Source organism: Pongo pygmaeus, chromosome 9 (genome assembly GCF_028885625.2).
Source record: "Pongo pygmaeus isolate AG05252 chromosome 9, NHGRI_mPonPyg2-v2.0_pri, whole genome shotgun sequence".
NCBI lineage: Eukaryota > Metazoa > Chordata > Mammalia > Primates > Hominidae > Pongo > Pongo pygmaeus.
In genome coordinates this window covers 34,233,120-34,352,026 of record NC_072382.2, presented here as the reverse complement: position 1 = coordinate 34,352,026, position 118,907 = coordinate 34,233,120, and the positions used below count along the sequence as shown (strand labels likewise).

The 118,907-nt window shown below is 41.9% G+C and overlaps 2 protein-coding genes, 1 long non-coding RNA gene and 1 pseudogene across 6 annotated transcripts; 2 read left to right on the top strand and 2 right to left on the bottom strand.

The window, feature by feature from the left end:
• Positions 1-20,934: 20,934 nt before the first annotated feature.
• Positions 20,935-49,900, bottom strand: LOC134740245 (uncharacterized). Its single transcript, XR_010127565.1, has 3 exons — positions 49,798-49,900; positions 38,345-38,436; positions 20,935-20,969 (listed from the first exon to the last, which is right to left on the bottom strand). It is a non-coding gene; the product is annotated as an uncharacterized LOC134740245 (long non-coding RNA).
• Positions 49,730-68,092, top strand: DEPDC7 (DEP domain containing 7). Of its 2 annotated transcripts, none has more exons than XM_054441611.2 (9): positions 49,730-50,538; positions 60,145-60,535; positions 62,182-62,309; positions 63,099-63,288; positions 65,884-66,095; positions 66,840-66,982; positions 67,178-67,303; positions 67,399-67,477; positions 67,772-68,092. In XM_054441611.2, the coding sequence occupies exons 1-9, from the start codon at positions 50,466-50,468 to the stop codon at positions 67,963-67,965; spliced, it is 1,536 nt and encodes a 511-aa protein (XP_054297586.2). In that variant the 5' UTR covers positions 49,730-50,465; the 3' UTR covers positions 67,966-68,092. The 2 variants fall into 2 exon arrangements, with proteins under 2 accessions (XP_054297586.2, XP_054297585.2); XM_054441610.2 differs by lacking the exon at positions 49,730-50,538 and adding an exon at positions 50,592-51,080.
• A 5,965-nt stretch (positions 68,093-74,057) lies between these two features.
• On the top strand, positions 74,058-108,076 carry TCP11L1 (t-complex 11 like 1). 3 transcript variants are annotated; one of them, XM_054437603.2, is made up of 10 exons: positions 74,058-74,263; positions 78,239-78,425; positions 89,090-89,222; positions 91,604-91,724; positions 92,405-92,625; positions 93,438-93,574; positions 96,027-96,223; positions 100,323-100,504; positions 103,178-103,350; positions 106,983-108,076. In XM_054437603.2, the coding sequence occupies exons 2-10, from the start codon at positions 78,263-78,265 to the stop codon at positions 107,183-107,185; spliced, it is 1,530 nt and encodes a 509-aa protein (XP_054293578.1). In that variant the 5' UTR covers positions 74,058-74,263; positions 78,239-78,262; the 3' UTR covers positions 107,186-108,076. The 3 variants fall into 3 exon arrangements, with proteins under 3 accessions (XP_054293578.1, XP_054293577.1, XP_054293579.1); XM_054437602.2 differs by lacking the exon at positions 74,058-74,263 and adding an exon at positions 74,450-74,875; XM_054437604.2 differs by lacking the exon at positions 74,058-74,263 and having other exon boundaries at positions 78,302-78,425; positions 89,094-89,222.
• A 1,966-nt stretch (positions 108,077-110,042) lies between these two features.
• LOC129008612 (phosphatidylinositol N-acetylglucosaminyltransferase subunit C-like) lies at positions 110,043-113,588 on the bottom strand (annotated as a pseudogene).
• Positions 113,589-118,907: the final 5,319 nt, after the last annotated feature.

Here is a 118,907-nt window from a genome sequence, read left to right as displayed (position 1 = left end):
AGGCAGGAGAATCACTTGAACCAGGGAGTCGGAAGTTGCAGTGAGCCAAGATCACATCACTACACTCCTGCCTGGCGACAGAGCAAGACTCCATCAAAAAAAAAAAAGGTATAAATCCATTAATGTATAAATCTATTAACTTATATCTTCCTAGTTTTGTTTATCTGAAAATAGTCCATAGCTAGAAGTAATTGATAATATCAAGCTATTTCTGTCATCTCTATACAACTATTGAGTAAGTTAAAAAAAATAAAAACGTGTCCTGACTGGACTAGTGAGTTGATTTTCTGAATAAGATTCTGCCTTAATCTTCATATAATATTTTTAGCATATTAAGTATTTCAAGTGAAGATACTGTCAAATGTGCTTGCTCTCTTGTAGTTTGGATTGTAAAAGCACTGAATCTTCATGCCTTTATACAGTTAGAAAATAAATATTTAATGTAATAAATGATCTGTATCAAATATTTATCATCTCAGTAAAGTCTGAAAAATTTTAGTTCTATGACATCCGTTTTACTCTCCATTGTTTGCTGAAATTTTAATATTTTCATTTTAGTATTTTCCTCAAAATATTTTAGAAAATAGTCATTATTCAAGTGATCTATATAAACCTGAATGACAGCACATATACTACGCTGCTCTGTTAATGTTTTGTCACTGTCTGTTTTTGTTTTGTTTTTGTGACAGAGCCTTGCTCTGTTGCCCAGGCTGGAGTGCAGTGGCCCGATCTCAGCTCACTGCAGCCTCAGCCTCCCAAATAGCTGGAATTTTAGGTATGAGCCATCACACCTGGCTAATTTTTGTATTTTTGGTAGAGGCAGGGTTTCACCATGTTGCCCAGGCTGGTCTCAAACTTCGGGCTTCAAGTGATCCGCCCGCCTCAGCCTCCCAAAGTGCTGGGATTACAGGCGTGAGTCAGTCCCCTGGCCTGTCTGGTTTTGTTTGTTTTACTGTACTTTGTCTCAGTAAACTGAACTGAACCTGAACCTTCTCTAGGAAGAAGTGAAAGAGGTTACTTCTACTCTTTGGTTTTCCAAATAGAAATATTTTATTACTCGAAAAATAGTAAAGCTACTCTGGCTTGTTTTTTAAAAACTCAAAACAATATGGAAAAGTGTAAAGAAAGAGATATAAGCTACTCTCAGTGGAGGCTTTTTTTAAGGTGGTATGGGGTCTTCCTCCATTGCCCAGGCTGGAGTTCAGTGGTGCGATCACTGCTCACTGCAGCTTCCACCTCTTGGGCTCAAGGGATCCTCCCACCACTGACTCAAGTAGCTGAGACTACAGGCACACACCACCACGCCGTGCTAATTTTTGTAGTGTTTGTAGAGATGCGGTTTCACCATGTTGCCTAGGCTGGTCTGAAACTCCTGGACTCCAGTTATCCACCCACCTGGGCCTCCAAAGTGGTGGGATTACAGGCGTGAGCCACTGCACCTGGCCATACTAAGTCTTGATACTGGCCTAAAACATGCTTTCAGTTCAATATGGGATGGGTTACAAGATTTGGTACTATGGGTTGTTCCTTTTCTGTGGCATAGCTTTAAGTGAATTCCTAAATTTGGGCATGCCAATGTTTAATTTACAAAGCACATTCTAAAGTGAAATAAAAAAATGATAGGGGTTATTGATCATTTTAGGTTATGTATATATCTCTTCTTTAGGTAGGATGAATAATTTAGAGCTGACTGGTTTCAAATAAAAGGAAGATACAATTACCAATTGGTCTGTTGTTAAACCTTATCTATTTTATGATGTTAATCAGGAGTCAAGATATTGCTTTACAGAAATAATGTGTCTTGCATATAATTTACCTGTGGGTAAAGTTTACTATTTTCACCTAAAGTATAGATTTTCTTTTAATTTTACTCCTTAAGGTATTTAGAATAAGACAACAACAAAATTTAAGACATAGATTAAAAAATGAAGGGCATAGTAGAAATGTTTTTCTAAAACTGCATCCAGGAATATCTTTCACCTGCCTGCCTTCCCCCATGGTGGCCCAGGCCTGAGGGCATCTAAATTCCCTAAAAGTATACGGTTTTTCCCTTGCCTGCAGTCCTTCCTGTTCCTCCTGTTGAATTAGTCTTCACGTCTCAGTCTTCAGATTTCACTTTAACTTCACTTCTACTGAACCAGATTAGGTTTTTTTGTTTGTTTGTTCCCTTGTTTTGAGATAGGATCTCAGCTCTGTCACCCAGGCTGGAGTGTAGTGGCACCATCACAGCTCACTTCAGCCTTGAACTCCTGGGCTCAAGCAATCCTCCTGCCTTAGCTTCCTGAGTAGCTGGGATTAGAAGCACACACCACTGCACCCAGCTAATTTTAAAATTTTTTGTAGAGATGGAGTCTCTCTTTGTTGCCCGGGCTGGTCTCGAACTCCTGGCTTTAAGAGATCTTCCCGCCTTGGCCTCCCAAAGTGCTGGGATTATACATGTGAACCACTGTGCCCGGCCCAGATTAGGTTTTAATCCAATGGGCCAGATTAAGTGCCCTCGGTTCCTCCAGCATAGCATTTATGATGCTTTGTTGTGGTTGTGTGATTGCTGGACTTTCTTTGCTGCTGGGTCCTATCATCTGATAATAGGACTTACGAGTTTTGCTCACCACTGCATCCCCATCATCTCATGCAGTGTCTGGAACATAGTATATTCTCATTAAACATTTGGCAAATAACTGGACATATGAAAAAAAGTCACAGGGAATATTAAAAAGGTTAAAAACAGGAAAGTATTCGTTGGATTTTGTAATACAGACAGAACTTTAGGAGAATTGCAACTTCAGAAGAAAATGACTATACCAACAAAAATTGCTGACATTTTATCAAAGTGAAATGCAGTAGCCATCATTTTTTACATTTTGCCCTCATATGCAGAAAGATCTCAGGGACCAGGACATACATTCCTCTATCTGGGGCTTGAGATTCTCCAATAGAATAACTGGGGAAGAAAGTACTGTCAAAAAAAATTTTTTAGCCTGAGGTGGTGTCGCACTCAGGAGGCTAAGGCCGGAGGATTGCTTGAGCCCAAGTTCAAGGTTGCAGTGAGCTATGATTCACCACTGCACTCAAGCTGGGCAACCCCGTCTTAAAAAAATAAAGTTTCTGTGAGATGCACTCATGAACAAAACACTCTGGTAGGGGGAGTTTATCTACTTGAGGAGGGTAAGGGAAGACTTCATGGAAACAATAATTAGCTGAACCTCAGCGGTTAGGAAGACTTAACAGAGCTGGCTGACAAGGCATAATGCTTTGTTTTCAGGAGGATGGTTTCTGCTCCAGTTTTGCCATGAAACTAGCTCCATCCTCAGGCGTGCCATGTGAAACCTAATCTGAATCCGTTTTCTCATCCTGAAAGTGAAGTAAGAAACAGTCTTTTAAAGCTATTAATATTCTTTGATTCTAGATAGACCGGAATGTTGGGAGAAATGCAAAGCGGCTCAGTTAGCAGCACCAGAAGATCAGAGCAGCAGAATAGTAAGAATGGAAAGGTCTTACTACATTTTTCACTATCTTGCAAGATTCATTTCAAAACCATTAATCAGCTATTTTATACATACACACACACCTTAGCAATCTAGTTCATCTTGTGACACTACTGTAAAATTAATTAGAAATGTCGTGTCGCCAGTCAATTTTGAAATGCTTAGAGTCTGTATGTACATAGTCTTCATCTTTATATCTCCAACAGCACAAAGTATTTCACTCCATAGGTACCTAATAGGTATGTGTTGCATAGATGGGTGAATATATAAATGAGAGTTTACTTGGAATCAGTTTAAAGTGTTTTCAAGCTGGCCTCTTAAAATAGGTCAAAATACCCTGTTGTCCGTGGTACATTCCCTGCTTTCCTTTTCTTCTTTTTTTTTTTTTTTCCAGAGGGAGTCTCGCTCTGTCGCCAGGCTGGAGTGCAGTGGCGTGATCTCGGCTCACTGCAGTCTCCGCCTACCGGGTTCAAGCGATTCTCCTGCCTCAGCCTCCTGAGTAGCTAGGATTACAGGCGCCCGCCACCACCCCTGGCTAATTTTTGTATTTTTAGGAGAGACAGGGTTTCACCATGTTGGCCAGGATGGTCTCAATCTCCTGACCTCATGATCTGCCCACCTTGGCCTCCCAAAGTGCTGGGATTCAGGCATGAGCCACCGCGCCCAGCCTCCCTTTCTGTTTTTAAGGGAAAGCACCTCTCTTACAGTACCAATTATTTTCATATCACTCTTTAATTCTCCTCACTCTGCTTACTTCACAACATACCAGAGTCCATTCTCCTTATTTGTATTTTGAATTTCTATTTAATCCATGGAAGTGAATGGGCTATCATCAGAGAGCAGGTATCTTGGAGCAGTGAAGCAAGAGAATTCAAAACACTAGCAACAGGCTAACAGAAAGAACCTGGCTTTAGAATGAAGTTTTAAAATTAACCTTGTTTACTTAGAATTTATCAATGACTTAAGAACTGTTTATGGGTCACTCAGTAGAAGATCTTTATAATGTCAGTCCTCCATTGAGTTTATTATAAGATAATATTTGACTTAAGTAGAAGTCAGGAAGTTAGGGTTTCTCATAGCTGACACTAATGTGAATGCATTAACATTATCACAGGAGTTTGCAAACAATCCACTATCAAAAAGATTACATATTAAAGCATCTTTTAAAGGCACTACAGAACAAAAACTTGCTTTAACTGTGCCCGTACTGCTTATGAACAAATATTCTGCCATCCAAATGAGAAATACAAGAAGTCCACCAGCATGGTGGCTCATACTGTAATCCCAACACTTTGGGAGGCCAAGGTGGACAGATTGCTTGAACCCAGGAGTTCAAGCCCAGTCTGGTAACAGAGCAAGACCTTGTCTCTACTAAAAATTTTAAAAATTAGCTGGGTGTGGTGGTGCTACTTGGGAGGCTAAGGCAAGAAGATCACTTGAGTCCGAGACATTAGGGCTGCAGTGAGCTACGATCATGCTACTGCACTCCAGCCTGAATGAGTGAGACCCTGTCTCAAAAAAAAAATAAGAAGAAGAAGAAGAAAAAGAAAAGTCATCGCTGTGACTACTATAGCTGAGAGCCTCACTATTTTTGTCTCCTCAGGCTGCCATAACAAAATGCCATAGACTGGGTGGCTTAAACAACAAATTCATTTTCTCATAATTCTGGAGCCTAAAAATCCCAGATCAAGGCTGGCAGGGTCAGTTGCTGGCAAACAGCCCTCACATGGCAGAGAGATGGCAAGCCCTCTGGTGTACCTTCTTATAAGGGAACTAATCCCATAATTAGATCCCCATCCTCATGACCTCAACAAACTCTAATTACCTCTCAAAAGTATCTCTAAATACTATCACACTGGGGCTGGACAGGGTTGCTCACACCTGTAATCCCAGCACTTTGGGAGGCTGAGGTGGGAGGATCACTTGAGGTCAGAAGTTTGAGACCGACCTGACCAACATAGTGAAACCACATCTCTACTAAAAATACAAAAATTAGCTGAGTGTGGGTGGTGGGCGCGCCTGTAGTCCCAGCTACTTGACAGGCTGAGGCAAGAGAATCGCTTGAACCCAGGAGGCAGAGGTTGTAGTCAGCCGAGATGGCACCACTGCACACCAGCCTGGGCAACACAGCAAGACTCAGTCTCAAAATAAATAAATACATACATACATACATACATACATACATACATACATACATACTATCACATTGGGGGTTAGGGCTTCAATATAAGAATTGCAGGAGTACACAAACATGCAGTCCATAACAACCACTGACTGAGGCGTCAGCTACAGCACAGAAAAGGTGAAAGCCTTGCAGATAGTCATCACTGATTGGCTTAAAATTCTCTCTCTAGTCTATCCAGAAGCAAGAACATCATTTATTTACACTCTTCTCTTCTGCTGTAGGATTTTCAGATGTTCACAGATAACTTTTAGCACAGACTATAAAGACCAGTAGTAGAGACCTTTGCCATTGAGTCACATTCTTTGAACTTCACAAAGGGAATTGTATCCTGTCAGTTCCTAAATAAATCTTACCTTTCCCTATCTCTCTCCTCTGTCTTCTTTTTGGTCCAAACCACCATCATCTCATGCCAGGACTACTACAATAATCTCTGAACTGCTGCCTCCCCCTTCCCAACTGCTTTCCTTTAGTCCATTCTCCACAAAGCAGTCTGATTTTCAAACAAATCTGATCATGTGAGTCCCACTGGAAATCCATCAGTGCTGCCTATTGTTGTTAGGATAAAGGCAAAAATGCTAATGGCAACTTCTACTTTGAGCCATCATGGACTAACAGGGCCAGATGTATCTTTCTGCTTTACTTAAAAGTGAGGACAAAAGAAGCGAAAATTGTTTTCAAACATTGAACAATGTGCAGCACAGGACAGTAATCTTGAGAGAAGGGAAACAAATCAGTAATAAGAAAACAATTCTTAAAAGGACTAAGGACCTAAGTAAACATTTCTCTGAAGACATACAAATGACCAGCAGGTATACAGAAAAATGATCAGCATTGGTTGGGTGTGGTGGCTCATGCCTGTAATCCCAGCACTTTGGGAAGCTGAGGCAGGTAGATCACCGGAGGTCAGGAGTTCAAGACCAGCCTGGCCAACATGGTGAAACCCTGTCTCTACTAAAAATACAAAATTAGCTGGGCTTGGTGGCCCGCACCTGTAATCCCAGCTACTCGGGAGGCTGAGGCAGGAGAATCACTTGAACCCGCGAGGCGGAGGTGGCAGTAAGCCGAGATCATGCCATTGCACTCCAGCCTGGGCAAAAAAAGTGAAACTCTGTCTCAAAAAAAAAAAAAAAGGGAACCCTCTTACATTCTTGGTAAGAATATAAATTACTACAGCAATTATGGAAAACAATATGGAGGTTTTTCAAAAAATTAAAAATGCAGGCCGGGCGCAGTAGCACACACTTGTAATCCCAGCACTTTGGGAGGCCAAGGCGGGTGACTCCCTTGAGGTCAGGAGTTCAAGACTAGCCTGGCCAACATGGTGAAACCCTGTCTCTACGAAAAATACAAAAATTAGCCAGGTGTGGCAGTGTGCACCTGGTATTCCCAGCTACTCAGGAGGCTGAGGCATGAGAAGCGCTTGAACCCGGATGGCAGAGATTGTAGTGAACTGAGACCACACCACTGCACTCCAGCCTGGGTGACAGAGCGAGACTTGGTCTCAAAAAAAAAAAAAAAGTAAAAATACAACTACCATATGATCCAGCAATCCCACTATTGTATATATATCCAAAGGAAATGAAATCAGTATGTTGAGGAGTTATCTGCATTCCTATGTTCATCACAGCATTATTCACAATAGCGAAGATATGGAATCAACTTAGGTGTCCATCAACAAATGAGCGGATAAAGAAAATGTGGTATATGCACATGGTGGAATGTTATTTACCCTTAAAAAAGGAAGTCTTGTCATTTTTGACAACACTGACAAATCTGGAGGACATTATGTTAAGTGAAATAAGCCAGGCACAGAAAGACAATTACTCCATGATCTCACTAATAAGTGGAATCTGAAAAAGCTAAACTCATAGATGCAGAGAGTAAAGTGGTTGCTAGAGGGTGGGAGTGAAGGGATTGGGGAGATTTTGGTCAGAGGACATAAAATTTCAGTAAAACAGGAGGAATAAGTTCAAGAGCTCTATTGTAATCACAGTGACTATAGTTATTAACAATAAATACTTGAAAATTGGCCAGGTACAGTGGCTTATGCCTGTAATCCCAGCACTTTGAGAGGCTGAGGCGGGCAGAATGCTTGAGTCAGGGGTTCAAGACCAGCCTGGGCAGCATGGTGAAACCCTGTCTCTACCAAAATGCAAAAAATTAGCCAGGCATGGTGGCGCGTGCCTGTAGTCCCAGCTACTTGGGAGACTGAGGTGGGAGAATCACCTGAGCCCAGGAAGTTGAGGCTACAGTGAGCCAAGGTCGTGCCACTGCACTCAGCACTCCAGCACTCCAGCCTGGGTAGCCAGAGTGAGCCCATGTCTCAAAAAAAAAGAAAGAGAAAGAAAGAAAATTGCTAGGAGTAGATTTTAAGTGTTCTCATCAGGAAAAATGGTAAGTATTTGAGACAATGCATATGTTAAATAGCTTGATTTAGTCACAATGTATACATATATCAAAACATCATGTTGTACACCTTAAATATATACAATGTTTACTTTTAAATACAAAAAATTAAAGGCAGAGATTGTCAAATTAGACTTCTTTTTTTTTGAGACAGAGTCTCACTCTGTCACTCAGGCTAGAGTGCTGTGGCTCACTGCAACCTCTGCCTCCCAAGTTCAACCATTTCTCCTGCCTCAGCCTCCTGAGTAGCTGGGATTACAGGCACCCGCCACCATGCCTGGCTAATTTTTGTGTTTTTAGTAGAGATGAGGTTTCACCATGTTGGCCAGGCTGGTCTCAGGTGATCCACCCGCCTTGGCCTCCCAAAGTGCTGGGATTACAGACATGAGCCACCGCGCCTGGCCTTTGTCAAATTAGATTTTTAAAAAACTTCATGCAGCCTACAAGCAACCTACTTTACTAAGAAGATATAGATACTTAAAGGTAAAGAGATGAAAAAAATATATACTACACATAGTGGATTGAATGGTGGCCCCCACAAACATATGTCCACATCCTAATCCCCAGAATTTATAAACGTGACCTTAGTTGGAAATAGGTTTTTTTGCAGATATAATTAAATTAAGAATCCTGAAATGATATCATCCTCAATTATCCTAGTTAGTGGATCCTAACTCTAATGACAAGTGTCCGCATAAAACAGAGACGAGAAGAAGAAATGCAGAGGAGAAGGTGATGTGAAGACACAGGCAGAGACCACATTTGTGCAGCCACAAGCCAAGAAACACCTGGAGCCACCAGAAACTGGAAGAGACAAGGAAAGATTCTCCCCTAGAGCCTTTGGAGGGAGTGTGACACCGCAGACACCTTGATTTTAGACCTCTAGCCTCCAGAACTGTAAGAGAAGAAATTTCTGTTGTTTAAGCCACCACACTTGTGATGATTTGTTATATTAGCCCTAGGAAACCAATTTACCATGTAAATGCTAACCACAAGAAAACTGGATGGCCTATATTACTATAAAAGTAGACTACAAAGCAAAAGACTACTATCAAGATTAAAGAGAGTCATTTCATAACGATAATGCGGCCAATGCATCAAGAAAACTTAATAACAGAGCTCCAAAATTCATGAAGCAAAACTGATATAAATGAAAGGAGAAAATGGCCGAGCACAGTGGCTCATGCCTGTAATCCCAGCACTTTGGGAGGCTGAGGCAGGCGGATCACCTGAGGTCAGGAGTTCAAGACCAGCCAGACCAACATGGCGAAACCCCATCTCTACTAAAAGTACAAAAATTAGCCAGGCATGTGGCGCACACCTGTAATCCCAGCTACTTGGGAGGCTGAGGCAGGAGAATCGCTTGAACCCGGGAGGCAAAGGTTGCAGTGAGACGAGATCGTGTCATTGTCCATCCTGGGCAATAAGAGCGAAACTGTGTCTCAAAAAATAAATAAATAAATGGAAAGGAGAAAATAACAAACCTACAACTATATAGGGGTATTTCAGTATCCCTCTCAATAACTGACAGAACAAGTAGACAGAATATCATTAAGGATATAGATGACTTGAATAACACTATCAACTACCTTGACCTAATTGATATTTATAATATGCTATGCCCAACAACAGCAGAAGACATTCTTTTCAAGTACACACAGAATATTTTACCAATATGGATCATATTCTGGGTCATAAAACAAAACTTAATAAATTTTAGTGGATTCAAATCATACAAGGGTATGTTCAGTCTCTGACCACAATAAAATTAAATTATATTATACAATACCAGAAAAATATGCCTGTGTGTGGTGGCTCACCCCTGTAATCAGAGCACTTTGGGAGGCTGAGGTGGGCGGATCACTTGAGATCAGGAGTTTGAGACCAGCCTGGCCAACATAGAGAAACCCCATCTGTACTAAAAATACAAAAACTAGCCGAACATGGTAGCACACGCCTGTAATCTCAGCTACTCGGGGGGCTGAGGCATGAGAATTGCTTGAACTCGGGAGGCAGAGGTTGCAGTGAGCTGAGATCATGCCACTGCACTGCTGCCTGGACCACAGAGTGAGACTGTTTCAAAAAACAAAACAAAACAAAACAAAACCAAAAAAAAACCAGACAAATAGCTGGAAAATACCCCAAATACTAGTAAATTAAACAAATTAACCTGTGGTCAAAGAAGAAAATAATAAAAGAAAGTAGAAAATATTTCAACTGCATTTAAATGATAAGATAACATCAAAGTGTGTCAAATGTAGCTAAAGCAGTGCTTATGGGGAAATTTATACTATTTAAAACACATTAGAAAGTATAAATTTTATGCCAGTAAATTTGACAATTTGAATGAAATTGATAAATCTCTTGAATAGAAATTATCAAAGCTCATTCAAGAAAAATAAACCATGTGATCTTTTACCCTGCAATCTCCCTGAAATTCCTTATTAGTTGTAATAGTTTTTTAAGGGTTTGTTTTGTTTTGTTTGAGATAGAGTCTCGCTCTATTGCCCAGGCTGGAGTACAGTGGCGATCTTGGCTCACTGCAACATCTGCCCCCCGGGTTCAAGTGATTCTCCTGCCTCAGCCTCCCGAGCAGCTGGGATTACAAATGTGCACCATCATGCCCAGCTAATTTTTGTATTTTTAGTAGAGATGGGGTTTCATCATGTTGGCCAGTCTGGTCTCGAACTCCTGACCTCAAGTGATCCACCTGCCTCAGCCTCCCAAAGTGCTGGGATTACAGGCATTAGCCATCATGCCTGGCCAAGATTTCTTAGGATATTCTATATATTAGATCATGTCATTGGAAATACAGATAGATTTACTTCTTCCTTTCCAATCTGTGTGCCTTTTACTTTATCTTCTTGTCTAATCACCCTGGCTAGAACATCCAGGACAGTGGTGAAGTGGTGAAGGCAGACACCCTTGCCTTGTTTCTGATCTTAGGTGGAAAGCATCCAGTCTTTCACCATTAGGTACGACATTATGTTTTAGGTTCCTTGTAGATGCCCTTTATCAGGTTGAGGAAGTTCCCTTCTTCTTCTTTTTTTTTTTTTTCTGAGACAGGGTCTCACTTTGTCACCCAGGCTGAGTGCAGTGGTGTGATCACAGCTGACTGTAACCTCAACCTCCCTGGCTCAAGCAGTTCTCCCACCTCAGCCCCATGAGTAGCTGGGACCACAAGTGCGTGTCACCACACTCAGCGAATTTTTTATTAGATTTTTATTAGATATATTAACTGGCTTTTCACATTTTGTCAAATGCAAAACCCGCAATTACTTTTGCACCAGCGTAATACTTGTAGAGACAGGGGTCTCCCTATGTTGCCCAGTCCGGCCTCAAACTCCTGAGATCAAATGATCCTCCCACCTCGGTCTCCCAAAGTGTTGGGATTACAGGCGTGATCTACTGTACTACCTGGCCCCCTTCTATTTCTAATTTGTTGAGGTTTTTTTATTACAAAAGTATTAGCTTTTGTCAAATGCTTTTTCTGCATGTATTGGGATGATAATGTGATTTTTGGTTTCTATCTTATTGATATATTAATTGGCTTTTGCTTTCGTTTTTGTTTAGAGACAGGGTCTTGCTTTGTCACTCAGGCTGGAGTGCAGTGGCGCAGTCATAGCTCACTGCAGCCTCCAACTCCTGGGCTCAAGTGATCCTCTCATCTTGCCCTCCCGAAGTGTTAGGTTTATAGGCATAAGCCACCACACCTGGCCTATTAATTGTTTTTTAAATGTTAAATCAACCTTTCATTTTCTGGGATATTATAACGTATAATTCTTTTTTCATGTTGTTGGATTCAGTTTGCTATTATGTTTTTAGAATTTTTGTATTTATATTCCTAAGAGATATTAGTCTGTATTTTTTTTCTTGTGACATCTTTGTCTAGTTTTGCTATCAGAGTAAACTGCCTTCATAAAAAATGAGTTTGGAAGTATTCCTTCCTCTTCTATCTTTTGGAAGAAATTTGTGAGGAACTGGTATTAATTTTCCTTTAAATGTTTGGTATAATTCAGCAGTGAAGCCATCTGGGCCTGGACTTTTCTTTGTTAGTCTTTTGATTACTAATTCAATCTCTTTGCTTGTTGCAGGTCTATTCAGATTTATTGAATATTTATGTATATTCCATCTATTCTTCTTAAGTCAGTTTCCATAATTTGTGACTTTCTAAAAATTTGTCCATTTCATCTGCATTGTTTTCTAGGGCTGCCATAACAAAATACCACAGACTGGGTAATCCAAGGAACCAGTTTTTGGATTCACTGATTTTCTCTATTGCTTTTCTATTCTGTTATCTGTTTCATTGATTTCCAGTCTATTCCTTCCTTCTCTTTGTTATTTATTTAATTTCCTGTTCCTTTTTTTTTTTTGAGACAGGGTCTGGCTCTGTTGCCCAGCCTGGAGTGCAGTGGCATGATCTCAGCTCACTGTAACCTCCCACCTCAGCCTCCTAAGTGGCTGGGACTACAGGCATATGCCATCACACCTGGCTAATTTTTGTATTTTTTATATAGATGGGGTTTTGCCATGCTGCCCAGGCTGGTCTCAAACTCCTGAGCTCAAGTGATCTGTCTGCATCGACCTCCCAAAGTGCTAGAATTTTAAGTGTGAGCCACCACATCCAGTCTTTGCTGTTCTTTTTCATGTGTCTTAGGGTAGAATATTTGAGATTTTGTTTTGTTTTTTTTAAGAGATGAGGTTTTCTTCTGTCATCCTGGCTGGGTTACAGTGATTTGATCATAGCTCACGGCAACCTCAAAATCCCCAGCTCAAGTGATGCTTCCACTTCAGCCTCCCAAGTAGCTAAGATTACAGGTGTGTACCACCAAGCCCAGTGACTTTTCTAACAGTGACTTTTCTCTAACAGTCTCACTCTGTTGCCCAGGCTGGAGTGCAGTGCTGCAATCTTGGCTCACTTCACTTCCGCATCCCAGGCTCAAGTGATTCTTGTGCCTCAGCCTCCCAAGTAGCTGGAATTATAGGTGTGTACCACCATGCCCGGCTAATTTTTGTATTTTTAGTAGAGACAAGGTTTTGCCATGTTGGCCAGGCTGGTCTTGAACTCCCGGCCTCAACAGATCTGCCTACCTTGGCTTCCCAAAGTGCTGGGATTATAGTCGCGAGCCACAGTGCCTGGCCCCAGTGACTTTTTTCTATAGAGACAGGGTCTTGCTATGTTGCCCAGGCTGGTCTTGAATTCTTAGCCTCAAGTGATCCTCTTGCCTTGGCTTCCCAGAGTGCTGGGATTATAAGTGTGAGCCACTGTGCCTGGCCTGAGATCTTTTTTAGTATAGGTATTTAATACCATAACTTTTCCTCTAAGCACTGCTTTACCAACATCCCAAAAGTTTGGGTGTGTTCATTTGTCATTTTCATTTTCTCAAAGTATTTTCTGATTTTCCTTTTCATTTCTTCTTGGATCCATAGGTTATTTAGGAGTTTGTTGTTTAATTTCCACATATTTATGAGCGTACCAAGTATTTTCCTGCTATAGATTTCTAATTTTTTTCCATTTTGGTCACAGAACATGCTTTACATTACTTCTCTCCATTTAAATGCATTCAGGTTTCTTTTATGGCCTAGAATATCCTGAAGAACCACGTGGACTTGCTAAGACATATATTCTGTTGTTGGACAGAGTGTTCTATAAACATCTAGTAGGATAGTTGGATATAGTATTGTCCAACTCTATGTACTTATATTCTGTCTAGTTGTTCTATCCATTATTGAAAGTGAGTGCAATTAGCTATGATCATGCCACTGCACTCCAGCCTGGGCAATGGAGCAAGACCCTGTCTCTAAAAAAAAAAAAAAAAACGAGAAAGAAAGTGGGTATTGAAGTTTCCAACTAATATTGTTGAACTATCTATTTTTTCTTTTATTTTTGTCAGTTCTTTTTTTTTTTTTCTTTTTGAGACAGAGTTTTGCTCTTGTTGCCCAGGCTGGAATGCAATGGCGCAGTCTCAGCTCACTGTAACCTCTGCCTCCCAGGTTCAAGTGATTCTCCTGCCTCAGCCTCCCAAGTAGCTAGGATTACAGGCACATACCACCACACTCAGCTAATGTTTGTATTTTTACTAGAGACAGGGTTTCACCATGTTGGCCAGGCTGGTCTTGAACTCCTGACCTCAGGTGATCTGCCTACCTTGGCCTTCCAAAGTGCTGGGATTACAGGCATGAGCTGCTGCGCCTTGCCTATTTTTGTCAGTTTTTGCTTCATATATTTCAGTGTTCTGTCATTAGGTACATATGTAATTGTTATATATTCTTGATGGATTGATTCTTTTATCATTATAAAATATCCCTCTTTATCTCTAGTAACTTTTTTTGGTTTTATTTTTAGAGACAAGAGTCTTGCTGTGTCACCTAGGCCAGAATGCAGTGGCACGATCATAGCTCACTAGAGCTTTGAACTCTTGGGCCCAAGCGATCCTCCCACCTCAGCCTCCCAAGTAACTAGGACTACAGGCACATGCCACCATACCTGGCCAATTTTTTTTTTTTTTGAGAGACAGGATTTCACTGTGTTGCCCAGTCTGGTCTGGAACTCCTAACCTCAAGCAATCCTCCTGCCTTGGCCTCCCAAAGCACTGGGATTACAGCCATGAGCTACCATGCCCGGCTGACATTTTTTGGATTTAAAGTCTATTTTTTCTTATAGCAGTATAGCTACTCCAGCTTTCTTGTAGTTGCTGTTTCTATATTTGTCCATCTTTTTACTTTTAGTACATTTATATTTTTAATCTGTCTCTAGTAGACAGAATATAGTTTGATCATATTTTTTATTCAGTTTGACCACCTCTATCTTTTTTTGGAATGTTGAATCCATTCACATTTAATGGTATTATTGATATATTTACTTCTTCCATTTTTTTTGTTTTCCATAAATCTCGTCTTTTTTCCTTTATTCCTTATTATTTTCTTTTACATTACATAAATATTTTCTAATGTAGCATTTAAATTTCTTTCATTATTTTTTCACTATAGTTTTTGTGTTTAGTGATTCCACTAGAGTTTGCCATATACATCGTATTAGAATCAGTTTCAGATTTATACAAGCTTTATTCTGGTGATATATAGAGATGTTACTATTACATAGCTCTATTCATTTTCCCCACTTTTGTAATATTGCTGTCACATATATATTACATCTCAATATAACAAACCAACAATACATTATTATAATTATTACATTACCATCTGTAGTCATTTCCTCAGCCCAATGCAGCTTTGTTCACACATGTCTCCTTTTGCTATTAATGGCAAATATAATTCATATATATTACATTTCTGTATGTTATAGGCCCAAGAATACATTATATACATATTACACAATTGCTGTTTAAATCATTTAACAGAAGAAAGGGAAATATGCATTTATACTGTCTTTTAAAATTATATAATTACTTTTACTGGTGCTCTTTATTTTCGGGTGTGAATTTGAATTACCATCTGGGATTATTTGATGTCAGCTTGAAAAACTTCCTTTAATATTTCTTGTAAGGCAAGTCTACCAGCCACAATTTTTCTCAGTTTTTGTTTATGTGAGAAAGTATTTCGCCTTCATTTTTGAAAGATGGCTTTTCTAGATATAGAATTCTCGGCTGACTTTTTTTTTCTTGAGTACTTTGAATATATTGTCCCCCTGCTTTCTGGACTCAATTGTTTCCGTTGAGCATTCAGCTGTTAATCTTACTGAATTTTTCTTGGAAATAACAAGTCATTTTTCTCTTGCTGCTTTCAAGATTTTCTCCTTGTCTAAGACTTTCAGCATATTTAATATGATGTGTCTGTGGATCTCTTTTTATTTATCCTACTTGGAGTTAAGCTTCCTAGATGTGTAAGATTTTTATTTTGGGAAATAAAATTAATTTTATTTTATTAATTATTAATTAATTTGTGAAGTTTTCTCATTATTTTTTCAAATATGTTTTCTGTTCCTTTCTATTACATGTATGTTGCTGTGTTTAATAGTATCTGATATTTCTCTAAGGCTTTCATCATTTTTTAAAATTCTTTTTTCTCTGTTTTTCTTCATGCTGCATAATCACTATTAATCTATCTTCAAGTTCACTTATTTATTCTTCTATCAGCTCAAATGTAGTGGTGAGCCCCTCTTGTGAGTTTTTTTTTCAGTTATTGTATTTTTAAATTTCAGAATTTCTGTTTGGTTCTTTTAAAATAATTTCTATCTCCTTATTAATATTCTTTATTTGAAGAAACATTGTCATTATACCTTCCTTTGCTTCTTTAATCGTGGCTTCCTTTAGTTCTATGACCATATTTGAAGTCTTCTTCTGATAAATCTGACATTGAGTCATTCTCATAGACAACTTCTGTTGCCTGCTTTTCCTCAAGGCATGAGTCATACTATTTGTTGTTGTTGTTGTTTTTGCATTCTTCAAAAGTTTTCATTAGAAATGACATGTTTTAGATATTATTGTAACTATATATATATAGTAGCTATATATATTACTGTAGCCATATATATGTGTTGTACGCATATATATGTCAGATATACGTATATGTATATCTAGATCGTATCTACATATATGTGTGTATACATATATATTTTATAACTCTGGGTATTGTCATTATTACTGGATTATTTGTTTAGTCACTGGCTGGATTATTTCAGTGAAGTCCTCTCTACCCTTCCCTCCAGTATTGAGCCTCTGGAGTTGCTCCTCAGGGAAGTGCAGTTTTAGGTATGCCCACAGTCACTGTAGGATGACAGTTGCTTTGGCAGGTCTCTCTGCCTCTCTTCCACTGACTACATCTGGGTGTTAACTCCACTAATTACTTTCTAATTGCTCTATCAATCTCAACAATGGGTTGGGGCATAAACTGTTCTATAAGTTAATCCAATCAAGGCTCATTTGAAGAAATAGTTTCTGAGGAATACTTTCAGTGTTTGATATTTGTTCTGACCCCAAGAGGGCTTCTCCCAGCTCTCTTGTTCTCTTCTAAAAACTAGGCAGTCCACAGTTTAGCCTGTATCTTGAATCTCTTTCCAATGGCCTTTCACCACAACCTGCACTGTTCTCATGAATGCCCTTAGCCTTGATCTTCTCCATGCTCTGTTGCAAATGAAGACAGTTCCATTCTGAAAAGATTGGTAGTCATCATTCTTATGAGCTGCCTGAGCCCAGGCTCGGGATCAGGTGTGGGGATCAAAGCAAATTTCTCTCTGAGTGACATCCCTCCTCTAGGGGCTAGGAGCTAGTTGAGGGAGGAGGAAGTAGCAAGAGTCCTTAAGTTTTCCTCTCCTGTCATGGAACCACTGCTTTATAAGCCAGAGCAAAGATGATCAGGGAACCCAATACTCTCAATATGTTATACCCAAGAGTAGAGCCTCTGTTACATGAGTGGGAGCTCAGCAGAAGAAGGGAGACCCTACCTCTCCACCCTACTTACCTAGGACTTTGCCTCACAACAGGTAGTTGGAGGCTCAATGAGAAATACTGATAATCTGTTCCTCCCAGGAATAAAGTTATCCCAGTAGGAGCTTGTGGGGCAATGAGTCCTGTGTTCTTGGATGCAACAGTCTGGTGTAGAATCCCTGCTTTGCTGAGTTGGGAGGAGGAGGAAATGAGTGGTCTGGTTCAATAACATAAACTCTCACCTTTCTCACCCAATTTTTGGACATTTTCTTTTCTTTTTCTTTGCAAGACAGGGTCTTGCTCTGCTGCCCAGCCTGGAGTGCAGTGGTGCAATCACAGCTCACTGCAGCCTCAATTTCCTGGGCTTAAGTGATCCTCCCAACTCAGTCCCACAAATAGCTGGGAATAAAGGCACACACCACCACGCCTGGCTAATTTTTTATTTTTTTATTTTTTGTAGAGACAAGGTCTCCCTGTGTTGCCCAGGCTGGTCTTGAACTCCTGGGCTCAAGCGATTCTCAGCCTCCCAAAGTCCTGGGATTATAGGTGTGAGCCACCATGCCTGGCCCAGACATTTTCTTGAATAGATGTTTCTTTACTTGATGTTTGTCCTTAGGACCATTTCCAGGAGATTTAAGTAGCTGTCACTTAGAAATAATTTTTGGAGCATAGTGGCACATTCCTGTGGTCACAGCTACTCAGGAGGCTGAGGCAGAAGGATCACTTGAATCCATGAGATCAAGGCTGCAGTGAGCCACAATTGTGTCATTGCACTCCAGCCTGGGCAACAGAAGAAGACCCTATCTCAAATAAATAAATAATAAAAATAATTTTTGCCAGTTCCACTGAAGAGTGGGCCAGTGGAGCTCCTCTCAGTGTCATGATGAAACTCAATCTCCAGCTGCTATGGTTTTAAAATATATGTTATTATGTAAAAACTGAAATGGTCTATATTTTATATAACTGTAAGGGTCTTTACACTATGTCTGCATGTGATAAAAATAATAATATCTAATACATATATAAATAATTAAATTAATGTAAATAATATAGTTTGCATATGTAATAAAAAGAATAATTAAAATGTATATTATGTTTTTGGTGGCATTATATATAAAATAGCAGAAAATACATTTTTTCTTTTACTTTTTATTGTCCCTTGGTCCTTCTTTTCAGTTCTATTTTTTTCTTGTTACATATAGTATTTGTAAATATTTAACTTAATAGAAACAGGGTCTGCTTTTATTTTAAATCGGAAAACAGCTGGGCCCAGGGGCTCACGTCTGTAATGCCAACATTTTGGGAGGCTGAGGTGGGTGGATCACCTTCGGTCAGGAGTTCAAGATCAGCCTGGAAAACATGGTGAAACCCTGTCTCTACTGAAAATACAAAACTTAGCTGGACATGGTGGTGCTGCACACCGGTAACCCCAGCTACTTGGAAGCTGAGACATGAGAATCACTTGGACCCAGGAGGCAGAGGTTGCAGTGAGCTGAGATGACACCACTGCACTCCAGCCTGGGCAACAGAGCAAGACTCTGTCTCAAAAAAAAAAAATCAGAAAACAAGAGAATCTCCTTACTTCAATTGGGAATTAAGCATTAGTTGGCATGATTAGGTTTTTATTTTACATTGAGACTATAGAAAACTGATTTACTAACTACATTGCATCCAATTCTTTAAAAAAAATCTTGTCATTGGGTTGAAAACTGCCTGTTCTGAACTTCGCAGTCACAACTTGACAACCCACTCACTGTTTATATAGTTATATATGCTATTAATGTTTATGCCCTAAGTGTTGCGTATATGTGTTTATTTAAGAAAGTAGATGATTAGCTAAGTCAGTGTAATTTACTATTTCTTCATTGTCTATAAATACGTTAGCTCTCAAATTAGTCATAATTTTTTTTTGCTAACTGGAAAAGTATATTTATAATTCATTACCTAGTGTATCAAGCACCCACTATGTATGAGGTGCTTTGCTTTTGAGATGCAGCAATAAAAACTAAGATGAAGATAAGCCAAGACTGATTATTAACTGGCAGTGGAAGTGTAAATTATTAATTCTGGATACTAAGGCCATCTTTTCCTCTGGGTAAAAGAGGCCACCATCCTGGGCCCTCTTAATAACTGGGGATCTAAGATACAACAGAAAGAAGCACATACTATATGCTAAACGATTAGTCTGATAAACATACCTTGATAATGCTTAAATATTTAATATCTTAATTTTCATAACAGGCCTATGAGGTAGGTTATTATTATCCAACTTTACAGATGAAGAAACTAGGGAAATTAAGTAAATAATCTAAAGCTATGTAGTGGAGCTAGGATTTGAGTCCAAGTCTTGTGATCAAAGTTCATGGTCTTAACAATGATAAATTCAAGGCTCTTAATTAAATAGTAGACAAAATTGGACAAATGCTATGAACAACATTTCTTCAGTTTTCTTTTTGTTTGAGACAGTGTCTTGCTGTGTCTCCCAGGCTGGAGTGCAGTGGCGTGAACATGGTTCATTGCAGCCCCAACCTCGGCTCAAGCAATCCTCTCATTGATGCCTCCCAAGTAGCTGGGACTACAGGTGCAGGCCACCATGCTTGATTAATTTCCAATTTTTTGTAGAGATGGGTCTCACTATGTTACTCAGGCTGGTCTTGAATTCCTGAGCTCAAGTGACCCTTCTGTTTTGGCCTCCCAAATTGTTGGGATTACAGGCGTGAGCCATCATGCCCAGCCCATTCCTTCAAACTTTAAGTACGTAGCATTGAGTGAGTTGATAATCTATGACAGGAAATGTTATTGATAATAACACAGACATATCTTTGGAGATATATTACATATAATGTATATATACATTATATACAGTATGTTATATATTACATATAATATATACTGTATATAACGTATATATTACATGTAATGTGTATATGTATTACATTATATATGTTCTATATAACATAACATATACATTATATATGTTCTATATAACATAACATATACATTATATATGTTCTATATAACATATACATTATATATGTTCTATATAACATATACATTATATATGTTCTATATAACATATACATTATATATGTTCTATATAACATATACATTATATATGTTATATATACATTATATACACATTACATGTTATATATACATTATATAATTATATATAAATATAATCTTATTTAACAAAATAAAGATGATCAAAATTTTGCAAAAAATTGTGTCCCAAAGTCATCTCTCAAATATCACTATACTAAGCACCTATTTCAAAGTTTTCACTATACGTTGTTATGATATGCTTTTAAGACAAGAGTCTCATAAATTATTGTTTTTTATGAAGACATAATTCATATATCACAAAATTCACCTTTAAAGTATACAATTCAGGCCCAGCACGGTGACTCAAACCTGTAATCTCAGCACTTTGGGAGGCTGAGGCAGGCAGATTGCTTGAGGCCAGGAGTTCCAGACCAGCCTGGGCAACATGGTAAAACTCTGCCTCTACAAAAAATACAAAAATTAGCTGGGCATGGTGGACTGTGCCTGTAGTCCCAGTTACTTGGGAAGCTAAGGTGGGAGGATCGCTTGAGTTTGGGAGGTTGTTCATGATCTTAACAATGATAAATTCAAGTTCATCATGGCAGTGAGCTGTGATCATGCCACTGCACCTCAGCCTGGGTGACAAAGCGAGATCCTGTCTCAAAAAATAAAATAAAATAAAATAAAGCATACAATTCAGTTGTTTTTAGCAAGATTATGCAACCATCACTACTATCTAATTCCAGAACATTTGCATCATCCCCAAAAGAAATCCCATATCCATTAGTAGTTATTACCCATTTCCCTCTACCCCCCAGTCTACTTTCTATCTTTATGGATTTGCCTATTGCAGACATTTCATATAAACGGAATCATATAATATGTGTTGTCTTTTATGTCTGGTTTCTTTTACTTAACATAGTATTTTCAGAATTCACCTGTGTTACAGCCTGTATCAGTACTTCATTTCTTTCTCTGGCTAAATAATATTCCATTGTATAGATATACCACATTTTGTTTATCCATTCATCAGTTCATGAACATCTGGGTTTCTTCCACCTTTTAGCTATTATAAATAATGCTGCTAAGAACAATTGTATATCATCAGGTTCTGGTCGACCGACTCATTCAATTCTCTTGAATATATACCTTGGCCTAGAATTGCTGAGTCGTATGCTAACTGTGTTTAACTTTTTGAGGAACTGCCAAACTGTTTTCCAAAGTGACTACACTATTTTACATTCCCACCATCAATGTATGAGGGTTCTTATTTCTTCATATTTGCCCAACAAGTATTATTTCAAAATATATTTTAAGTTAGTTTTTTTTGGCCACGCGTGGTGGCTCACACCTGTAATCCCAGCACTTTGGGAGGCTGAGGTAGGTGGATCACCTGAGGTCAGGAGTTTGAGATCAGCCTGACCAACATGGTGAAACCCTGTCTCTACTAAAAATATAAAAATTGGCTGGGTGTGGTGGTGCATGCCTGTAATCGCAGCTACTTGGGAGGCTGAGGCAGGAACCCGGGAGGCAGAGGTTGCAGTGAGCTGAGATCGCACCACTGGACTCCAGCCTGGGTGACAGAGCGAGACTCCATCTTAAAAACACACCCACACACACAAAGTTAGCTTTTATTTTTTTATTTATTTTTATTTTTTTGAGAGGAAGTCTCTCTCTTTGTCCCCCAGGCTGGAGTGCAGTGGCGTGATCCTGGCTCACTGCAACCTCCACCTCCCAGGTTCAAGTGATTCTCCTGCCTCAGGCTCCTGAGTAGCTGGGATTACAGGCATCAGCCACCAAGTCTGGCTAAATTTTGTATTTTTAGTAGAGACAGCGTTTCACCATGTTGGCCAGGCTGGTCTCAAACTCCTGACCTCAAGTGATCCACCCACCTTAGCCTCCCAAAGTGCTGGGATTACAAGCATGAGCAACTGCACCCAGACATTAGCTTACTTTTCTAAACATGAGGAGAAATATTAGTTCAATATCCTGTAAATCAGGGGTCCGCAACCCCCAGGCCATGAACCGATAGCAGTCTGTGGCCTGTTAGCAACCAGGCCACATAGCACAAGGTGAGCGGCTGGCAAGCAAGTGAAACTTCGTCTCTATTTACAGCCACTCCCCATTGCTCACATTACTGCCTGAGCTCCACCTCCTGTCAGATCAGTCACGGCGTTAGATTCTCATAGGAGCAGAACCCTATTGTGAACTGCGCATGCAAGGGATCTAGAATCTTATGCTCCTTATGAGAATCTAACTAATGCCTGATGATCTGAGGTGGAATAGTTTCATGCCAAAACCATCACCCCCACTCCTGGTCCGTGGAAAGATTGTCTTCCATGAAACTGGTCCCTGGTGCCAAAAAGGCTGGGGACTGCTGCGGTAAATGAGAGCAGGACCCCAGATGAATTTCTATTAAATCATCTGCTAAATACCAGAAGTAATGACCCTATCAAAATTGCAGTCTGTTCAAAATGTAGCGGGACGAGCCACAGACAAAACCCCTCAGACACCAAGTTAAAGAAGGAAGGGCTTTATTCGCCCGGGAGCATCGGCAAAACTCACATCTCAAAAACCGAGCTCCCTGAGTGAGCAATTCCTGTCCCTTTTAAGGGCTTACAGCTCTAAGGGGGTCCGCATGAGAGGGTTGTGATCGATTGAGCAAGCAGTGGGTACGTGACTGAGGGCTGCATGCACTGGTAATCAGACGGAACAGAACAGAACAGGGATTTTCACAGTGATTTTCCATACAATGTCTGAAATCTATAGATAACACAAGTAGTTAGGTCAGGGGTTGATTTTTAATTACCAGGCCCAGGGCATGGTGCTGCGCTATCTGCCTGTGGATTCCATTTCTACCTTTTAGTTTTTACTTCTTCTTTCTTTGGAGGAAGAAATTGGGCATAAGACAATATGAGGGGTGGTCTCCTCCCTTAAAAACACATTACAATGCTATAGTAATTAAAACAGTGCTGACATAAAGACAAACGCACAGACCAATGGAACAGAATAGAATGCCCAGAAATAATCCTTCATGTATATGGTCAACTGAATTTTCTTCTGTTCTTTTGCACAAATAATTTTGGACAAGAGTGCCACAACCACACTATACGGAAAGGACAGTGTCTTCAACAAATGGTGCTGATAGAACAATATCCACCCATGAAAGTTGGAAGTTGGAACCTCACCTTACACTATATAAGATATTTTATCTCAAAACGGATTAAAGACCTAAATATAAGACCTAAAACTATAAAACTCTTAGAAGAAGAAAATATAGGAGGAAAGTTTCATGACATTGTACTTGGCAATGATTTCTTGGATATGACACCAAAGGCACAGGCAATGAAAGTGAAAATAGATACATGTGACTACATCAAACTTAAAAACTCCTGTATACCAAAGGAAAGAACAAAGTGCAAGGCAACCTACAGAATTAAAGAAAATAATTACAAATTACACATCTAATAAAAGGTTAATATCCAGAATACATAAAGAACTCCTACAACTCAAAAACAAAAAAACAAGTAGCCCATTTATTTAAAAAACAAGCAAAGCACCTGAACACATATTTCTCCGAAAAAGATATATAAATACAAACAAGCATATGAATTAATGCTCATCATCACCAACCATTAAAGAAATGCAATTCAAAATCACAACAAGATATCACCTCACACCCATTAGGATGGCCACAGGAAGGGAAGGGATGGGACGGGGAGGGGAGAGGAGGGGAGTCGAGGGGAGAGGAGGGGAGGGAAGGGAGTGGTGGCTGATGTCTGTAATTCCAGCATTTTGGGAGGCTGAGGCAGGAGGATCACTTGAGCCCAGGAATTTGAGACCAGCTTGGGAAACACAGTGAGACTCTATATATTTTTTAAAAATTGTCTAAAGAAAAAAAAAATAAGTGTTGGTGAGTATGTGGAAAAACTGGAACACCTGTGCATTGCTGGTGGCAATGTAAAATGGTTCAGTCACCATGGAAAATCAGTAAAGATATTCCTCAACAAACTAAACATAGAATTACCTTATGATCTAGCAATCTCACTTCTGGATATATATCCAAAAGATATGAAAGCAGAGTCTAGAGATATTTGCATACCCATATTAATTACATTATTCACAATTACAAAAATGCCTAAATGCCCATTGACAGATGAACAGAAAAAGAAAATATGGTATATCTATACAATGGAATATTATTCAGACTTAAAAATACAAGGAAATCCTGCCACATATTACAACCTGGATTAACCTTGAGGACATTATGCTAAGTGAAATAAACTTAACATAAAGATAAATTCTGTATGATTCCACTTATAGGAGCTATATAGAGTAGTCAAAATCATAGAAACAGAACTGTGGTTCCTAGAGGCTGGGAGAGGGGAAAAAAGGAGTTGTGGGATGGATACAGACTTTCAGTTTTGCAAAATAAAAATTTCTAGAGATCTGCTACACAAGAAAGTGAAAAATAGTTAACACCACTGAACTGTATACTTAAAATAGTTAAACAGCCAGCCTGGGCAACATAGGGAGACCCCTGTCTCTACAAAAAGAAAACAGAAAAGAAAAAATTAGCCCAGCATGTTGGTTCATGCCTGTGGTCTACGCTACTTGAGAGGCTGAGGAGGGAGAATTGCTTGGGCCCAGGAGACTGAGGCTGCAGCGAGCCATGATCATGTGGTTTCTCTCCAGCCTGGTGACAGAGCGAGCCCCTGTCTAAAATAAGTAAATAAATAAATAAATAAATAAATATTAAGAGGGTAAAAGTCTATACTATGTGTTTTTTACCAAAATTAATGGCCACCAGTTATAAAAGGTCTTGAGTTTGATATATTGATAAATTAAATTCTTTGGAAATTTCCTCTAATTCTTTTACCTTGATTTTAAAAGTGAGGATACCCTCCCTAACCACAGTTGATTGAGCTAGAAATAATAGAAATCATTTTTGATACTTTCGTTCTCTGACCACATCTAATCATCCACTTAGTTCTACACATTCACTGAGCACCATACACATCAATTAATAGGTGCAGAAGAAATACGCATAGAAGAAAGGAAGGAAGAAATCTGTTCAACTTTCCCTTCCCCACCTCCATCTAATTTCCCTTCAGTACAAACTAATAGTACTTTTTAGACCAAGTCCTTATCACCTGTCTCTTTCATGCTTCACTGGTCTCCTTGCCCCCAGATTCTTTTTTTTTTTTTTTTTAAGACAAGGTCTCACTCTGTCACCCAGGCTGGAGTGCAATGGCACGATCTCGGCTCACTGCAACCTCCACCTCCTGGGTTCAAGCGATTCTCCTGCCTCAGCCTGTAGCTGGGACTACAGGCATGTGCCACAACACCCAGCTAATTTTTGTATTTTTAGAAGAGACGGGGTTTCACCATATTGGCCAGGCTGGTCTCGAACTCCTGACCTTGTGATCTGCCAGCCTCGGCCTCCCAAAATGCTGGGATTACAGGCGTGCGCCACCACACCTGGCTTGCACCCAGATTCTTAATCCTCCAATCTAATCTACACACTGTCACCAGAACTTGTCTCCTTGATTACCAGACCAGTCATGATGTGGCCCATCTTATATTTCTTACCTAGTTTCCCATTAGATCTCCCATCTCTATAATTATAGACACAACTCTGAAGCTACACAAGTTTTTTTCTTTGTTTTTGCTGAGCACGCCATTTTAAGCACGCTTTCATGCTTTTATTGACCATATTTCTTCTGCCTACCAAGGAGTCTTCCTCCTCCCCTTCCTCTTCTATCCAGTAAACATCCTTTAACACTCAAGTTTAACATAGCTCCATAGAGAAGACTACTATTTTCCCTCAGACAGTCTGAGAAATTCCTCCTGTGATCCCAAATAATTCTGAGCATCCTGTATTATATCACTTCTCACATGGCCATGGAATTGTTTTTAGACATCTTAGCTGTTCCCACCATATAGAAATTGAAAACAGGTAATAGTGTCCTATTTCTCTTTTTATACCTCAATCCTAGCACACTGTTAAGTACATATTAGTTGCCTGATAATGTTTATTTACTTTTAACCTATCCATGTCTTTGAATCTAACCTGTATCTTTTGCAGACAGTATATTGTTGGAGCATGCTTTTTTTTAAGCCATTCTGCCAATCTCTGTCTTTTGAGTAGAGTTTTTAATCCATTAATGTTTAATGTCATTATAATAAAGTAGGGTTTCTTTCTGACATTTTGCTATTTGTTTTCTAAAGGTTTATGTCTTTTTTCTTTTTCCATTTTCCATTATTGCCTTTTTTGTGCTAAATAGCTTTTCTAGTGTGCCATCTTAATTCCCTGAGTTTTATGTTCATTTTTGAGACAGGGTCTCAATCTGTCACCCAGGCTGGAGTGCAGTGGCCCAATCAGCTCACTGCAGCCTCAAACTCTTGGGCTCAGATGATTCTGCCCCCTCAGCAGCCTCCCAAGTAGCTAGGACTATAGGCACATGTTAACATGTCCAGCCATTTTTTATTTCTATTTTTATTTTGTAGAGATAAGGTCTCACTCTGTTGCTCAGGCTGGTCACAAACTCCTGGTCTCAAGCAATCCTCCTGCCTTAGCGTCCCAAAGCATTGAAATAACAGGTGTGAGTCACTATGCCTGACTCCCTGGGGCTTTTAACTATATATTTATTGAATTATTTTCTTAGTGGTTTATCTGTAAATCATAATTAACATCTTAACTTAAAACAGCCTAGTTCAGATTAATGCCAATTTCATTTAAATAATATATAAAAACATTTCTCCAACATAGTTCCACTTTGTTCACTTCCCCTTCCTTTGTGCTATTGTTATATAAAATCTATTTTTATACATTGAAAGTCCATCAATGCAGATCAGCACAGTTTTAAAACTACTGACCATTGCTTTATGCAACAAGATCAACACAGTTTTATAATTACTGACTATTGCTTTATGCAATTGTTTTTCTTTTTAGAGATGGGATCTTGCTATGTTCCCCAGGCTGGTCTTAAACTCTGGGGCTCAAGCAATTCTCCCACCTCAGCATCCTGAGGAGTTAGGACTGTAGACACACACCACCAAAACCAGCTTAGTATTGAGTTTTTTTAAAAGTGTTGATTCATATTTTTCATCAAATTGTGGTGAATTTTGTCTTTGTTTTGTGCTGCTATATTAAAATGCCACAGACTGGATAGCTTATAAACAACAGAAATTTATTTCTCATAGTTCTGGAGGCTGGGAAGTCCAAGATCAAGGTACTTGTATCTGGTGACTGTTGAGAGCCTTCTTGCTGTGCCTTAACATGAAAGAAGGTGGAAGGCAAGCTGATATGAACAATGTGCCTTTACATGGCAAAAGAATGAAAGAAAGTAAACCTATTCCCACAAACCCTTTTTACAGTGGCATTAATCCATTCATGAGGCCAGAGACCTCATGATCTAAATACCTCCCATTAAGCCCCCACTCCCAACACCGTTGCATTGGGAATTAAGTTTCCAACACATACATTTTGGGGAAAATATTCAGACCATGGCATTCTAGTCATTATTTCTTCAAATATTATTTTAGCTCCTTTCTCTCTCTACTCTCTTTCTGGCCGCCCCATTATGGGCATCTTCATACACCTGATGATGTCCCACAGGTCTCTCAGGCTCTGCTCATTTTCTTCTTTCTTTTTCTTTCTATTTCTCATACTGGATAATTTCAATCAATCTATCTTCAAGTATGCTGATTTTTACTTCTTCCAGCTCAACTATGCTGTTGAGTCCCTCTCGTGAATTTTTCACTTGAGTTATTATGCTTTCAAACTCTCTCTCTCTCCTTTTTTTTTTTTTTTTTTTTTTTTTTAAGAGAGTCTTGCTCTGTCGCCCAGGCTGGAGTACAGTGGCGCGATCTCGGCTCACAGCCTCTGCCCCCTGGGTTCAAGTGATTCTCATGCCGCAGCCTTCTGAATGGCTGGGATTACAGGCATGCATCACCACGCCTGGCTAATTTTTGTATTTTCAGTAGAGACGGAGTTTTACCATGTTGGTCAGGCTGGTCTCAAACTCCTGACCTCAAGTGATCCACCCGCCTCAGCCTCCCAAAGTGCTGGGACTACAGGCGTGAGCCACTGTGCCCAGCCCCAACTCTATTTTATAATTTCTGTTTCTTGATATCCTGTATTATGTAAGATATTGTTCTCATACATTCCTTTAATTCTTTAAACATCTTTTCTTCTAATTCCATGAATATATTTATAATGGGTGAATTGAATTCTTTGGGCTTCCTCAGGGTCAGTTTCTACTGATAATTTTTATCCTGTACATTTGTTCTCCTTTCGTATTTCTTTGCATGTCTTAATTTTTGTTGATAATTAAATATTTTAAGCACTATAATGTGGTAAATCTGGATATATACCCACCCCAAGCCAGGTTTTGCTATAGTTTGTGTTTGTTCTGGTTGCTGCTGCTATTTGTTTAGTAACTTTCCTGGTATAATTCTATAAAGTTTGTAGTATTTACCATGTGTGGCCACTGAAGTTTCTGCTCATTTAGCTTAGTGACCAGCTAATGATTGCACAGACATTTCCTTAAATGCTTTGAACCAATAAGTCTTCTGCCCTTTACCAAGGATCTCTATGTGTGTTTGGGCATGCTATCAACGCTTTGGCAATTTATAATTCTGCCTTCATCTTCACTTCCTGCTTCTGCAGCACCTACAAGTCAGCCAGAGGTGAGAGATTAGAACCTTCTCAGGTTTTTTTCTGGACATGTGTACAGTGTGCAAAATGCACATGGCTTCCAGAATATTCCAGTTTTTCCTGTTGTTGTTATTGTTGTTGTTGAGACAGGGTCTCACTCCTATTGCCCAGGCTAGAGTGTAGTAGGTGCAACTTAGCTCACTGCAGCCTTCATCTCCAGGGTTCAAGTGATTCTCCCATCTCAGCTTCCCGGGTAGCTGGGACTACAGGTGTGTACCACTACAGCTAATTTTTTGTATTTTTAGTACAGGTGGGTTTTCACCATGTTACTCAGGCTGTCTCGAATTCCTGGATTCAAGCGATCCTCCCACCTTGATCTCCCAAAGTGCTGTGATTACAGGCATGAGCCACAGAGGTTTTTTTTTTTTTTTTTATGTCCAACTTTTATTTTAAGTTCAGGGGTACATGTACAGGATGTACAGGTTAGGTAAACGTGTGCCATGCTGGTTTGTGCACAGATCATCCCATCACCTAGGTATTAAGCCCAGCATCCATTAGCTATTCTTCCTGATGCTCTCCCTCCTTTCACCACCCACCCTCCAACAAACCCCAGTGAGTGTTGTTTGCCCCCTATGTGTCCGTGTGTCCTCATCATTCAGCTCCCACTTAAAGTGAAAACGTGGTATTTGGTTTTGTGTTCCTGTGTTCATTTGCTGAGGATAAAGGCTTCCAGCTCCATCCATGTCACTTCAAAGGACGTGATCTTGTTCCTTTTTTTGGCTGCAAAGTATTCCATGGTATATATGTACCACATTTTCTCTATTCAGTCTCATTGATGGGCATTTAGGTTGATTTCATGTCTTTGCTATTGTGAATAGTACTGCAATGAACATACACATCCATGTATCTTTATAATAGAATGATTTATAGTCCTTTAGGTATATACCCAGTAATGAATTGCTGGGTCAAATGGTATCTCTACCTGTAGGTCTTTGAGGAATCACCACACTGTCTTTCACAATGGTTGAACCAATTTACGCTTCCACCAACAGTGTAAAAGTGTTCCTTTTTCTCCACAACCTCACCAGCATCTGTTGTTTTTTTGATTTTCTAATAGTAGCCATTCTGACTGGTATGAGATGGTTTCTTATTATGGCTTTGATTAACATTTCCCTAATAAGTAGTGATGTTGAGCTTTTTTTCATATGTTTGTTGGATGCATGTATGTCCTCTTTTGAGAAGTGTCTGTTCGTGTCTTTTGACCACTTTTTAATGGGGTTGTTTTTTCTTGTAAATTTGTTTAAGTTCCTTATAGATGCTGGATATTAGACCTTTGTCAGATGGATAGATTGCAAAAATTTTCTCCCATTCTGTAGGCTGTTTACTCTGTTGATGGTTTCTTTTGCTGTGCAGAAGCTCTTTAGTTTAATTAGATTTTGTCAATTTTTGCTTTTGTTGCAATTGCTTTTGGCATCTTCATCAAGAAATCTTTGCCCATGCCATATCTAGGCAATGGCACATTGCCTAGGTTTTCTTCTATGGTTTTTATAGTTTTTGATTTTACATTTAAGTCCTTAATGCATCTGGAGCTGATTTTTATAATGTGGTGTAAGGAAGTGGTCAAGTTTCAGTTTTTTGCATATGGCTAGCCAGTTCTTCCAGCACCATTTATTAAGTAGGGAATCTTCTCATTGCTTGTTTTTGTCAGGTTTGTTGAAGATCAGGTGGTTGTAGGGGCATGGTCTTATCTCTGGGTTCTCTATTCTGTTCCATTGGTTTATGTATCTGTTCTTGTACCAGTACCATGTTGTTTTGGCTACTGTAGCCCTGTAGTATAGTTTGAAGTTGGGTAATGCGATGCCTCCAGCTTTGTTCTTTTTGCTCAGGATTTCCTTGGCTATTTGGGCTCTTTTTTGGTTCCATAAAAATTTTAAAATAGTTTTTTTCTTATTCTGTGAAGAATGTTAATGGTAGTTTAATGGGAATAGCATTGAATCTATAAATTGCTTTCAGCAGTATGGCTATATTCATGTTATTGATTCTTCTTATCCATGAGTGTGGAACATTTTTCCATTTGTTTATGTCATCTCTGATTTATTTGAGCAGTGGTTTGTAGCTTTCCTTGAAGAGGTCCTTCACTTCTCTTGTTAGCTGTATTCCTAGGTTTTTTTTTTCTTTTTGTGACAATTGTGAATGGGAGTTCATCTGTGATTTGGCTTTTGGCTTGCCTGTTGTTACTGTATAGGAATGCTAGCAATTTTTGCACATTGATTTTGTATCCAAAGACTCTGCTTTAGTAGCTTATCAGCTGAAGAAGATTTTGGGATGAGATGATGGGGTTTTCTAGACATAGGATCACATTATCTGCAAACAAATTAGTTTGACTTCCTCTCTTCCTACTTGAATATCCTTTACTTCTTTCTCTTGCCTGATTGCTCTGGCCAGAACTTCCAACACTATGTTGAAGGGGGTGGTGAGAGAGGACATCCTTGTCTTGTACCAGTTTTCAAGGGGAATGCTTCCAGCTTTTGCCCATTCAGTATAACATTGGCTGTGGGTTTGTCATATATGGGTTTTACTATTTTGAGGCATGTTCCTTCAATACCTAGTTTATTGAGAGTTTTTAACAAGAAGGGATGTTGAATTTTATTGAAGGCCTTTTCTGCATCTATTAAGATAATCATGTGGTTTTTGTCTTTAGTTCTGCTTATGTGGTGAATCACATTTATTGATTTGCGTATGTTAAACCAACCTTGCATCCTGGGGATGAAGCCCACTTGATCATGGTGAATAAGCTTTTTGATGTGCTGCTGGATTCAGTTTGCCAGTATTTTGTTGAGAATTTCTGCTTCGATGTTCATCAAAGATATTGGCCTGGAGTTTTCTTTTTTTGTTGCATCTCTGCCAGGTTTTGGGATCAGGATGATGCTGGTCCTATAGAATGAGTTAGGGAGGGGTCCCTCCTTTCCAATTTTTTGGAATAGTTTCAGCAGAAATAGTACTAGCTCTTCTTTATGCCTCTGGTAGAATTCAGCTGTGAATCCATCTAGTCCTGGGCTTTTTCAGTTGGTAGATTATTTATTACTGCCTAAATTTCAGAACTCATTATTGGTCTATTTGGTGATTCAATTTCTTTGTGGTTCAGTCTTGGGAGGGTGTATGTGTCTAGGAATTTATCCATTTCTTCTAGATTTCCTAGCTTATGTGCATAGAGGTGTTTATAGTGTTCTCTGATGGTTGTTTATATTGCTTTGGGGTCAGTGATTATATTCCCCTTATCATTTCTGATTGTGTTTATTTGAATCTTTTTTTTTTTTTTTTGAGATGGAGTCTCGCTCTGTCACCAGACTGGAGTGCAGTGGCGCGATCTTGGCTCACTGCAACCTCCACCTCCCGGATTCAAGCAATTCTCCTGCCTTAGCCTCCCGAGTAGCTGGGACTACAGGTGAGCACCACCACGCCCAGCTAATTTTTGTACTTTTAGTAGAGATGGGGTTTCACCATGTTGGCCAGATGGTCTCGATCTCTTGACCTCGTGATCTGCCCACCTCGGCCTCCCAAAGTGCTGGGATTACAGGTGTGAGCCACCGTGCCTGGCCCTCTCTTTTATTCTTTATTAGTCTAGCTAGCGGTCTATCTATTTTATTACTTTCTTCAGAAAAACAGCTCCTGGATTATTTTATTATTCAAAGGGTTTTTCATGTCTCTATCTCCTTCAGCTCCGCTCTCATCTTGGTTATTTCTTGTCTTCTGCTAGCTCTGGGGTTTGTTTGCTCTTGGTCCTCTAGTTCTTTTAGTTGTGATGTTATGTTGTTCACTTGAGATCTTTCTAGCTTTCTGATGTGGGCATTTAGTGCTATATATTTTCCTCTTAACACTGCTTTAGCTGTGTCCCAGAGATTCTGGTACATTGTTTCTTTGTTCTCATTAGCTTCAAAGAACTTCTTAATTTCTGCCTTAATTTCATTATTTACCCAAAAGTCATTCAGGAGCAGGTTGTTCAATTTCCATGTGCTTGTGTGGTTTTGAGTGAATTTCTTAATCATGAGTTCTAATTTGATTGAGCATTGGTCCTGAGAGACTGTTATGATTTCAGTTATTTTGCATTTGCTCAGGGTTGTTTTGCTTCCAATTATGTGATCAATTTTACAGTAAGTGCCGTGTACCAATAAGAAGAATGTATATTCTGTTGTTTTTGGGTGGGGAGTTCTGTGGATATTTATCAGGTCAACTTGATCCAGGTCCTGAATATCTCTGTTAATTTTCTGTCTTGATGATCTGTTTAATATTGTCAGGCAGGTTTGTTTAAGGATCCCTCTATTATTGTGTATGAGTCTAATCTTTGAAGGTTTCTAAGAACTTGCTTTATGAATCTGGGTGCTCCTATATCAAGTGCATATATATTTAGGATAGTTACTCTTTTGTTGAACTGAACCCTTTTCCATTATGTAATGCCCTTCTTTGTCTTTTCTTTTTTGATCTTTGTTGGTTTAGAGTCTGTTTTGTCAGAAACTAGGATTGCAATCTGCTTTTTTCTGTTTTCCATTTTCCTCCATCCCTATATATGTCTTTGCATGTGAGATGGGTGTCTTGAAGACAGCATACTGATGGGTCTTGGTTCTTTTTTTTTTTTGCTCTGTCGCCCATGCTGGAGTGCAATGGCACGATCTCAGCTCACTGCAAGCTCCACCTCCCGGGTTCACGCCATTCTCCTGCCTCAGCCTCCCAAGTAGCTGGGACTACAGGTGCCTGCTACCACACCCAGATAATTTTTTTTGTATTTTTAGTAGAGACAGGGTTTCACCGTGTTAGCCAGGATGGTCTCGATCACCCGCCTCAGTGTCCGAAAGTGCTGGGATTAGAGGGGTGAGCCACCGTGCCCGGCCAGGTCTTGGGTCTTTATCTAGCTTGCCACTCTGTGTCCGGAGTCTCGCTCTGTCACCCAGGGTGGAGTGCAGTGGTATGATCTCAGCTCACTGCAACCTCTGCCTCCTGGGTTGAAGTGATTCCCCTGCCACAGCCTCCTGAGTAGCCGGGACTATAGGTGCGCACCACCATGCCCAGCTAACCACTCTCTGTCTTTTGATTGGGGCATTTAGCCCATTTTCTCCTTGGCCTGTGAAGCTTAGTTTGGCCAGATATGAAATTCTGGGTTGGAAATTCTTTTCTTTAAGAATGTTGAATATTGGCCCCCAATCTCTTTTCACTGAGAGGTCTGCTGTTAGTTTGATAGGATTCCCTCTGTAGGTAACCTGGCCTTTCTCTCTGGCTGTCCTTAACAGTTTTTCTTTCATTTAGATCTTGGAGAATCTGATGATTATATGTCTTGAGGATGATCTTCTTGTGGAGTATCTTATCTTACTGGGGTTCTCTGCATTTCCTGGATTTGAATGTTGGTTTGTCTTGCTAGGTTGGGGAAGTTCTCCTGGATGATATCCTGAAGTATGTTTTCCAAATTGGTTTCATTCTTCCTGTCTCTTTCAAGTACCCCAATTCATCATAGATTCGATCTCTTTACATAATCCCATATTTCTTGGCGGTTTTGTTCATTCCTTTTCGTTCTTTTTTCTCTATTCTTGTCTGCCTGTCTTATTTCAGAAAGATAGTCTTCAAGCTCTCAGATTCTTTCTTCTGCTTGGTCTATTCTGCTATTAATACTTGTGATTGCATTGTGAAGTTCTTGTAGTATTTTTTTCAGCTCTGTCAGGTCAGTTATGTTTCTCTTTAAACTGGCTATTTTGGCTGTCAGCTTCTGCATTGTTTTATCATGAGTCTTAGCTTCCTGGCATTGGGTTACAACATGCACCTTCAGCTCAGTGAAGTTCATTTTTATCCACATTCTGAAGCCTCCTTTTGTCATTTCAGTCATCTCAGCCTCAGCATAGTTCTTAGCCCTTGCTGGAGAGGTGTTGTGGTCATTTGGAGGAAAAGGGACACTCTTTTTGAATTTTCAGAGTATTTGCATTGATTCTTTCTAATCTTTGTGGACTTATCTACCTTCAATCTTTGAGGTTGCTGACCTTTGCGTGGGGTTTTTGTGGGTACTGTCGTTGTTGCTGTTGTTTTCTCTTTGTTTTTCTTTTAACAGTCTGGCCACTCTTCCATAGGGCTGCTGTGGTTTGCTGGGGGTCTGCCCCAGACCTTAGTTGCCTCAGTTTTTCCCGTACCTGGAGATATCACCAGTGAAGACTGCGAAACAGCAAAGATAGCAGCCTACCCCTTCCTCTGGAAGCTTCATCCCAGGGGATACTGACCTGTTGTCAGCCTGAAGGCGCCTATAGGAGGTGTCTGGAGACCCCTGTTGGAGGTCTCACCCAGTCAGGAGAAATGGGATAAGGGACCTTCTTAAAGAAGCAGTCTAGCTGCTTTTTGGTAGAGCAACTGTGCTGTGTTGCGGATCCCTTCGGTCCCCAATTGATTTGGGCCCACAGGCTGGACTGTCTGATAAGCCTGAACAGCCAAGGTGGCAGCCTGCCCTGCTCCCCAGGGACTCTGTCCCAGAGAGAAATTAGAGCTTGGTTGGCAGCAGAACATGGGCAGAGGTGGCTGGAGGCCCTGGCTGGGAGGACCTGCCCATAAGGAGGAGCGTATCAGGGTCTCACTTAAAGAAGCATTCTGGCCATACTTCAACAAGATAGCCTTGTCGTGCTGGGAACTGCCTCTGCTCCATCATCTTGGACTCTCCAAAGCCCACAGGCTGGAATGGCTGAGTCGTCCAGACAACCCAGGTGGTGGCCCTCTCCTCCCACAGGCACTCTGTCCCAGGGAGAGATCAGATCTGTGTCCATAGAAAATGCATGGGGCTGGTTGGAGGGCCCTACTGGGAGGTGTCACCCAGTGAAGAGAAATGGACTGGAGTCCGGCTTAAAGAAGCAGTCTGGTCACAATCTGACAAAGCAGCTGTGCTGAGCTGAGCTTGTCCTGACTGTTTGGACTCTCCAAAGCCCGCAGGCTGGAATGGTTGAGTCAACCGAACAGCAGAGATGGCAGCTGCCCCTCCCACTGAGGGCTCTATTCCATCTCCAGCAGGCTCTATCCTATTGCCAGTGGCTGGCTGGAATTCAAGTCAGTGGGTCTTATCTTGTGAGGTGTTGTGGAAGTGGGGCCCGCAGAACTACATTGCTTGGCTCCATGGATTCAGCTCCCTTCCTAGGGATATGTACAGGCCTCCCACCTTGCCAGGGATCCTGGGGCCAGAGTATGTAAAACTCCTGGGTCTCTGTGTGTGCCTAAGTGACCGCTCTGCTGAGATGCCACACAGCTCTGTGTATCAGACCCAAGGCCCTGGTGGTGTGGGCTCACAAGGGGATCTCCTGATCCACAGGTTGCAAAGATCCGTGGGAGAAGCATGGTTTCCCAGGGCCATACAATCACTCACCACTTCCCTCAGCTGAGGGTGAGGGTTCCCTTGGCTTTGTGTCACTCCCAGGTGGGCCATCACCCCACCCTGCCTGAGTTTTTTCCCTGATCAGTCTCAATGAGAGTACCTGAATATTTCAGTTGAAGGTGCTGTATTCATTTGCCCCTTTCATTCCTCTCCATGAGTGCCGCAGACCGCAGCTGCTTCTAATCCACCATCTTGGCCACCAGCCCCACAGAGTTTTTCAAAGCCCCTGTGGACATCTCATTCCCTAGATTTTCCTTTTAAGTTTTCTTTTTAGCCAGCTTCTTGTTTGCCCCAACTGATATAACCATTTCAGGCCACGGCTGCTAGGCTGCTGCTTTTCACAGATACTGTGGTTTCAAGATTGCTGGGTTTCAAGACTACCATGGAGCTGGGGAGGGGGGAATTGAAATAGGGCAAGTTAAACACTACAAATCTCACTGTCTGAGATTTCGCCATTTTTCTTCAATAAGCACTCCTCAGATTGTTAAATGTCTTTGATTTTTTGTAGAGTTCTGAAAAACTAGAGAATGTCTGCCAGTGATCTCATTGCTTTTACGGAGAAATAAGTTTTTGGAAGTCCTTACTCTGTCGTTCTGGAAGTGCTTCCCAATAAATGTTTATTTAATTATGAGGAATCACATTACATGGAGCCTTCACTTACAGTCTCACAACACACACACACACACACACACCAGAAAACAAGATTTACAAAGGAAGCAAAATTGCAGTTCCAATCCAAAATTGTCCAAGTCCTAATTTATAAGTTTCTTTTTAATATTTACTTAATTTACTTCTATTAGGCTGTCTTAATTATTTATGCCATTTATTAAAATCCCACCACTACAGATAGTTAGTTACAGACCTTAGCTAAAAACATAGGAAGAATGCCTGATCTCACACATCCAAATGACCCTTTATATTTCCAAAGGCCTTGTCAAATATTTTGCTCAATGACCCAAAGAAATGTAAACTAAAAGTAACAGGCATTTAAATACCACAAAAATGCTAATATGAGTTACTTTGAAAATATATATATATATTTATTTAAATGGTTAAGTTAATTTCAGTATATTTATGTGATAAAAGAATGCCTAGCCTATAAAAAATGTTTTATTAAAAAGTTTGTAATATGTTCTAGCATTAAGCAAAAAAGTAAATGCAAAATTTTATATACAGTATGACCTCAATTGCATAACACATCATTTAAAAGAATTTTTTTAATGCCTTAAATGTTAATAATGCTTGTTTCTAAATATTCTAAATAGTGAAATTTTTCTTTTGAGATGGAATCTTGCTCTGTCACCAGGCTGGAGTGCAGTGGCACAATCGCGGCTCACTGCAACCTCCCCCTCCCGGGTTCAAGTGATTCCCCTGCCTCAGCCTCCTGAGTAGCTGGGATCACAGGCACCCACCACCACACCCAGCTAATTTTTGTATTTTTAGTAGAGACAGGGTTTCACCATGTTGGCTAGTCTGATCTCGATCTCTTGACCTCATGATCTGCCCACCTCGGCCTTCCAAAGTGCTGGCATTATAGGCGTGAGCCACTGGGCCCGGCCCTGAAATTTTTCATTATACATTTCTTTCATTTCAAATGTTCTACAATATGCAGTTATTTCTATATTAAACAATAAAAAGTAAACTCTTAAAATTTGCTTAAAACACAACTCCTTTCCTTTCCCAACTTTCAATCATAATGCTGGCTGACCACGGAGAGCTGGAGAAAGAATTATCTACCAAGTTACCATTTGCTAATGGCAGAGCCAGGACTAGAAACAATCCTCTTACCTACAAGTCCTCATACGTCTCTGGCTGGAGCAAGCAGGTTCTTCTGTCTGTGCCCATTGGTGTTTTCAGGTTGCTGGCTTCTTCAGCTTTGTCTGGATATATAAGGTAAAAAGAAAACTCATCACCGCGTCATTCTCAGGTCCCAAGGCCCCTAGTCAGTCTGTCTTCTCTTCTCCATCCTTCAGAGTCCATGTATGTTTGTTTTGTAGATAGTAACTAGGGTTTTTAGTTGTACTTAGTAGAGGGAATGGGGAAATGTATTTCTATTACATCTTCCTAGGAGCAGAAGTCTGTACCTAATTTTGAATTGTACTTTTATCACCAATGCTACCACTGTCATTGTCATTGTTTTCATAGTCCTCTCTTGCCCCTCCCCCTTTCCCTCTTTTTTTTTCTCCCTTCCCTTCCTTATTTTTGTTTTTTAGTTTTTTAAAACCCAGTCAAATTTAGCAGTGGGGGGCTGTAAACCAATTTTAGTAACATTAATATTAATAAGTTCTGATAATCCACTCCCATCAGACCAACCTTTCTTCTTTTTTCAAAGATGGCCCACAAATTTGTAGTAAGTTTCAGGCTCCACAGAACCTGAATCCACCTCTGGTATCTGGCACATTATAAGATCTCAGTAAATATTTTTTGAATGCATAAATGATTAGACTCCATATAAGGATCTCATGAAATTATAGTAATAGACAGTGAATCCTAGAAAAAAATGGTTCCCTTGAAACACTGAAAAATTATAAGGAACGAAAATCTAATTTGAAACACCTCACAAGCAGTGAAGATAACCAGGTATCTGCAGTATCTTGATATTTTGGGTAATGCCTTTAGGCTTTGGCGAAAAAAAAAAGACAAAAAAACAAAAAAAATTTCCAGGAAAAAAAAAAAGCTAAATGGTGACGCATTGACGATGCTGCTTAAGGGTTCTCAGGTGTAGTTATTACCACTGCAAGATTTCACCTTTCCTCTAAACACTCATGTAAGTCTCACTGATCATCTATTCCAGCAGCCCCCAATCTACCTGCATACTGAAATCACTTAGAGAGCTTATTCCTAAGTGCAGAAGATATGGAAAACTTTCGAACAGATGCCTACCAGGAATTATTGGAAGTATATACCTCAGGATTTCCAAGCACCAATTTATAATTGGCCCCTGCCAAACTACAACTGAAAAGGCCAAAGGAACTTATAAACAAAGGGGAAAAAATCTGCATCAATAAAGAGGATGTCAACCAAATGCTCCACATTTTTAAATGTCTGCTAAACAGAGTATTGAATCACACCAGAGTGAAAAAAGACACCAGATCTGATGTTTAACTTCTCTTGCAAAGAAAGCAGGATATTTGTATGGTAAGTAAATATAGGAGATTTGACAGAATCTAACTATCAACCCCTAACTTAGAGGAATAATGAGAGGCAGAAAGGATAGGTCACACGACTTTAGGGAGCAGTCCAACTGACACACCCTCTCCAAACTCAAAAGGCCTTTGAAAGTCACAGGAGTTGGAAGGTCTGAGTCTAAGCATGCCCACATCAAACACCAGCCAACAGGTGAGAGGTGTTTCCTCACCCAGGAGGAAATTACAACAGGAAAGACAATGAAAACACCATATATATGAGTGAAAGCTGGACCACATGAAAAGCTGGAAAGCTGATCCTGATACAGAGATTTTACCAAACATAAGAAAGAAACTCTGAGGACGTTAGACTGTAGACCTGGTCATGTAAACTTATGCCAATGTGCTCTCTGGCCAAAGATCTGAGAGAAGGTACTCAACAATACAACAATGTATAATGTGGGGACCCAAGGAGGATCTCTTTCTCCTGTTTTTAAGCAAAATTAGACTTGCATAGACCTCTCCTCTTTCAAGAAAGAAAGAAAAAAAAAACTCAAAATGGAAATTGTGGGACAATTCTGCAATGTAAGAAATCCTGGTAGCAAAGGGAAAATCATCTGCTTTTCATTCCTTATTGCATCAAAGATTCATTGCATGCCTACTGTATGCCAGGAACTGTTCTAGGTGCTTGGGATATGTCAATGAGTCTTGACCACATAAGGATTATATTGAGAGAGGGAGAGGACAGACAGTAAAAAATAGATATGATACTTGTTTTAAGTCAGTGTATGTATTGAAAGGGATAAGAAACGTGGAAAAGAGAAAAAGACCAGGATACGGAGTATCTGGAGTGCTGAGGGTTAGCTGTGGGAGGTGGGATCATGGTTGCAATATTTACATAGGATTCTTAAGGAAGTCCTCATTGATAAGGTGACATTTGAACAAAGATTTGAAGAATATGAGTTAGCCATGGTTATTGGGGGAAAGAAAATTTAAGGCAGAGTGAACAGATGTCTGGAGGCCTTAAAGGTAGGAATGTGTGCCTGAGGTGTTAACAGATAAGGAAGCTAATGTGGCTGGAATGGAATGAGGGAAGGGTAGAGTTAGGCAGTCTTTGCTGGGTTTTGAACCAAAAAGAATAATAATCTGACTTTTTTTTGTTTTGTTTTGTTTTGCTTTTTTGAGACAAATTCTCATTCTGTTGCCCAGGCTGGCAATGATGGCTGACTCCAGCCTCCACCTGCAGGGCTCAAGTGACCCTCCCACCTCAGTCTCCCAGGCAGCCGGAACTACAGGCGTACACCAACATGCCCAGCTAATTTTTGTCTTTCTTGTAGAGATGGGGCTTCCCCATGTGGCCCAGGATGGTCTCCGTGACTTATGTTTTAAGGACTACTCTTGCTGCTTTGTTAGGAAACTGAAAAGGGTGGCGCAAAGAGGAAAAAAAGCAAGAAGACCAATTAGGAAGGTACTGCAGTCATCCGGGTAAGAGGTGGCTGTTACTCAGGCCAGGCTGGTAGGAATACAGGTTGTGGGACATGGTCAGATTCCTCATGAACTAGGTGGAGGGTATGAGAGAAAGAGAGGAGTCAAGAATAACTCCAAGTTTTTTTGCCTGAACTACTAGAGTGGAAGCTGCCTTTAACTGAGCTGGAGAAAGTTTCCTGTGGAGCAGACCTAGAAGGGAAAAATAAGTAGTTCAGTGTGGGACCATGTTAAGTTTGGGATGCCTACTGGCCCTCCAAGTGGAGATGCAGTAGAGTTGGCAGTAGGATAAATGAGGGTGAAGTTCAAAGAAAGGTTTAGAGTACAGATATAATTTTGGGAGTCTTCAAATATTTTGATTGATTGGTTGAGACTGGGTCTCACTCTGTCACCCAGGCTGGAGTGCAGTGGCACGATCATGGCTCATTACAGCCTCTATCTCCTGGGCTCAAGCAATCCTCTCACCTCAGCCTCCCAAGTAGCTGGGACTACAGGCGTGTGCAACCATGCTCAGCGAACTTTTTATTTTTAGTAGAGGTGGGTTTTGACATGTTCCCCAGGCTGGATGGCTAATTTTTTATTTTTTGTAGAGACAGGGTCATACTTTGTCGCTCAGGCTGATCTCAAACTTCCAGCCTCAAGTGATCCTCCTGCCTCAGACTCCAAAGTGTTGGGATTAGAGTCATGGGCCACCATATCCAGCCGGTTTTAAAAACCACAAGACTGAATAAGATCACTGAGTGAATAGAGGACAAAAGACTGAGCCCTGGGACACTTCAACATTACTAGGTAGGGAGAAGAGGAGATGTCAAAGGAAAGGAGACCAAGAAATAACCAGCAAGATAAAAGAAATACTCAGAATCATGTTCTGGAAGCCAAGTACTCAGCTCTGAGTTTGTGGCTATGGCTCTCAACTACAGTTATTCTGTTTTTTGTTTGTTTGCATGTTTGTTTTTGAAACAGGGTCTTGCTCTTTGAAACACACTCTTGCACCCAGGCTAGAGTGCAATGGTGTGATCACGGCTCACTGTAGAACTATGGCTATTCTTGACTGGATATTGACTCTTGGACAATTTATTAACAGTAACTCAAATTCTTCTTCTTCTTCTTTTTTTTTTTTTTTTTTTTTTGAGACAGGATCTTGCTCTGTTGCCCAGGCGGGAAGTGCAGTGGCATGATCTCAGCTCACTACCACCTCCACCTCCTGGGTTCAAGCGATTCTTGTGCCCCATCTTCCCGAATTGCTTGGATTATGGGTGTGCACCACCACGCCCAGCTAATTTTTGAATTTTTAGATATGGGGTTTCGCTACATTGGCCAGGCTGGCCTAAAGCTTCTGGCTTAAGTGATCCGCCCACTTCACCCTCCCAAAGTGCCAGAATTACAGATGTGAGCCATGTGCCTGGTCTCTTTTTTTTTTAAGGGAAGTCAAATACCTATGGGCCAAGCACGGTGGTTCACACTCGTCATCCCAGCACTCTGGGATGCCAAGGTAGGAGGATTGCTTGGGTTCAGGAGTTCAAGACCAGCCTGGCCAACATAGTGAGACCCTGTCTCTACAGAATTTTTTTTAAAAAGTTAGCTGGGTGTGGTGGTGCATGCCTGTAGTCCTAGCTACTTGGGAGGCATCACTGGGAGGACTGCTTGAGCCCAGGCGTTCAAGGCTGCAGCAAGCTATTATCCTGCCACATACTCCAGTCTGGGTGACAGAGGGAGACCCTGTCTCAAATAAATAAATCAATATCTGAAATTTAAAAAAAATTTTGTAGCTTTAAATATTCAGTAGTAATTTTTCAGACTTTACATGTTAGCTCAAAAGAAAAATAAAGCTATATCTATTTTGTAAGGGGAAAAACAGAAACTCCATTTGTAAAAGACAAAATAATTGATCTAAGCCAAATTCTGGGGGCCTCAATAAAATTACAATTGTCATAGTTTATTTATTAGTTTACCAGCTCAAAATGTCACAGAACTTTACTGTAGACATTATGTTGTAAATATTGGTCATCATTTCTATTAGTTTGTAATTAATTGAAGCTTGTATAAAACAAAAGAGTAAAATAGCCCTTTAATGTACCCCATGAGAAGGGTCATTATTCATTTATGACTTATACGAAGGTCAAAGGGGGTGGACCACGGATAACTGGAATACTTGTGCAAAATACCTATGGTGAATATGATTTACTCTAATTCTTCCATAGGACCCACAGATTCAAACAAATAAGAAAACTTTTAAAGTCTTGTATTCGAAATTATATGAGGGGTAATTCATTATTAAGACTAATTTATTCTGCAGTCTTCTATGATTTAAATATACATGTACAAGTAAACATGTACAGAAATTAATACTAAAGATTTTATGCTTCTTTCTGAAGAAAACTTAGGATATACCATTATATCAAATAAATATATAGTATACAGAAAATTGTATATTTGAAATTTTTTAACTGAAACTTACTGTATCTAAAATAAATACTTTATTTATTCAGGCATGCACAAAAATTATTGCGAGCCAATTGTGAACCAGATTCTGAACTAATAACTACTAAGGATATGACAGTGAAGAGAAAAGATAAAAATCTCTCCTGTCTTGGGATTTACATTCTGTGAAAAAAATCCTTATTAGATAAAAGGAAACTTTATGAGGTATAAGAGGAATATCCCTCAAAATGTGCTTCTTTGAAATTCTGTATTGTAATCATCTGCAGTGTATGTTAAAAATGATGCGGGAGGGGGGCGGGGTGCAGGGCTGGGCATGGTGGCTCACATCTGTAATCCCAGCACTTTGGGAGGCCAAAGTGGGTGGGTTCGAGACCAGCCTGGCCAACACGTGAAACCCCATCTCTACTAAAAATACAAAAATTAGCTGGGTGTGGTGGTGCACACCTGTAATCCCAGCTACTCAGGAGGCTGAGGCAGGAGAATCACTTAAACCTGGGAGATGGAGGTTACAGGGAGGTGAGATCGTGCCACTGCACTCCAGCCTGGGCAACAGAGCAAGACTCCATCTCAGGGAAAAAAAAAATGATGCAGGGGCCAGGCGCTGTGGCTCATGCCTATAATCCCAGCACTTTGGGAGGCCAAGACAATTACCCTTCATATAATTGCTTGAGCTCAGGAGTTCAAGACCAGCAGGGGCAACAAAGTAAGACCCTGTCTCCAAAAATTAGTCAGGCTAATTTTACTCGGGAGGCTGAGGTGGGAGGATGGCTTGAGCCTGGGAGGCAGAGGTGTGGCAGTGAGCCAAGATCACACCACTGCACTCTAGCCTGGGCAACAGAACCAGACCTGGTCTCAAAAAAAAAAAAAAAAAAAAGATGCAGACCAGGCAGTGGCTCATGTACTTTGGGAGGCCAAGGGGGAAGATCTCTTGAGCCTAGGAGTTCAAGACCAGCCTAGGCAACGGAGCGAGAACCCGTCTCTACAAAAGAAGGTTAAAAAAAACTAGAAAAAAACAGCCAGGCATGGTGGTACGTGACTGTAGTCCCAGCTACTTGGGAGGCAAAGGTGGGAAGATCACTTGAGCCTGGGAGGTTGAGGCTGCAGTGAACTGTGATCAAGCCACTGCACTCCAGCCTGGAAGACAGAATGAGACCCTGTCTCAAAAAGAGAAAAAAAAAGATGCAAATTTGTGTATTTTATCACAATGGAAGAGAAAACAACAGAGATTCTCAGGGTTTCCACCCCAGAAGTAGTAAATCAGAACACAGTGTGGGGGACAGAAATCTACATTTTTAATGGCTTCTATACACACTATCATTAGAAAACTTTCTTTTTGAATGTGTTTTTTAGAGTATTTCTAAAGTCTTCATAGACCCAGGGTCTTTGAGTGCATCTAAAAGGCCATCATAAGGACATCCAAATCTAAATTATATCTTCCAAATTATGAGCAGATGGATGTAAACCTGTTGAAATGCAGTCATTTGAACAAATGTGTACCAAATAATGCAAACTATCTCTGAGAAAAATCTTCTTTCTTAAGTGACAGAAGAGAATATTTTCAGCATGGTGTATATTTAATATTGAAAGCCTGGGCAACAAAGTGAGATCTCTTTTCTGCAAAAAATTTTTAAAAATTTAGCCGGGCATGGTGGTGCACTACTACAGGCATGACTACAGCTACTCAGGTGGCTGAGGTGGGACGATCACTTGAACTGCAGCCGGGGAGGTTAAGGCTGCAGTGAGCTGTGTTCACACCACTGCACTCCAACCTGAGTGACAGAGCAAGACCTTGTCTCAATAAAAAAAAAAGTAAAGATATAAAAATAAAAAAGTCAGCCTCAAGGCTAGTATCAAGGCTTCCTTTGCCCTTCGAAATACATCCATCATATAATGTACTATTGCTCAAAATTTATTTGATGGAGGAAAATCTTGCTATGTATCATCCTTTCTAGAAAACAGGCTTTATTCCCTTCTGTTTTCAGTGCCCAGTTGCCCTACCATTTGGCACCAAAATTGGGAGTGTATATGAGAGGGGTAAGTTTCCTAAACTCAAATAGTCTACTACTATGGCAATTTTTGGTAGGGTGAGCCTTGATTAGGGTATAAGCCTAAATTTTTTTTTGTTTTGTTTCTGTTTTTTTTGAGACACAGTCTTGCTCTGTCGCCCAGGCTGGAGTGCAGTGGCACGATCTCGGCTCACTGCAACCTCTGCCTCCTGGGTTCAAGCAATTCTCCCTGCCTCAGCCTCCCGAACAGCTGGGATTACAGGCGCCCACCACCACACTCGGCTAATTTTTGCATTTTTTAGTAGAGACGGGGTTTTGCCATGCTGGCCAGGCTGGTCTTGAACTCCTGACCTCAGGTGATCCACCCGCCTCGGCCTCCCAAAGTGCCGGGATTACAGGCATGAATCACTGCGCCTGGCCTGAGCCTGAAATTTGCGTTAGCAAAAATATGAGATGGAAATTTAAAGATTACAACTTGGATGTTTTAATAGTGAAAGGATGATATTATATTGCCATCTTAATAACAAAATTAAAAAAACTATGGAAGAGTTTTTACTCATCACTGTTTTACAGTGCCACAGAAACAGGAAGTGGGTTGGTGGTTTTTTTTAAATTTTTTTGGGTGAATTTTGGATTGCACCAGAACAGACTAGTGAATCATAAACTTTCTGCTCTGTTTCCTACCTCTTGATAGGTTTAGACAAGTTTGATCTTAGACAAGCTTAGATCAAGTGAAGTTTTTCCCATATGCTAAACATATACTGACTTGACATACTTGTTGGCGAAATAATCAATAAAAGTGGCTTTAAAGCACTCTGTAAATGAAAATAAAAATATTATGCAAAGATTACAGCTTGGGTGTATGCTGCTGGTAGTTTTATGGCACTGAAAACAAAAAAGGCCAAAGTCTTTGCAGCTGTGCACTGATTAATCAGAAAGGGATGAAAGAAATTTCCTTTCACGTCATAAACTGTGTGATTGTGATACGTGTTAGTTATGAAAGGGTTTTTGTTTTTGTTTTTGTTTTTGTTTTGAGACAGGGTCTCATTCTGTCACGCAGGCTGGAGTGCAGTGGCGCGATCTTGGCTTACTGCAACCTTCACCTCCCTGGGCTCAAGTGATCCTCCCACCTCAGCCTCCCAAGTAGTTGGAACTACAGGCGCACACCACCATGCCCTGCTAATTTTTTGTATTTTTTTGTAGAGATGGGGTTTCGCCATGTTACCCAGGCTGGTCTCAGACTCCTGGATTCAAGCAATACACCTGCTTCAACTTCGCAAAGTGCCGGGATTATAGGCATGAGCCACCGCACCCAGATGGGATTTTTAAAAGAACTTTTTCTATTAGAAGTTACTACGCTTTAAACTTTAAAAAGTAAGAAACTGATATTTTTTAAAGCTCTGTATTTTGATGGGGACAATCAGAGCATCTACTATTTGCCCAGCAATGCACAAATGCTAAAAGAAGTCCAAGAGGTTAAAATATGCTCCATGCCGTGAACAATTTTCCAATTTTTTTTTTTTTTGAGATGGAATGTCACTCCTGTTGCCCAGACTGGAGTGCAATGGTGCTATCTCAGCTCACTGCAACCTCCACTGCCCGGGTTCAAGTGATGCTCCTGCCTCAGCCTCCCGAGTAGCTGGGATTGCAGGCATGCGCCACCACGCCTGGCTAATTTTTTATTTTTAGTAGAAATGAGGTTTCTCCATGTTGGTCAGGCTGGTCTCGAACTCCCAACCTCAGGTGATCTGCTAGCCTTGGCCTCCCAAAGTGCTGGGATTACAGGCATGAGCCACCACGCCTGGCAATTTTCCAATTTTCTTAGGCAATTAAGATATGTGTGTGCTCCAGTTAGAATGGCAATCATTAAAAAGTCAGGAAACAACAGGTGCTGGAGAGGATGTGGAGAAACAGGAACACTTTTACACTGCTGGTGGGACTGTAAACTAGTTCAACCATTGTGGAAGACAGTGTGGCAATTCCTCAAGGATCTAGAACTAGAAATACCATTTGACCTAGCCATTCCATTACTGAGTATATACCCAAAGGATTATAAATCATGCTGCTGTAAAGACACATGCACACATATATTCACTGCAGCACTATTCACAATAGCAAAGACTTGGAACCAACCCAAATATCCATCAATGACAGACTGGATTAAGAAAATGTGGCACATATACACCATGGAATACTATGCGGCCATAAAAAAAGGATGAGTTCATGTCCTTTGTAGTGACATGGATGAAGCTGGAAACCATCATTCTCAGCAAACTATCGCAAGGACAAAAAACCAAACACCACAGGTTCTCACTCATAGGTGGGAATTGAACAATGAGAACACTTGGACACAGGAAGGGGAACATCACACACCGAGGCCTGTCATGGGGTCAGGGGAGCGGGGAGGGATAGCATTAGGAGATATACCTAATGTAAATGACGAGTTAATGGGTGCAACACACCAACATGGCACATGTGTATATATATGTAACAAACCTGCATGTTGTGTACATGTACCCTAGAACTTAAATTATAATAAAAAAAGATATGTGTGTGCTGTAATAATTAGAGAATATCAATACAAGCAGGAGATGAATAGTATGCATTTGATAAGTGCCACAGGTGCTCAGAGAAAAAAAAACACATCCGGGTAACCTGGAAAAATCTGTCCAGGGAAGAAAGTGAGAAAAGGGGTACGCATTTCCTATCCCATGGTTGTAGAAAGTATCTGAGTAGAGAAGAACATTTCAGCATTCCAGAAGAGGTAAACAATTATTGCATAAGCTGGTGAAAAACTCTCTGCAATGTTATATAAAGTATCAAAATGGTCACTGAGGTCACCAGGCTTTTTCAAATATTAGTGTTTTTCAAGATTTGTCTTCTGAGACAGATGAGCTTTTTCCCCCTCCTATGCAGTGAGGGAGGACTTGTGTGTTCATTCAGTTATACAGCAGGGGATAAAGTTCATTGGTACACAGGGTGCCTGAAACCAGCCCTGAATACATCCTCTTTCTGTGAGTAGTAGCCAATTGAGAGATTACAAAGAAAATCCTTAAACAGAAGTAAAGCAGGGTTTTACTACCATCAGGGGAAGAGGTCACATTAAAAAAAGGTTGCCAACCGGTTGGCAACATTTTTTTTCTTTTTTGAGATGGAGTCTCATTCTGTCACCCAGGCTGGAGTGCAGTGGCACAATCTTCGCTCATTGCAACTTCTGCCTCCTGGATTCAAGCGATTCTCCTGCCTCAGCCTCCCAAGTAGCTGGGATTACAGGATTACAGGTGCCTGCCACCACGCCCGGATGGTTTTTGTATTTTTAGTAGGGGTTTCACCATCTTGGCCAGGCTGGTCTCGAACTCCTGACCTCGAGGATCCCCCTGCCTCAGGCCCCCCAAAGTGCTGGGACCACAGGCGTGAGCCACCGTGCCTGGCCAGCTTTTTCTAACACTTAGCAGCAGCAACTGGCCCCCACCTCCCACCCACAAACCCAAGTCCCTAGGGGCACAGCTTCTTAGTATGTGTTCTCTGAAACAACCCCATGTAGAAGCTCTTTCCAATAAGCTAAATAATGAACTCCCACTTAAACACCATTCTAATTTACACCTAAATCACACAAGCATTCTCATTCTAAGAAGACATCATAATCGTTTTGAAAATCATTGCAAAATTCCCAAACTTAAAAAAAAAGAAAAAAAAAGGGCAAGTGTCTGGCAATTGGATTATTGGTCTCTAAGACCACTCATCCTTTCAGAGGTATCCAGCATTGGATCCCTGGCCCGGCTTCAACTTCCAAGTAACTAAGACGTGTCCCATTAATAGCCCTTCCTCCTTTTCTCTCCCCACCTTCACTCCAACGGCAGCAAACTGTCCCTACCCACCCGACCCACAGTTCCTTTGGAGGCAGCACAGATTTCCTGGCAGCCAGTCCCAGGGTCTTTCGCTGCTGCCCTCCTGTGACCTCTAGACATTGCTCTCCTGGGCCACATAGGATTTGTTTGTTCTGCACTGGCAGGGATGTCTGAAAAACTCGATTATTATTGTTATTATCATTATTACTACTACTACTATGACATAATTTTAAGCACTTACGTTCCGGACGCAGTTACTAAATGCTGAACCTGAATTGGTTCCTATAAACCTCGTTAAAAAACAAACATCTCAGTGAAGCAGGTACTAAACCTACCCCTGCATCACAGGTGAGGACACCGAGGCACAGAGCAGTTAGGCAGCTTGCCAGGTCCCCGACTTTTTCTATTTCTTTTTTTTTTTTTTTGAGACGGAGTTTCGCTCTGTCGCCCAGGCTGGAGTGCAGTGGTGGATCTCGGCTCACTGTAACCTCCGCATCCTGGGTTCAAGCGATTCTTGTGCCTCGGCCTCCCGAGTAGCTGGGATTACAGGCGCCTGCCACCAAGCCCGGCTAATTTTTGTAATTTTAGTAGAGACGGGGTTTCTCCACGTAGGCCAGGCTGCTCTCGAACTCCTGACCTCAGGTGCTCTACCTGCCCTGGCCTCCCAAAGTGCTGGGATTACAGGCGTGAGCCACCGCGCCCGGCCTGGTCCCGAGTTAATCTACGGCAGGCCGCGGTTCGAACCCCGCTGGTGTGAGCCGCGGGCCGCGTGGTGCCGGCCCAGAGAACAGCTCTCTCCCCAGCCACCGCTCGCGTGGCGTCGCGCCCGAGGAAACTTGGATCGCTGGCGCCGCGGGCTACGTTCAGTGGGTGCCAGAGAGACACGTGACCGGCAGCGGGGGCGGGGCCTGCAGGGAGCCACGCCCCGCACAGTTAACAGACGGGCGCTCAGGGAGCTGTCTGTGAAGCTGCTGGTGGAGTTGGCGTCCGGGGAGCAAGGGCCATGGCCACCGTGCAGGAGAAGGCTGCTGCGCTGAACCTCTCGGCTCTCCACAGCCCCGCGCACAGGCCTCCTGGTAGGTGCCGAGGACCGCCGCCCGGGATGGCGCGGGGCGGGCTGGGTCCCGGCGCGGGGCGGGCGGCGTGGGGCGTTCGGCCGCCTGCGCCTGGCAACGGCCGGCTGGGCGAGCCCAGCACAGCTGCGACCACTTGGCCAACACCCCCGCCGAGCGGGCGGATCGGGTTCCTCTCTGGCTGGTGGGCTGCAGGCGGCAGAGCCCGCCCGCACAGCCCAGCTTTTTTCTCTCTACCCAGACTCTCAACTTGACCGCGCGTTAGTCTGTGCGCCTGCTAACGTGCCAGGCACGCGCCGGGGAGCTCCGGGATATGCTCCGCGGTGCTACCGGTGACAAGTGTGGTATCTGGAATTTGTGTAGTTCTTTGCCCCCGTCTCAACCACAAACCTCGACGACACAGTATGGCCAGGGGCCGAGCGCCTCCCTTGCCCACTTTGTTCTCCAGACTGCTAGGAGTCAAGAGTCAGCTTGTCTCCCCAGACTCTTCCTGGGAGGGATGAGAGGTTTATGTGAGTTCTACTGGCAGGAATTTGGCATAAAAGGTATTTATTAACACTTTATGTATAAGCAGTATTTTAGTGAATAGAAGTTTTTGGCTAAAAAAAATAGTTACATGAAATTAGGAGGGAAGTTGGCAAATTCTGCCACCGGCCTAATCGTGTCTTTTGGGAGCAGTTGATTTAGGATTCTGGTTTCTTTAAATGTTCAAACACATGAAGAGAATCGGATATCACTTCTAAAATGCTGGTTATAGCAGATCTACAACCCAGTTAATAGGGGTGACTCAGATAACTGTTAAGATATTCAGATAACCCTTGGCTTTTTTCTTTTGGTTAAGTTACAACTTTTTCTCCTTTCTGGAGCTCCAGTCTGGGATGTCGTAGGAATTGGTTCCCTTTCTGACGAAAGCCTTTCATTTGTAAAAACACCAACCAGTGAAACTGTGATTCCTTCCTCTGGGTCAAATGGGTGCTTCTCAGTGGCCCCAGTCTTGTGTTTGACTTACTCACTAATGCTCATTTTAATCTTCAAAATGCTAACGACAGATTATGATAGAGAACCATTTTTCACTTGTCCTTTTCTAAGAAACATCATAATATTGACCTTAGTCTGCTCCCATGTAAAGGATTCAGGTAAGCACATAGTGGCCACATTGAGAATGTCTCCCTGATTTATGTTGTGAAGAGAAGACAAATGCTAAGACATTTGGGAATTTAAAACCAAATGACATTGAAAACAGTCTTGAGAAATCTTTTGGGCCCACTTACTCAGTGAAGGAAATTCCCAAATGTCACCTGCTTAAAATAAAAACATGGTACCCTGTTTTCTCTAATAGCTGAAATACCAATTCTGGAGCTTTGGGCATTTGTGAACAGGTTCTTAGATGGTGTAAGGAAGTATGTATTCAGAAATTAAGTAGATAACTTTCTAAGGGACGAGTTGAAGTGCTGGTTATCAGGAATCAAAGGAACACTGTCCTCGGCACACTAGCTGCAGTGGACGGAGAGGGGCCCGCTGTTGTTCTCACTCGTTTTGCTTGCTACCGCTGGAATCCCGACCTGGTAACATTTGTTAGCCTTTCTTTCACCCTTTAGTTGCCTTGTCATAGTTCCAGTGAGCAAGGTAATGGGAGCACACGGTTCTTGGTTCTTTGCCATTCTCTTTCTGTGTGCTCTGGCAGGCAGCTTTGTACTTTTGTTTCTCCACCAATTAGTAACTCTCCCTTACCTTAAAGGGGCTGTAATGACCAGGGACCTGATTTAAATACAAGAAATAAGATCTATATGCCAGTCTTCAGCCAGTACGTCAAAAACACTTGTCTTTTAATATGACAAACAAGAAAGTAGTCTGTTATCCTGTTATCCCTTTATACCGTAACCTAATTCTTTGAGTTTGCCTGGTATCACTTTTCCAGGGAGCTCAAAGTACTTCCCATATGCTGTTTCATTAATCTATGTGAATTAAAGCAGAGACCAATGTCTGCTTTTGCTGATAATTCTCGTAGATATTTTAAATTTTTCTTGTTGGTAGAGACTTCTTTTACCTACCTGCACCCTTCTTTTCAGAGGCAATCGCAGTCTTCAGCATGACGCCTCTAATGCCAACTAACAGGAAAATAAACTTTGGACTACCAGAACCAATATCCAGTAAAAGTGCTGTAATCTTGGGATCTTAGTATAGAAAATTTTTCCACTCAGTCACAACTGTCCAGTTTTAACACCATAAACACAATTCTCTTTACATTTATCTATTAATATTTTCATGAGGTTTTGGTTACTATCCAACAAATGTCCTTTTTCTTTGTTGTCTTGACAATTCTTTGAGTGAGTAATATTTTAAAACCTCTTTTGAAAAAATCTTAATTAAAATTCTCTTTAATCCTAAATGGTCTAGGATTTATAGATGTGTTATTTTCTGATGAAAAGTTAAATCCTCTGGTATGTGTCACATCTTGTCTTCTCATCTCCTGGTGGCCTTTATGTGATTGAATACTGTTCAGAACTTGACATTATTGTCCAGGTAGTTGGAGTAAATAAAAGGTTAACTCCTAAGGTTGGGGACTGTGTCCTCTGAGTTCAGAGGAAGGAAGAGGAAGAACGATACCTCCCTTTTCTTTCTACTTTTAAAATAAACTTAAAATTTTAGATTCACTAAATAGTATGGTCCATTTGTCATAATTAATGAACCGATATTGATACATATAATTATTAACTGAAATCCATACTTAGATTCCCTTGGTGTTTTTCTAATGTTCTCTTCCAGGATCCCATCCAAGATATTATATTACATTGAGTTGTCATGTAATGCGTCTACTCTTCTAGACTGTGACAGTTTCCTCCTTTTGTTTTTAGTGATACATCTGTTAATTTCTGGACATTTTGCGAGACACATTAACATATTGTCTCATGATCCTTGCAATGAGTGAGAGAAGTGGAGTTAGCTCTGTTTTGCAACAGAAAAGTTAGGCAGTTTGCCCAAGATTGTGTTATTAGTAAATGATGGACCCAACAACGGAACTCAGGTCCCTGGAACTGCAGAGTCCACACTGGTCTAACTCTTTGTAGTCACAGCACCTAGCACTGTGTCTGCTGCGTTAGCACAAGTTTCCATGTCTGAACAGTATTCAGTCAACCCAAGGTTTCTTAACCTTGGCACTACTGACGTTTTCTTTGTTGTGGGTGCTGTCTGTGCATTGTAGGATGTTTAGTAGCATCCCCCTGCCCACTAGATGCCAGCAATACCCACACTCATTGTGACAATCAAAAATGTCTCCAGACATGTCCTGTGGGGGGTATAATCACCCACTGAGAACCACTGGGTTAACCTTCCCTTAAAAATGTTTTTTTTATGAATGGGGTGTAGTGGCTCACACCTGTAATGCCAGCACTTTGGGAGGTTGAGGCAGGTGGATCATTTGAGGCCAGGAGTTTGAGACCAGCCTGGCCAATGTGATGAAACCTCATTTCTACTAAAAATCCAAAAATTATCTGGGTGTGGTGGCACACACCTGTAATCCCAGCTACTAGGGAGGTTGAGGCAGGAGAATCACTTGAACCCAGGAGGCAGAGGTTGCAGTGAGCCGAGATCACACCACTGCACTCCAGCCTGGATGACAAAGTGAGACTCTGTCTCAAAAAAGAAAAAAAAAGTAAGTTTTTTAGTAGTTAGCAATAATTAACAACTAACAAATATTGACTAACCAATTGTATTATATTGAGGCAATCTGTAAGGCAATTAAATAATTTAAACCTCTGTAAACTGTTAGGAAATCTGAAAGAAATCGGGCACTAGCTCACCATCTCTTAAAAGTTTTATGGAGAAACATCAGCTGTCTGGATTCGGTTCCCTTTTTTTTTTTTTTTTTAAGTCCAGTCTAAAGACCGAGAATGGAAACAAAATTGTTATATGTTCATTAAGAGGTAGTGTGTTTTAGTAATTCTGTGTGTATGTTTACCTTACATTGGGATCCAATTTTATAATGTGTATATTGATCTACTTCTAAAGATTTAATATAATCTTACTATTTGAAGTGATTATACAATTTATACAGTTGTTTTCCCTTTAAATAGGTTTTCACAGTAGGACTAGGGTTGCTGACAGGGTGGATTATGGTTGATGCTGATTATCCCTAATTTTTGGGTAAATGTAATTTCTTTACATTTTTAGGGAATTTTTATGACTCGATTATTTAGTGTGAATTCTTAGAAGTGAGGATGATTATTACTGGTACTACACATATATATAAGTGTTCAATATTATCTTAGAAGTTTAACTTTTACTTTTGGTAAACATTTTTTATGGTAGAGTTCAAATACATGTGAAGGGCAGCTTTTGAAAAATAGCTATTGTTTTCAAGCAAATAAGGATGAGACTGCTTGAAAAATGAAGTTTAACTAGCCTAGATTTATATAGTGCTTGAGACTATGCGTTGTAGGCTAGATAATTAAATTATTTCTGAGCCTCCTTAGGCAACCTTCCAAAAGGTTTTGTATCTGGTAGGGTCAAATTTGTCCATATGCTTCCTTTCTTGCCTATAGATCTGCCATATTTGGTGTTCTAAATGGAGGAGATACAATTTCAGTCTTTACATTCCTATAATCAGTTTATTTAAAGACAGGTTCTCACTCTGTCACCCAGGCTGGAGTGCAGTGGTGCGATCCTAGCCCACTGTAACCTTGAACTCCTGGCCTCAAGCAATCTTCCCGCTGTGGCCTCCCAAAGTCCTGGGATCAGAGGCATGAGCCACTGTGCCTGGCCTGGCAGTTTAGACCTGAAACTAACCTAAAATATTGTGTTCAACTATTTTATCAGTAGATGAAGAAACCTACTTACAGTGATTGTCTCTTATCCAGAGTTTTTACAGCTGATCTCTAAACTCCTTGATTCCATTTGTTATGATGCTTTTAGAAAATGCTTGACCAGGCTGGGTGTGGTGGCTCATACCTGTAATCCCAGCACTTTGGGAGGCTGAGGTGGGTGGATCACGAGGTCAGGAGTTCGAGACCATCCTGGCCAACAAGGTGAAACCCTGTCTCTACTAAAAATACAAAAAAAAATTAGCTGCACGTGGTGGCGCATGCCTGCAATCCTAGCTACTTGGGAGGCTGAGGCAGGAAAATCACTTGAACCAGGGAGTTGGAGGTTGCAGTGAGCCGACACTGCACTCCAGCCTGGCGACAGAGTGAGACACTGTCTCAAAAAAAAAAAAAAAAAAGAAAGAAAAAGAAAAAAAAGAAAATGCTTGACCAAATGTAAGGAAGCATCAAGATGTAGATAGTGATGGATTTTAAAAGGTTGTTTAGCTCATATGAAAGTGAAGTTTGAGGACAAGCTAAACCCTTAATTCTGATTGCAAGACTTAAAAAACATTCTTTGTCCATTTTTGGTCTCTTAAATCCTGTTTAGAAATCACAGTAAGTCATCTTACTGGGCCATGGTCTGCTATACCAATATTCATTTCAGCTTTTAGATGACGATAAATAAGTTTCAAACCATATATGTTCAGCTGGTGAAGTCAGCATTTTAAAAAGCAGGTTATCCTGGTATGGGTTTTGGCACATTTACTCGTGAAGTCCAGGGTACATTATGTATGAAAGCATCTGTATGAACATGAGCTAGTTTGTGGGTGGTGGTGCTTGAAGGGAAATATCCCAGGATGCAATGGTTGGGAATTAATGGTCAGTGAGAACAGAGGGGACCTGTGAGGGCTGTATTGTATCATGCCTGGAGGACTCTGGAAACCTGTGGTTCACAGGTGTCTACTCTCCTGCTCTAACCAGTTCTTTAATCTTTTATGCAGTGTTATCCAACCTGCAGAACCTCCTGATTTCCCACAAGTTAATATGGGGAAATTTATTCTTTACCTCTTAATTTTTCTGTGAAGATTAGCCTTTTCTACTCATTGAGGCCAAATATCCCCTCTCACTGCCTTCTTCAGCTGTCTTATTGATCTGTAATTAATAAGTGACTCAGCCTTATCATTTAGGATTTGTATGCTAACCTACTTATAGCTCAGTTGTTATGACTTATGTGTTTCATCTTTATATTATCAGTAGTCCAAAAGTCTGTCTCATTGGTTCTTAAAAGGCAGTCTGATCGAAGTTTGAATCTTGCATGTCTTCCTTTTCCTGTCTTACCCTGTGTACTGTGGTAGTATTTATTACAGAATTTATGATATCCTGCCTTATTTTATGAGTAGTGACTACTGCTTTTAAATAGCTTGGTTGAGGGTTCTTAAGAGTTTGTTTTATCTCTTGGCTCTCTTAAAGCTGTTTCACTTAATCCAAGTTTCCAACGAAAGGTTAATGCTTAAACAACTTATCTGATGGCTGACTTTTCATATATTTATATTTAAGTACTAGGAAAAACTAGTATATATTTATCAGCTGTGTAACTGAGGGCAGGTTTAACTCACGGAGCCTCAATTTCCTCAAAATAGGATTATTAATAATCATTTTGTAGAGAAGCTTATCAGAATTAAATGCGAGAAGACAGAGCCTGTCATAGTGTAAATACTCAAATGTTAGCTATTAATAGTAAAGATTTGAAAAATTAAGCAGAAATTGTTTATTTAAATCTTATTTATAATCTCTGGTATTTTAGGAAGTTAAGAATATTAGTCGCTAACAATGTTTAGGCATTGTGGCTGGAAATAGTGCAACTACTCCTGAGTTCTGGATACCAGGAATGACCTGGACTTACTTTGAGATTCCATCAAATGCCTCATTCTTGCTCTGTTCAACAGAGACTAAATACTGTACCAAGAGTAGATCTAATTCCAGCTTGATTTATTTAGTCAATTCTCCATAATTCAGTTCCTGAAATAGCTCACATTATATTTGGAAGACTGGCAACAATTACTTCCATCTTTGTTTAGTACTGGCTTATGAAATATCTTCAAATTTAAAATACAGTTTTGACAATTAAAAACAACCTTGCTCACTTTGCGAGGCCGAGGTGGGTGGATCACGAGGTCAGGAGATCGAGACCATCCTGGCTAACACAGTGAAACCCTGTCTGTACTAAAAAAAAATACAAAAAATTAGCCGGGCGTGGTGGTGGGCACCTGTAGTCTCAGCTACTTGGGAGGCTAAGGCGGGAGAATGGCGTGAACCCAGGAGGTGGAGCTTGCAGTGAGCCGAAATCGCGCCACTGCACTCCAGCCTGGGCGACAGAGAGGGACTCCGTCTCAAAAAAAAAAAAAATCTTGCTGATCATTTTAAACCAACGTTATAATAATGGGTAGGTGGTAAATTACCCATCTACTTTTGGTATTAGAAATATACAAATAAACAATAAAGGGCTGTGTGTTTGTGTATATGCTATTCATTTTCACTGTAAAGATGTTTAAATTGCTAGTAGCTACAGAATTATGCTACAAGTGAAATCAGTGTAGTGGTTCAGTGTACTCCTTATATTTATTGCAACGTGAGAGATGAATTTCAAATGACCCACTTATAATTTATGGCTCTAGTGCACTAAGAGGAGTTTTTGTTTGTTTGTTTATTTATTTATTAGACGGAGTCTTGCTTTGTCGTCCAGGCTGGAGTGCAGTGGCACTATCTTGGCTTACTGCAACCTCCACCTCCCAGGTTCAAGCAATTCTCTGCCTTTGGGATTGCAGGTGCCTGCTACCACGCCCGGCCAATTTTTGTATTTTTAGTAGAGGGGGTTTCACCATCTTCGGCAGGCTGTAAAGGAGTTTTAATAATGTCCTTCAGGAGCTTATCTTACGCTTTCTTCATCTTAAACATTCTATTTTGCCTAAAAAAGTAGGAAGATAATTTCAAGTAGCAATTTCTTTAATTATAATTCTCTTTTTTCCTTACCATTGTACTCATGCATATGGTTTTCCTTTTTAGACGATCTTAAAGGAAGTAATAACTTCACCTTCTCTGCCAAAATATCTAAAAATAAAGGAAGTAATATACTTAACATAAATGGGGACTTAAATTAGGACTGCTGAATTTTCAGAGGATCACTGAAAAGTGTAACACATTAAAGGGCCTACTCTTTATGAAAGGAAAAAAGGGAGAGAGCCAGCCAGCCACCAAGTGAGTAATTCACTAGAATCCATTCCATCGGTTTTCAAAAACCCAAGACCTGATTTCTTTCCTATTGATTTCCAAATATCTGCTAATTACAATGAGGAAAAATATGATAGGATATTTTTGAAAGTTTGTTTTTCTCCTTTTGTGTTTGGCAAAAATCTTGCTTTACTTCTGTGCGTACTCTGTCTTTGCAATAGGTCATAAGCTCCTATGGGGCAGGAACCAAATTGTTACTTTACCCTGCATACAAAGTATTTAACTCATAAGGCTGCATAATAGGCTTTAAAAATATTAGTTTATTCCTGCAATGATTGTGTGTGTGTGTATGTGTGTGTGTGTGTATACAATCATGCGTAGCGTAATGACGGGGATCTGTTCTGAGAAATGTGTATTGTCAGGTGATTTCATTGTTGTGCAAACATCACAGAGTGTAGTTCCACAAACCTTGATGGTATAGCCTGCTACACACCTAGGCTATGTGGTGTAGCCTGTTGCTCTTAGGCCACAAACCTGCAGAGCTATACTGAATGCTGTAAGCAATTGTAACACAATGATAAGTACTTGTGTCTCTAAACATAGAAAAGGTACAGCAAGAGATAGGAACAGGAATTTTTAAGCTCCATTATAATTGTATAGGACCACTGTTATATGTGGTCTATCGTTGACAGAAATGTTGTTTTGTGATGCATGACTGTGTGTGTGTGTGTGTGTGTGTGTGTGTGTGTGTGTGTGTATGACTCATAGGTACTTCAAAATCATATAAAACATAAGCCAAGTCCCAGTACTACCTCTTTCAATATAATATCTGGAAGTGCCATGTAACCTCTGTGACTCTGTTTTCCATCTCTCAAATGGAAATGATACGTACCTCATAGGTTGCTATTGAAGATTAGATAATTTACATAAGGCATGTAATAGAATTCTTGTACATAACTGGTAACTGCCACAAGGTCCTACTTGATGTGTCCTCCTAACTCCCAGTCTCAAACTCCAGCCCCTCTCCCTCCTTGATCTAACTTCCTGTTCTTCTCTCCCTCCCCACACCACTCTGGCTGTGCAGACCTCCCTCCTATCCTACCAGAGCACACTCCCACCTCAGGGCATTTGCTCTTTCCCCAGATGTCTGCATAGCTTGCTTCTTGCTTCTTGGTTTTACTTGAGTTTCTGCTCAGGTATAACCTTATCACACAGGTCTATCCTGACATCCCATTTAAAGTAGCATTCCTTATCTTATCCAGCTTTATTTTTCTTCTCAGCACTGATCTAACACGTATGGATTGTCTTTATCTTCCTACAAAGTCTTAAGTTCCTGAGAACAGGAATCTTATTTTGCTTACTGTTGCATCTTAGCATATAGAACAGTGTTTGGTATATAATAAGTACCAAATTTTTTAATGAATCGCTATTAAAACAGTATTTCATTAAGCTACCCTCGTAATTGTTCCTTATCAATAACTTTGGAAATCACTACATTTTTGCCTAAGGATTGCTTAGACCTTATTACAAATGAACAAGGTACTAAATACCAGTTTCTCTATGATTTTTCTCCTTCTAGGTTTCAGTGTAGCTCAGAAGCCATTTGGAGCCACGTATGTATGGAGCAGCATCATAAACACTCTTCAAACACAAGTGGAAGTGAAAAAACGAAGGCACCGTTTAAAACGACATAATGACTGCTTTGTTGGTTCAGAAGCTGTGGATGTCATTTTTTCTCACCTAATTCAGAATAAGTATTTTGGTGATGTAGATATTCCTCGAGCCAAAGTGGTGAGAGTGTGTCAAGCACTTATGGACTACAAAGTATTTGAAGCAGTTCCAACCAAAGTCTTTGGAAAAGACAAAAAACCTACATTTGAAGATAGTAGTTGCAGCCTTTATAGATTCACCACAATACCTAACCAAGACAGTCAGTCAGGCAAAGTGAACAAACTATATTCACCTGCCAGGTTGGTATATAATGTTAGATTATCACGGGAATATTGGCAGGATTTTGTCTACCTTTTTATGAGATGCCTACTGGCTTTATATTACATTTTTAGCAGTAAATGTGGCTAAAATATGGGTCTGTGGGTAAATCTGATAAAGTACGATGAAATTTTGTTAACTTTATTGGGTGTCTCCTAGTCATATTTTATATTTAGCAGAAGCAGTCAACATACTTTGATTTTCCCGCTTCAGGTTATAGTTACAGTATAAAAAGTGTTCCCATACCACTTGGTATGAGAAGATAGCGAAGGCAGGCAGAGAAAAACCCAGATTGTGGTGGGAGAGAAGGAAGAATTATTTAAAGGGAAACTGGGGAGACAGAATTGTGGAATCCAGTGATTGAAATGAATGTGGGTGATAATGCATAATGAACTTACAGCTATTTGTCATGAAGTAAACCAACTTTACCTTTTCCCCTTTGTTACCCTCAGCTAAACCGTGCAGTGGTGACACAGAGGTATAATTGAAGCTCTTATAATTCAGATCTGACCTAAAGTCAGAGTTTTAGTGTATTCATTTTCGTGTGTGTGTATTTTTTTGAGGCAGGGTCTTACTCTCTCACCAGACTGGAGTGCAGTGGTGTGATCTCAGCTCACTGCATTGTCTGCCTGTTGGGCTCAAGTGATCCTCCCATCCTAGCCTCCCAGTAGCTGGGACTACAGGCATGCACCACCATGCCTGGCTAAATTTTTTTCTTTTCTTTTCTTTTTTTTTTTTTTTTTTTCCCTGTGGAGATGGAATCCCATTATGGTTCGAGACCAGGCTAGTCTGAAACTCCTGGGCTCAAGTGATCCTCTCGTCTTGGCCTCCTAAAGTGTTGGAATTAGAAGCATAAGCCACTGCACTTGGCCCATTTTTACATGTTTTGACCTAAACTAAAACATGATAAAATTTACCTCTTTGTGTAGAAAGGAAATATGAGGATAAAGTAAGGCACAGTCAAAACTTTCAGATGCAGGTCCACACACTTTATCTGAATGCTTGGGACCGGATGTATTTAGGAATTTGGAACTTTGGAGCATTTAGAAAAGTTATCTTGTACATATATGTGGTTCAACATCCCTGGAGGCATCTGGAACAGCATCTGGTAATCAAGCATAATGATATTTCTGTGGTAAACAAAAGAATATACTACCGGGATAAATTAAAGCTATCATAGTCTCGGGACAGGTTTTGTCATGGTATGAGCTCTAAATAAACCTTTGATTTTCAAAGCTTTTTGGGTTTCAGAATTGCAGGTAAAGAGCTGTAGATCTGTATTTAGAAAACGATAAGTACTGTCCACCAAAGAATGCCCCACAAAGATAACTGATAAACCCAGTACGCATAATGAAGTCCAGTTATGTTTGATCGCATTTTTAAACTGGTGACTAAGATTTTAGTCATTGAATTAGTTAAATCTAAGAAAATGTTCAAAGGAGAACAGAATATGTTTATGCTTGAGAAAGAAGGTAGGTGTTTTTATAATTTATTCGACTCTTAGAATTTGGATTTGTTGTGTTTTTGCTCTGAAATGCATAACTCTGTAGAAAACTCTTAGCTCTCAAATACTAAAATATTTCTGTGGGCTTAGTAAATGTTCATTTCTGAAATAAATTCATTTTAGGTATGCAGATGCATTATTTAAGTCATCCGATATCAAATCAGCCAGTTTAGAGGACCTGTGGGAAAATCTGAGTTTAAAGCCTGCCAACTCCCCTCATGTAAATATCTCTGCAACCTTGTCTCCACAAGGTAAGCTAAGGCTGAAGCAAAGTAAGAAGTAGAAGACTAACTTCAAAGTTATTTAAAATTTTTTAATCTTAATCTTTATTAGATTTTAAATATTCAAAGTACAGAGAAAGAGTGCACTATGTGTTAAAGCTGTGTATGTTCAATTTTAACAGAAGTCTATTATCTTTAACAAATAGATCAGTGTTAGAACTCTTGAACACTGACTTTTGTCCGATCAGCTGGCAAAGGTTCAGATCTGAGATGTTTTGCATGCAGATTTGTATTGAAAATATGCTCTCAGATATTTCTTTTCCCAAGATTTTATTAGGTCAAATAAAATTTGAAAATTACATTAAAACATTAACAGAATTCTTCGGTTCTTCCTTGTCTGTGGCAATGGAATATAGTTTAATGACTTTAATTTCCACCCTTTCCCCCATTCCAGTTGTGGAAACCCTGAGTGGAATAATCTGCAGCCAATAGTTTCAAACAAGTTTTTAGCTTGAATGAATCATTCTTTCTTCCAGAGTCCTTATTAACATGTTACATGACTTGATCTCTTATCTCTGACAGATTGCTTTTTACAGTACAAAGAATGAAAAGAATTCCTGTTGTCCAAAGCCTATTCTCCTACACTCTAAACAAATCTTGGATTGTTTTACTTTGTTATAAGAAAGCACTTCGTAAGGTTGACTTTTTCTTTCTTTTTGGCCACAAATTTACTAGCTTAGACCTGCTTAGAAAAATATTATGGTGAGCATATAGTAACTATTAATTGTTACTTTTCACCTTGTCATTTTTCCTGTGTAGTTATTAATGAAGTGTGGCAAGAAGAAACAATTGGGCGTCTACTACAACTTGTAGACCTTCCACTTCTTGACTCCTTACTGAAACAGCAAGAGGCTGTACCTAAAGTTCCTCAACCTAAGAGGCAGTCCACCATCGTCAACAGCAGTAACTATCTGGATCGAGGGATTCTCAAGGCTTATAGTGACTCTCAGTATGTGGAAATACATATAATAATTTGAGTGTGTTTGTAGGTAGATTGAGATAATGGTTTTAAGGTAATCTGTTCTATTCTTTTTTCTATAGGATCAGATATGCATTGTTAGTTGATATTATCAGTATTTGAGAATGTGAAGAACAAAATTACATTAGTCAAAATTAGAAAAAGATTTGTTTCATTTTTCATATTCATTTTTATTTCACATGTAACTTGCACATTAAGTAAAAAAAAATGATTATGCTTTAGCTTCTTATCTTTGTTAAAATGTAGAGCTGTCTGGACTCTCAGGATTTCCTCAAAGGGACCTGGAAGAATAGAAACAGATTTGACAGATTATTGAGATCCTTTGATTACATATCTAGAATGCCTTTTACATATGTATTTAATTAACTAGTTGTATTAAAGAAATACAGTAAGGCCAGGTGCGGTGGCCCATGCCTGTAATCCTAGCACTTTGGGAGGCCAAGGTGGGCGGATCACTTGAGGTCAGGAGTTCGAGGCCAGCCTGACCAACATGGTAAACCCCAACTCTACTAAAAATACAAAAATTAGCCAGGCATGGTGGCACGTAATCCCAGCTACTTGGGAGGCTGAGGCAGGAAAATCACTTGAACTTGGGAGGCGGAGGTTGCAGTGAGCTGAGATCATGCTGCTGCATTCCAGCCTAGGTGACAGAGTGAGACTCTGTCTCAAAAAAAAAAAAAAAAATACAATGAAAGTAACTCTCTCATTCCAGTTACTCCTCTCTTGAATATAAATCCTAAGGTTTGAAGGCTTAACTTTAGGTGCTGAGGGAATTAAGATTTTTTTTGCCTTAAGGAAGAGTTCTGCATTACTCATAACTTTGAGGCTCTTCTATAAAAATTGACAGTTAAAATAAGTTATCAGATTTTTCTAGCTTAATTTTTTATTATTTTGCCTTAGCAGATAGTGTTCCAGTCTAGTTAAGGGGATGAAAATGTTTGAAAGGAATACAATTACATTTTCAGTACTTCACTAATTCTATGTACCAAAGAACTTTTAATACTATAAACAGTTGAGTGCCAAAAGGCAGCTTAAAGCCTTATATGAAAAAGTTAATCACAACATATGTGTTACTGAATTCTGCAGATATAACACATTTCTATAACCTAAAGGAACATGTGAAACATTGTGTAATTACTAAATTTTTTTTTTTCTGAGACGGAGTCTCTGTCGCCCAGGCTGGAGTGCGGTGGCATGATCTCAGCTCCCTGCAACCTCTGCCTCCCGGGTTCAAGCGATTCTTCTGCCTCAGCCTCCCAAGTAGCTGGAACTACAGGCGCGCGCCACCATGCCTGGCTGATTTTTGTATTTTTAGTAGAGATGGGGTTTCATCATATTGGCCAGGGTGGTCTTGAACTCCCGACCTTGTGATCTGCCCACCTTGGCCTCCCAAAGTGCTGGGATTACAGGCGTGAGCCTCTGCACCCAGCCTTGTAATTAGTAATTTTTATATACAAAATCAGAATTTGTGCTAGAAGTGACCTTAAAGATCATCTTATCATATAAAGTTGAAGCTGATGTCAAGAGAGGTGAAATGACCTGCCTGAGATACCTCACCTGACTGAATTAGTTGTCCTGAGTCCATGGCAGTATGGCAGTAGAGGACATGATTGATTGCTTTTTAACTGTAGATAGATAGATAGACAGACAGATAGATAGATAGATATAAAAAATGGAATATTAAAAGTTTGCTACTTTATTTCTTGAAATGTAACATTTTTCTGAAGTTACCCAGCAGGATTTTACTGTAGATGATAATTGATATTTAATTATTTTGTTGGTTTGTTTTTTGAGATGAGGTGTCGCTCTTGCCCAGGCTGGAGTGCAGTGGCGCAATCTCGGCTCACTGCAGCCTCTGCCTCCTGGGTTCAAGCAATTCTCCCACCTCAGCCTCCCAGGTATCTTGGATTACGGGGGCACACCACCACACCCAGCTAATTTTTGCATTTTTAGTAGAGACGGGATTTCACCATGTTGGCCAGGCTGGTCTCGAACTCCTGACCTCATGTGATCCACCTGCCTCGGCCTCCCAAAGTGCTGGGATTACAGGCGTGAGCCACTGCGCCAGGCCTGATGTGTAATTATTTTGAAACGTTTCTTCCTCTATTCTGTCCTAGCTAAAGGGAGAGCTAATAGATCATAGACAGAGCTCTGAAGTAAGCAACATTGTGTTGGAGAAATACTGGCCCAGAACTCAGATCTGGGATCTAGTCCTGCCTGAGGCCTGAGCAAGTAACTTGGAGTTTCTGGGTCTCCATCGTAAATGTGAAGAGCAAGAGTAGAGTTTGAATTTGTATGCTCTTTTCACCTCTGTATTGTGGTGGAGAGTTTGTTTTCATGAAAAAGGAAAAAATAAAGGGAAAACATTAAGCTGAATTTGTAAATGTGATATGTGATCTAGCTATATATTAAAAAGAACTACACATATCTTTTAAGCTCATGTAGAAATTTATCCTGATGGCATGAAATAGCTACTGAATTAGGTACCATGTGTATATTTGTTACTCTTTGCCTTTTAAATAATCTTCCCTTGCCTTTTAAATAACCTTCCCCTCTCCCCTATAGGGAAGATGAGTGGCTCTCTGCAGCAATTGACTGTTTAGAATACCTTCCAGACCAGATGGTGGTGGAAATAAGCAGAAGCTTTCCTGAGCAACCAGACCGAACAGACTTAGTGAAAGAACTTCTGTTTGATGCCATTGGCAGATATTACAGTAGTAGGGAACCTCTGTTAAATCACTTATCTGATGTTCATAATGGAATTGCAGAACTCTTAGGTAAGTAAGATCTAACTGGATACTAGCGTTTATCTTTTGGAGGAAACAAGAAAAAGTTAGTTCTCAAACCGAACCAAAATAGTACTACTACAAGCTGGGAGTGGATCTGGATTAATTCATGGAAAGTATGTTTGTTCAAAAACTTCTAGGGGTCATTTGGAAAGAGGCTTTAACAAGCTCTAAAGTTACGCAGAAACTTCTGGTTACCCAGGAGCATAATGCTGCTCTCATTCACCGGAAGCTAAAGCATAAAGCAGCAATTCTCTTTTTTTAGAAGAGTTATCAGCACCACCATTACTCCCCTTTCAGTCTCTTCAAAATGGCAGACTCTGCTTTGTTTCTCTACCAATGAGCCACATAATTTGTTGGAAACAAATTGGAGGTTTCAGAAAATTTCTCCTATTTTTCTCAAGGAGAGTTGGATACATGAGTATTGTACACATGGTATACTCCCAAATATACTGAATTAATGAAAAGCAGAATGGGATTTTATCCACAAAGCTAAGAGTTAGATTTAATGCCAGAAGATATTATATGACAGGGACTTAGGGTGTTAGTTGCCAATTTGAGAACAAGCTGCCTTTATGGTATTCACCATTCATTGTTAATTCCTAATCTTGCTTTTGCTTTTGGAAATAATTTTGAATAAGTGCACTTTTTAACTCAAACTGTAACTTGAGTTTTGTTCCCTTTAATATAGTCATATTTGGTCAATTAAAAGCAGTTTTTTTCTTTTGGCTAAAGTGAATGGGAAGACGGAAATAGCTTTAGAAGCTACCCAGCTCCTTCTAAAGCTTTTAGATTTCCAAAATAGAGAAGAATTTAGAAGACTACTGTATTTCATGGCTGTTGCAGCAAATCCTTCTGAGTTTAAATTACAGAAAGAAGTAAGTCTTTTGTTTAACTGTTAGTTGTATTTAATATCCTTAATACTTATAGGTTAAGTATTAGATTATTCCATCTTCAGCATCAAGTATGCTGAAATGTATAATAGCTATTAATATTTAATATTCCCTTTTATATTAAACTTGTCTCTTAAATATATACTATTGGATATATTTGTTTTTGTTTTATTTTTATAGAGTGACAACCGCATGATTGTGAAAAGGATATTCTCAAAAGCTATTGTTGACAATAAAAATTTATCCAAAGGCAAAACAGATCTTCTGGTACTCTTTTTAATGGATCATCAGAAAGATGTTTTTAAGGTAAAATTGTGAAAGTAGTTAAATTGCGCTTATGTAATAGATCACTAGATTAAAATGCATTTGAATAATGTCCCATGTCCCTTCTTTTTCTTAAGATTCCTGGAACTCTACATAAAATTGTAAGTGTTAAGCTTATGGCCATACAGAACGGAAGAGATCCAAATAGAGATGCAGGTAATCTGAGAAATATTATTTTCATGATCTTCCAAAGACAAATTTCAGGTGTTTTTTGAAAATGTTTTGCTATAAGTAGTTGGACTTTAATTTCAACCAAATTTAAAACATTCTCCTCAGAGTTATTCATACTAAGCAACTTTACAAGTGTTAGAAAGTCAGCAGTGCTTACCATCTTCAGTGCATATTACAAAATGGGGAAGAAAAACATAAAGACAAGAATATTGCTTGATTTTTCTGGTTAAATATGAGGAATTGAGTCATTAACTGAACTTTTTACTTTTAAACTTTAAGGATATATTTATTGCCAGAGAATTGAGCAACGTGACTATTCCAACAATACGGAGAAGACAACCAAAGATGAGCTGTTGAATTTACTAAAAACTATTGATGAGGATTCAAAACTTTCTGCCAAAGAGAAGAAAAAATTGCTAGGTCAGTTCTATAAGTGTCACCCAGACATCTTTATTGAGCATTTTGGAGACTGAGTTTTTAATATCTGTATATAAGTTGTGTATTTTAAGAATAAATTATGTATCCTAAATATCCAATCACATTTGTAAGCATTGAAGCTCTAAATTTGAAACTGTACTTAATAAAAATTTTTTTGTATAACTTCGTGTGTCAGAAGCTATTAGTCATATGGTGTATTGCTGTTAAGTACTTAAGTGAGTTGATTTATAATTACTGTGCTCAGTGCTTTATAGAACATAATAGAGATTTAGATGATATGACATTGCAGTATTTATATAAGAAAGCATTAAACAGTAAAGAAAACGATAATTACATGTTAATAGGAGTGGGGTTTGTGTTTTGAAAGGTACTCCTTAAAGATGCAAGATAGAAACTTAGGCTATGATAAAAAGAATTTGCTAATTACCTTAAGTTGTAGCAAATCAGACTGTCCTAATGCTTCCGAAAACAAAATTTTTTAAGCTTATTGTGGAAAATTTCAAACATACATAAAAGTGGAGACAATAGAGTAACGAACTCTTGCTTGTACCCATTAACTAATACTGCCAACTGCCAACTCATGGCCAATCTTGTTTAATCTGTACCCTCCCTCACTCCTCACTCATCCCAGCAAATTTCAGATATCATATCATTTCCTCTGTAAAATGTGGGTGTGTATGACAAAAAGGACGTTAAAAAAAGCAACCATGAAACCATTGTCATTCACATAAACCTACAACTCCTTAATATCAGGTTTGTAGTTAGTGTTGAAATCTTATGATGATCTCAAATGATTTTGACAGTTTATTCAAATGGAGATTCAAATAATGTCCATAAATCGCAATTGGTTAATGTGTTTAGTCTCTCTTTAAAAATCTGTAAGTTCTGTGATCCTAGCACTTTGGGAGGCCGAGGTGGGCAGATCACGAGGTCAGGAGATCGAGACCATCCTGGCTAACATGGTGAAACCCCGTCTTTACAAAAAAAAATACAAAAAAATTAGCTGGGCGTGGTAGCAGGCACCTGTAGTCCCAGCTACTCGGGAGGCTGAGGCAGGAGAATGGCGTGAACCCCAGGAGGCAGAGCTTGCAGTGAGCTGAGATGCACCACTGCACTCCAGCCTGGGCGACAGAGTGAGACTCCGTCTCAAAAAAAAAAACTAAGTTTGGCCAGGCGCGGTGGCTCACGCCTGTAATCCCCGCACTTTGGGAGGCTGAGATGGGTGGATCACGAGGTCAAGAGATCAAGACCATCCTGGCCAACATGGTGAAACCCCGTCTCTACTAAAAATACAAAAATTAGTTGGGTGTGGGGGCATGCGCCTGTAGTCCCAGCTACTCAGGAGGCTGAGGCAGGAGAATCCCTTGAACCCAGGAGACAGAGGTTGCAGTGAGCCGAGATCGCACCACTGTACTCCAGCCTGGTGACAGAGCAAGACTCTGTCTCAAAAAAATAAATAAATAAATAAAAATGTAAGTACTCCTTTCTCCTTCCACCTTTCCCCTCTCTGTCTTTTTGTCTGTCTGTGTGTCTGTCTCTATTGTTAAATAAACTTGGTCAGTTGTTCTTGAGTTTTCCTCAGTCTGAATTTTTCTGATGACAAGTCTGGGCTGTCCTTTATCATGTTCCTTTGTATCCTATAGTTCTTGTAAATTGGGCATTAGAGCTAAAGTTTTTAATACCTTTTTAACCAAGTTAATCATTATTTGAAATGAGTGCACTGTGAAGATAGACAAGTGACCTTTAAACACCACAAGTTTGAACTGTGCAGGTCCACTTATACTTGGATTTTTAAAAACAAAAGTTATACAAAGTGTGCTTGCCTGTCCTGCCTCCCCTTCCACCTCCTCCACTTCTGTGATCCCTGAGACAGCAAGACCAGCCTTCCTCCTCCTCTACCTATTCAATGTGAAGATGACAAGGATGAAGACCTTTAGGATGATCCACTTTCACTTTGAATAGTCTATATTCTCTTCCTTGTGACTTTCTTAATAACATTTTCTTTTCTCTAGCTTACTTTAAGGTAGGAATACAGTATTTAGAGCAGACACGGTGGCTCATAACGGTAATCCCAGTACTTTGGGAAGCCGAGAGGATTGCTTGAGACCAGCCTGGGCAATGTAGAGAGACCCTGTCTCTAACACCCTACCCAAAAAAAGAAATTAGCTAGGCATGGTAGCATGCACCTGTGGGACAGCTCCTTGGGAGGTTGAGGTGGGAGGATCCATTTGAGCCTGGGAAGTTGAAACTGCACTGAACCATGATTATGCCACTGCACTTCAGCCTGGGTGAAAGAGAGACCGTGTCTCAAAAAAAAAAAAAACACTATATATAATGTAACATACGAAATGTGTGTCAATTGACTGTTATTGGTAAGACTTCTGGCCAACAGTAGGCTAATAAGTTTTAGAGGAGTCCAAACTTATATGTAGAATTTTGATTGTGCAGGGGGATTGATGCCCATAACCCCCACATTGTTCAAGGGTCAACTGTATTTGATAAATAGACAAGCAATATAATACAGTTTGAAGTTGTTCATCGTTACAATAATAAAGCCAAAAGATTAAATACTGAATTTTGTTTTTTAACTGACTTTTAATGAGAGGTAGGGAAAACTGAAATGAGGCACCAATATGTTAGCATGTCAGTAATGTTTTTTTTTCTCCCCTTAGGTATAACTGATAGTGGCTAGTCTAAGTGGATAAAGGTTGAGGACTAATATCTATAAAATACCTATGATACCAGTTCTAATAACTCAGGGAATAACTCAGTTTTTTTGGATAGGTAAGAATGTAAGGGCGGGCGTGGTGGCTCACGCCTGTAATCCCAGCACTTTCAGAGGCCGAGGCAGGTGGATTATCTGAGGTCAGGAGTTTGAGACCAGCCTGACCAACATGGTGAAAACCCGTCTCTACCAAAAATACAAAAATTAGCTGGGCGTGGTAGCGGGTGCCTGTAATCTCAGCTACTCAGGAAGCTGAGGCAGGAGAATTGCTTGAACCTAGGAGGCGGAGGTTGCAGTGAGCTGAGATCGTGCCATTGCACTCCAGCCTGGGCGACAGAGCAAGACTCCCTCTCAAAAAAAAAAAAAAAAAAAAAAAAAAAAAGGAAGGCAGCTCTCTTTACAGTGAGGGGAAAGAGAAGGTAAGTTTATGATTTAAATGTGAGAGGAAGTTTTCAGAAACAAGCTACTAGAACTGTGGTAAGATCAGCATGGTGGGGCAGAGCAACTGTGTGCTATCTGATTTGCAAACTTTATTTTGCACATAATTGAATAGCATATTTATTTGACAACCACAACTAACCTTCAGGGGAAGGCAGAACTGCTTAGTTACATTCATGCTTCTAGAAGAAGCAACATTCTAGTAGAATGATAATTTCAGGGAAAATATACTAGTAAAACCAATTTACCTTAGGCCTTATAAAGAGGATAAAATAAAAAGAAAAATCAATCATGTTTACTGCAACCATAGTCAAGGTTTTAAACTACAGGTCCAGTGCTACCTTGAAAGCCTTGGGCAACCCTCCTCAGTCACTAGAACTGTTGATTATCTTTTGCTGTGTGCTCTCATTCATTCACCCATGACGCCTTCTTGGGGACCCATTCCCACATAGACGCCTAATGCCTAGCTGACCGTAAGTCTTGCCATCATCCTAGCAGAGTAGACCAAGGTTGAGCACCTGATCCAAGGGCAGCTTCCCTGGAGGCTAATGAGACTAACTTTGTTCAAAAATCAGTTTGGCCAATCAAATTCTATATAGGTAAATTTAAATTATGAGGAGCATCAATTAAGAAAGTACAGAAACCTGCCTGTAGCATAAAGAGTGGAATGGACTACAGCAAGCAGAGATGTGACAAGAGGGATCCTGTGTGTACAGGAGCAGTAGCCAATCTCTAGAGTGGCTGCCACCTTTCTTCCTCCAAGTCCTATGTCCTTGCAGTGAACTCCCTTTACCTTAATGTAATTTGAATTTCCAGTTCTTGCAGCCAAAGATCAAAATGGAATGTGTCTATATATATTTTTTGAATATTGAAACAGTACAAAACATTAAGAGATTACAAGTGAAATATCCCAAATTAAATCAGTGATTTTGGTATTGTTGCAGTATCCTCTCCAGGTGAAACTTGAGTATACTCATTCACTTGCTCCTAACCAAGTGAAAATTGGTTATATTAACTTTTTTTTTTTTTTGAGATGTAGTCTCGCTCTGTCTCCCAGGCTGGAGTGCAGGGGTGCAATCTCCGCTCACTGCAACCTCTGCCTCCTGGGTTCAAGGGATTCTCCTGCCTCAGCCTCTCCAGTAGCTGGGATTACAGGCGCCTGCCACCATGCCCAGCTAATTTTTGTATTTTTAGTAGAGACGGGGTTTTGCCATGTTGGCCAGGCTGGTCTTGAACCGCCAACCTCAGGTGATCCGCCCACCTCGACCTCCCAAAGTGCTAGGATTACAGGCGTGAGCCATTGCGCCCAGCCATATTAATCTTTTAAGGAAGGTAAGGGAGGTGGTTCTAGCCTGCTTCCCCAGAGAGCTTTTAAAACTTGTCTGGCATCACCCCCCAGAATTTTGGATAATAGTTTTCCAACCCCTGCCCCTGAGATTCCAAGTTGTAGTCAGGACTGAAAAACACTAGAGACTTTATGGTATGAGTTTAGACTCAGAAGAACTGCATGTTTTCTTTGCAGATCTTTTTTTTTAGACGGAATCTCGCTCTGTCATCCAGGCTGGAGTGCAGTGGCGCGATCCCGGCTCACTGCAAACCTCTGCTTCCCGGATTCAAGCAATTCTCCTGCCTCAGCCTCCCAAGTAGCTGGGATTACAGGCATGTGCCACCATGCCCGGCTAAGTTTTTTGTATTTTTAGTAGAGACGAGGTTTCACCATATTGGCCAGGCTGGTCTCGAACTCCTGACCTCGTGATCCACCCACCTCGACCTCCCAAAGTGCTGGGATTACAGGCGTGAGCCACCGTGCCCAGCCATTCTTTGTAGATCTTAACAGTTCCATTTAGTTGAGCATCTTAAGGGTTTTTGGTGTTTTTTCCTCCAAAAAGTGAATCTTCACCAGAGAACTTCTGTTTTTGTCTTTTTCTTTTTTAAAGCAAATACTTTAATACGCAAGTTAGTAAATGGTTTGAGGGTCTGGTATTGCACTCGGCCTTCAATACGTTAGCAATAACTACCCACATGTGATCTATTAAGAAGCAGTGTTTGAAAGCACCAATGTCACTCCAATCTGCTTTGTTGTATGTTGTTTTTTTTTTTTTTTTTTTTGAGACGGAGTCTCAGTCTGTCTCCAGGCCGGAATGCAGTGGCGCGATCTCGGCTCACTGCAACCTCCGCCTCCCAGATTCAAGCGATTGTCCTGCCTCAGCCTCCCGAGTAGCTGGGACTACAGGCGCGCGCCACCACGCCCAGCTAATTTTCGTATTTTTAGTAAAGACGGGGTTTCACCATGTTGGCCAGGATGATCTCGATCTCTTGACCTCGTGATCCGCCCTCCTTGGCCTCTCAAAGTGCTGGGATTACAGGCGTGAGCCGCTGCGCCCGGACTAACTTTTTTTAAAGCTGAGAAAATGAGAGAAGGGGAATAAACTTTGTGTAGCTACAAAGAGGATGGCAAAATTAAATTTCAAAGAACGGGCGGGGAAAGTTTCAGATGCGGTTGCTTCTTATTCCTTCTTTTGACTGACCCGCGCCTTCTCCGCCTCCCTTTCTCCTCGCATCACCCCCACCACCGGCTGGGATGTGGCGGCGCCTTCCGCCTTTCCGTATGAAAACATGGCGCCTTAGGGGCGGGCCATCCCCAGCTTCGAGCCACCGGCCCCTGAGACTCATCGGCGGGCACTCGGCCGCGCCTCTCGCGTTTCCGTACGGAAACATGGCGCCTCACTGCGTTGGGCGGGCGACTCTTGGCTGGGAGCCACTGGCCACGGAGCCCCCTGAGCGGTCATCGGCCACGCTTTCCACCTCTCCCTGAGGAAACACGGCGCCGCCCAGCTGCAAGTCACCGCTTACTGAACCCCTTCGGCAAGCAGGGGAAAGACCCTCCCGCCTTTCCGTACGAAGATATGGCGCTGCCCTATATTGGGCTGGCGCCTCACGGCCAAGAGCAGTCTCCTCCTTCCTGATGCTGAGAAGCCGCCGCTGTGACCGCTGCCCACCCGAGTCGGGCTGGGAGGACCGCCCGCCGCGCGGCGAGGGATGCGGCCTCGGAGGGGCAGAGGCTGAACCGCCCCTGCCTGCCGCGCATCCCTCCGGCTTCCGCCGCGGCGCCAGCCCGCGCCTGATTCGCGGCGGGAGCGGCAGGACGGAGAACGCCGACTCCGTGGCAGGTGAGAGCGGGAGCTGGGGCGGAGGCCGGCGGGGCCCGTCTGGGAGGCGCGCGGTCCAAGTCGCAGGCATCTCTTCGCCTCTTCCCGTGGGATCCCATCCCGGGATGTCGGGGGCAGGCGAGGAAGAGGCGGGGTCCGCGGGCGGGTGGAACTCACCCCTGGAGGCTGCCCTCTCGGCGCGCCCGCGTCCTCCGCTACTCCCGGCCCTGCCACTCCCTCGCTGGCCTGAACAGCTGTTTACAACGGAATCCGGACGCCGGGCGCGAGTGGAGCTCAGTGCCAGAGGAAGGGATTCCCGGACCTGGGGGACAGAGCCCCCCTTTTTTTTTTTTTTTTTGTTTTTTTTGCTGAAAGACCCTTTCTGCTGGGGAGCCTCTTCTGTCCAGCCTAGGCCCGCGTGCAGCCCCGACGGATGACCGTCTTCTTGGCAAGTGCGAGGATCCTCCTCCCCTCGGCTCTCTTTTTAGACACAGTGGGGGTTGAATGGATGCGCGCGATATAAGCAAATTAAATGGTTCCTGGCCGCATCCTAGAGCCCCTTAATTAGAGTTACCATTTGTAGAAGGCCTGCCGTGCACAATCCCTCGTTTCATCTCCCCACAAACCGAGCAGGTAGGTAGCTGTATTTTACAGAGGAGGAAACTGAAGTTACACAGCTAGTAAAGAGCCAGAATTGGGGCCCAGGTATGTCTGAAACCAACGCCCAGCCCTCCCACATACAGTGACATCACAGAGATGACGTAGGGATTCATCTCTATCAACAGATACTTGTGGGTGTCTATTTGGGGGATATACGAATGGAGCATAAGTGGGGAATATGACTGGTCCTGGCTCTTAAGAAGTTCGAAATCTAGGTGGAGAATTTTAAAATAAAAACTAGCACTTTTACCATCTGGCCCCAACGCATCTTTCCATCATCACTAGCCACTTCCTTTTCTCATTTTCTTATGCCTTGGCTTCTGCCCTCAGTGAAATGCCCTCCTTTTCACCTCCTCTCCCCCTCCAGACATGTTTTAACTAGGTGAAATCCTACTCCTTTTAAAGATCATTTCAAATGTCATCTTTTCTGGGAAGGTTTTCTCAGTCTCCTCCCAGGCAGAGTTAGTTTCTTCCTCTGCTATATTCCCTGGGCAATTTCATAATGCCACTAAGACTTAAGTTTCATTATGGCTCCTTGTAAGCCTGTCTGCCTCCCCCTCTAGACTATGTATTTGCATCTTTCTATTTAAATAAGCACACTTTGAATTGAATTTAAGGCAGTGACAAATGCCAAATGTCGACTAGCCAGCCCTGCAGGAGTTGAGAAAGGTGCAATCACTGGTGAGGTCCGGGAAGTGTCCTGGGAAGAGACAGGACTTGAACTCAAACTTAAAAGGATGGGGTTAGTTTACTAAGCTGAGCATTAGAGACCTAGAAATCCGGCCTTTCCTCCTCACTGCACAGAATGAATTACTTCATCCCTCCTGGGCTCCTTCTCAGCATGTGAAGAGGATAAAATTAGAAGCGTTTTGTTTGTCCTTTCTCATAGAATATGCTGGTAATGTTATCCTTTGGATCTCGGAGCATTTCCTGACCCTAATAGGATTTAGGATACAGAGGAGATGGGTGTCTCCAGTGGGGTGTTGGAAGCTAAGATGGGTCTAGAAAGGGGAAATACATGCAAACAACTTTCATATTAATACAGGCCTGGGCCAGGCGCAGTGGCTCACGCCTATAATCCCACCACTTTGGGAGGCTGAGGCGGGCGGATCACTAGAGGTCAGGAGTTCAAGACGAGCCTGGCCAACATAGTGAAACCCCGTCTGTACTGAAAACACAAAAATTAGTGAGGCGTGGTGGTGGGCGCCTGTAATCCCAGCTACTGGGGAGGCTGAGGCAGAAGAATCCCTTGAACCTGGGAGGCAGAGGTTGCAGTGAGCTGAGCCGAGATGGTGCCACTGCACTTCAATCTGGGGAACAGTGCAAGACTCTGTCTCAAAAAAAAAAAAAAAAACAGGCCTGAATATTTCAATTCCAGTAACTTCATTCTATTTAATGGAGTTCTCTGAAATTTCACATAATTCTATCAGGTGATTCTTCACCTCTCTCTAATATGCAGAACACAGTCTGCCAAACTCCCTAAATCAGTTGACATTTCTTTTGATCACTTGATTACCTTCCATGTGTGTAGGAAAGTCTAATTAGTGTTTATGAAAATGTTTTGTGATCTTCAAGTGCTGATGTTACAAATGTTAACTATTTTCAGCAAATGCAGAAACATTGTGTCTTCTCTCCCAGAAGCACCCTAGGAAAAGGGAGAGTGGAGGAATTGACTAAAACTTTTACTGTAATTAAAACAGGGTTTTTTTGTTTGTTTGTTTGTTTTTTTAGACAGAGTCTCAGTCTGTCGCCCAGGCTGGAGTATAGTGGCGCGATCTCGGCTCACTGCAAGCTCCGCCTCCCGGGTTCATGCCATTCTCCTGCTTCAGCCTCCTGAGTTTCTGGGACTACAGGCGCCACCACCATGCCAGGCTAATTTTTTAATATTTTTAGTGGAGACGGGGTTTCAGCATGTTAGCCAGGATGGTCTCGATCTCTTGACCTCATGATCCGCCTGTTTTAGGCCTGTTTTAGGCTGGGCACGGTGGCTCATGCCTGTAGTCCCAGCATTTTGGGAGGCCGAGGCAGACCTTTTATTAACTGGCCCAAAGCACAGTGTCAAGTGTTGTTGCTATTCTGATCAGCAACTAATAAAAAGCCCACCCAACTGCATACATTATGGTTGTTTGCAGCTTCTTACTCATGATCTTTTTCCTAATTACTGGCAAGAAGGTAATAAAAATATTCGCCCCACACATTCCTCTTAAACACTTAATAAGATTCTGTTTTCTGTAGGGCGCAGTGGCTCATGGCTGTAATCCCAGCACTTTGGGAGACCGAGGCAGGTGTATCACCTGAGGTCAGGAGTTCGAGACCAGCCTGACCAACATGGTGAAACCCCATCTCTACTAAAAATACAAAATTAGGCCAGGCGCGGTGGCTCACGCCTGTAATCCTAGCACTTTGGGAGGCCAAGGCAGGCGGATCACGAGGTCAGGAGTTCGAAACCAGCCTAGCCAACATGGTGAAGCCCCATCTCTCCTAAAAATACAAAAATTAACCAGGCATGGTGGTGGATGCCTGTAATCCCAGCTACTCAGAAGGCTGAGGCAGGAGAATCACTTGAAACCGGAAAGTGGAAGTTGCAGTAAACTGAGATCGCGCCACTGCATTCCAGCCTGGATGAAAGAGCGAAACTCTGTCTCAAAAAAACAAAACAAAACAAAAATTAGCTAGGCGTGGTGGCACCCACCTGTAATTTCAGCTACTTGGGAGGCTGAGGCAGGAGAATTGCTTAAACCTAGCAGATGGAGGCTGCAGTTAGCTGAGATTGCCCCATTGCACTCCAGCCTGGGCAACAAGAGCAAAACTCCGTCTGAAAAAAAAAAAAAAAATTCTAGTTTCTATCATCTCTGGGTATCTTATTCACACGATAATATCAAGGAATCAACCCTTTAGCCCAGTGTATTCACTTGTAAGCCCAATTAAAAGCATTATTTCCAAGGAGTTTACCTATCTGCTCTTAGGAATGAAACTAAAGAATTTAAGATTGAATCACTGATTAAAACTGTAGCAGCAGGCAGTTTAGAGTGTGTCTTCTAATAGTTTAAGGCCCTGTATTCTTGAAACATGCTACTCAGGAGTAGGACAAAAATATTCCAACTAACTACTAGTTGAGGTCCAGAAATCTGATAAATTACAAATGTCATTTTACAAGTATCCGTTTAGTCATTGAAGTAGAATATTATAGCTGGGTAAGATCTTAGCAAGCCCATTTATTCTACAAACGAGAAAACTGAAACCCAAAGAGATTAAATGATTTGCCCTGAGTCACATTGCTAGTTGGTGACAGAGCTAGAATACTTTTAGTTCTTTTTTTGTTTTTTTCTTTCGTAGGAAAGTGAACAAACTTAATTGAGAATGTCTGAAAACCTTGACAAGTCCAATGTGAATGAAGCAGGAAAATCAAAATCCAATGATTCTGAGGAAGGCCTCGAAGATGCTGTGGAAGGTGCTGATGAAGCCTTACAGAAAGCAATAAAGTCAGACTCCTCCAGCCCCCAAAGAGTGCAGAGACCTCACTGTAAGCAAATTTGACTTTGGTTAGATGCAATATTGTCATTGTTTTCAGGTGACGGTTTTATGAGACCTCCTTGTGCATGTGGCCGTGAGCTAGGTTCTAATAATATAACATTGCCAATGTAGCATTTAGGAATAATAGCAGTTCCTCAGCTGGCAGCCTAGCTACTTGTGGATTTTCAATTGCATGGGAGATTAACATTTTAGAATAATGTCCAGAATGTTCCTGTCTTTCTCCAGCCTCAGTGACACTCCAGTCTCTGAAGTGCTCTGAGAAATAGGAGGGTGGAGTATAAATTGCGGCTTTTATTGAAAGAGTGTTTGAAAAGTCTGAGGCTAATTCCAGCCAAGACTGTGCTTGTGCAGGTTAAAAAAAAAATGTCAGTAAGTTCACCACACCCTAATTCTCTGCCTGGGGGCTTAGTTCCCACAAGCTTGAGGGGATTCAGTTTGCTAAATGTGTGTGGTGAAGTCATTTCAGATCCCTGGCAAGGAGCAAGCCTCTTAAATGAAAGGGTGGCAATATCTTCAGGCATTCCCAGCGGTTGCCTCAACTCACGTCTTTTGTGAAGAGTACCTTAAGCATTTTGAAGTGAGTCCAAAAATGCAAGTTTTTAAGAGGGAATGTCATAGTCTAAGAATGTCGGTATTGATGTTATCCCTTTAAATTGTAGATGATCAGTAGTTGTACATATTTGGAAAAAGTACAGACATTTTTGGGTTTTGGGGTGTGTTTCTTCTAAAATGATCAAAGCCCTTCCCAGGCAATTTATTAGTCAACATACTATTCTTCTAGCAAACATTAATGGACCCTATTTTATTCTGATTTATTATCACATAGATTTTAATAAATCAACTATTAGGTCAAATTGTGTCCAGGGAAACATGTTGTTACTAGCACAGTCTATCGTGGATTTGTTAGGCCTGACTCCAATATGTGTAGTTAGAAAGCTTCTGTTTTCCTGTCTTTAAAATGAGGAAAATACAATATTTCTTAGGGTAGCAGTAAAGATTAAATGAATTCCTATAAGGCACTTAGAACAGTGCTTCACAGGTAATAAATGCTTAATAAACATTAGTTGTTGTTACTACTGTTGCTACTAACATTATGTCATGTATTGCATTTAAAGATGCCAGGATTGGCCAGGCATGGTGGCTCATACCTGTAATACCAGCACTTTGGGCGGCTGAGACAGGAAGATCACTTGAGTCCAGGAGTTCAAGACCAGCCTGGGCAACATAATGAGACCCCATCTCTACAAAAATAAAAATTAGCCAGGCATGGTGGTGCATGCCTATAGTCCCAGCTACTTGTGGGGCTAAGGCAGGAGGCTTGTGGGGCTAAGGCAGGAGGATCGCTTGAGCCTGGGAGGTGGAGGCTGCAGTGAGCCGAGATCATGCCACTGCACTCCCATCTGGGTGACAAAGTGAGACCCTGTCTCAAAAAAAAAAAAATTAGCTGAGCATGGTGGCACATGGTTGTAGTCCCAACTACTTGGGAGGCGGGGACAGGAGGATCACTTGAGCTGGGGAAGTCAAGGCTGCAGTGAGCTGTGATTGTGTCACCACACTCCAGCCTGGATGACAGAGTGAGACAAGCCTCTCTCAAAAAAAAAAAATAAAAAAAATAAAGAGGCCAGGATTGATTGCTGTAATGTAGATGTATATGGCTAACATGATAGCTTTACAACCTATAGTTTATGCTAAAGAAGAACTTTTGGTTTAGGTCTTCAGTCGCTCTTTATTGGTTGGTTGGTTGTTGGGATGGCCAGGCCCAATGTGGAGGTGACAAAGTCCAGTGGAGTCAAAGGAATGAGAAAAGACAAGTTTAAGAGTGCATAAAGTGGGTCCGGGGGCCAATGCTAGTATGGAGGCTGCGAAGGCCCCGAGCTCTGGAAGCCCGCACTATTTATTGGTGATCAAACAAAGAAGCAGGTGGTGAGGATGTGGGGGTTGAAAGAAAGCAGTGTAGCAAGCGCATGATCTACAGCTGTGATGGTTTAGCATTTTCTTTGAAGCATATGGAACATGTTCTGCTACTTGAGATAATGGGAAACATGTTCTAGTTTAAGATACAATAGATCTATGAGCCTAGGAGTGCTAGAAGCAAGGAGCCAGCAAGTCTAGACACATTCCAGAGGCCACGCCCTGAGCCCTGGAGTCCATTCAAGCCATGAGGGGTTTTATGCCCTGGGCTTAGATTATGGTGCAGCAGGGCAGGCTTCTGCCCTTTAGCACAGAGCTTGGTGTTCCCAAGGCCATGAGGGGTTTTAGACCCTGGACCCTGGACATGTTCCAAGACTCTTTTACATTATGTCAGACATGCAAGCCCTGCTTCAGCTTCTCCCAACAGTTGGTTGATTGGTTTTAATTTTTTTAAACAATTTTAACTTTTATAGGTTCAGCCATTCTTTGGTTGATGGCTTCACCTTTGGCATCTTGTCAGTCTGATGGCATGATTCCAAATTAATGTCAAACCAGTACTAAGCTACATTATCTGAAATTGTGTGTAGTTATTCCCTTAAGGCAAGAATACTTATCCTGGGACCTATGATCAAGATTTAGGGGATCTAGTAATAACCAAAAAAGTATATCAACATTTGTTTGTAAATGCATGTTTTTAGGAATAAGGTCATGGAAGCTTTCATTAAGTTCTCTTAGTGGTCTGTACCAAAATAAGGTTTGAAATCAATGCCCTAAGGTATTCCTTTTGGCTGCCTTCCTATTTCTCCTATAGTACTGGGTAGGTACAGGGCTATAAACCCAAAAGATAAAGCTAAGACCCCATTATTTGGGGATCAGGTAAGGAAGCATTATTGAACACATAGAGCATAAATAAGGATTTACAAAATATGGAATTAACAGTTTACAGACATTTCCCCCAAACTGTAAACTTGTAGCTACTGAGTTTAAAGTAACTCTAAAATCACATTTGGAATTCTACAAATTAAAATGTAAGTAGCAAAAAGAGAACATTTATTGTTTTAAATTATAACACAGAGTAATACTTTAAGAGTGGAATTGCTAGGCCAGGTGCATTGGCTCATGCCTATAAGCACTTTGGGAGGCTGAGGCAGGTGAATCACCTGAGGTGAGGTCAGGAGTTCGAGACCAGCCTGGCCAACATGGCGAAACCCTGTTTCTACTAAAAATACAAAAATTAGCCGGGAGTGGTGGTGCGTGCCTGTAATGGGGAGGCTGAGGCGGGAGAATCACTTGAACCTGGGAAGCAGAGGTTGCAGTGAACTGAGATTGTGCCATTGCACTCCAGCCTGGGGGACAAGAGTGAAACTTCATCTCAAGAAAAAAAAAAAAAGAGTGGAATTCTGATGTAACTGATGCAGAATATTGAAAAAGGAAAAATGGCTGGCTTGTAAAAAATTGATTGGTACTGATTTAAGATGGTGATTTGATTGTAAAAGATTATCTGTTCTTTAAACAGAGATCCTTTAAACAGAGTAAGGATCAGTCAACTGTAACTTAACAATGTTTTCTCTAAAATCTTCTACTGCTTATACTTTAATGCTCATCTCACAAAATACCCTCTGTTCTAACGTTTAATCACCTAGTTGACCAGTAAAAGATGCTATATTCAGATGACAAACATCAATTGTTATTCCAGTTAATATCTCCCACTTAGGACCTTTGTTTATTGGATCAGGTCCTTGTGAATGTAATTAGTAGATCCCAGTCATCTTTAGATGAATAGATGACACGAGAACTTACACTTCTAAAGCTCATGACTAGACTTTGAATTATGGTGTCTCTGTATTCAATCAGTCAAATATTTATTGGGTGCATACTGTATGTCAGGGATCCAGCAATGAACCAGGCACATATTGTCACTGTCCTCATGGAACTTGCAGACTAGCGACCAGGAAGACAAATTAACAAGCAGTTTCCAACAACATAATAAGCACTATGGGTAACCTTTACCCTGGCTTTACTGTACTCATTCTATAGTAGCTGTTTGGGTGACAGTTGCAATCTTGCCCTCCATAAATGTCCGTCCACTTATGTGACTAACAGCATCTTTTCAGAGTGTATAGACATCTCAGGACACCTTAGTAAAGATAGAGAGTACAACCATTCTAAATTAGAACTTCATTTTATTTTGGAATCTGTCTGCCAGCCTCTCAAAAGTCGTGTTTAACCTAATATGGTTTTCAGTTTCTCTAACAGGGCATCAGTGCGCAAATGCTGTAACAAAATAACAAAATTTAGCAACAACTTTAGCGTTGTATCACATAAGATAAACTCCAGGGTAAGTTACATGTATCTTTACATTTTTTTTTTTTTAAAGACCGGATCACTCTGTTGCCCAGGCTCGCCTTGAACTCCTGGGCTCAAGTGATTCACCCACCTCAGCCTCCCTAGTAGCTGAGACTACAGGTGTGCACCACCATGTCTGAGTTGACCTTACCATTTTTCATGGCTCTTATTACAACCCAGGTTCTCTTCACAAATTGAGGTGAAGACGTGTTGTCCACCAAATTGCATCTTTATGCAATTTTATGCAATTTTTACCAAGTTTTCATTTATGAAATTGGTAAACTTGAGAACTCTCACAAAACAAAATCACCACAACCCTATAATTTGTATGCAATGAATAATTCCTCTATATGTACATCGGTAACATGTCCTGATCATATCTTAGAACTGTAGCTTTTCTCTATCATGATCAGATACCTGTCATTGATAAGTTTGATTTTAAGTAGTCTCTAACTTAGACAGTTCCTGAAAATTTTCTTCTTCCTGATGGTGAGGTTCTTAGTACTTGGTGCAAGCTGTTTTTTTCCAAGTATGCCCAAAACACTGAGAATGCACTTGTTTAAAACTTGGAGGATTCTTATATTTCATAGCACACCCTTAAGTCTCTTCTTTTTGCATATGGAGAAACACTGACCCTGCAAGATTGAAGTGACTTGTTCAAGGTCGTACTCAACAGAGTCCAGAGGAAGTGAAATTCCTTCCTGATTTGCTCCAGCCACTGTGTTTCATGACTAGGCAGCATAGTAACAATGCCTATTATTACCTAGATGACTAAAATTATTGGGAAATAACAAATCCGGCCAGGCTCGGTGGCTCATGCCTGTAATCCCAGCACATTGGGAGGCCAGGGCAGGTGGATCATGAGGTCAAGAGATCGAGACCATCCTGGCCAACGTGGTGAAACCCTGTCTCTACTAAGAATACAAAAATTAGTTGGGTGTGGTGGCACACACCTGTAGTCCCAGCTACTTGGGAGGCTGAGGCAGGAGAATCACTTGAACCCGGGGGGCGGAGGTTGCAGTGAGCCGAGATCACGCCACTGCACTCCAGCCTGGTGACAGAGCAAGACTCCGTCTCAAAAAAAAAAAATTCACCGAGAGGACTTGATGTGATGTGTTTCTGTTATTTTCATAAATTTCAGATGGTAAGACATTGATTATTTTTGAAGAGTTGGCCTGCGCCTCCACAACCTGTGGGTGTTTCTCGTCATGTGGGACGAGAGACTGAGAAAAGAAATAAGACATAGAGACAAAGTATAGAGAAAGAAAAGTGGGCCCAGGGGACCGGCATGCTCAGCATACGGAGGACCCGCACCCTGTCTCTGAGTTCCCTCAGTATTTATTGATCATTATCTCTACCGTCTGGGAGAGGGGGATGTGGCAGGACAATAGGGTAATAGTGGGGAGAGGGTCAACAGGAAACCTGTGAACAAAGGTCTCTGTGTCATAAATAAGTTTAAGGAAAGGTACTGTGCCTTGATATGCACTTATACAAACATCTGGGTGCATTAAAGAGCAGTATTGCCGCTAGCACCTCACCTCCAGCCCTAAGGCAGTTTTCTCCTATCTCAGTAAATAGAATATACAATTGGGTTTTACACCGAGACATTCTATTGCCCAGGGATGAGCAGGAGACAGATGCCTTCCTCTTATCTCAACTGCAAAGAGGCCTTCTTCTTTTATTAATCCTCCTCAGCACAGACCCTTTAGGGATGTTAGGCTGGGGGATGATCAGGTCTTTCCCTTCCCAGGAGGCCATATCTCAGGCTATCACATGGGGAGAAACCTTGGACAATACCTGGCTTTCCTAGGCAGAGGCCCCTGCTGGAGGGCCTTCCGCAGTGTATTGTGTCCCTGGGTACTTGAGATTAGAGAATGGTGATGACTTTTAACAAGCATACTGCCTTCAAGCACTTTTTTAACAGCACATCCTGCATAGCCCTAAATCCATTAAACCTTGAGTCAACACAGCACAAGTCTGCTGTGAGCACAGGGTTGGGACAAGGGTTACAGATTAACAACATCTCGAGGCAGAAGAATTTTTCTTACTACAGAACAAAATGGAGTCTCGTATGTCTACTTCTTTCTACATAGACACAGTAGCAGTCCGATCTCTCTTTTCCCCACAATTTTTTGCAAAAGCAAGGTTAAAAAACTTGGGAGCCCTAATAATCTCTGAGTTTCTTCTTAAGGGGTAAGAATTTGGTGGAGTTTAATAACACCTGATGCTTGATAATAACACCTGATGCTTGATATTGACGTACCCACAGTGGAAGTTTCATTTTCTGATAACTGGTAACAGAAATAATTTAAAAATAAGCATATATTTATACATATGTATATATACAGGAAATCCCTAATGAGCTGGGTGTACATCTATAGTCCCGGCTACTTGGGAGGTTGAGGCCACAGTGAGCTGTGATCACCAGTCTCCAGTTTGGGCAACAGAATAAGACCCTGTTTCAAAAAATAAATAACAAAAAAACCTTTTTATTTTCTTAATAGAGTCTATCATGGAGTGTACATTTTAAATTTTGATAAAATCCAAATTATCCATTTTTTATTTTGTAGTTTGAGCTTTTTGTATCCTATCTAAGAAATCTTTGCCTAATCCAAGATCACAAAGATTTCTGTGATTCTTTTTTTTTTTTTTTTTTAAGACAAGGTCTCTGTCTGTCACCTATGCTGGAGTGCTGCGGCGGGGTCATGGCTCACTGCAACTTCTGCCTCCTGGGCTTAAGCCATCTTCCCGCCTCTGCCTCCTGAGTAGCTGAGACTACAGGCGCATGCCACCACACCTGGCTAATTGTTGTATTTTTTGTAGAGATGGGGTTTCGCCATGTTGCCCAGGCTGTTCTCAAACTCCTGGCCTCAAGCAGTTTTTGCGCCTTGGCCTCCCAAAGGGCTGGGATTACAGGCATGAGCCACCATGCCCCGCTCTGCAATCCATTTTGAGTTCATTTTTGTTTATCATGTGAGAGAAGGATCTAGAGTAATTAATTAATTTTTTTTTTGAGACGGAGTCTCACTTTGTCGCCCAGGCTGGAATGCAGTGGTGCGATCTCAGCTCACTGCAAGGTTGGCCTCCTGGGTTCACGCCATTCTCTTGCCTCAGCCTCCCAAGTAGCTGGGACTACAGGCGCCTGCCATCACTCCCGGCTAATTTTTTGTATTTTTAGTAGAGATGGGGTTTCACCGTGTTAGCCAGGATGGTCTTGATCTCCCGACCTTGTGATCCGCCCGCCTCAGCCTCCCAAAGTGCTGGGATTACAGGCATGATAGAGTAATTCTTTTACATATAGATACTTAATTGTTGTAGCACCATTTGATTTAAAACAAACAAAAAAAACTATCCTTACTTTTTTTTTTTTGAGACAGAGTATTGCTCTGTCGCCCAGACTGGAGGGCAGTGGCACAATCTCGGCTCACTGCAACCTCTGTCTCCTGGGCTTAAATGATTTTCAGTAGAGACAGGATTTCGCCGTGTTGTCCAAGCTGGTCTCGAACTCCTGGCCTCAAGCAATCCACCTGCTTCAGCCTCCCAAAGTACGTGAGCCACCGTGCCCGGCCTATCCTTGTCTGTTGACCACATATATACGTGTGTGTCTATTTCTGGATTTTCTGCCCTGAATTTCTGTATATCCTTATGCTAAAAATACACTGTCTTGTTATAGCTTTATGTTAAGTCTTGAAATCAGTGTCAGTTCTCCAACTTTATTTTTCTTTTTCAAAATAGTTTTGGCTTTTCGAGTTCTTTTGTGTTTCCCTATAAATTTTAGAATTAGTTTGTCAGTTTCAACAAAAAAGCCTTCTGACTGAGATTGCATTTAACCAATAGATTGATTTGGGGAAAATTGACATCTTAATAATATACCCATAGAGGGGAACAAGAGACACTGGGGTCTTCTGGAGAGTGGGAGGAGGGAGAGAATCAAGAAAAATAATGAGTACTAGACTTAATAACTGGGTGACAAAATAATCTCTACAACAAGCCTCTGTGACACGAGATTACCTGTGTAACAAACCTGCACATGTACGCCTGAACTTAAAAGTTAAAAAAATTTTTTTTAATTGAAAAGATATATTGGGCTTTGATTTTGGATATTTATTATATTTTAGCAATATCCACAAAGCCAGATTTATTTATTCTGTATTCTTATTCATATTCTTTGGAAATGCTGAGAATGTTATGAGGAAGAATTTTGAGTTTTCCCAACTTCCCCTTGTGACCAAATAAAGTTTTTTACCAGACAGGATATGACCAGCTCTTCGATTTGGTTCCTTTTTTTTTTTTTCTTTTTTTTGGTGAGCAAAAGAAAAAAGAAGGAAAATAACTTTTCACCAATGTAAGAAGATCTTTTAAACCTGGGCAAACCAATGACATTACTTATCTAATTTTAAGGCCAGATCTTATCACTATCACATACAATTAATATATTCATCTTCTAGGCCAGTACTTCTCAAACTGTGGTGTTTGGAGCCATCAGCATCAACTGGAGACTTGTTAGAAATACAGATTCTGGGCCGGCTGCTGTGGCTCACGATGTAATCCCAGCATTTTGGGAGGCCGAGGCAGGCGGATCACTGAATTAAGCTCAGGAGTTCGAGACCAGCCTGGGCAACATGGCGAAACTTGTCTTTAAAAAAATAGAAAAAATAACCAGACGTGGTGGCATGTGCCTGTAGTCCCGGCTACTCGGGAGGCTAAGGTGGGAAGATGACTTGAGCCTGAGAGGTTGAGGCTGGGGTGAGCCATGATTGTGCGACTGTACTCCTGTTGGTGACAGAGTAAGACCCTATCTCAAAAAAAAAAAAAAAGAAAAATAAAAAATGCAGATTCTTTGGCCCTGCTCCAGAGCTGCTAAATCAGAAACCCTGAGAGGTGGGCCCAGCAATCTGTTTTCACAAGTCCTCCCTCTGACTCCATGACAGGCTAAAGTTTGAGAATTGCTATCAGAGACTTTTTTTTTTGTTTTTGAGGCAATCTTGCTCTGTCGCCCAGGCTGGAGTGCAATGGTGTGATCTTCGCTCACTGCAACCTCCACCTCCCAGGTTCAAGCAATCCTTTCTCCTCAGCCTCCCAAGGAGCTGGGATTACAGGCGTGCACCACCACGCCCTGCTAATTTTTGTATTTTTAGTACAGACGAGGTTTCACCATGTTGGCCAGGTAGGTCTCCAACTCCTGACCTCAGGTGGTCCACCTGCCTCCATCTCCCAAAGTGCTGGGATTACAGGTGTGAGCCTGGCCTTATCATAGGCTTTTAAGAGTGAGAATTCCCCTTTGTTCCTTGGTTTAGAACCTTCTTTCTGAATGATCAGTCTCAAGCTTTATCAAAAGAGAAGTATGGACACAAATTTTGAGGCCGTTGCAGCAGTCAATACAGAAGTAAAATCTACAGGACTGGGATAACAGAGCAGGGGAAAGAGAGAAATCAGAGATGACTCTTTTTCAAAGTTTTTGATTCACTGGATCAGCATTCTAGAAAATTCTTGTGTCACACATCTTTTGATCTGTCCATTGACCACTGCAGAGCTATCATATTCTGTCACAGTATCCTGTATGAGATAGTGGTTTTAGGATTGTTTAAACAGCACCATCGGCACCCTAAAGGACTTGATGGTATTTTAATTTTTTACAACTTTTTATTTTGATTTTTTTGAGACAGAGTCTTGCTCTGTTACCCAGGCTTGAGTGCAGTGATATGATCATAGCTCACTGCAGGTTCAAGCGATCCTCCAGCCTCAACCTCCTGAGTAGCTGGGACTACAGGCATGCACCACCATGCCCGGTTAGTTTTTACATTTTTTTGTAGAGACAGGGTCTCACTATGGTGCCCAGGCTGGTCTCCAACTCCTGGCCTCAAATGATCCTCTCGCCTTGGCCTCCCAAAGTGCTAGAATTACAGGTGTGAACCACTATTCCTAGCCTTGATGCTATTTTAATTTGGGGAGATTCATTTGTGGCAGTGTTAGTGGTAGTGCAAAAGTAAACTGCTAATGGGAGCAAAAGAGAAGATCTTAAATCTGGTGTCTTCTTTTTTTTTTTTTTTCTTTTAGGGTAGACAGGAGGCAGAAAGATTAGAAAATAAACCCTCAGCTTATGGGACAGATGATCATCTGTAACTTAAGTTTTAATTTACTGTAATTATTTTTCTTTGACCAGTCTTAGTAAAAACCAGATGTTTTGAGTATTAATAAATGATCTCTGCTTTTAGGATTCAAGGGTGAAAAATGAATATGAAGTAACATTCTGTTGCTGTTTGAAAATGCCAGAACAAACATTTTAATAGAGGCAATAACTGCAATTATTGTCTGGTACCAGAACCACTGTCTTCTTATTTTAATAGAAATTCGAATCCAGAGATGCAAATCTCTTACAGTGAGTTTCTGTTACAGCTAGTCCTCCTCGCTTTGTGACAGTAGAAGAACTTCTAGAGACAGCGAGAGGCGTCACCAACATGGCTCTAGCTCATGAAATTGTAGTAAATGGAGACTTTCAGATTAAACCAGTTGAATTACCAGAAAACAGGTAAGGTGGTTGCTAAATTATCTTGCTTAGTAGAACACTGCCATTTCCCAGTTTTGGAAATGTTTCCTTCAGTTGATACCAATATATTCAAACGTATTTTTCATTTTGTACATTACTGCTAAAAAATATTCCTAAACAAGGAACACCAATTCTTCAAAAATCAAATAAAAGGTCTAAAAATCTTTTGTGAAAGTCTGCCTACTCAGTAGGATCTAGCTGCCTCATCTTGTGTTTTCATTGCCTTGTTTCATTCACTTCTTTGAAACTATCACACTGCACTATAGTCGTTGGTTTCATCGCAAAGGCGAAGACTGTGGGTTATTCTCTGTGTCCCTAGTGCCTGGCACTTAACCATTTTTTTATTGAATCAAAAACGCTATTGGTTGTAAGGTGCACCTTTTAAAAATGTGCTGTCATAAGAAAGAGGAAACACTGCCCATTATAATTGTAAAAATGCCACTGATTTTAAGAAAGATCCAAGTTTCTGAGAGATTAAAATATTGGGGGGGGGGTGGAGTTTGTTTTAGAATCAAGGAAATATGCGTGCAAGTGCCTTTCTGTCAGCAGCTCACCAAAGTCAGGATTCTGGATGGTGCCTGAGAGTCTCTTAGCCTGTCCTCATGGTTGCGGGATGAATGTGGCAGCTCCAAGCATCCCATAATACATCAGCCTTCCCAGCAAGAGCGAAAAGTTTGGGAGGACTAGGGTTCTCCTTTTGTTGGAGAGGAACATCTTCCCCTGGAGTCATGAAACAGACATCTGCTAATATTTTGTTAATCAGAATTTAGTCACATGCTACCCTTGCTGTAAGTGAGCCTGGAGAGCTTAAGTCGGTAAAAGGGAATGAACTGCTGTGATGGGCTTATTAGATTAGTCATGATTTATTGTCACAGGCAGAGTATATTGTTGCCTTGAAAAACACTGGGATTCTGTTAACAAGAGGAGGAGGAATGGCTGCTGTGCTGGCAAGTGTCTCCCATAGGAAGCTTCTAAATATGACTTCACAGAGATTTCTTATATCTGCAAAGATGGTACTTTTTTGCATTTAATAATGAAGAATTGCTTGTTTTGTGCTCAAGACAGAAAGACGTTGTTGTTGTTGTTTTTTGAGACGGAGTGTCGCTCTGTCACCCAGGCTGGAGTGCAGTGGCATGATCTTGGCTCACTGCAACCCCTGCCTCCCGGGTTCAAGCGATTCTCTTGTCTCAGCCTCCTGAGTAGCTGGGATTACAGGCATGCGCCACCATGCCCAGCTAATTTTTGTATTTGTAGTAGAGACAGGGTTTCACCTTGTTGGTCAGGCTGGTCTCAAACTCCTGACCTTGTTATCCATCCGCCTCAGCCTCCCAAAGTGCTGGGACTACAGGTGTGAGCTGCTGCACCAGCCATTGTTGTTGTTTTTTGAGACGGAATCTTGCTCAGTTGCCCAGGCTGGAGTGCAGTGCTGCAATCTCAGCTCACTGCAGCCTCCGTCTCCTAGGTTCAAGCAATTCTCCTGCCTCAGCCTCCTGAGTAGCTGGGACTATAAAGCATGCGCCACCACACCCAGCTAATTTTTGTATTTTTGGTAGAGATAGTATTTCACCATGTTGGTCTTGAACTCCTGACCTCAGGTGATCCTCCCGCCTTGGCCTCCCAAAATGCTGGGATTACAGGCATGAGCCACCACACCTGGCCAATACTGGTTTTAATGAAATGTTTTGTTGTATATATAAGTTGTTACAGTTTGGTACCTAGTTAAGCAGTTGTCCCATGTATCACATGGAAATATGATATTTTTAGGAAATAAAGTCCTTCAACCTACTACATACTGAATTGTTATCTTATTATTATTATTTTATTTTTTTGAGACAGAGTCTCGCTCTGTTGTCCAGGCTGGAGTGTAGTGGCACTATCTCAGCTCACTGCAACCTCTGGCCAGGCTGATCTCGAACTTCTCACCTCAGGTGATCTGCCTGCCTCGGCCTCCAAAAGTGCTGGGATTACAGGTGTAAGTCACAACGCCCAGCCTAAATTGTTATCTTAGGCTACCTAATTATAAACATCTTAGGAAACTTACTAGTAACAGGGAACTAAAATTAACAGCTTTGAACTTTCCAATATTCTTATTATATGGCACTGTCATATGCTGTTTCTTGGATTAATGTTGGCTATCCAGTTAGTTGAGAGTGATTCTTTCCAATGAGATGCTTATTGCAAAAAATCACTAACTTTTAAAATAAAGTATGCCATCAGTTGAAGTATGCCTGGGAAATCTTTCCTTGGTCCAAATCACTGGGATTGATCTTACCCTAAACCCATAGTATTTGTGCTTTTGAAAGTGATTTGAAACTCAAATATTTTGGTTTTTGCTCCCCTCCTTTTTTTTTCCACTGCCCCAGCTTGAAGAAGAGAGTAAAGGAGATTGTACATAAAGCGTTTTGGGATTGCTTGAGTGCGCAGCTAAGTGAAGACCCCCCAGCATATGACCATGCTATCAAACTTGTAGGAGAAATCAAAGAGGTGAGGCAAAGAGTGAATTGTGATGCTTTTCTGGTGTGTTAGGAGTGTTTATTCAACTTCTTGTGTCACCACCAGAAGTCTTTAAAGAAATTGAAGGATCAAGAAATTAAATTACTTGCCAGAAGGTGGATCAAGAGTGTTTTTGGCTTAATGCCCTTTTTAAAAAAAAAGTTTTAAGCAAACCATGATAACCTGAAGGCATTTAAGACAACAAAGTTATTTCACAAAGTCTAGTTTATTTATAAATTTTAATAGGTGTGGACACATTCCATTTATAATGGCCAAAAAGTGACTCAGCCTTTGGGACAGAGAAAGCTTTAGGTGGAGGGACAGTTTTTGCAGCGCCTTTAGCAGTAGCATCAAAGAAGAAATGTATGCATGGAAATTGTCATCTGTGGTTGGCTCACAGGCTCACATTAATAAACATACTTTTCTTTTTTCACCATTAACAGTTTTTTCTTCTATCCATTTAATTGCTACCTAGGGCTTAAATGGAAGCTTAAGTAGCTATTGTAAATGATTTGTAAACATGTTTTTCTGTATGTTTGTTGAATAAGAAGCAAAATATGTGCAATATTACATAGCAATTGATAAGCCCTTATTTGGATAGTTATAAATTACATATAATTAGAAATGGCATCTAAGGAATTTTGATTAAACGTAGCTGTGTTCTCTTGTAGACTCTCTTATCTTTCTTGCTGCCTGGTCATACTAGACTGAGAAACCAGATAACAGAAGTTTTGGATCTGGATCTGATAAAGCAGGAAGCAGAGAATGGGGCCCTAGACATTTCCAAGCTGGCAGAGTTCATTATTGGCATGATGGGGACACTGTGTGCACCTGCTCGAGATGAGGAAGTTAAGAAACTAAAGGACATTAAGGAAATAGTGCCCCTTTTCAGGTATGGAAATATGTTAATCATACTCTGTGCAACTACAATTCAGAGGCATTTTTTTTTTTTCTTTTTTTTTTTGAGACAGAGTCTCACTCTGTTGCCAAGGCTGGAGTGCAATGGCGTGATCTCAGCTCACTGCAACCCCCACCTCCTGGATTCAAGCAATTCTCGTGCCTCACCCTCCTGAGTAGCTGGGATTATAGGCACGCACCACCATGCCCAGCTAATTTTTGTATTTTTAGTAGAGATGGTGTTTCACTACGTTGGCCAGGCTGGTCTCGAACTCCTGACCTCAGGTGATTGGCTGCCTTGGCCTCCCAAAGTGCTGGGATTACAGGCGTGAGCCACTGTGCCCAGACCAGAACTATTTTCAATTTAAACTTCCTGAAGTCTTGGTACTCATGGATTAAAAAAAAAAAAACATTTTGTAAAATGCAGAAAAGTAAAAAGAAGACATTTACTCATAATTTTACCTCTCAGAGGCACAATCACTCTTATCATTTTGATACATAGATATATTTTTTAAACATTAATTTCCTTCAACATTTTAGTTTGAAAAATTCCAAACCTACAGAAAAGTTACAAAAACAGTACGATCAACACTCACCAGCACTTCATGTGATCCATCAGTTTTTATCATGTTATCACATTTGCTATGCTGCCCAGGCTGGTCTGGAACTCCTGGGCTCAAGCAGTCCTCCCGCCTTGGCCTCCCAAAGTGTTGGGATTACAGGTGTGAGCCACGCGTCTGGTCCTCTTTTCCTTTAATGCTATGTTTACTTTACAAGTGCTTGGTTCTAAATCCTTTTTTCTTTCAGAGAAATATTTTCTGTGTTGGACCTAATGAAAGTGGACATGGCCAACTTTGCTATCAGTAGCATCAGGCCTCATCTCATGCAGCAGTCAGTCGAGTACGAAAGGAAGAAGTTTCAAGAGATTTTGGAGAGGCAACCAAGTATGTTGAATATTTTGTGGTACTTTTTTTGTTGTCTGTGGTTTTTCATTTTAGCTGCCATAGCTGGTTGCGTAATATTATTTTCAGAACAAAACTAAAATTTAGTAGGAGGATAGTCTAATTTGAAGAAGGAAAAGCACAAAATGTTGGGACTACATCTAGAGTTGTTAAGCATTGAAAAGAAAACTTAATTGACAAGCAAAAGGAATGTGAGTAGGCTATGAGAATAGAAATTAAAAACAGTGAATTCCTAAATTATAAATGGTTTTTTGATGAAAACACCAGTTTGAAGTAAAATACATTCTTGGTCTTGATTTTTGAAAACATGACAGACATCCTGTGAATGTTAATTCACTTTTCTTCTCCCTGTGTGGCATAGCAGGAAATTTAACTTTGCTTTTGTTCTGAATGCATAAATCTTCTTGTTTCATACCCAGGAAGAGTCTCATTTTTATGAACCTCTCTGATGACTGCAGAGAACAGACGACTCTCAGAATCTAAAACTACATTGTATTTCTAGGGTGCTTTTTATGGTCTCTGCATTGCTAATGGACATTCTGGGTAAATTTCAGTCTTCAGATTCAATGTATGATGAATTCCATTTGGCCTCTGACTTTGCTGACGAGGAGATGAAAACAGCAGTCTCTGGGTTGGTTGGGTTGCCTGACCAGATTAGTTAAGTGAATGCCCCATGCAGTTGATTCATCCAGCCCCAGGCAGAGGAGTCTGAGGTGGGGCTGGGGCCGGGGCAGGTTGGGAAGGGACAGGGTAGAGGTAGAAGTAGAAGAAGTTCAGTAATGTTTACTAAGTGCCAGGCTTGTGCCAGGCTTGTGCCAAGGGCTGGATGTACATGATCCTATGTAGTCCTCACACAGTAAGCTGATGAGCCAGGCACCTTTTTTTTAATCCCATTTTACAGATGTTGGAAACAGGTTTTGGGAGATTTTTGACCAGAATGGATTGACCACAAGCTCACACTCTCACCAGTGTTGTGAGAGTACTGGGAAGAGTTTGTTGTTGTTGTTGTTGTTGTTGTTTTCTTTGAGATAGAGTCTCCTCGCTCTGTCACCCAGGCTGGAGTGCAGTGGCACGATCTCTGCTCACTGCAACCTCCGCTAGGCAGAGTTTTGTAGCCTGAAGAGCTGTAATATTAAGGCCTGGACCTGGAAGCTGGGGCATAATGGAGGACTCACTGGTAGGGTGGAAGCAGCTGCAGTGCCTGCATCTAGCACTTAAGTCACAACATGAAAGCCCGGGTTTCCCAAAGCTGGGGGGTTACGGAGAATACTATCAGCAGAAGAGAGGGTGAAGCCAGATGGCCCAGCAGTCATGACCGAGAGCTCAGGGTGAACTGGAGCTGCATCCCCCTGCCCCAGTGAAGAGCAAACCACAGCTGTGACCTTGGCCGCCCACTCGGTTTTAAGGAAGCAGGAAGCCTCCACTGACAGAGCTGCAACACCTCCTGGGACCTGACAGGCGCAGTTTTTATCAGATGATGTGTGAGATCCTCCAGCTCTCTCTCTGTATCCCTCAGAGTGCCCCCTGCATTACTGAGCTTAGAAAAGCAGGGGTGCAGGAGGGCTGCTGAAAGCCAGATGGGGCTTCCCCGACAGAGTTCACTTTCCCCCAGGTCGAAAGGAAGCCAGATTGATACAAGGTTAAGATCTAAACAAGGAAAAGCCTCATCATCAGTGTAGAGGATACTTTACACAGGGAAACTCTAGCCGGTGTCTCATCCTATCTGTCTCTAGAGCTGGAGTTGCCAGGGCTTTGGGGTCCATCTCATGCAGTAGTCAGGATGGGAGAGAAGGGAAGGAAGGTTTGTTAAATACCAGGTGGGTGGCAAGGCCTGGCTAGGTGTCATGTATTTGTTACTATTATTATTATTATTTTAGACAGGGTCTAGCTCTGTCCCCCAGGCTGGAATACAGTGGTGTGATCACCACTCACTGCAACTTCAACCTCCGGGACTCAAGTGATTCTCCTGCCTCAGCCTCCAAACTAGCTGGGGCTACAGGCATGTGCCACCATGCCCAGCTAATTTTTGTATCTTTTGTAGAGACAGAGCCTTGCCACATTGCCCAGGCTGGTCTCGAACTCCTGGGCTCAAGCAGTCTTCCCACCTCAGCCTCCCAAAGTGCTGGGATTACAGGCATGAGCCGCCATGCCTGGCTTATTCATTATCTTGTTTAATCCTCACAACAGCCTGTGAGGTGGGTGTTGTAAATTTCCCTATATCAGGCATCTGAAACTCAGACACATTATGACTTGCCTGAGATCCCTCAGTTAGTCAGTCATTGGCATTACTATGATTTGATCCAAGTTTTATTTGATTCCAAAGTTCATACTTTCTACTTTATCACTCCTCCAGGACATCGATTGTCCCTTAAGTAATTCCGAGAAGCATCCCGTCTTGGTGTCAAGGTAATGTGTGCAGCTTTGTTTTTCACAGATTCCCTGGACTTTGTCACCCAGTGGCTGGAAGAAGCCTCAGAAGACCTTATGACTCAGAAGTATAAACACGCCCTGCCAGTGGAGGGAACGGCTGCTGGCTCTGGGGACATGCCCAGGCTGAGCCCTGTTGCTGTCCAGAATTACGCTTACCTGAAGCTTCTGAAGTGGGACCACCTCCAGAGGCCGTTCCCCGAAGTAGGTCTCCTGAACCATCTCACTACTCATATTTGTTTTTGTGCTGCTGAACTTTTTAAAAAGAATAGCTTTGGCCAGGCACGGTGGCTCACTCCTGTAATCCTAGCACTTTGGGAGGCAGAGGCAGGCAGATTGCTTGAGGTCAGGAGTTCGAGACCTGCCTGGGCAACATGGCAAAACACCCTCTGTACTAAAAATACAAAAAATTAGCTGGGCGCGGTAGCAGGGGCCTGTAGCCCCAGCTACTTGGGAGGCTGAGGCAGAGAATTGCTTGAACCTGGGAGGCGGAGCTTGCAGTGAGCCAAGATTGCACCACTGCACTCCAGCCTGGGCGACAGAGCGAGACTCTGTCTCAAAAAATAAAAATAAATAAGTAAATAAAATAAAAAATAAAAAGAATAGCTTTATTCTGATATAATTCATGTACCAGAAGATTCTCCCTTTTAAAGTGTACAACTCAGTGTTTTCTAGTATAGTCACAGAGTTATGCATCCATTGCCACGGTTTAATTGAGAACATTTTCATCACCTCCAGTAGAAACGCTGCACCCATCAGCGGTCACTGCCCTTTCCCCCTCCCTCCAACCCCTGAAGCCACAAATCTGCTTTCTGTCTCTTGGATTTGCCTATCCTGGACATTTTATTTAAATGAAATCATACACTACCAGCCTTTTGTGCCTGGCTTCTTTCACCAGTGTTTTTTCATGTTGTAGCATATATAGCAGTGGTTTAGTCCTCTTTTCCACTGTGTTTTTTGTTGTTGTTGTGGTAAAATACACATAACATAAAATTTACCATTTTAACCATTTCTAGTTGTCCAGTTCAGTGGCATTAAGTGCATCCACATTGTTGTGCAACCATTGCCACCAGCCACCTCCAAAACATTTTCATTTTTCCTTCTGTGAAACTGTCTTCCCACCAAACACACCAAACAGTAATTCCCATCGCCCCCGCCCTCTGGCCCCTGGCAGCCACCATTCTACTTTGAGTCTCTATGAATTGGACTAATCCGGATACTTAATATGAGTGGAATTATACAATCTTTGTCCTTTTGGGTCTGGCTTATTTTACTTAGCATAATGTCTTCAAGGTTCATTTATGTTGTAGTATGTGTCAGTGTTCCCTTTCTGGGTTTTTTGTTAATTTTTTTAAATTTTAGAGACAGGGTCTCATTGAATTGCTCAGGCTAGGTGGTACAACAGCTCACTGTAACTTTGAACTTCAGGGCCCAAGTGATCCTCCTGCCTCAGCCTCATGGGTAGCTAGGACTACAAGAGTGTACCACCACACCCAGCTAATTTTTAAGTGTGTTTTTTGTAGAGACAGGGGTCTCTCTATGTTACTCAGGCTGATCTTAAACTCCTGGCCTCAAGTGATCCTCCCTCCTTGGCCTCCCAGTGTTGGAATTACAGGCATGAGCTACCACGCCCAGCCCTCCTTTCTTTTTTAGGCTGAATAATATATTTTACTGTATGCGTCTACCACATTTTGTTTATTCATTCATCAGTTGACAAACATTTGGGTTGTTATTATAAATTATGCTTCTGTGAATATTCCAGTACAAGTTTTTGCATGGACATATGTTTTTACCTCTCTTGGTTACGTACCTAGGATTAGAATTGCTGGGTTACATGGTGACTCTTAAGTTTAACATTTTGAGGAACTGCCAAACTTGATTTCCAAAGCAGCTGCATCATTTTACAATCCCACCAGCAATGTACGAGGCTCCAGTCTGTGCTGCTGAATTTTTCTCCTGTTTTTACTCATCTTGATGGAAACCACAACAGAGGTGTGGTTGTTCACAGCTTTATCTAAAGAAACTTCTTCCCCTTCCATGCTGAGCAATATTTTTTCTTTTTATGTTTTTCACAATACATACTTCTAACTGCAAGACCTCTTTAAGAAGATGACTAAGAAGGGATTCCCCCAGTGTTTCTCTAAATAGCTGTTTTGTTATGTAGACTCCCCCCGTCTTTTTGGGGGGTATGTGAGCTTCTTATCACTAGCCTCAGATCCAGATACTTCTCTAAATATCTTTCTTATAAGTTCCTTGTTTTTCCTTTCAAGAAGTTGTGAGCTTAAGGTTTCACCTCTTGCCTCTGAGTTCCCCGTTTTGTGCTGGAGGAAGCTCTAAAGAGAATGTCAAATTGGAGATGGGAAAATGTTCCCTTTGAACTGTGGCATGTTCTCTTCTGGAGGGAAGTTCTCAGCCTGACATTTCTATTTAAAAATAGCTGTGGGAGACCATCCAATACCTCCCTTTTCCCCACCGCTGATCATCTTCCCCAGGCCTTAGATACCCCTGCTTCTTCATCCCATAAATATCCCTAAGCCCTCTCTATGGAGAGGGGGATGTGAGACCTGTTCTCCAGCCTCCTCACTTGGCAGTCTTATGAATAAATCCTCTCTTGTAAAAAAAATAAATAAAAAAAGAAAAGAAACGCTGTAGGGAAGATGGTGATGGTCCCTGGGGACAGCTGTCTACTCCAGGAATTGATCCTTGGCAATCTGCATCCTAAAGTCACGTCCTGCTGTTGGGAAGCCACAAAGCCATGTGAAGTCAGAAAACAGGCCGACGATGAGTCCTTGGGATTGTATTTGTATCAGCAGAGGGTTCTCAGTCCTCAAGGTTTTTACTTCTTGGCTGTGACCCCACATTGTTCATGTCTTGATTTGGCAAATCTCAGTTTCTGACAGCAAGAAAGGTCCTTAGAGTCCATTCGATGAGCCTGTAAACTCTCAGATCAGATGCCCATCTGTGCTGCCTTTCCCTTCTCCTTCCCTCACCCACACGGGTGGGGGTGCTGGCATGGTAGGACCCAGGACTGTCTTTAACATGGGGGAGGCAGTCATGGGAATGTGCTTGCTTTCTGGGAGGCTTTAGGTTGTTCTCTGTCACTTCTACTCTCTGTGCTTCCTGTTTCTTTCTCTTCCTCTTTATTTACTCGCCAGTTCTTACGAGCTTCCTTTGTGCTGGGTACTGAGCGGGTACCAAGATGATAAGTGTAGGCTCTGCCTGCAAGGCAGTCCTCCCTTCCACTGCTCTGGGATTTTTGTTGTTGTTTTAAGATGGAGTCTCACTATGTTGTCCAAGCTGCAGTGTAGTGGCTATTCACAGGCATAATCATAGTGCACTGCAGCCTCGAACTTCTGGCCTCAGTGATCCTCCTGCCTGAGCCTCCCAGTAGCTGGGACTGCAGGCACCCACCATCGCACCTGGCCTTCCATTGCTCTGTACAGGGTGACTGGCTGTCCTAGTTTGCTAGGGACTGAGTGAGGGTTCACAGGACTTGGGAATTTCCATTTGAAAACTGGGACAGTCCCAGACAAACTGGGAGGAGTTGGTGACCCTAGGTCTGTGCCTCATTATACTTTTCTTCCTAACAATAGGTATAACTTTTATTTATCGAGTGCTGGCTGTGCCAGCCACTTTATATGTAGCATCTTTCTTCAGCTTTAAAACAGCCCTGTGATGTGGGAGTCCCCATTCTGCAGAGGCCTGACAAAGTTGGGGATGCTTGCCATGAGGTCATGCAATTTTTTTCTTTTTTGAGAAGGAGTTTCACTCTTGTTACCCAGGCTGAAGTACAAAGGTGCAGTCTCAGCTCACTGCAACCTCTGCTTCCTGGGTTCAAGAGATTCTCCTGCCTCATCCTCCCGAGTAGCTGGGATTATAGGCATGCGCCACCACACCCGGCTAGTTTTGTATTTTTAGTAGAGATGGGGTTTCACCATGTTGGTCAGGCTGGTCTTGAACTCCTGACCTCAGGTGATCTGCCCGCCTCGGCCTCCCAAAGCGCTGGGATTACAGGCATGAGCCACCGTGGCCAGCCGGGGAGGTCATGGTATTAAGCACAGAGCCTGGCTTTACACCCAAGCCTGTCTGTGTTCTTAGTGAGGGCGCTATACTGCATCCTTGCTCAGGAGGAGTGGCTCTGAGATAGAGGGGTTATTTCACACCAGACTCCCTCAAAGCTCTGACACACCAGCGCAAACCCTGAGGGAAGCTGCAGAGGCAGGTGTAGGGGCTGTGGCGCTCCCGCCCTCTGCTGGCCAGCCTGGACCTGCAGCTCAGCGATGGCCTCTTCTGTTCATTACAGACAGTTTTAATGGACCAGTCTCGCTTCCATGAGCTCCAGTTGCAGCTGGAACAACTGACCATCCTGGGGGCTGTGTTGCTGGTCACCTTCAGCATGGCAGCCCCAGGAATTTCCAGCCAGGCCGACTTTGCTGAGAAACTCAAGATGATTGTGAAGATTTTGCTAACAGATATGCACCTGCCGTAAGTGGAACTTTCATGCGTGGATGGGAGGCAGTGGATGTCAGAGAGCCGACTGGAGTCTCCCAGAGGGGTCTCCCACTGTAAGGCAGAACCCAGGGCCACTCGCTAGGAACTGAGAAGAAACCTTGCTGTCTCAGTTGGTTCACTTGGCGAAGACCCCAGCAGAGTTTATTTAGGGTCATAGGGTCAAAGTTAGAATCTGCTGCAGGGTTAGCAAAGCTCTAGGATAGTGGCTTTAAAATGTGTGTGACTAGCCAAGTAGCCTATCGGGCCTTAGAGGCCACACCGGGGAGTTGGGTTATTGTCCTAAGAGCAGTAGGGAGCCATTGAAGGGTTTGAAGCAAGAGGAGGAGCGTAATTAGATTTATGCCCTTGAGTTTAAATTTTGGCATGGGGCACATAGTAGATGTGCGGGAGCATTTAGGAGGTGAGAGAAGAAGTGGCTCGGGCTGGGGGGTAAGCCATGGGCAGGGTGGGGAGTGCTGGTATCAATGGTTGCTTGCCTTGAGGAATTGGAGATCCTGGGCTTTTAGAGATCCCGCGGCCCTCCATTCCCTGTTAGCATGCTCCTCCCGGGGCCTGGCTCGGTGTTGAGTGCCATCAACTCATTTATTCTCCCTATGCAGGGAGCAGAATGCTGTCTGACCCCTTCCTTCTTTAATGGGGTTGTCTTTGTCTCCTGACCTCCAAGTTTCTTGTGTTTGATGTTTGTTGAGTGCTTTATTCCTCTCCCAAAGCCATTCACATGTATTAAACTCTTACTGGAGCTTATGAAGAAACTGAAACCCAGAGACATTAATTGGGACAAAAATGTTTGTGACTAGGACCCGCAGTAAGAAATGCATTTTCCATTGTGACCTAGTACACACTTAACACAGAAACGAAAACCTCTTACAATGGAACTGACCCTGTGTTTAATGCAGCCTGATACTTTCTACTCTATTCTTATTCCATTAAAAAAAATATTGGTTGCTACCCACTGAATTGCTTTCATAACCAACTAACAGTGAAAAGCAGAGCCCTAGAGGAAGGTCATGAGAGAAACCAACTATATTCCTGCAGAGCTGCATGTATGTGGTTGAAGTGTTCTGCCCTTGCATGTTCCCTGTAGGCGTTCTATGCTCAGTGTAATGCATCATTTTCTTACCCAGCACGAGTCTGCATCTGCACGCCTGCAGGCTTCAGTGACCGCTCCTACCATGGAGTCATGTTGGGTGACTTCTATGGTTTCCAGCCTATAGAACATCTTTTGAGTGGTTCTAAGTAAATGCTCTATCTGACAAGGTCCAATTCGAGACTCCTTCAAGGGAAGTACCCCCTAAACATTCTTATCCTTACAAAATGGAGGAACTTTACTGCTGAATTTTCACAAAGCAAGGGTGTGTTCAGTGCAGTGTGGGGCGTGTCCATAAGTTGTGACTAGGGGCTCAACAGTTTTGACAGTCAAACTAGTTTGGTGAGAGGCCAGGAAACTGCTCAGCTGAGGGCCTAGCCTGAGGCCTTTGCACAGGTGCAGCTCTGGGCTGTCACCTAGGTCCCCTGCCTGGAGAACTACTCGGTCAAAGCTCCCGCTGAGGGGGGTACCCAGGTCAGCACTTTCTTGGGAGCCCAGCCTTGCACTCCCATATCTTCCCTGGCCCTCCAGGGGTGGGCACAGAGCTGGTGCCAATGGTGAGTGCCAGGGCTTGCTCCCGTGCCCCCCAGTAATTCTACATACAAAGGATCTAGACCCAGAACAGAGGCAGTTACCTTCTCACAGCATGCCTGCCAGCATGGGGGCTCCCCACAGGCACCCTGGGAGAGCCTGGGGCACCCAGAGTATCCAGGTACTTTTTTTTTAACTTTAGGATTTCACTTTTCGTTATTCTTTTATTTTTTAAAAAATTTTTAATTTTCAAATTTTTTTTAATTTTTTTGAGATGGAGTTTCACTCTTGTTGCCCAGGCTGGAGTGCAGTGACGTGATCTCGGCTCACTGCAACCTCCGTTTCCTGCGTTCAAGTGATTCTCCTACCACAGTCTCCCGAGTAGCTGGGATTACAGGCACCTGCCACCATGCCCAGCTAATCTTTTTGTAGTTTTAGTAGAGATGGGGTTTCACCATGTTGGCCAGGCTGGTCTTGAACTCCTGACCTCGAACTCCTGATCCATCTGCCTTGGCCTCCCAAAGTTCTGGGATTATAGGCGTGAGCCACCGAGCCCGGCCTCTTTATTCTTTTAAAGTTAGTTAATACATGTGCATGTTTCAAAAATCAAAAGGTACAAAAGGGCATCCAGTGAAGAGTTTCTCTCTCCCTCTTGTCCCACAGCTACCAAATGCCTGCTTTCTTGTGTATTCCTCCAGAGGTATATCGAGATATTCTGAGGTCATTCCAGGCTGATTTTATCACACAGAGGCTAGCAGGAAGTTGTGCTTTGGGTCGTTGGTCCTGGTATATATACTCTGAGCCCCTGCCCTTCCCACTGTCCTTTCTAGCAGAGGGAGAGAAAGAAAGTCCCCCTGGTCAGGTATGCACAGCCTGAGAGGTAAGGTGGCAGGGAAAAGTGTCTCAAATTGTCCCTTGAACACACAAATCCAGTTATTGGTGCTGTCATTCTCACCCGGGTGTGGGCGGTTGGAGCCGGTTAGAGGTGTATTTTACTTATAGGCCCTTTCTCCCCTCCTCTGCCCCAGCTCCTTCCATCTGAAGGACGTCCTCACTACCATCGGGGAGAAGGTGTGCCTGGAGGTGAGCAGCTGCCTGTCCCTGTGTGGGTCCTCCCCCTTCACCATGGACAAGGAGACCGTGCTCAAGGGCCAGATCCAGGCCGTGGCCAGCCCTGATGACCCCATTCGCAGGATCATGGGTACGTTTGGGGAAGGCAGGCAGCAGGGATGTGCCCTCCGAGGGGCTGGAGGACGGGTCCCTCTGAAGAAACCTGAGGGCTTAGCTGGAGTTAAGGTGCTGATGGGTGAGGAGATGGTGTAATGAAGCACCACAGAGAGACCAGGGCCACCCAACAGACGGGTACAGGACCAGGCAGCCATCATTGTTCTAAGGGCTGCGACCTTGGAATCACTCTCCTGGGTTCACAAGCAGTGTCCCAGGGCTTCCGTGCAGCTTGGGCGTGTAACTTGACACTCGAGTTTCCTCATTTCTAAAGCAGGAATAAGGGCAGCAACCTCACAAGGTCACTGCAGGGACTCCCTGGGATGAGAAGGTGAAGCACTTTCTGTAGTGCCTGGCAGCGCATAGTAAGTGCTCAGTAAATAGGAGCTGTTACGAAAAGAGCTGAATAGTAAAATGAAGATGTTATTTAAAAATACTATTAAAATATTATTAAATATTAGTATGTAATGCTATTAACATGTCAAATATAATAAAACTGTTAAAATGGTAATATTAATATATTGCTATTTAAAATTTATAATAAACTTGTATTAAAATATTTTAATGCATATTGTATAAAGTATTTAAAATATTCTACAATATTAGCTATTAGTTATCACAGCAATGGCTTTATGAAAAATTCTGTTAATTAGCTTGATTTAATCATTTTGTAGTATATACATATATTTGAAACATCATGCTGTATACTGTGAATACATAGTTTTGTTTGTTTGTTTGTTTTTGAGACAGGGTTTCACTCTGTCTTCCAGACTGGAGTGCAATGGTGCGATCTCGGCTCACTGTACTCCACCTCTGCGCTCCACCTCCCAGGCTCAAGCAGTCCTCTCACCTCAGACTCCCAAGTAGCTGGGACTACAGGCATGCACCACCACACTCAGCTAATTTTTTGTATATTTTGTAAAGATGGGGTTTTGCCAGGTTGGCCAGGCTGGTCTCAAATTCCTGGACTTAAGTGATCCACCTGCCTCAGCCTCCCAAATTGCGGGGGTTAACAGGCACGAACCACTGCACCCAGCCAAGATTTATACTCACAACCTTGGTAGGGAGGCAGGAAAGTGCCTGTAAGTAGACCTGTGGCCATGAAGTTGCTACTCATCCTGCTGCCTGGGTTGTTTCGTAATAGCCAGTTATCGACAGATTGAAAACCAGCCCTTAAGGGGAGGATCACTTAAAACCAGGAGTTCGAGACTATCTGGGCAGCATAGTGAGACCCCATCTCTACAAAAAATTAAAAAAAAAAATAAAGTTAGCCAGGTTAGTGACATGCATCTGTAGTCCTTGCTACTCGGGAGGCTGAGGCAGGAGGATCACTTGAGCCCAGGAGTTTGAGGCTGCAGTGAGCTATGATTTCACCACTGCACTCTAGCCTGGGTTACAGAGCAAGACCCTGTTTCTAAAAGAAAGAAAGAAAAGAAAAACCAGTCTTTGGGTAGGAACAATACAAAGATTTCTACTTCGGTGAGGCTGCCAGCCCTGGGAACCTTAGAGAACCAAACTAAAGAATAAGGGTGCTGAGCACAGTGGCTCATGCCTATAATTCCAACATTTTGGAAGGGCGAGCCGGGCAGATCACCTGAGATTGGGAGTTCGAGACCAGCCTGACCAACATGTAGAAACTCTGCCTTTTCTAAAAATACAAAATTAGCCAGGCATGGTGGTGCATGCCTGTGATCCTAGCTACTTGGGAGGCTGAGGCAGGAGAATCGCTTGAACCTGAGAGGTGGAGATTGCGGTGAGCCGAGATTGCGCCATTGCACTCCAGCCTGGGCAATAAGAGCAAAAGTCTGTCTGAAAAAAAAAAAAAAAAAAAAGAATAAGAGTGACAGGGCCAGGTGTGATGACTCATGCCTGTAATCCCAGCATTTGGGAGGCCAAGGTGGGCAAATTACCTGAGGTCAGGAGTTTGAGACCAGCCTGGCCAACATGGTGAAACCCCATCTCTACGAAAAATACAAAAGTTTCCTGGGCATGGTGGCATGTGCCTGTAGTCCCAGCTACTTGGAAGGCTGAGGCAGGAGAATCACTTGAACCCGGGAGGTGGGGGTTGCAGTGAGCCTAGATCACGCCACTGCACTCCAGCCTGGGAGACAAGAGGGAGACTCCATCTCAAAAAAGAAAAAAAAAAAAAAAAAAAAGAAGAAGGGTGATAGGGCCGGGTGCAGTGGCTCACGCCTGTAGTTCAGCACTTTGGGAGGCCGGGGTGGACAGATCATTTGAGGTCAGGAGTTCAAGACCAGCCTGGGCAACATGGTGAAACCCTGCATCTACTAATAATACAAAAATTAGCTGGGCATGGTAGCATGCACCTGTAATCCCAGCTACTCAGGAGGCAGAGGGAGGAGAATTGCTTGAACTTGGGAGGCAGAGGTTGTAGTGAGCTGAGATTGTGCCACTGCACTGCAGCGTGGGCGACAGAGTGAAACTGTGTCTCGAAAAAAAAAAAAAAAAAAAAAGAGTAAGGGTGATAGGCCCTGTCCTGTCAGCAGTTCTGTCTGTGTTGTGAGGCTCAGAAGGGTATAAGTTATTTGCACCTGAGAGGATTCCCCAGGCAGGAGGCAAGGCATGTAGTTTGAAAAAGTCTATTCCATATAAATGTCTATTGTTTTTGTGATAAAATCTGCAAGAAGTGTGGCTTGATCAAATCTTTTTTCATGAGGATACACAGGAGTACAAAAGCATTGTGAAGGGGAATGGACTGGAAAAGCATCAACCTCAATTATTCCTCCAAGTAGGACAAGTTTACAAATGCCCATGACTTCCATGCAGGCATCAGAGAAGGAAGCACGAGCCACTTTCATGGAGGCTTAGTAGGAAAAAAGTCTTTTTTGAACCTGTAATTCCTGCTTTATTCTTCCACCTTTTTATGTGATCGTCAGCGATGGCTAACAATGGTCTCAGCATGTGTTGCTCCTCTGAGAGCAGAGCATGTCTCCAGTCTTCCTTCACTCACTCATGCATTCATTCGTTTTTTTTTTTTTTTTTGAGACAGAGTCTGGCTCTGTCGCCCAGGCTGGAGTGCGATGGCATGATCTCAGCTCACTGTAACCTCCACCTCCTGGGTTCAAGTGATTCTCGTGCCTCAGGCTCCCAAGTAGCTGGGACAACAGGTGCGTGCCACCACACCTGGCTAATTTTTGTATTTTTAGTAGAGACAGGGCTTCACCACATTGGCCAGGCTGGTCTCGAACTCTTGACCTCAGGTGACCCGCCCACCTCAGCCTCCCAAAGTGCTGGGATTACAGGCGTGAGCCACCGCACCCGGCCACTCATGCATTCATTCTTGCATTCCAAGTGTGTTTGAGCTTCTGGGAGGTGGGTCTCATGCCAGGCACTGTGCTGAGTGCTGAGGAGACATGAACAAGATGAGCATGGCTCCTGCCTTCATGAAACTAACCATCTAGAGAGGAGAGAAAACATTATAAATGGGATGAATGTGCAGAAGTGCAAGGTGCTGTGGGTATCTGGTCTGGGAGTATTGACTGGGGACAACTTCCCCTAAGAGGTGATGGTTAAGCTAAGAACTGAGGCACAGTCAGATTTGTAAGGTGAAGGACAAGAAACAACTGACCACTTTCTTTTTTGTCACAGAATCTCGAATCCTGACCTTCTTAGAAACCTACCTTGCCTCGGGTCATCAGAAGCCATTGCCCACAGTCCCTGGGGGACTCAGTCCAGTTCAGAGAGAGCTGGAGGAAGTTGCTATTAAATTTGCTCGCCTGGTCAACTATAACAAGATGGTTTTCTGTCCCTACTACGATGCAATCCTCAGTAAGATCCTCGTCCGATCCTAACGTGTATGCACCCTACAGCAGCAGTATTACTCACTAGCCGCAGAATACCTGTTCTCAACTCTAATGTTGCATTGGAAAATGGCTATATAGTACATGTCTGTTTAACAGCACCGATTCCAAAGGGAAGAATATTGTGTATCACTGTTGAAAAGACTTGTTGAAAAATCCACTGAATTCTATTTTGAGAGATTGTATTTATGAGTGCAAGTTTACAAATCAAAGGAGCATTTTGTTCTCGAGTTTTACAGGTAACACTCAGCTGTGTCTCCACTCCTCCCCCATCATGTCCTTCCAAGGAGGCTGGGACCTGTCTCTTCTGCAATCTGGGTAGTTCTTTCAGATGCCCTGTGCTGAACTGACAGCCATCCAAGTGCAAAAGAGACCAAGCCATGGCCTCATCTCCTGCCCTCCCTCAGACAGCCTTGTCCCTCACCCCTCCCTTCCAATATTTTTGTTAGAAGGGCTATATAACGTCTTATTGCCATTTTCTTCCCCTATTTATTGCTTCCTCCCTGCCTGGCCTAGCCAGGCTCCCAAGCCCTTTTTTCTAGAAGAGGAGAGTTATTTGTCTCTCTCTCTTTTTTTTTTACTTTCTTTTTTATATTTGAACATTCTTTCTTTTAACCTTCCCCCAAAGATACAGTTATTGGACTTTAAGAAGATTGTTCTTTTATACAAAATTACTCCTGCATCTGGGTGAGAGCAGTTATGACTTATGAGATCTAGTGAAAGGAAAGTCTCTGACTTTCAAGCCTGGAAAGTCAAGGAGGAAATGTTTTGAAAAATAGTTTAATGTGAACGAAGAGAAATGTCTGGAATTCTTACTGAAAAATTGACTCTGAGACAATACACAGATGTGTTGATTGAATTAAATTCTGGAATTAGATTTAACTGTTTTCAGATAAAATAGTTTGAGTTCACGAATCTTCTAGATAAGGAAGTCATAGAAAATCCCTGGTGTTTGAGCATTATTTTTCAAGGAACCTCAGTGACCAGAATTCCTGACATGTCCTCTGAGTGTGAGTGATTTGGGTCTCATAGCCGATCTGTTCTGTTTTTTTTAAGTGTACACGTGTATGTCTGCATTTTAGGGACATTATGTTAGAAGCAGAGCCGTGAAGTTGGAATGACCAACTGCCACAACAGCAAGGGGTAAGACTCTATTACTGTGCGAGTAATGCAGTAATATCGGCACCTAAAGCCTTACGGACAGGAAGCTAAGAGAAACTTAGAAGCTGGCCGGGCGCGGTGGCTCACGCCTATAATCCCAGCACTTTGGGAGGCCGAGGCAGGTGGATCACCTGAGGTCAGGAGTTTGAGACCAGCCTGGGCAACATAGTGAAACCCCATCTCTACTAAAAATACAAAAATTAGCTGGGTGTGGTGGTACGCGCCTGTAAAGCTACTTGGGAGGCTGAGGCAGGAGAAACGCTTGAACCTGGGAGGCAGAGGCTGCATTGAGCTGAGATAGCACCACTGCATTCCAGCCTGGGCAACAGAGTGAGACTCTGTCTCAGAAAGAAAAGAAAAGAAAAGAAACTTGGAAGCCATTTCAGAAAGACTCCAGGAAGGCCAGCAGCTACTCCTGCACAACCAGGGGGAAGGGCTACATTTTACTGCAAGCAGCTGTTTTCTCTGATCCTTCTTTGTAAGGAAGTGCAGTGATTTTGTGTTTTCAAGGAAGACTTGAAGAAGCAGTTGGGTAGGTATTCCAATAGGACTGATGGGGAGGAAATCAGATACTCCATGAGAAGGATATCAGACCCGGTAGAGTCAGAAATACCTTCTGCTTTCAGGATTTTTGAGATTGCTGATGGTCCCAGGGTTTATACAAGGACTTGGATCTGGCTATAGAAACTCAGGTAGAAATTACATGTATGCAGATCAGCACTGATGTTGGTTCTAATCTATAATGATGTGATAAATTAAAAAAACAAAAGAAAACAAAAAACAGGGCTGGGCATGGTGGCTTACACTATAATCCTAGTACTTTGGGATGCCAAGGCGGGAGGATCATCTGAACCCAGGATTTCAAGTCCAGCCTGGGCAACATAGTGAGATCACGTCTCTACAAAAAAATACAAAAAAAATTAGCCTGTCGTGGTGGCACACAGTCGTACTCCCAGCTACAAGCTGAGGCTGAGGCAAAAGGATCACTTGCACCCAGGAGTTCAAGGCTGCAGTGAACTATGATCGTGCCACTGTGTTCCAGCCTGGGTGACAGAGCCAGACCCTGTCTCTCCTCAACAAAAAAAGTAGAGCCAGATGTATGTTTTTGGGTCCCAGGCAGGAGACTGGAGAATCTGGGTCACTGTAATCTGGCAGACTGGCCGCATTTTGTGAGGGTACTTTTATTCATATTTATTTATTTTTGTTTGTTTGAATGTATTATTATTTTTTAATAGAAACCACATCACTTCATTTGTTACAGCGAATAATTCAAGAGGGCCCCAGAAAGCTTTTTCATCCACAGAATTACAGAAAGGATAAGCACCCTCACCACCCAAGCCTTTGGTTCATTTTTTATTTTTTCAAGACGGAGTCTTGCTCTGTCACCCAGGCTGGAGTGCGGTGGCGCGATCTCAGCTTACTGCAACCTCCGTCTCCCGGGTTCAAGCGATTCTCCTGCCTCAGCCTCCTGAATAGCTGGGATTACAGGCACGCGCCACCACGCCTGGCTAATTTTTGGATTCTTAGTAGAGACGGGGTTTCACCATGTTGGCCAGGCTGGTCTCGAACTCTTGACCTCGTGATCCATCCGCCTCGGGCCTCCCAGAGTGCTGTGATTACAGTCGTGAGCCACCGCACCTGGCCTGTCTTTAAGTTTTATACTAGTCAGGAGGCTAGTGTATCAGAATGTCCCTAATTTAGCTGAGGAACCTGGATAAGTCTTCCTTGATTTCAGCTTCATCCCAAGGCCCGTAAATGTTTTCTTTAAAAAGCTGCAGGCGAATGAGGTAAAATGGACAGAGACATGAGATAGAAATCAACAGAAGGGCAAAGAGTACGGCTCCCACAGCACTAATAGGCAGTAGGCCTTCCAAGGCTGAAAAGGCAAAAAGCAGTGTGACCACCACATAGCCCTTGGGAGTCCATGCCTTTAGTTTCTTCTGTAGCATGAGCCACAGGACAAAAATCTGGATGGCAAGTGTTACCATGATGAAGACGTGCAGGGACTGGGGAAGGCGGAAGCCAAGCATCCAGAAGCAAAGATGGCCATGTTCAAGGATAGTGTGCTGGATACAATGGATACAAAGGCATCATTGGCACCATAGTTAAAAAAGATGAGGTGGCCTACCAGCATGAAGACTGACATGGCATAGATGGTGTCAGTGCTGACAGACTCTGTCAGGGTCTTAGCACTGGTGAAAAGCCATAAGTGAAAGTAATGAAGACTAGGGCACTCTTCAGGTCAGCCCACCGGGTCCACCCACTCTTCTGCCCTTCACCTCCATCAGTGAGATCAAACAAAACATACCCAATCAGTGAAGAAGCCAGGCCAGTCCCAAAAAGCCAATGGGGGGCCAGAAGACCCTCATCCATATACCACCAGATAACCAGAAATACACAAACACTGCACAGCTGCGGGATCACCACACTGGACTCAAATACCATAGCCCAATATTGGTATTTCCGAGCATTGATGTTTTTCCAGAGCTCTTCCAGGAACCGCTGATCCACATAGTTATCAGGAAAGGGCTGTTGCTCATACAAGACCCTCTGCCACTTGGCCGGGCGCAGTGGCTCACGCCTGTAATCCCAACACTTTGGGAGGCCGAGGCAGGCGGATCACGAGGTCAGGAGATCGAGACCATCCTGGCTAACACGGTGAAACCCCGTCTCTACTAAAAATACAAAAAATTAGCCGGGCGAGGTGGCGGGTGCCTGTAGTCCCAGCTACTCGGGAGGCTGAGGCAGGAGAATGGCGTGAACCCCGGGGGGCGGAGCCTGCAATGAGCCGAGATCGCGCCACCGCACTCCAGCCTGGGCAACAGCAAGACTCCGTCTCAAAAAAAAAAAAAAAAAAAAAAGGACCCTCTGCCACTTTACCTCCTTGGTGTTAGTTACAGGTTGGGTACACATTATCCTTTCATTCAAACTCAGGCCAGTTTAATTATCCCTGTCACAGAGGTCCATATGGTTCTTGTTGATGACATTTTGAAATGAGACCTCCCTGGAAATTCCATGCCTTGGTTGATATTCTACCGACCTTTCCTTGTTTTCAAAGACAGCAATCCAGGCCAGGCCTACAATAGATGAGTTTGTCTCTGAGGCAGGATATAATACAGCCAAGTTCCTGTCTGAGAGTTCCTGGGGATGTGTGGCTGGGGGATGGTGGTTGCCTGCCTTTTTCCTTGTAAGGGAATTTTTTTTTTTTTTTTTTTTTTGAGATGGAGTCTCGCTCTGTCGCCCAGGCTGGAGTGCAGTGGCGCAATCTCGGCTCACTGCAACCTCTGCCTCCCAGGTTCACGCCATTCTCCTGCCTCAGCCTCCCAAGTAGCTGGGACTGCAGGCACCCGCCACCACGCCTGGCTAATTTTTTTGTATTTTTAGTAGAGACGGGGTTTCACCGTGTTAGCCAGGATGGTCTCGATCTCCTGACCTCGTGATCCACCCGCCTTGGCCTCCCAAAGTGCTGGGATTGTAGGCGTGAGCCACTGCGCCCTGCCATGAGGGTACTTTTAAAGAAGGTAACATCTTCCATGGTGTATTCAATGAGGTCATGTCTGGAATTGTTCCCTTGAGGTGGAGGCTGCTTTGTGGCCACTGTGCCTGGTGGTTGTATGATCCTGGGTTCCTGGGCTGAGAAGCCACAGCCTCAGAGTGTTTGGGGCCTTTTCCTCCCGCTCCAAGGCTGAAGGAGAGGAGCTTACCTCCAACTGCACAGCGCTGATCACCACTTCCTGCAGTCATTCTTCTGAATCTCAAAAACTCTTCTTTTGTAAGAGTAGATTCTTGCAAGATATTTTTCCCCTCCTGAGTTCTTACATTGCCAGAGTTCCATTTGGACAGTTTGAAATCTTGATGCATGAATAACTGGCTTCACAGACCCTTGGCCCCCCACTACCTCAGTGTCCACTGGTGGAGTTCTGCAACTGGCAAAAGTCAAGAATGAAGGAAGCAAACTTCAGAACCACAATATTCATATTGAATCATTTTGTTGTTGCTCTATGAAGATAAGCTAATTTTCTTCCTGGAATCTCATAGGATTATTACTAAGGGCCAGGGAGATCCACTTCGTTCATTTAGTCACTCAGGAAGCATTGCTAAGCATCCCCCTGTACCTTCCCCTACAGTTCTCCTTCCAAAACGAAACATCCTTTGGAGTGTGTTGTCCTCCAGAGTCGAATGGATTCTATATGCTGCATTCAGTAACAGGTTGTGGAGACAAGTGTCTTTTCCTGAAATTGCTAAGTGTATTTGGCAGTACTTTACTACTTGTGGATAGAACTGAGAGTGAGGTCAGTATCACCAAGCCTTTTGGATTTCTTCAATAGTCTCATGGATGAGTGAATGTTTAGAGTAACTGCTACTTTGTTGGCTCTTGGTTGGGATTCTCAGTCCCGGTGTTTTTAAAAATCTCATTCCGGCCGGGCGCGGTGGCTCACGCCTGTAATCCCAGCACTTCGGGAAGCTGAGGCGGGCAGATCACCTGAGGTCAGGAGTTCGAAACCAGCCTGACCAACATGGCAAAACCCGTCTCTATTAAAAATACAAAAATTAGCCGGGTGTGGTGGCACATGCCTGTAATCCCAGCTACTCGGGAGGCTGAGGCAGGAGAATCACATGAACCCTGGAGGTGGAGGTTGCAATGAGCCAAGATCACACCATTGCACTCCAGCCTGGGTGACAGAGTGAGACTCCGTCTCAAAAAAAAAAAAAAAAAAAATCTCATTCCGTCTAAAGCAAGCTACAAAATGTGATTATTTATGTCACGATATGATCCAGCCATAAATGTACTTCAGGTAAGAAGGACACTGACATGATATCTTACTGATCAAATGCAGTCGGTAGGTATATATGAACATTTTTCTCTGTGAAGAAAAGCTATTAATAAGTTTGACTTCATAGGCCTATAGTATGCACATACTAGCCAAGATTCTAAATGGATTATTCAGCAGTTCTGTTTTTGTGGAGGTGCTTATTCTCATTTCTCCAAAGCCTTAAGATTCCTGGGAATAGAGGAAATGTTGCTGCCACCAACTTTGCTGGTGAATTTCAAAGAGAATAGGTGTTTGCTGTTTGATTTCCAGTGACCTTTTGGCGAGCTCTGATTTATATGTAGAACATTTGTGTTTCTTTTCATTTTGAGGTGGTAGAGTGGAAAGACTGGGAGCTGTCAGGAAACCAAGGCTTGGATCGCCACTCTGTTACGTACCAGCTGGGGCAAATCAGGGCCCATTCCCAACTCCTTTAAAATGAAAGGACTAGACTTGGTCTTTAAGCTCCCTTCCGATTCTAACATTTGGTGGTAGCAGGATTGTGCACAAAGCTCCTGATTTAGAGAAAGATCTGGGTTTTAGTCTTTTTTCCTCTATAGCCGCCTTACCGGTTGTACAACATTGGGCCAGCCATTCTCCCCAAGGCCTCGGTATTTTCATTGTTAAATGGGAACAATCCTAATTCACACTGTTGCTGTGAGGATTACATTTGGTAATGAATGATAGAATGCTTTGTACATGGAAAAGGACTATACCTTTCTTTTTTAACTACAAAGGCAAACATGTAACCCTCTACCTGTGGACGCACATTTGCTATGGTGTTACATTCCACTGGTAGCTCCCAACCTCCCTTCATTCAAGCACATTTTACAGGCCTACAGGGAAGGTTTTCTTCCTGTCCTCTCCTAAGACTTGTTCACGTTCGTCATCTCTTCTATACTAGAGCTGCAGTCTTACATTTGCTTACTTCTTGACATCCACCCCCACCCCGGTGATTTCTCCCCATCTCCACCTCTATATTATTTGAACTAAATGAATTCATGAATGAACAAATGAGTGGATGAATGAATGGTAATGGATCATGGGCTATGAAGTCATATTTAAAGGCACTATCTCATTTAAAAACAATCTAAATAAATAACTACAATGATATTTGCAAGTGTGTATTTATATTGGATTTTGCATTATATAATTATTTTAATGGAAAGCCTTTTTAGTCATAGTATTCAAAGCAACTTCAATGGGTGGGGAAGGGGATAACCTTTAAGCCCAGGTAAGCTCTGTTTATTAAACTATCAAGTGTTCACTGGTACTTTCAGAAATAGCCAGAGTTCTACAAAATATGTGTTAAAAGTCTAAACATATAATTCTACTTAAAACTGTCCCTCATGTGGGTTTCTGTCACACCTGACTTACATTTATTGCCTACCGAACTTAAGAACCAGAACTAAGCTATAGGCCTGGTTCGATGGAGTGTCACTTTTCTTGACTTAAAAGTAACCTTAAAACAAGAGGGGCTGGGCGAGGTGGCTCATGCCTGTAATCTCAGAACTTTGGGAGGCCGAGGCAGGCAGATCATTTGAGGCCAGGAACTCTAGACCAGCCTGGGCAACACGGTGAAACCTTGTCTCTACTAAAAGTACAAAAATTAGCCAGGCGTGGTGGCATAGGCCTGTGCTCCCATCTCAGCAGGCTGAAGTGGGAGGATTGCTTGAGCCCAGGAGGCGGAGGTTGCATTCAGCCAAGATCACGCCACTGCATTCCAGCCTGGGTGACAAAGTGAGACCCTATCTCAAAAAAAAAAAAAAAAAAAAAGAAGGGCTTCACATGGTGGCTAATCCCAGCAGTTTGGGAGGCTGACATGGGAGGACTGCTTGAGCCCAGGAGGTCAAGACCAGGCTGGACAACACAGGGAGATCCTGTTTCTACATAAAATTTAAAAAATTAGCTGGGCATGGTGGATGGTGGTGCATGCCTGTGGTCCCAGCTACTTGGGAGGCTGAGGTGGGAGGATTATGCTGTGATCATGTCTCAAAACAAACAAAAAGACTTCTGAAAATTTTTGTTTTGTTTTGTTTTGTTTGTTTGTTTTTGAGATGGAGTCTCACTCCTGTCCAGGCTGGAGTGCAGTGGCACAGTCTTGGCTCCCAAGCTCAAGCAATTCTCCTGCTTCAGCCTCCCCAAGTGGCTGGGATTACAGGTGTGCGCCACCATGCCCGGCTAATTTTTGTATTTTTAGTAGAGATAGGATTTCACCATGCTGCCCAGGCTGGTCTTGAACTCCTGACCTCAGGTGATTTGCTCGCCTTGGCCTCCCAAAGTGCTGGGATTATATATGTGAGCCACCGTGCCTGGCTGAAATTTTTATTAAGTAAAACATAAGTTCACTTGCTCATTGTCACAGTCAAAGAACTACCATGTTTAAAAAAAAAAAAAAGCAGAATTTATGAACATGATGACTATGGTTTAATAAAATTGAACTCAACATTTATTTATTAACTATAGGCCAATACAGGGTTGTAATATCAAATAAATTCATAATTATTGACCAAGGTCAATATACTAACAGAAATGATGTGTTTTTCATTCTTTTTCATTGGTACAGTTTGGTTGTTCAGAAAGTTTACTAGTAGTTTCTATTAACCTTTTACTGTACTAGGTGTGGCCACATAGGTGCAACCTCTTGCTTGAAGTTTAGTGGTAAAGGCCAGAGTTTGACTAATTTTTGTTTAGGAAGGACATACATAGAGTCCTTGAAACTTTTGTCTAGTTCTAGAATCTTGAGGAGATGCTGTCATTGCTTTTATAAACAGGAAAAAGATGGATATCTTTTGGCAATTTCTTTGGGTCCAGCAATACTGATATGAGTCCTTGGAACTGTAGGACTGACTATACCATGAGTCTGGCACATTAGATTTCCAAAGGTAAGTTCAGATGTCCAACATCATGCTGCTTGTTGAACTGTTTAACAAAAGGAATTATCAAATATCAGGCAGAATCACCTTAAAAACTAAAAATTCATACATATCTGTAGCAGTTAGAACATTCAAAAATGTTTTCTTCCAATGTTTTCTTCCTTTTTATGCTCAAAGAGCTGATCATTTCTAGGGGGAAAAAATCTTATAAATAAATGCAATAGGAACAATTATAATATACCATAGTAGCCTTAACAATAATTGATATGGTTTGAATCTGTGTCCCCACCAAATCTCATGTCAAATTGTAATCCCCAGTGTTGGAGGTAGGGCTTGGTGGGAGGTGATTGGTCCAGGGGGGTGAAGTTCCCATGAATGGGTTAGCACCATCCCCTCGGTGCTGTTCTTGTGACAGTGAGTTCTCATGAAATCTGGTTGTTTAAAAGTGTGTGGCACCTCCCACCTTTCTTCATCCTGCCCTGGCCATGTAAAACGTCCCTCTTCCCCTTCACCTTCTGCCATGATTATACATTTCCTGAAGCTTCTCCAGAAGCAAATGCCACTATTCTATCTGTACAGCCTACAGAACCATGAGCCAGTTAAGCCTCTTTTCTTTAAAAATTACCCAGTCACAAGTATTTCTTTATAGCATTGTGGGAATGGACTAATAAAGTGATTAAAGACACTTTTCACCAAGTGTGTATGTACGTGTGTGCACACGCGCACATGCTAAAAAATGGTTTTTCACACATGTTCGCATGGCTTTGTTTTATTGTCTATGGGAACACTTTTGCAGATCACTTACAGGTATTTGAAACTGTTTTGTCTTCTTTTTTTTTGAGACGGAGTTTCGCTCTTGATGCCCAGGCTGGAGTGCAATGGTGCGATCTCAGCTCACTGCAACATCTGCTTCCCAGGTTCAAGCAATTCTCCTGCCTCAGCCTCCCAAGTAGCTGGGATTGCAGGCATGTGCCACCACGCCCGGCTAATTTTGTATTTTTAGTAGAGACAGGGTTTCACCATGTTGGTCAGGCTGGTCTTGAACTCCTGACCTCAGGTGATCCGCCTACCTTGGCCTCCCAAAGTGCTGTGATTATAGGCGTGCGCCACCTTGCCTGGCCTGTTTGTCTTAAAACACTAACTGTGGAGTCCTAATTAGGGAAAGGGAGTCAGGCTGGTGGGAGCAGGGAAAAGCAGATAAATTATGAGTCTGCCTTTCTTCGTGGTCCAGGACATGTAGCCGTACTGCACTCAACTTATCACCAGACACCTGCAAGTTAGCTCACTGCAACATTGGCATTCTCGGTAGTACATAAAACCCTCTTCAGCACATAGCACCGTCCTATAAAATCCCCAGCAAGCCTTTGTCTCTTTGCAGACAAGCCCCTTCTCTGCCTGTTCCAACCTTGCAATGCATTTTCATACCTTCTCTAACCTACCTTTCTCTACCTACAATTGTCTTGGTAAATTCTTCTTATCCCCACACCACCAGCCCCAGATAGTCGCTGCTTACCTCCGACACTAACCACCAAAAATAGCACTTCAGGAACAAGTCTACACCTGTATATATTTTTTGAAGCAGGGTCTCACTCTTTCACCCAGGCTGGAGTACAGTGGTGCAATCATGGCTCACTGCAGCCTTGGCCTCCTGGGCTCAGGTGATCCTCCCACCACAGCCTCCAGAGTAGCTGGGGCTACAAGCTTGTGCTACCATGCCCAGCTAACTTTTTTTTTTTTTTTTTTTTTTTTTTTTTTTGGTATTTTTAGTAGAGATAGGGTTTCACTATGTTGGCCAGCTGGCCTCGAACTCCTGGCCTCAAGTAATCTTCAGCCTCTCAAAGTGCTGGGATTACAGGCAAGAGCCACCGCGCCCAGCCTACACCTCTGTATTTTAAAGTCTATGCCATATGGTATTACTTGTGTCTTTTTTTGGGAGAGAGTCTTGCTCTGTCACCCAGGCTGGAGTGCAGTGGTGCTACCTCGGCTCACTGAAACTTCTGCCTCACTGGTTCAAGCAATTCTTCTGCCTTCGCCTCCCAAGTAGCTGGGATTATAGGCTTGGGCTACCACGCCCAGCTAATTTTTTTGGTATTTTTAGTAGAGACGGGGTTTCACTTTGTTGGCCAGGCTGGTCTTGAACTCCTGGCCTCAAATAATCCGCCCACCTCGGCCTTCCAAAGTGTTGGAATTTACAGGAGTGAGCCACCGCACCTGGCCTACTTGAGTCTTAAGTTTTGATGGAAACTGTGATATTTTTTAAAAACTCACAACTTGAAAGTGATGCTTGAAAGGATAAGAAAGTCTGAATTAGAGGCAGCTGACTTTGTTTTGAGAGGCGATTTTAGCTTTAATGGGAAAATACTGGAAACTAAACACACTTTTGACCAATTTATATAATCTTGCTACATACAAATTTTTATGAGTAAATGATTCAGCATAACCTTTTTTTTACAAGTAAGACTTTTATGAGACATTTGAAGCTGATTTTAAATGTCAGATTATTTAATCACATCTGAATTCAAATTCTAAACTGTCTAAATTGTTTCTAATATGTAAGATCATTTCTTTATAATCATAATACTTGTCCTCCCCTCCTTTTTGTTTCCTTCCTGCTTTTAGTTTTTAACTAGTAATGAGAAGAGGAGGTAATGTTGTTACCAAAGAGCAAAGTCTAGTTCTTTGGACTTAATTTGCATGACAAGTTTTTGCTCACTGTAATTAGAATTTAGTTAAATAGATGTCATTTTCCTTAATGTTATCTATGTTTAGCTCATGGAAAAAAAAGTGTTCTTGAGCACTGGGCCCCTGTGAAAATATACAAGTTGAGTATCCCTAATCTGAAAATCTGAAATCCAATGTGTTCCA

What these genes read in the sequence shown, in the direction of transcription:
- DEPDC7 (XM_054441610.2), top strand. Translation starts at nt 50,849, where the DNA reads ATGCTCCGCGGTGCTACCGGTGACAAGTGTGGTATCTGGAATTTGTGT. An exon ending in TGCAACCTTGTCTCCACAAG is followed by an intron (nt 62,310 to 63,098) that starts GTAAGCTAAGGC and finishes TTTCCTGTGTAG; the next exon opens with TTATTAATGAAGTGTGGCAA. An exon ending in AGTTTAAATTACAGAAAGAA is followed by an intron (nt 66,983 to 67,177) that starts GTAAGTCTTTTG and finishes TTATTTTTATAG; the next exon opens with AGTGACAACCGCATGATTGT.
- TCP11L1 (XM_054437603.2), top strand. Translation starts at nt 78,263, where the DNA reads ATGTCTGAAAACCTTGACAAGTCCAATGTGAATGAAGCAGGAAAATCA. An exon ending in GATTTTGGAGAGGCAACCAA is followed by an intron (nt 93,575 to 96,026) that starts GTATGTTGAATA and finishes TGTTTTTCACAG; the next exon opens with ATTCCCTGGACTTTGTCACC. An exon ending in CCCCATTCGCAGGATCATGG is followed by an intron (nt 103,351 to 106,982) that starts GTACGTTTGGGG and finishes TTTTTGTCACAG; the next exon opens with AATCTCGAATCCTGACCTTC.